A 144179-nucleotide genomic window follows, 5' to 3' on the forward strand; every position below is an offset into this window, starting at 1 on the left:
TTATTTTCAGCTTTCATTTCCTGTGGAGTTGTGCTTCCACCAAAGTTGCCCTGGACACTTGTGCAGTGGATTTCTAGCAGCTGCAGCTGTGGGCTTTCAGAGTGATAGTGAAGAATGAGGTTTTGCAGCTGAGCTTTGCTTGTCTGGGTTGCTGAAGAGAGCCTGGAGATACCCCTGGCTGAAATGAATCTGAATACTGAATATGCACAGCACTGGGTGCTTCTTTACTATTTAAACTTTTCTTCTGCTGAAATTTTCACATACACTGCACACAGGAAGAAAACATATCAGGGGTACACATAGATATTCCTCCCCATCCCAACAGAGCTGTGCACTCATGGGGTAACACGGGTGAGGTTTTTTTTTTTTTTTTTTTTTTCAAATATTATTTGGGATAAGCTCAGCTTTCAGTGTTTAATCTTTTCCTCTATGCTGGAGGAAGAAAAAAAAAAGTCATGTGATAAGGAAGCGGACAACACAGGAGGAATATAACCCATGACAGTGGGGTTACAAGATGCTAAGCACAGTTATGGGTCAGGATGCAATAAAGCCCTGTTTTATATATTGGATTGCCTTATATACTTTATATATTGCCAGTATACTTTATATACTGGCTCTGCCTTTGATTTTCCATACTGGTGGGTGGTAAATACAAACTCAGATCATCTCATGGCTCCTTTTACAAGTGCACAATTTATAAGCCAGCACAACAATTTGCTCCATATTAACTCTGTACACTGTCCTAAGTGTGTGAAGTTGCTTATTCCATTCTGGAAACAGAGAAAAGTACCTAGTCTGTTGGTCTCTCAACTCTTCAATCTGCTGGTTTTTACAGCTAATTTAATGATCTGGCACTGGCACTGAAAGCAGCTGAACCATGGCAGCCTGTGGCTTTGTGTGAACTTGGCTGTTTTGCAGCACAGGAGCCTGGAATGTGCTCTCTGCTCACAGCAGCACAGTCTCCTGGGCTGCACAGCAGTGGAGGAGCAGCTCCCAAGGCTGCATCCACACTGACTTCCCAGCTGGGAAGTCCTGAGCAGTTCTTCAGCCTGATAAAGGTGAGCTTCCAACAGAGCAGCAGCCACTACTCCCCAGGTGGGATGGTCATGGTAGGTGGCTGCTGCTCAGAATGACCTTTGGGACAGCTACAGGTGCTCATTTTCTTGTCAGCTGGTCTGTGGGTCGGGTGACTGTGCTGTGAGGTACACAAGACTGCAAAGAGTTTTAGATTCCTAATGAGCCAACAGTAAAGAAGCCAGGTTTTGTGTATTTTCTGTTCAGAAATGTAACTGCAGGTGAATAGTGACAGTACTGTGTAAAATACCTTTTAGGGATTCTCTTCCAGTTCACCTTTTTCCTCTAGTCTGACAGTGATGACACTTGAGTAGTGTGTTGTAATAGTGCTCTTTCAGGCCAGAACATCATTGAGAAAAACTATTTGTCAGAATAGAAAACACCAAAACGTGTTTCAGGCTTGCAAATGCCTCTTGATTTCACCACAAAAGGATGCTGGGAAAGGGGAACTTTCAGTCTCACATTCTAAGAGCTTCTAGTCTCAAGGTTGACAGAGAAAAGCCAGAAACTGCTTTTGCTTTGACTTGAACCAGCCAGTGGAAATTGGGAGCAATATGGTAAAGTTTGAGCAAGAAAGGGCAAGATTTATAGAAGCACAGCTTAGACCTTGGACTTTTGGAGGTTCTTCCCTAGTGCATTGTTATTTACATTTTCTCAGATGGTCTTTTGACTGATTTATGGAACTGTAATTCTAAAATGAACAGGGGATAGTCCTGATGTTCAAGCTAAAACTATTTGCATGTTCTTAACTCTGTACCATTGTTTTCAAACATTCCTTTCTATGCTTCTGTCGTAGGAGCCCTTTGCATTCCTAAATCAGTGTTATCATAAAACTAAAAAATAAAATAAAAAATAAAATGAAATAACAAAGCATTCACTTAAACATACCAAGAGCCAACCTCTGTTAACTCGTGCTTTTTCTTCATTAGTAAGGAAAAGCTTGAAATCTTTTCTTGACTTGTAAATTATCTTCTGCTCCAAAGATGAGCTGTAGGCTATCTTCACTCCCCTCACACCAGCTGCAGGCTGTACCTGGATATCTGTTCCCTGTGTTGTGTGCACAGGATAACTTGAGTTGAAGAGCTTGGGGAAAGCTTAGAGCTGGTGCTTTAGTATGCTTGACAAAGCAGCAGGACACTGATTAAAATGATGCAGTGCAGCACAGAACAGGACAGCTCCCCATAGTGAACAGCTCACCATGCTGATGGTGAGTGCTCATCCAGCACAGTTACCACACCCCAAACCACTGCACACAAAAACAAAGGCTTATTTAGCAGCAGGTGCTGTGCTGGTGATAGGAAAACTTGTGACCTTGTGATTCTACCCTTGAAACCTTTCTTCTGAGACACTATTCCTATGCTTTTCTCTTCTAGTTCAGCGATGTGCATTTAATGCCTTTTATGCAGCTTGGTGCCTCTAGACAAAGCAGGCGTGCTGCTGCCCTGGGAATCTGGGTCTGGATCCTCCCTGCATCACCTGGTTTGCACTCCTCAGAGAGCTCCTGTCAGGCACAACCAGTGATGAGTGGGTGCCTTACAGGATGTGTTACTTTTTGTGCTAAACAAGAGCATGAGAGACAGCTACAGACCTCTGACAGACTGATGGGGGGCTTTGTGGAGTATTCCTGAACTCTCAGCCTTCTGCAGATATGTGTTGGCATAAATAATGATGCAATCAATATTTAAAGTTACTGCAGCATTTAACATAGTCACATTTCACTGATTTTGGAGGCTATGTCAGGTTTTTTATAATGTTTGAGAATTTAAATCTGCTTTCCAAATCTCTAATTAATCAAGGATTTCAGTGCTGAGTAAAATAGAGCAGTTAGTGGTAAGGCTGTGGTCCTGTATGTTATAAAGATAAAATATGCCTGTTTTAAAGGGGTAACTTCAGTCAAACCTGGTGCAAATGAATCTTTCCAGTAGCTCTTGGATGCTGAACCTGAACTTCTGAAATTGCTGGGAGTGAGTGGGTTCTGTGTGGCAGGGACATGACACTCCATGCAGTTCTTTTGTGTATAAACTCCACATCCAGTGTGAGCTGCTGCTTTCCCATTTTGGTCAGACACAGCAATTCCTCTCCAGGCCTGGCAGTCAAGGACACCTCACTGCCTCAGGCCTGAGAAATGGAAACAAAAGTGAGTTGGGGGGAGCAAATTGGGGGTAAATGACTTCATGACCTGAAGCTGGAATTGGAAGATTCACCCCCAGTGTGGAAATGGACCAAACTTATAAAAGTGTGAAAACCTGTGACCTGTGGTCCATTTTTGGGTGCAGCCTCTGAGGGGCTTTTTCTGCACGAAATGTACCAAGGCCCTTCAATAAATATAACTGCTTTTTATTGCCTTAATTTTGTCTGGCCTCTGTTTTTAGGTAGCCGAAAAAGACTGTAGCAGTAGACCCCATTTAGCTGGCTTTTATTGTGGGGGCTGAGAAGCTGAAGTGGGGGCTATCTCTGCTGGCTCCCAACATAGCAGCCTCCGCCCTATGTGGGAGCACTTTTCTGGAGAAAAGGTGAAGCAGAAGCTTCATCCTCTCCACCTGCACCCTTTGACTGATGCCTCAGACAGCTGGACTGACACTCCACTTGGAAGAGCAGGTTAGTGCTCATCAGGAAGCTGAGACTGGCTGGCTGACTTTTGGGATGTGTTGTATTAGCTGTACTCCCTAATTCTTTGGTTTTCTCTGCTTGAGCAATTTCAGGATGTGGAAGTTGTTTTTAGAGGAGAGAAAACTGTTCCTCTCATGCACTGAGTTAATTTAGTCAAAACCAATTTGACAGGAAAATGTACAGGCTTACCCCTGCTCTAAAAGCGTGCTGCAGTTGTGTGTAATCCACACTTGCTCTCCAAAATAATGTGTTTCATACAATTCTAAGATCCTTTGTATAACCCCTGTCTTCACTAAATGAATTTTCTCTTCCATGGAGTTGAACATCAGAAGAAGCTTTGTTGTACACAACATTTTCTAGCCATGATGACACTGGATAATCTGTCTCTGCCCAGCTTCCAGACCCCTGATGAGAAGACACGAATCAAGTGATGGTTTCCAGATTTTTGCTCTTTTTTGTTTCTTTTTTTACTACTTTTTTACTGTTGAAGCAGTTTGCATTTGTCAGGCGTGACCTCCTCCCAGAGTTTCTTGTTATGCCACCTTTGACAAAATTAAAGAGCTCTTCAGCAGCAGATATTTTTCTCCCCTAAGCTGATCTATCTCGTATCTTTTTAAAATCACTTTTCTCCCCAGAGACTTTAACCCAACCTTTGAATGCAGTTTTCTTCTCTGAAATATTTTCACGTATTTAAAATATTTATTTTGAAAATTTGGGCACAAGGGGTGGCCACAATATTTTGATAGTTGTTCCAGCACTGCTGTATAGCAGCCTAAAAATATCTATCAGCTCCTCTTTGCTGTGACCTTACTGGTCCTCCAGCAGCACTGGGGGGCAATACATTCAACTGCTGGTCACTCTTAGGGAATGCATTGCTTTTAGAATGAATTTACAGCTCTCTAGTGCATGGGTTTCCTTCTCTGTCCTCTGTTGTCAAATGTGAAGAAGGGCTAAAATACATTTTAGGATAAAATATTGTGGTTTTTAAATTAATCTATTTAACTGGACCTATCATACTAACAATCAAAGTACTTTGAAAAATTACCCATAATTTTATTCACATCTTTTCATTTGTCTTTCACCTGCTGACCTTTAAAGATGGAATAAAATACATTGATTAGCATCAGTTTGTCATTACAGCTCTCATATTCCAGTAGGATTTCTCACTGAAAATTAATTTTTTAATTCTTTTCATCAGCTGTAATCCGTTTAACATTGGTATGGTGTAGGGTTAGAGCAGTCAGAATGTTAAGTGACTTTCAAGTACATTACCAAAGCCTGACATTAGAGGTTTTTACCATTTTCAGCTAAGTTGGTAGGAGCACGTGATATTACTTCTTGGAATATGAATGAAATAGTCATAAATATGTAATCTTAACTATGTAATTAAATGGAAATGATTAAACTGTAAGTAACAATCTTATGTTTCTATTACAGCTTATTTTGTTTCTGGTTTCTTTGACAGGAAAAAGTACAACTGAATCTAATCAAAATTCTTGCAAAACTTCACTACATTTGTTTCATTTGCTTTAAAGTTCCACAAGACTTATGTTAATTAACCAATTTTTCTGTCCTCAGCAGATAAGATCTCTAAGGTTGTTTTTCTAAGAAGTAGTTGAGATAATTAGTTTCAATATACTTTCCTACATGAGTGATTATTATTATTGTTATTATTGTTATTATTATTATTATTAATAATAATAATAATAATAATAATATCTGCAGTCCTGAGCACTGTGTGCCCTTGTAGGGAGCACATCCTGCAGGCTTTGTGCCTCATCAAGTGTCCATAATTTAGATTTAGAGTGACTCTTGAGCTCTGTACCTTAAGCAGCTGTTTCAAAGCCAGCTTTGAAACAAAAATGGAATGATCAAAGAGAGTCAAATGGGAATGCATTATTCACTGTATCTGTTTAACCACAGTGGATAGATATAATGGCATTCAGATACCCAATGACATGTTCAAAATTAAAACTACGTCTATGAGAAGTGCAATCAAGATGGAGATCAGTCATCTGAACTGTAACTGGGGGCTATTGAATCCTCTCACATGGATGATGACATTTGCTCTATCTCAAGAGGGGAAACCCTGCAGATTGCAAGCAGAAAGAGTTAAATTTGCAGCACTTGATTTCCTGTAGAGTTTTTACCACAAGAACAGGTTTTTGTCCCGCTTTCTTGGCATTCTCATGAGAACAAGACAACATCATTTATATTCTCAGTGTAGTCAGTAGCAAAACTACAAACTTTTAAGGCACTTTAACCTTTTTAATATTCAGTGTTTTCATTGGTTACCCTTTCACCTTTCCTTGGTGGGTTATTGAGGCAATAAACAAGGGACTGGCTGAATAATTGGTGACTTAAACTTCAGAACACTGCAAATGTCACTGACATATATTTTACAGGAGTCTTTTTGTATATATGGCACATGGAAATGCCAGTACGATGGACTCAGCTCAGGCTGATCAAATCCCTGTTTTCTGCTGCACATGAAGCCCAGAGCTTCTTTGATGAGTGTCCAGAGCAGCTCTGGAGGTGCCTTTCCCTGCGGAGGGGCTGGGCAGTGTTGTCCTTGGCTCCTGGCTGGTGTGGCTCCTCCTCAGTGCTCTGGGCTGCATCGGTGCCAACACCTGCATTTGAAGACAAACCAAAAGTCCAAAAGTGGTTTGGACCCAGGCCTGGGAAGGTGTTGGTGTTGGATGAGCTCAGAAGCACAGCTGAAGGGAGAGGGCAGGTGTGCCAGCAGCCTCTGCCTGCGCTATGCTCTGGTCTCCAGTCCCTCGCACTGGGGCTGGATGAGACAGCACAATCCAGCCTTCTCCTCTTCCTGGAGAATCCTGAAGAGAACCATCTGCACAGAATATTCACCGTGGGGTTACCACACTATGGGACAGCAATTCCTCCACAGAAACTGTTGTTAAACATGGGAACGGGTGCCCGAGGAGCTGGTGGAGCCACCAGCCCTGCAGGTGTTCAGGAAATGGCTGCACATGGCACGCAGAGCCACGGTGGGGTTGACAACGTGGTGATCAGCCAGAGGCTGCACTCAGTGATCCTGGAGGTCTTCTGCAACCCAAGTGGTTCTGTGGCTGTGTGCATGGCATTGAGTACGGGCTAGAGAAGATGGTTTTGCTTTTCTTGTCGTTGGTGCACAGTGGCACAGACAGAGGGACTTGCAGAATGCCCCGTTTGTAGGGATTCAGCGGAGAGGGAGCCTCGGGAGCGTGTCCATCCCTCAGGAGTCACTGGCTGTGAACGCCCTGAGGATGACTGTGGGCAGAGGTGGCATGGACTGAGCTGCGGGCACACGCCTGCAGGGGCACGTGGTGGCACAGAGGGGCACATGGCAGCACAGAGGGGCACATGGTGGCACAGAGGGGCACATGGCAGCACAGAGGGGCAGGTGGAGACACAGAGGGGCACGTGGTGGCACAGAGGGGCACATGGCAGCACAGAGGGGCACATGGCAGCACAGAGGGGCACATGGTGGCACAGAGGGACACGTGGTGGCACAGAGGGGCACGTGGTGGCATAGAGGGCACGTGGTGGCATAGAGGGGCACGTGGTGGCACAGAGGGCACGTGGTGGCACAGAGGGGCACATGGCAGCACAGAGGGACACGTGGAGACACAGAGGGGCACGTGGTGGCAGAGAGGGGCACATGGTGGCACAGAGGGGCACATGGCAGCACAAAGGGACACGTGGTGGCACAGAGGGGCACATGGCAGCACAGAGGGGCACATGGCAGCACAGAGGGGCACATGGCAGCATAAAGGGGCACATGGCAGCACAGAGGGGCACACGGCAGCACAGAGGGGCACATGGCAGCACAAAGGGACACGTGGCAGCATAAAGGGGCACATGGAGGCCCAAAGGGGCACATGGTGGCACGGAGCAGTTGTCTCTGCCTGACCTTGGTGGAAGGAGATGTCACTTGGCAGAGCCCTGCAGGGAGGAGCCTGCCAGAAGCTGACAGACCCCTGAACACTGTGATCACCTCGTAGAAGGACATTTAGAAAGCATGTTGTGACATGGCAACGTGGGATAGGTCACATTGTGAGACCTACCATGTAAGGGAATCCTGTGCCTTGAAAAGAGTATAAAACTAGCTTGTTTCTTGGAATAAGCCATTCAGATTCCCTGGGCCTGTGCCTCAGTTGTTACAGTTAACCTCATCCTTCCTAAGCTCATGTCAGGTGCAGTGGTGGGGACACAACTTTGCTGTTTTAGGTGTGTGAAGTGAGGTGATTTTGGGTGGCAAAGATGAACAGGCTGAGCTATGCTCACTACAAAGGAGGCACATGGATTTTTCTGGCTGCAAATCCAACTACTGAAGCAAAATGAAGCTTCTACCTTGGGCTTAAAGACAATATAAGATGAGACCTCTAGAATTCATCAGCTGATACAAGACTTGATGAGTTTAGTTCACTAAGCTTAGAACAAGCTATAAATCAAAGCAGGCAGGATTTTTTTTTTCATATTTTAATGGGCACAGCTGCAAGAAGCCAGATTGAAGCCCACAGTTGCAGTAACCAGGACAACACAAAGGTTTTAACAAAATTGCACATCGATAAGGAAGGCAAAAACCTGCCCTGCTTCATTATCTTTAAATCTTAATAGCTTAGGGACTGGCAGAAGGTGTCTTTATGGATTTTTTTATTTGCATGGAACACTTGACCTTTTCTGATGGGCTACCAAATATCAGAAGGGGTGTTATTTTTTCTTTTTGTTAAAAGCATTTGATCCACATCATTGATTTTTAAATTTTTTAGAAGCATGATAGCATGGAATTGTTCATTTAAAATCAGGAATTTCACAGTCGAAATAGATCAAAAAAAAAGAGCTCATGATTTTGTGACTTGCATATTCTGACTGTTCAGGTGCCTCTCAGCATCTTGAGTAGCAAATTGCTCTTAAAGGTGTTTACATTTGGTTTACATTTACAATATAGTTTCTGATTGTATTTGGAATGTTTCTTTGTGTTTACATATGAGCTGCTCTACTGAATGCCACCAGCTAAAAAGTATACGAAATCTTTCAACTCATGTATTTCAAGGGAAATTGGAAGTCTGTAACATTGTTTATTTATTTATGAAATGGGAAGTTTGTAACACTATTTATGTATGCTGCTGATGCTGAGATTGTTGGTGAACAATGGGCAGAAAAGAAGATATAAGAAACAAATAACTGTGTCACAAGGGCTTGGAATGAGTTTTGTGCTGACAGCAGACCAACACAGGAGAAAACTAACAAAGCACAGAAAGCCTTAAAGCCAAACAATCCCTAATGTTCTAAATAATCCCATCCCCAGTGACTATTTGCCTGCAGCAAGATACAGATTATTCTTTTGGGAAAGGGTATTTAAGTTTCCTTCTTATTGGGTGTTAGTCTTGCTGAAAGAAAGATGGAAGTTAAGTTTTCACTGAGCTTTCTCTTCACATTTACCTTCTTTTCTGTTTTCTTATCTCTCCAGACTGTCAAGTCTGAAATATGGAATAGTAAACTGCAAACCAGAGCCCGTGTTGTTCCTTCAAATCTTTCAGCACTGCCTGCCATTAAAGCTTTTACCATAGCAAAGACCACTGATTTAAAATCACTGCAATGATGTTTTCTCTAGGTATGCTTTTCATGCAGTAACAGAATTACTACATAAATGATTGTGAAGTTGCCTCTTAGCAGAGGTACACACTTGTTAGCTGAGCTCTCCAGGTGAGATGGCTTCCTGACCCACCTGCTGGTGCTAATGAAATATTGTCTGGAGCAAGGGAGTCCTTTAGAGCACCCACAATGGATGAAGCAGATTCCATTATACTCACGAGCTTTGGAGAGTCATATGTATGTATATATTCCTCCCAAGAGAATATTTATGTTATCACTAGGATAAGGCTTCAGATAGACTGATAAGTATCTTCAGATAGCTGGACATGCTAAGCATCTCCTTTTCAAGCAGATTGGTCCTTTCTTGTTTGTGTTAGGTACAAATGACAGGATACTAAAAATGTGCACAAATAATCAAAAAATAATAAACTGATGTTGTCTCCATTAGTCAGATCAACTGCTCCAAGCCTCAGTCCATTCTTTATCTCTGGAAACTGCAGGTTGCTCAAGTGAGAAAATTATATTGTCCAGGAAGGGTGGAGGTGTACATTTTGTCCAGAGAATCTCTATTTTACTCCAGGCACAGTTGTCCTCAATTCACAATCTGGCAATTTGGAAGGATAGGAAGTGTCTGTGACTGCTATAACCCATATTTTATCAAATATTTTTGAGACTTTTTTTTTCCTTTGCTTGTTTTTCACTAAAGTAAAAAAAAAAAAAAATTGTATGCTGCAACATTTATGCCAAAACTTCTGATCTAATTTGTGTTAGAAATTCACTGGGTCTCTAAAAACCTGCATGGAGATACATCTGGCCTGTGGGCTCTGATCAGATCTGAATGTTTCTAGAAAGATACAGAAGTACAAATTGACATTGGGGCCACAAAGCATTTTACTAGCAGACTTTTCCTGGACTTTATATGTGATTCTGGGAATTGTAGATTGAGCACAGAAGAACCTGCCTCAGGTTCCTTTTGGATACTCAAGTTCTGAAAATCTGGGCTGATGTGACTTGCTATCAGCTGCCATGTGCCAAAGTCAATCAGCGGCAAAGACAAGTCACATCTGATTTGAAACCTGCTAAAAAAGTTCTTAAGACAGAATCACCATGGTCCTCATTTGGCTTGGGCCCAGTTTGGACCCAGATTTGTCCTCTAGTTACAAGATTGTCCTCATCTGTCCTGACAATTTCACTGTACCTTCAGTTAGCATCAATGCCACCCCAAATGCTGAATGAGAATGCAAAGAAGTATGTGGGCTGGAAAGGTGAGCAATAATATTGCAAAACTTGTATCTCTAACATGCAGTTTACTCTCATGTGAAATGTTGCATATTCTGTCCAAAGGTTGAATCTTTTCTTCATAAAATTCTGCTTAGTATTTGGTATATCTAAGTAAATACAGAATTACAAATAATCCTAAAATAATATGGGTCTTAACCCATATTATTCCAAATATCATCCTAAATATGAGACTGTGCTGCTGTCATGTTCAGATAGCTTAAATCTCTTGGTAACACATCTGTATGCAGTGAAAATTCCTGGAAGACCAAAATAATTGAGCACACACTGCACTTGGTAATCATCTCTGTTTAGTACAGAGTTGGTGATTTCATAGGCTGGGGAAAAGTTTTTGCAATGGAAATTACTCTATTCTATTCTGTCCTTATATTGTCATTTGCTTTCCTCAATGGGAATATATTCATTGTCAGGCTTGCCATACAGTCTGGAGTAGTGAGCAGGCTGATGATTTCATTTAATGGCAATTAGTGTGATCCAGCTGAAATCCCTGACTGTATTACAGACAGAGGTATCTCATTAATCTGACAAGGTTTGCTGCTGTGATAGATCTTTACAATTTTCCCTCTTAGAGGATTTTTTTTTAAACCTTGGAGGATTATCTTACAGGATTTTGTGTATAAAGGTTAATACTTAAGTTCCTGAAGTTAGGAAATTGGAGTGGTCTCCCCAGCTCTGTGTCTTCAATGGAATATTGAATGGCTATGGACTAGCTTGAAGATCAGTATCAGGTGGGCCTGACATAATTTCTGTTTTCTTTCAGCATTTGCTCTGAGGGACTGGGTGACCATGATAAATGCCATTCCCACTTGCTGGCTCTCTCCTTGCTTGCCCATTGTCTTATCTTTCCAGCTTGAAAAAATCCCAAAGCTTGGGGACTGCAGAACAGACTTTAAGGGATTTTGCATAAATGACAGGGCTATGGAATCTGCTTAGGATATCAATCTTACACTGGCCCACCTTTCCAAAAATATGTAATCCTCCTGGGCACAGTAAAACTGGGGGATGTGCTCTAAGTGCAGGTGTGATGGGAGCTTTAGGCTGCAGGCTTTCTTAGCTCTGCTTGGGCTGCCCCGCGCTCAGAGGAACAGCAGTGCATGGTTAAACAGCCCTCCCAAATTCACAGAATGACCAGGTTGGCAGAGACCTTCAAGATTATCGAGTCCAACCCAGCCCCAACAGCTCAGCTAAACCCTGGCACCCAGTGCCACATCCAGTCTGTTTTTAAACACATCCAGGGATGGTGACTCCACCACCTCCCCGGGCAGGCCATTCCAGAGCTTTATCACTCTTTCTGTGAGAAACTTTTTCCTGATATCCAACGTAAATTTCCCTTGATGCAGCTTGAGATTTGCCCCAAGAGAAAAGAGAATCTTAATCCATCTGGCTCCAGCTGAGGAGCTGCTGTGGTGACCATAGATCGAAGCAATTTGCTAAGCCACATAAGAGCTCAGGACCTTCCCAGAGCTTAAATCACGTTAGCCACCAGCAGTATGAAATCTGGATCTCGCTGAAATCAGCAGCAGAAGTGTCAGCTGGTTTTATCAGGAATGCACTCCAGGATTGCCAGGCACTGGTGTTCAGACTGTCATTGCAGACACATGGAATCTGAGCTGATTTCTGGCCTGTCGCCTTTTACAGAAACCATGTCAGCTAAGAGGATAAGTAGAAGTGACACATAATCCAAAAAAGCTGCCAACTTTCAGTATTCTGGGTTATCTCATTAAGGTTTTACAGGGGTTTGCTGTCTAAGGTTTGCATTAGGGCTGGATACAGGGCAAGATTCAGCAAAGAAAACCAGAACAAAATATGTCTGAAGCGTACATTTGTAAAGAACTGTGTTGCATTTCACAGAATCTTGCAATAGCGGTCCCTGCAGAAAAGAGGGTGAGTGGTTGGGCTAGGTGGGACTGTCTCGTTTGGAATTTGTGCTTTTCATGTTTTACAAACAATATCAAACATCATGAGGAGTAGATAAAATGGGGATTTAGGCAGTACACTTCCTGGGGGAGCAGGTATGAGTAACAGAGGATTTTAGCGTGTGGGAAGCCAGCCAACTGGCTAGCTGCCATAATTCACAGCTAGAAAGGGAAATTAAAACATGGGAGTCCACTTTTTTGTCATTTGATGTTTTTAATAATTTTAATAATACACTTTATATTAAACAGTCACCAAAGACAAGGTGAGTGACTAGACGTTAAATTAGTGGGCTCTTTTTTCTGCCCATAAAACTTGTTTAATACTAAGCAGCAAGCCCAAAAGATGTTAAAGAACTACAGCTCCTTCGTTCTGCACAATATCACTTTAAAATAAAGTTAATGTAATTCATGATGTGCATCTATAGGTTTTACAAGAGCCTATAAATTTCAGGAAATTAACTTCCTCATCATCACAGGTTTAAGCTGGTCTTTTTAAACAGGCATTTTATTTTAGGTTAATCACTGCTGAGTTTTTTTCTGAAATCTGTTCCTGTTCAGTCTCTTGAAAGGGAAAAGAAAGTTGCTTTTATTTTATTTATCAAATTGGGATTTCTTTCAGTCACTTGAATCAGGAAATGCTTGCTGCTAATGGATGTATAGGTGTACATCACTGGATATCTGCTTTCATGCTAATTAGCTAAATATTCAGTTATTATGCAGATTGGTGAATTTATCATGGCTTATTTTACAAAGCAGGGACAAATTTTGTGGTAAGGTGAGCCAAACTTAATAATATTGATTTCATTAGTGATGGGCAGCTTTCAGTTAAAGGTGTGGCTTAAAAATCATAATGCAGTTATATGAGGTCATCCTGCAGGTACTTTTAGTGATCTCAGTTTATTGTCTTTATTCATACTTTATTCTCAGTTAATTGTCTTTATTCATATTTCCCCTTCATGTGCTGCCTGAAGTTCCTGAGCTGACTTCTGAAAGTCTAAACAAATATAAACTCCATTTCAAGGCAGTGCTATTATAAAGTTGCCTCTGACACTTTTATAAACATGCACAATTCTAATTTTCAGTAGACATCAGGTTTGTCTCCTCAGCTGTTATCTACATCTTAAGTCAAGAGAACTTCAACAGCAGTTGCTTTCTGCTGATTAATATTTACCTGCATGGTCTTGTCAGTCAGCACTTGAAACCCAGAAGGCACCAAAACAGGGTTCAGTTTCTGCAATCACTGCCAGTAATGCACCTTCTGAAGATACTGAAGCAATTTTACAGAGCGAGATTAACACAGTTTGCATCACTCAAGCAGTGACCTGATACCTTTCTGAGAGAGTTTTCACAGACTGTAAGAACATTTCAAAAACCCCAACTTTGTCTCAGAGGCCCGGCTCAGTGGTTTGAAACAAACATCTTTCCAACTCTCTGAGAATGGAAAAAAATAAGTTTTAAGTACAGAACTGAAATGTTGTAGGATTTAGCAGGAAATATGGACACTGGGAATGGCTTACCCAACTCTGAGCTTCTCTTTTAGCAAACACCACTTTTATTCTGTAGGCAGCAAAGCCAGTTCTCTTTTCTACATCCACAAGGAGTGCATTTGCTGAATGACTTGACAGATAAAATGTTCTTCACTCACTGTCAAGAATAAAAGAAAGCAGAAGTTTTGTAGCCTCATTGCTGGGGCCCGTTACCCTCTTTCCCCATTGCCTCCTGTGGTTTAGTGAACTGAGAGAGCTGCTGTCTGTTTTCTGTATGAATCTGGGGCTTTTTGTGTCAGGTCCTCTCTCTGCAAAAGGAGTTTTATCTCTAGCATGTCATAAGGTCTGGTTTTGGTGGCATTTCCGTCCATCTCACTACTAAATGAGCTATTTTTCTTTTGGTGAAAACAGGGGTTTTGACCCCTTTAACCAAACATTGGATAAAGAAAGGCTGGGATATTTTAGAGACAAGCTCTGCTGCTGTGTTACTGCTACTTTTGCACTACAAGGTGACATATTCAACGTGAGAAACTCCTAACAAATTGAAATTATTCTCCTGGGTGTACAGAAAGCATAAACTGAAGAGAATCGGCTCGGGAAAGGCAGCATTCATTGATAGTTCATCTCTTTTTTTGTGTCACTAAGCTAATAAGGAGAATAGCTGAGACCCACAGACTGCTTCCTTTTCTATTGTCCCCCAGAGTGTAGCTTGTGGGACTAGAAGAGTGAAAATTAAATTACCTTCTCATGCTTCAGATGAGCTGGATACCAAGGGACGCTTGAATAAAGTTCTAATCAACAGCCATTTTTCTGTGTGTAGTGAGAGAGGAGAAAAAACCCATGAATGCAGGATAATTATAAAGTCAGTCTTTGGCACAGCAGTTGCTGTAAAAGAGGAGCCAAAGAAGAACCTGCTCCTTTGAGGCATTAAAAACTGGTGTCTTCAAGGTGTGCTGACTCCTGACCCCGTTTCCTCTGTGTGCTGTTCGGAGCAGGTGGCAGGGAATTTGGACTGTGTGTGTCCCCTCAGTCCCAGAAATCTGGGAGCTTTTTGTCACCCTTTATTTCACAGAAGACATTCAACCTGCCCTGTCATCTCTTTTCAAAATCTCTTTGTTCTTATTGACCTTACTTTGTCCTTGCCTAAATACATACCTGGCAAGCAGAAGACCTCATATATGTGTTTTTAATTGGATGATAAAGCTTTGCATGAATAAAATTGGAGTAGCCAGAGGGAGACTGAGCCACGGCCATCTGCTTTCATCCTTGCAAATTTTCTGGAACCTACAATTATCTGAGCATGAGCTCAGTTCTCTTAAGTGTCTGAGTCTTTGCTTGTAAGTGCCATTGAGTCTGTACTGTCTCTAAATGACCAACTTAAATGACCAACTTTCTTCCAAACCTTCATTGAAAAACATTTATACCTCAGAATGAGCTGAGAATTGGCCACTAGGTATATTTGGTTTTAGTGTTCCTAATCCTTGTCTTGAGCCATGAGGAGGGATTTTTTTAACATGGTAGAATATGAAATAAAATGTTGTTAAAAATTTGTGGTTTGTTTTGAGCCACTTCAGCTGTAGCAGTTCAAATTGCAGCCTCTGGAAAAATGTTATGCATGGAAGTGGGAGCACACTTCACCTTCAGAGTGACTTGAGTGAGGCAGAGGGAGCTCTCCAACACTCACACGTGGTGACCTCTGCATGTCCCATGTCTTAGTTAACCTTGGCTGACCTTGGCTGTCTCCCAGAAGGTTTTTCAGTACTTTTGACAGGAGCTCCCCAGCAGTCCCACAGTGCACATCTTCAAACTGCTCTCCATGCAACCACTTTTGAATATATGCAGTTAAAAGTACAGAAGGCCCTTAATTATCCAATGAGTTGGGACTATGTTGCTTCTGGCTTTCATTCATTCATATTTCTGTGTGTTGCTTGCACAAATTTGAGCTCTTCAGATAAGTTGCTGTGGTGCATTCCTGAAAATTAGTGCATTGGAATTAGAAAATGTGCAAGGAAATCTGTGCTCTAAAGGTGATAAGTATATAGAAATAAAAACCAGAAGCACAAAGGCAACGGGAAATTCAAAGGCAAAATCAAGTTGTCCAAGTCAGCGAGTAGAAATTAGTAAGATTCTGTTGTACTGGGTTTTATTTCTATTTTTCATTTGTTTAATGCCCATCACAAAGAAGCTCAGTAGAAATACTATGACAGGCAGGCACAGATTGAATTGTGTTTAACTGGGCAAAGATGAAGGGCTGTATTGGAATGGTTTGAAAAATGCTGTGAGAAATCAGCAGAATTGCTGGTCTGGATAGTCCAAATACACGTGAGGGAGGATTTCTAGACTCAGAAGCAGTGAGACCTTTGCAAGCAGATCAGCAGAGTCCATCCAATAAGCAAGCTGGTGACTTTCCTCTTAAGATTTTTCTGGAAAGTCCAAGCAAAACTTCTCTGTTAAAATCATGTGAAATAAATGCTTGTTCTTTCTTGTAGTTGCCACAGGAGGATCCTCTCTATTTACTGTGCCAGACCTTGGTAGATCCTTCTGTGTGCTTAATAAAAGAGTGTAGAAAGGAAGGGATTGAAAATAAACAATAGATGCAAAGACATAAATCTTTGCTTCATAAAAAGCAGCATAACATGACTGATAGGTCTGGTGCACGTTAGGAAAAGGGTTGCAATGTTAATAGTTTTGAAGCTGACCCACACTAGGACACCCATCAAAGTTAATGAGCCGAGTGTACATTAAAAGGACAATATAGAACACATCTGCTCTAATGGCACCTCTTCTCTGCTTTTGACTGCACCTTCAGCTAGCCTGGAAATGATGAATGAGGCACTTAGATTAAAAACCTTGTGGTTTATCATTAACTGAATTCAAATCAGGAAGACGAGTGTTGCTTATCATAGAAATGGACTTGGGGCAGATATGACAGCCCTTACCCAAACATTTCAATTTACCAACTGAAGGCTTTTTTAATAAGTGTTTATTTAAGCAATATATTTTGTATCTTTTCTTCTCTGGCTGCCAATCTGGAAGACATTCATTAGTGCATCTTTCTTTCATACTCTTGGTGGCTGAGTTTCTGAAAAGAAAGAAAGAAAGAAAGTTTTTGGAAGGAAAGTAAGGAATAATAGAACCTACTTGTTAACATGGAAGCAGAAGAAAACTCTGTGTTTTTCCAAAAGTGGGAATGTGAACATAATGTCTCTTTCTTGGGCTTCTTTCCATTAGTCAAAGCTGAAGACTGCCATTGTTCAGTTGTGCTCCACCCAAGGCTGGTGAATGCACGTGCCCATACAGTGATGAGCGCTGCACAGATGTGTGGTAGGGAAAAGGATTTACCTTTGAGAACTTGCAGTCTAAAGGAATGCAACAGGCAAATTTTTGGAGCTTCAATGTTTTTTGTAAGTTCCTGTTTGTTTCTGCTGGTCTTTCCAAAGTGAGTCAAGTTTTAAACAAACCACTGGATTTCTGTCTTCTTTTCATTTTTTAAATTTTTTTTTCTTTTAATAATTTTTTTATTTTTCTTTCTTAAATAACTTTTCTAAGATCTCTGAGTTCTTAATGCCTCAGGCAGTCTGGAAAGCTCCCCCCCCCCCCCCCCCCCCCCGCCAAATAGTTAGTCCCAGTGTCTCTCAGTTTAGAGTTTATTTCCTTAGGATTTGTTCCTGTACTTTTCAAGCCAAGAAGAACTTTATGCAGAGAATTCTGCCTGTGAATACCATATAAATTATGTAGCATAGTCTGAAACCTGTCGCCGTAGAGCAGGACAGGAACGAGAAGACTCCAAGTCAAAGGCTAGAGAATGAAATCTGATTTATTTCAAATGCACCGCTCTATATATAGAGAACATCGTGCGGACTAATTTCATTGGTCTTAGACTAAAAACATCTCACAGCATTGGTGTGCAGTGAATGCTGCACGGTGGCAGAATACATCTATAAATAATGTGAACGGCAAGAGAGATCAGAGAATTATTTACATTCTTTCCCAACTGTCTCCCAGGCTCTTGCCTGGTTAGAAAACCTTCTCTTTTTCTCTCTGACTGAACTGAGAATATCCACAGAGACTCTTTATTAAACTTGTGCTGGAGATCTCAAATTGGGAATTAATGGTTTTGCAGAGTTTGGATCATTGCATTTCTTCCCAAGGGCAGACATCAGATGGGTAAATTCATCCTGTGTCTGCTCCTGCCTTTGGCAATGTAACCACAGCCTGTTCTGTGGGGAGATGCCTTGAAAGAGGAGTGGTACTGAAGGATCCCTGCCTGGGACAGGGAACTGAGTATCTGAGGGGCACTGTGACGCTTTCAAAGAGACAGGTACTTCACAGCCAGCAGGGAATTCTGCAAACAAAGAGCTGTACCTTGTATTTACTGATTCTGGAGAAATGGCTGAGGTGCCACTTAGCTGGACAAGACTTCCAGGCATGCATTTCGTCTGTTTGACATTTAACATTTAGTCTGTTTGGCTGGGGCTAAGCTGGATGGTGAGATTTTAAACACAGCAATATAATTCTTGATTAAATTTTACCCTGCAGTTACTGATAGTATATACAGTTAAAACCAAATGAGAACATATGTTCTTCTAAGTAAAACTTTCATTTATAGTCGGGGTTTTCTAAAGCACTGAAAGTATCTGCATTTTTTAAGGCTCTAAAGAAAATGAAAGGGAAAAAAAGAAACAGTAGTGCATTCTGCTACAGAGTTTTGTTTGGCTGAGTAAAAAAAAAGGTTTGGACTGCAGCTCAGAAACCTGCTTAATCTCTACCTGAAATCTGAGCAGACTGGCCCTTGCACTGCAACTCCTCAGAGTGATGAGAGGCTACCCTGGTGCCTTGATGCTGGTTCTTTTCCAGCTGGAAAGCCATGGTGGTCGAAAAGCTTCCCAGTAAAATCTGGGGACCAAAACTGCTTCAATGGTTCAGCCATGAGAAGGCTGAACAGTTAAAAAAAATAAAAATCTGCATGGCATTTTCATGGGCTAGCCTTGGTGTCTTTGACACATGTGAGAAAACTTTGTCACATGACAGATTTTTTTTCCTGAATGATTTTCATGAAATGAGAGCTCATGGGATAGCAAATTACCATAAAGCCTAACAAGTCAGAGGTTTTTATTCTACACTGTGAAGTCCATCTACAATATACAGAGTAGAGTCAGATGTGTGTCTTGATCAGTTTTTAATGGGATAAAAGATTTGAGGGAATTGTTGTTGGCTTTCTGGTGTTATAAAGGAAGTACAGGAAGGATAATGTTATTTAGATATGGCTCTATGTAGGCATACAACCCTTCAGTGCAAACCATTAACTGAGGATTAAAGAAGAAGTAAAACTGGCAATACTGAGAGATTTCATAGAAACCTTATGGTTTCCCTGTTCATCTTCTCCATAAAAATAACCAAGATTTGCTAGGGCTCACTGGTGGTATCTGTTACCATGGAGACTGGTGTTCAAGTTGTTTGTAAGGCACAGAAAACTGGTGACTGTGGACCCATATCAAAGCTTTCTCCTTTAAAGCAAATATTATGTACAGTCACAAGGAAAGACTAATTTGCAGAAGTGCCCATGCTGGAAAAAGCAGGAATGTTAAGGATCAGACCAAAGGTCACTGGGAGCTCAGTTCTTCTACTGATGGGGAAGCTAAGCAATAAAAAGTCACTCTTGATGAAGTGCTTTCAAAGGTTGTAATTACTGAATGTCTGAGGAAAAGCAGTGCTTGGCAAAAGCAAAACTTGAAAGAACTATTTCTCTGCAGATGATATTAAATAACACACTTAATGGCCTAAAAGCAACAGGGAGCCAGAATCATGTCTTAGTGTGACCTATAGAATTATAGTGCCAGATTTTAGAGTCTTGGGGCACTTCATAAAAGAAATCTCCTTGGATTTTTTCATCAGCTGTTGGTACACAGCCTCCCCATCCACTCTCCTCTTCAGCTGGAGAATTCCTGCTGGGTGCCATTTGTACATTGATGCCACTTCTGCTGCCAGAACCTACTGCTGACCCCACAAACCAGAACTTGAGCCCTCCCTCTCCTGTGGCAATAGGAAGTTTTCCTCCTGACTTCTCCCATCTCACTGAAGAGATGAATAATGTGGATATTGTGCAACTTTCAGTTCTGTGGTTTTAAAGCAGACCTGTTAAATTATCAGGCACACAGTTTTCTGTCTGGTGCTTTTAGGTCATACCAGATGTTTTTCTGCCCTATCACAGTATGTGGTTTTAGGCTGGTTGAGAGAAATGTGTGTGCATTATAATAAAATTCATTATTTATTAGTTTTGAACCACCTCATCAAAGATGCTGATAAAATGTAGCTGTGTATTCTAATGAAACTGTTGTAGGAAGAGTTTCTGAGGCTAATATCCAGTGGATTTTTAGTTAGCTATCATGAGTAGAATTTTTGGAAATCTATGCAGGAAATTATCAAGAAGAGCATCTGTTTTTGATCTGTTTTACATTTTAATAGCCCTATTCTCTGAAAGTTCCAGGGGTCTGACACTTCTGATTAGGAAAATGATCTCTGGCCTCACATTTTGTATTTGCTATTCAGTGCAGGAACAGACCTAATGAAATTATCTTGTATCAATGTGGATGCATGTAATGTGCAATTATGGAGGAATTCCACTGTCACTTAGCAAGGAATTATCATAGCATTCCTTTAAAGTCTGGGATTTCAGTAAAAGGCAGGGAGAATGGCATCTAAACTAATTCTCAAGGATAAAACTGTAAAGGATTCCAGTTGCTTTTTTTAATGAGGAGAATTTTTGTTTTCAGCTTCTTTGCCAGTATCACTTGCTAAATGACCGACTGATGTAGGGGTGGCCTTTCAAGTAGCCTAATTCAATTTAAAGTTTAGCCTCCTCAGTGACCTGGATATTTTAAAACACTCCCTCATTGGTGTCTATTAATCATAGCCACAATATTAATAATTTCTTTCAACATGCAAAGAGCTTATTATTGTTGACTTTTTGGAGGGCTTAGAGTTGCTGTAAGTTAGATGTGTGTGTCTGTTTGTAAAATGCATCCTGAAGCATCAGGGTGGGGCTTACTCTGGGACAGCTGACAACACCAACACTGTCCAGTGATGGTGCCAGACACGTCCTGGGAAAAGGTCTCACTGCCGCTGATCTGTAACTTTGAACATCAAGAGACTGAAATTTTCAGGGTAAGGCATTTCCTAAAGAGTAATTACATGATTGTTTGGGGGATTGGATGTTTGGTTTGGGGCTTTTCTGAGGGGGAAGAGGGGCTGACATCTGCAGCACAGAGCCAGAAAAGCTTCACCATTGTCAAGAATGAAGCTGGGACAGAACACATTCACTTCTGCTAAAATTCTCCTTTGAAGAAGCCTAATGCCCTGACTCTCCAAGGCAGGAAATTGAAATCTGCTAGGGATTAACCACTGAGCCAGGGATGTTCCTTTGATTTCCTCCTGAAATTGAAATGAAGCCGGTCCATTTGGGGATTTTTTAATCATTGTGGCCCAATGTGCCAGCTGGTTGATAGCTTTTTTGTTAGCCTATGTCTGTCCTTCTACCCAAAATCTCTCCACAAACAGGGAGCTGCAAGGAGCATGACCATCTCTGCCTTCTGATCTTTCCTCCACACTAAATTTCTGTAATCCCCATGAAGCACTTCCTCTGCTACCTTGCAAAGATAATCCTAGCCTCTCTCTTCCAAGTTGGTACCCCCTCTCTTTCTCACCTAATTCAGTTCCTTGGCGTTTTCATGCCCTTAACATTTGGCACCCTTTACTTCAGAAACTTTTAAACAGCTCTCATCAAGAGTTTTCTATTTCACGACAAGTTTATAACTTTGACCAGAAGTTTTCAAACGTGCTCAAGGAGTGTAGGGACTCGTGTTCTTCAGTGACAAACCTTCAGAATGTCCAAAATGTCAGGGTGGGTTGTTAGGAAACACCAACATGCAAAGACAGGTGACATGCCTAAGCAAAGTCCAGAACAGATGTCTGTGAACATCTTTAGAAATTTCAGTGGGTTAAAGAATTGATATATGGTTATAATTCCAATTAGGATTGCCAGCTTGGCAGTTAGGCCATGGAGGGCAATTATTTACCACAACATCACCTCAAGTTTTGTCGACAGATCATCACAGTTGCTGTTTTCTATTTAAGAAACTTATGCCTGAAGCATCTGATGTGAAGTGTATTGGAAGAGATATGTGCAGTTCATCTGTGTGTGCTAAGACAGTTACTAGCCCATGCTGTCAATCTAATCACTTTCAGAAGCCATAAAAATCCCCAACAGCATAGTCTGAGAAATGTTGATGTTTATGAGATGCTCAAATACTACATTTGTGAAAGTCAAATGCCTAAGCAATTAGTCAGATACAGCTACCCTTTTATAAAGGCAGGGAATCAGAACAAAGTACAACAGTTGTGTAATTTTTTAGATGCATCTATTTATTCAATATTACAAGGCCTGAAAAACTTAAAAATAATAATAAATATAATATAATATAATATAATATAATATAATATAATATAATATAAGGATTGATATGATATGGTATGATGTAATATGATATGATATGATATGATATGATATAATGATATTATATTATATATTTTATATATTTAATTTAATATAAATTAAATATAATATATATTTAATATTATATATTTAATATAAATATTAAAAATATTACAATGCCTGGAAAACTTAAAAAATTTAGAACTTTTTTTTCTTTGTTATACAGTCATAAGCACATTCCCACCTTATGGGGAAAGAAAAGGAGCTGAAATGTCCCCTATAAAACATATTTCAGACTAATAGAGGAGCTCCTTCTAACTTCAGTGGCCTTTGAATCCCACCCTGGGAGATTTTATGGGTTGCCCAAACCCACTTACAAAGTTCTGGAAGCAGGCAGAAGGAAATCCAGCTCCTAACATACCTCATCTCCATGACTGCCATTTCCTCCACCACTTGTAAAATTGTGTTGACCTAAACGTGGTGGGAAAGACGCAAGCTGAGTGCAGAGAGCTTGCACTGCTGGGGCGGAAGGCAGTCTGGGTGACAGGGCTGTGGCAGGGGACCCAACCCTGGTGGGGCAGGTGCCCCAGCTGGTGCCAGTGCTGCCCCTCACCCTGCTTGTGTGGCACAGCCTCTGGCCACGTGGGCTCCAGGGCTGTGGTGCTGGGCACAAACTCTGAGCTCTGCCAGGATGCCTGGCCCAAACAGCTGCCCTGGGAGATGTTTCTGAGGGATACAGGACAGGGTAAAACCAGTACAAATGGTTTTTAAACCGGTAAAACCAGTGTGTAATGCGCCTTCCTGTTAAGGATGGGGAATGTTGTGTGGCAGCTGCATGTGGAGGCAGAGGAAGCTCATCCAGGACTTTGCAAATGCTGCCCTTCACAAGCAGTGCCTGACCCTGGTTTCACGGCTTTAATGGAATTCCTGTTCTTATAACCCACAGAAATTAAGTGGGCCGAGGGTTCAGGGCACGTGGCAAACATTCACAATGAGCATTACTCATATCTGCATCCAGCTTCTGTGACTTTGAGCCAAGAAACAATTTTTGTCCCTAAGTGCTGGTAAGGAGCTGAGGTTGCCTCGTTAGTGCAGTGAATAGCACCATCTAGGGACCAGGATGATTTCAGGGTCTTCAAATTGTGCAGGATGGCCTGAATGTCAGCTGGACAGTGCCCATGTGCCATTCATCCAGCCATACTTTTTAATGTTTATACTATTGCAGGCACAGTTATCCTATTTCCCCCAGTTTCTATCTATATGTATGCACAATAATTCACATACATTATATTTCTCTCCATTTCTATCTATATATATACATAATAATTAACATAATTATATCTCTCAGTGTGTTTGTATACATATGTGTGTATTGTGTGTGTGCCCTTAGCAGTGCAAAGCTGTAAATCCATATTTACAAATAGAAATGTGCTCCACATGCACAGAATTCTTTGGTGCTGTTGTTATCAGCTGGTGTTGATGCAGCAATTGATTTCTCCTGTGCTGTAACAGGCTTTTCCAAATATTTGTGCCAAAAATGTAGCTGTTGATCCTGTGTGCACTGCAGAGAAAACTGGAATTGCTGTCTATGCTGCTTTAAAATCTCTCCCTATGCAAAATGGGGAAGATAAAGATAATAGTACTGGGAGACTTCAGGAGGGGTCAGAGCTGCTGTTTTAAGAAAAATGTTTTTACACAATAAAGCCATTTCTGTCCTGGCATTTAATCAGAGTGTCTTGGCCAGATCTGGGATTATAATCTCCTTGATGAAAACATTTTAAGATTCCTTGATTCAGACCAATATTCTGAAAGCTGCTTAATGCTCAATAAATCAATAAAATCAATAAATTTGGAGACAAAAATTAAGTAAAAGAGACTAGAAGCACAAACTGATGTAACCATAATAACAAACCTGGATATTGTAAATTGATCTTTTAAAAACATAATATTTCTGTGCCCTATTCAGTTAGCCTGTTCACCATTAATTTAAATGTTTCTCTTTTTTATGCTATCAAGAATAGTTGGCCTCCAGGTGGGTTCTCTTCAGGCTTGTTATGTTAAACAAGTTCTGTTTGAGAAGAACTTGTAAACTCCAAACACTGTTTTAGGGAAATAGCTGTTTTGCAGAGGCACCTAATTTTTGTTGAGCTATTTGCAGTGGTAAATATTAACATTTCATTGTATTTGTAAATTATTTTCATGAATGCAAATTTCATGCCATCTGTAGTATACTTATGCAAACAGTGCTCATATACCATGTTCTTATTGTGGATGCATCTCAAACTTAAGCCAGCTCATGCTGTTGTCTGAGTGGTTTTTGGTGGGGAGGAATGATGTCTCTTGCACTTGAGTATGATGCCATTGGTTATTTCCTTTGAAGGTCCTGCTGCTGAAGAAATCATTCTGGGTCAGTTTTCCATAAAATAGTAGCTGGCTGTGACAGCCTTCTGTTTAAATCAGTGCTGCAATCCAAGCTAAGATGCCAGGTAATTTTTTTTCTTTTTGTTCTTTTTCTGCAATGAATTGCGATGTAAAAAATTCTACCATTAAATGTGAACAATCATTTTTATGGTTTTACATTACTATTGAGTCACTACTTTACCACTTCAGTACTACTGTACTATGTACTTCATTTTCCATTTCTATATTTTTGCTTAACCCACAGGAATCACTGATGCAGTAAAAATTCTGGCGTTTCAGTCACTCTGCAAATAACAAGAGTTTTTCTTACAGTCTAGGCTAGATTGACTATTACTGGTACCTAATTTTTTTACACCTGCAATGTGTCAGACACACATTTCAAGAAGTATGTTCCCACCCAAACAATGCTCTTTAAGTGCAGTCCCAAAACTGTAATTCAGGCATAGAGTGAGTTCTCTCCTCATTGAAGTTGCCTGTGATTTCCATCTGCAGAATCATGGAGCTGGAATATGTTCCATTTTTCTGTAAATGTGTGACTAAGCCCTGGCTGGCAGTGGGAGATCAGGGACAGAGATGCTGAGGTGTTGGCTTGAATGCAGGGACAGCATTTCTAAACTGCTCTTATGAACCTCCATTGCTGGAAGCTGTGCAGCCCTTTCATGAAGTCTGTTAAAGAAACCACAGGTTAATTTTGGAACAGCTGCTACGACTCATGCCAGACTTAGAAGGAAAGTTAAAAAACTTTCCTAAATTCTCTCTAAAAACTCTCTAAAAACCACATTTCTTCCTTCTCCTAGGTAATAACCAGAAGCTGGCCCTGGTCCCACAGTGAGTTCCCTTTGACAGACAGAGCTGCAGAGGTCCAGGGTTTCCAAGGACACAGTTATTGTTATAAGAGGGAGTGATCCTACTTCATATTAGTGGGTGTCAACAGCTCAACGCTTCCACTGCTTGTCACCTGAACAGTTTGCTCCCCCCCTCCCCTCCTCAACTCACTTTTGTTCACATCTCTCAGGGCCTGAGGCAGTGAGGTGTCCTTGATTCCCAGGCCTGGAGAGGAATCGTTGTGTCTGCCCAAAATGGGAAAGCAGCAGCAGCTCACACTGTGTGTGGAGTTTAGAGTTATACACTAAAGAACTGCAGGATTACAAATAGATGAAAAATATAAAAGCTAAAATGCTAAGGCATCATCACCAGTTTTCACCATCATTGACTTTGGTTCCAAATCACTTCTGAGTATGATTCCATGATCCAGGGCTGATGGCACACTGTGTCCTGAGGAGAATGAGGCAATGGAAGGAAATGGGCCCCAGATTGCTACTGCAGTCAGGGAGGACTCTGTGGGTGCACAACAGGGTAGCAAAAGCAGCACAGAGACTGCACACCTGTGGTCTAGGACCTTTTAGGTACCTGCAGCTCTGTGCTGGTGTGGGCTTGAGTAGATTTGAGTAGAGGGGGTTGTGTTTTGGATTTGTGCTTAATGGCTGGATAGAGATGGCCATGGAATGGCTCAGCAGAGCCAGCGCAGCTCCCTCTGTGCCAGCAGCAAGTGCCAGGCCCCCAAAAGACAGCAGTTCCCAAAGGAGAGGCTGTATTCCTGCTGAGGCTGCCACTCCCAGGCAGGGGACAGGGTGTTGGGGCAGTGGAGGGGCAGGAGAGCTGCCCGTGGTGCACTGGAGGGGAGCACAGCTGAGCCCCCTGTTCACTGCTCCCCGTTCAGAGGTGCTGCCTGGCAGCTCTGCCCCAATGCCCCCCAGGCAGAACAGCTCCCTGTGAAATGTGCAGCGAATGAGGGAATGAGAGGTGAGCAGGTGGGAAAGCTCAGGGCTGGCAAACCTCTCTGAACAATCTGCGTTCATTTGTCATGTGTGGAGGCTGCAGTAATCACAAGGACAGTGAAATTTATTACCAGAAGTAACAGAAACCTCAGAAGTGCAACCCACAATTGTTTTTAATGTACTCCCAGATTAGACAGTCAGGACTAGCACGCAGCCTGCGTCACTGTGTCATTTTTGTGAAGAAAATAATCTTAATACAAATGCTGCTTGTGGATCAATTGTTACCATGCACAACTAAACTTTACAAGCAGATTGTTTGGAATTCTGACAATAAAAGTTTTGTGTACTTCCTGAAATCTCCATATTTAAATGTTAGTGATAGAAGATAGATACTTAGACACAGCAGCTCTTCTCCCTAAATTCCCTTCCACACAGTTTGACTGGATGAGTAAAAATGTATTCTTTTCCAGCCTTTAAATGCAGCACACAGTTCTGTATCAGATTTTTCCCTCTAGTCAGAGTGGGAGAAAGTCATGCCCTTTTCCAGGAGAGCTTCTGGGTGGGAATAACTAACAAGTGCCTGTGGCCTGTGTTCAGTGCTGTCAGTCTGTCACAAATTGTGTGTCCTTGTCTTCAGGGAGGTCTCCAAAGTGCATCAGATTGGATAACTTTTATATATATATATATATATATATATATATATATATATATATATATATTTATATATATATATATATATATAAAATATAATATAAGAAATGTAATAATAATATAAAATATATTATATATAAAATATATAGGACCTGAATATAATGTAAAAAAATATTCTGAGGACAAGCACTTAGATTCTGCTACTCTTGTGACTGAAATACAGTGTGGCTACAGATACCAAAATAAAGATGGCTTTCTTTGTACTTGTCTCTGTCTCCCCTGCTCAAGACTGACTCGTGTCCTCTATTGTTAGTCTGCATTTTTTGTCAGTTTCGTTTTAAATTATGAACTTGTCTGAAATACATGGTGATAAATACATCTTTTCTCTGTGCTTTTGACAGAAGATGTCACAGAAATATGAATCCTTGCTCCTAAATTTAGCAATAGTGGCTTGTTACTAATTTCTGAGATTGGCAGGAGAGTCTGCAGGGGACTATTGTGCAAACATCCTGCAAAATCAGTATGTTTCCATGATTCTAAAATCAGTACAGAAATGTGTCAAATCCAAATAAACAGAAATGCAGCTTGTGCCTTTGTTACGGCCACGTTTGTATTTATTTACTTGCTGTAGCTTTTTGATCATTTATATCACAATTATGTATATATAGTAATGAATGTTAATCATCTGTATCACAGATTATAGCCTGTCACCAGTGCTAGACAGCCCTTTCCACTTTGTAGCTGCACTTTAGGGTAGTAGCTGGTGGGAGAATTTGGGTTGTATTCACCACTGAACCCTCCCCACCACTTTGGGTCTGACTGCTTTGTGTTTGAGCACTTCCTGAACCATATTGCAGAAAACCCTGAGATGACTCATTAGTGAGGACGCTGAAGCACAGTTCAGCATTGTCATTTGACTCTCCATGATAACCACAGAGTGTTTCTACGTGCCATTTAAAGTCCCTTTGCCATCGCCAGATGGACAAAAGCTTTTGGGGCCTGGACTGTCACTTACATGTTTCATGGCTGTGCTGCCTGTCCTAGGAGGAGTTTCTTGTGGCAAGGGGGACATTCTGCAGCAGGTGCCATTCCATTTGAAATATCCTTTTCCTCAGTTCTAAGCTGTTGTTTGGCTGCCACCCCATGGTACATTTTCCCTCCCCACCTTCTGGCTCTGGACAGTGCCAAGTGTTCCTGTGGTTTCCTGCAAAGCTTCTAGTTCTTGCCTTGTCCCCTTTAACTGGGAGCACCTTCCCTTCCCTTCCCTTCCCTTCCCTTCCCTTCCCTTCCCTTCCCTTCCCTTCCCTTCCCTTCCCTTCCCTTCCCTTCCCTTCCCTTCCCTTCCCTTCCTTTTCTCCCTTTAATCACCTTTTCATTGATGAAATTCCTCTAATTGTCTCTTCCCTCTCTTCCCTCTCCACCCACAGCTGAGTACGTTTGGTTTTGTGTTCTGCTCTGTGATGATCCTATTACCAAGTTTTGACTGTTGACTGTTGTATTTATTTGCTAATATTTTTATGGAATTACTCTATTTATCATTGTCCTCTGGCTATGGATTTGTCCATTAAATCCCATCAGCACTATTTTTATACAATCCCCTTCTGACAAAACAGCCCTTTCCAGGTTGGAACACGCTTTAAACTACTTTTTTTTTTTTTTTTTTTTTTTTTTTGCTTGTAGATGTAGAGGTAATTAAGCAGTTTTCTGTGAGATTCAGGGAGAGGCTGAACAGAAGATGAGGTCTCTAACCCTTCCCATGATGTTCTGTGCAACACAAGACTGCCAGAGCAGAGTGAGCAAGTGCCCACCTAGGCCAGGTATCAGGTGTATTTTAATATTTTCAGACTCAGGCACGTGGCACTGCCCTCTACCCCTCTCCATCAAAGCATCTCTGTGTGTTTGAAGCCCTGTCACACAGGGTACAGCCCCCTGTCATCCTCCTTCACCTGCACCTGGGGCACCACACTTTTGTCAGAAGTGGCCTCTGGATACCTTCAGCAGTGGTTTTACTATGCACCTAAATACACACATGTATTTCAAAGTGTTTAGGCAGCTGGGCTGATTGTCAGGAGCTACTTCAGAATAGAAAATAATGCAAAAGAATAGAGCTCAATTGTTCCCTATTGTCACCCCTTTTATTCATCATTTGCTCAGGGTAATGCCTGTAAGAGTTCCCTTCTTCATGGGGAGAATTAGCCAGTTTGGGGAGATTAGGAACATTATATTGGAATGTATCCCTGAAGACTGTAACAACCTAATAAGCTACAAACTGAAATACAGGGAAAGTGTTTTATTACTGTTTGCAATGGGGACAGTTTCACTGCCTGTCATATTTTCCTAAAATTAGCTTTTTCAGCCATCTTAAAAAGACAGAAGTATATTCCATAGTACACATGGATTTGGGGCATGGATGGAAATTCACATATGGGAAGTTCACTGTGGGATCATTTTAGAAAATGTGTATTCCCTGTTGGAGTCTGAGGGTGAGGAAGGGTGAAATGACATTTCCATTGCATTGTCTTTTCTAAGATAATTATTCAACATGCTTTCCCAGGAGAGCATCCAGCCCATAGTAGCCAGGCACTGAGAAGCTGTTACAATAATACGTGCACTTCCAGGAACTGATCCCAAAGCAGCCCCAATCCTGCTCAGTAAATGTATTTCCAATAAAATAGGTCTATTTCCAGAAATCAGTCCTGCTCCTCAGGAGGATTACACACTAATGAGTAACACACCAGAAAGGAAACCCTGCTTTGGTATTGTATGTGGCATTACAATTTACGAACTTGGGTAGGTCCTAATTTTGGACCTCATCTGGTTACTTCTGCTCTGATGCTCATTGGAGGTGTTTTTGGTTGTGTCTTTTGTTTGGGTTTTTTTTTTTTTTTTTTTTTTTTTTTTTTGTTTTGTTTTGCTATGTTTTGTATTGGGAGTAGTGTACTTAAAGGGGGCTTATCCCAGGGAACAGCTGTAGGGAAGGTGAGACTTTGTACATTGCACTTCTTCTTCTTTCTGAGCCCTGCTTTATTTATCCAAAACAATTTCCTGTGATTCCCCTCTCTTATGTGATTTGCCTTGCTACTTTGGGTTACTGGGCACCTGTATTTAAATTCATCAGGGAATACTTTGAAAGCACTTTGCAAAGTACCACCTTTCCAAAGGACCTGCACCAATTAATCATTACCAAAGATCATTCATATAGATTATATGCTAACACTAATGAGTTTTGATATAAGCATTTGTCACAGAATGCCTGCCAAGGCCCTAAAATTGCCAGTTTCTCTGCTTTCATCAATTAGAGCAGGTGACTGTTTTCAGCATTAAAAGCAGTATAGGGAAAAGCAGTTACTTTTTCTGTTGGAACCCTGGTTACTGAGAGCTTGAGCTTTTTGTGCTGAAAGGCACAGACCCTCAAGAGAATACTACATTTGACCTGAGGCCATGGAGAAGGCTTCCAAAATTTTATGATAGAACTGGGATTGTGGGTGTGGAGTTTGACTAGAAGTGTATAATATCACAGGGTGGAAAACTTAAAGTTTTAGAATATGGTAATATATATAAAGCAAGATGGAGGTTTTAGGGCAGAGGCGGGTCCTTCTTCTTCACCTTCTTCTTCATGGGTTTGGGTGGTTTTTTGTGTAATTGGATAAAAAAGTCCACATTGTAGGACATGACTGATTGGTTATTGGGTTAAAAGTAAAAATAATTTAGGTATCATTTCTTAATTGGACAGTTTTTCCTTAAAATACCTTGTAGAGATAGATTCAAAGACATTTTGTAGCTTGTTAGTGAAATACTCATGGCTTGTAAGAGTGTAATATAGATAGGAAAAATAAGCACCTGAGTCTGCACACTAAATACCATCTCAAGCGCTTTCAATCCCAACCTTGACAGAGGCAGACAAGAAGTTAAAGAATCAACATTTTTCCATCTAGAAAAGCAAACTGATTTCAAATTTCCCTCTGCTAAGATAGCCAGCATGGGAAGGCCTCAGTGCAGTTTCTTTTGTCCCAGTCTGCCAGGCTGTATCCTCAGGACACTGGTAATAAATTGTCCAGAGAATTATGGGTGAGATTATGTAAGAGACTTCTAAAAGCCACATGTGGATCTTTCAGCCAGCAGGAATGAGGAAAATAGAATGATACAAAACTGATGTCCCAGTATGAGCTTGTTCTGAGTCTCCAGTGTCTTTACACCACCCTGGGGATCTGTTCTTTCATGGCTGCCTGGCACAGCCGTTGGTAATTCTCATATCTGAGTATAACCCTGACACATTCATGGCTTGGAGTCTGAAAAAAGACTTAGATCTGTCTTCCCCCAGGGTCATGCCTCAGGTGCAGCAGTTTCATAAAGCAGCTAGGCTGGACATAGGCATTGCACATAAAATACTGAAGAAAACTTAGTAGTGGCTGTTTCAGAGATTGCAAAATGAGGAGATGGATGACAGTATTGTGAGATGAGAGTTTTCTTCTTAAATTTTTGCTTGTTTGAACTACTGCTGCAGGAGGATTGTTTTCTGTGGAAACTGTACAATTCCCTGTTCAGGAGGCTTTAGGAGCTGTACACTCATTTCTCCTAGATCTTGGATTCTTACTTAATTTTGGCATGGTGAATTTTCCTGACTGCCCTGTATGTGTAGCATTAGATGTCAGAGTGACCTTTCTGAAGTGCAAAACTTGCTCCACATTCTCTGGATTCACTGGTAATCCTTGCTGGATATTAATGTTGTATGTAGGTTATCTGAAATAGCTAATTGAATGTACTTTATTTTAAAAATCTGTAGCAGCGCTACTAAAATCCTCTCTTCCAATCATACTTGCATTTGCTCAGTCAAATATCCGTGTTTTAAGTATTCCCTTGCCATAAATCTGTCTGATGTACATTTGATGGTTGTTACATTATTCATGTCATGCATTAAAGCTGGAAATGCTGTGCAGTTCTTCTCTCTTCAGGAACCAAACCAGGTGTCTGAAAGGTTATGGACAAGTTTTTCCTGAAAGCTTCTAAAACTTGGTCAATTTTGTCCATGTTTTGGTTAAAACTGAAAGTCATCAACACTGCATGAGAGCTGTGACAGTTCCATTCACACTGTGCAGATGTTGTTTACTCTTTCTCTGGACCTCTCCTTTTACCACACCTCCTTTGCCCCTAAGTGCTTATCACTTTGGAGATGATTTCCTTTGATGACCACTGCTGTAGACATGCTCTGAATTGTGTTAGAGCAGCAGTCATTCCAACACAGTGCTAATGCTGTTACAATTGCAGTGCTCTCCCCTCCAGAGAGCTGTTACTAGATGCAGTCACAGCAAAAGGAAAGGTGTGACTGTCGGCTTGCTTGAGGCAAGAACATCTCTCCCTAGGTCCAGGAAAAGGCATTGGAAAACCATTGATGCTGATGTCAACTATTTATCTTCCACGTGGCAGCCTTGGCCTCCTGCTTTGGCAGGAGAAGTCAGCTTTTAACCCCGTGGCTTTGTTTTGCAGAGCCCTGCTGTCACCTCCGCCTTTTCCTAGGCTGTCTCTTTCTAGCTCAGTACAGCTGGGGAAGGGCAGTTCCCACAGAGTTTGCTGTTTGACAGGACAGAAGTTGAGCTGGGAGTCAAGATGCAAACATGAACTTCACTCACCACTATAGAAAAGACAATAGTTATATCTACTACGTAATGTTGGATGACAACAGTATTTTTTTATTGTAGACAAGGTGGGGTAACTGTAGATTTTTATTAGATCTCTGTTGTAGTGTGTTTGTTTGTAAGTAGCTATGTTGGATAGATGGTTTATCCCTGTACCCCCTCTTTACCCTTATAGTCCTGCCCGTGTCAATCCTTCCTAAGCCTGTCCCTTGACTTAGCATAACTGCTGAGTCATTCCTTTGTCCCCTCCCTGGTGCCTTATCCGTCACCCGGCATCCCATCCCATCAGTCTGGAAGCTTCCATCAAGGGTGTCGAGTGATTGGATGAGGACCAGGGGACCCTCCCCTGACCTTCCCTAATATGTTGTTACTCCTATCCATCATCCCTAGAACCCCTCCCCATGTTTATCTCATTGGCTGTTAAGACTTCCTCTCCCCTTTCCACTCCCCCGTTTATAAACTGTTGACGAGTCCCTCTCGGGGCTCTTGCTGGTTGGTGCTTCTGGAAGTCACTTGGGCTTGTAGGAGTTCCAAATAAACTTCTGGACCTTTACCCCTGACAAGAGTCAGCCTCTTTTCTTCAGTGGATTAGTTGTCTGTCACTCCTCCGGAGGCACTCCTGGAAAACCTGAGGAATCCTAAGGGAGTGTCTTCCGCTGTTGTTGTGCCTGTCTGGCCAGGTCACTCAGGTGGACACTGAGTGGACATGACTACAGTTCTCTGTTTCTCTGATCAGAGAAAAATATTTTTTATACTGTTTTTCCAATAATTTCCCAGTTAACCATCCAATTTATTAAATGAAATCTTTTCCTATTCATCCAGGGACTTGATTTCCAGAGTATTTTAGAGAAAAGTTTTATAAAATAAAGAGCCAAGTGTAGGTATATATGCAGAACCACCACTTTTCCAAAAACTGAAGTGTAGGGTTAAGACAGACAAAACTGTTCACCTTCCTCATGAGTTGCTCTGTGGCTGTTAAGCAGTGACCATATAAAGGATTTTCTCTATGTGAACTCAGAAGAAGCAGAAATAGGAAGGAAGGCCTGGTGCCACACAAACACCAAATAGGCACCAGCAGGGTAACCTGCTTTAAAATTCAGTTTGACTGAGTAAATTGAGCCATTTCTCTGCTAGAAGCTGTTTTCCTGGTGCTCAGAAGAATTGGTTGGTCATTTCCAGGTTACCATTTACAGGGAATACAAAAGTAAACTGATCTGCAAGGTTTCTACTTCAGAGCTGAGCACTGAAACAGGCTGTTTTCTGTAGATAGGAATGATGGGAGCAGGCCTGAATCCTGGAGCAGCAACAGAGGTCTGGCCCAAAAATACAAAACTTTTATCAGCAAAGCTCAGGGAAGACAACTCAAGGAAGTTTTCCTTTGTAGCTTGTGGTGTGGATGTCCAAAGGCCTCTGTTATGTGATCAATGTATATCTTGCTGTCCTGTAACCCTTGTGTTTTGGAACTAAATGTAATTGTCTGACCCCTTAATGTTCTGCTCTTCTGAACTACTGGCTGCTTTTAAAGGAACTTGGTAGAGAGTTAATTGGATTTGTGAAATAGAATAATTTATAAATCTAACTGAGGAAATGAGAACAGAACAAATGAACTTGTTATGTTTAAAGACTAAGGGGTATCCTAACAGAAACTTGAATAAGGTTGATTTAAAAACAAAACAAAAAATTGTTTGCAGTTTATTGGATATGGAATGAAGTGAAAGGAATTAGAAGATAAAGACTTGTTCATGGCTAAGCAGAGATTCATCATTGAAATGAACAGGACTAATGCCTTTATTAATGTTCAGCTCTTAATTAAAAAGATCAGCTGGGCAGGGGGCCCGATACGGAGCTCGCCCCCGCTGTTGTAGCTTTCCCAGGTGGCCGAAAGGAAAGGAGGCGTGCAGGGTCTGTCACTGAAGTCCAGAACAGCAGCTGTCCCCTCTCCTTCCCTCGTAGCAGCACCAGAAAGTTCTGTCTTTCTGTCTCCGCTTCCCACAGCCTACTCTAGTCTTTTTTAGGTGATGGTGACGATCAAAAGTCTATCAGGGGAATGTTTCCCTCTTCCTCAGCTAGGGCATTTGTCTAGCCCCCTGTACTGTGTTTAGTTCTTGATTTAGAGGTGTCTTTATCCCCTAAAAATACTCCCATGATCCCAAGGTTTTTTTTATTTGCATTTTAGTCCCAGAATTTCGGAGTGGGTGATGGAGGCAGGTTATCTCCAGGTAGTTTAGAGAAAACAAACAGAGCAATTGCTAATTCACATTTCCATATCGGTACTCAGCTAGAGCCAGCAGCCGTTCCTGTGTTGCCGTGGGACCTAGGAAGGCCCTGCCCGCGTCCCCGGGGAGCACATGGGAACTTTGTTCATTACAATCATGAGGACTCAGAATCAGCAGGTGTTCCTGAGGACAGGTCAGCTGTGCTGTTTAGGGCTGGTGCGACATGGCTGAACTTCTCCTGCAGAACAAAAATCAGGGTATGATGCTCATTCAACTGAATTTTTTCTTGTTTCCTGCTGTGCTTGGTGTTCAATTTGGAAGTCATCAATATTCTGGCAGGCAAACAGAGGGAAAATTTATGGAAGATGTATAGATATGTCCTCTGAAGAGGTGGACAATTTCTAGAGCCAGAAATATTTAAAGAAAGCAATTAAGAGAAGCAGGGGAAAACTATTGTTAAAGGAGTTTTTCCCCTCTAGGAAGCTGGAACAAAACCACTTCCTCCAAGATAAACTTCAGTGAACTGGAAATTCTGATGCATTCTACTTTTTATTTATTTTATTGTCTTTCTATTAATTTTTGTTTAAACACATATAAGCATTTTGGAAATTGCTGCCTGTGAGTAACCTATTCCAGTCACTCATTAAAGACTGCTGGGCTGCACTGAATGCTTATTTTAATATAGAAGCAGGGAAGTTTAGTATTTTAGTACTATAACTAGTAGTAGCATTTAGTAATTCAAACAAATAAACAAAACCCTGTAGCTTTGCAGTGAGGAAGCTAACATTTAAATATTAGCCCTCCTTCCCTTCCCCTTGTGTGTACACACATGCATTCTTTCATTCATATGCTCTTTAAAGGAGTAATTTCTTTTCACCCCTGGAGTTTGCTGCAGCAGTATTTCTTTCTTTTCTGCTCCTTGAAGTGTGTATGCATGGAAGAAAGCAAGTTAATAGCAAGAAACTATAAAACTCATCCCTGAATGGCTTTTCAATTGCACTGTTAGGAAGTCTTTGGGGAAGGAAAATTGTTCCTGCTGACTCTGATTCAGTTCTTGTTAGTAATTCAGCAACTTCAGTTTTTATCTCTTAATATTGCCTGAATGAACATTATACTTTATTTCCCTCCAAACTCTGTAAATGATGAACTGCAATACAATAAACTCTGGCTGTGCCAAAAGAAAAATTAGCACTTTTTTTTTTTTTTTTTGTGCATAGTCTAATAACATCAGTTACTAAGCTGAACAGCTGCCAAATACACCCTAAGTCTTTTAAAATACAAAATTCCTTAATGTTCTGTGAAAATGCTTTTCAGAAAAAGGGTTCTTAGGTTTTTAAGATTAGATTTTTTAGATTTTTAATCTATGGTGATTCCACAGAAAACATGGGCTGAAAACAGATTTCCAATTTTGTTCTGAGATTTTTCTGATGAAAAGATTTTTCTGGACCCTTTTCTTTCAGCACTTGGCCAGGTAGAGGGGAGACACTGCTTAGTAGCTCTGTGCTAGCATTTAGGCCATAATAGAATCTACAAAAAACAAAGGCTCACTGTCAAAGTTCTCCAGCCTCCAACCTTTAGTTGGACTTAAATTTGCTTTGGAATAAGGATATATTGCATATATTCCAACTGTAGCTTAAAGGGTTTGTTTTGGTTTTTTTTGTGTTGTTTTTTTTTGGTGGTGGTGGTGGCTTTTTGTTTTTGTTTTGTTTTGTTTTTTGGTTTTTTGGTTTTTTCTTGGGAAACTTCTGCTCCTTCCCTATAAGCACATACCCACATGTTTCCTTTTAATGGAAGCTCATTTGTTGACATGGATTGGAGCTGGTAAGATGGAGATATGTGTGCAAGGTTTGCTTCTGTATGGGTGAGTGGCTTCTGAAAATTTGTTGGATGTATTTCATAAGGCTGTATAATAAATTTTATTTTAACTGTACCATTATTTTTGTCATTTCAATATGTAACTGGTTTCTTGGAGAATAAAGAGGTAATAAAATGTAAGAGAGCCTTTTGAACAGTTTTCATAGTTTAGCAAATTACCAACTATTTATAAAGTGCAAATGCAGCCAAAATTATATTATTCTCTGATTATGTGACTTTTAATTAACTTAATTATTGAAATTCATATCCCAAACAATTGATCTTGGGAAGAAAGACAATTAAATAGATGCTGGAGTAACCTGAGACTGTTTTGCACTTAGAGAATCTCTTCTAATTTCTGTCTGAGAGGTCTGGATCTGCCAGAGATCTTTCCCTGTAGATCTTCCAGGGCTCCCACAAAGGCAGAATCCACTTCCCAGGATGGGGCTCCCCTTGGGACCTGACCCCTCACCCTTCTCTCAGCGATGACCAGGGTGTGACCTGGGCTGCTGAGTTACAGACCCTTCAAGCTGTGCATCTGTGCTCTGTATTTACTCTCCCTGGGGACAGAAGTTAAGCACCAGTCCAGGAAAAAAGAAGAATTGCCTCTGCCTGTTGCTATTCTGACTTTAAAAGAGCTGCTTTTCTGAGTGGAGGGGTTTTTGGCTCGAGCCCCTCATGGCTGGCTCGGGCAGTCTCTCACCTTGCTGTGAAATTTCCATTTCTTTCTGATTGCTGTCTTCTCTTCTATCTCTAAGTCTTTCCAAATTGTGTTACACTCTATCCTTCTTCTGTTGTTTATTTTATGAATACAAATGCAACTGAACTTAGACGAGCTATCAAGACGTACCAGGTACAAAAGTCGGAAGGATTGCAAGTTTTGATTTTAGTTTCCATCCAAAAGTCTTTGGAATAATTTTGGATGCTGGGTTTTGCTAAGTGCTTAAAAAAGACACAGTGTAAAATGGAATCTACAAGAAGGTGGTTACACTACTTGGAAGAATATCCTGTCTCCAAACTACTCAAGGCTCAGATGGCCTCAAGCTGGGGCTGCAATGACTCAGCTGATGCAGACTCTCACCAGTCAGAGGTGGGTGATACAGGACTGAGTGCTCCAGCAGAGCAGAAATTCCCTCTGACAGGGTTTTTGGAGATGCTTGCCATGGCAAACTGGTCTGCCTAACAGGAAGGGCAAGCAGGAATTCATGCTCTAAGAATATTTTGCCTTCTGGCACCTCTACAGCTCTTCCTACACAAATCTTTTGGCAAAACCACAAACCTAGCTGAATACACAATTTATAATAATCATTATCCTCTTTCGGGTGTTTGTGATGAGTGATTTTATGGAATGGAATTTGATAGTAGGCTATTTTCTTCTAATTGACCTTTTCAGCTGTCTCAGGTTGCAAAATCTGGTAGTGAGCTGAAGAATGTTTCTGAAATAAATACCAGCATAGAGGAGAGAAAACCATGCCAGTGACAAACTGGACAGGGAACCTGCTTTATCTTGGGTACATCTCAAATAGTTCTCACAGCTTTTGCAGTAAAGAAACAAACTACATCTCCCACAGCCTGGAGAAAAGGACAGAGACTTCAGGAGGCAATTCATATGTTGGTATTGGAAGCAGTAAAGGAATTGCAATACAAATTCAATTATTACCAATTTGCCACTAAAAACTATGCTAAGGGAAGCTCCAGCAAGGACAAGGTACCAGCAGAGCCATCTGAGACATGGCTGTGCATGTAGATATTTTTTTTTCCTTGTAGCTTCAGCAATCACACTGATTTTGCTAGGAGTCTGACATTGTTTTCATCATGAGTCTCTGGCTTCAAGGATTTACATAATGTCCTGAAAAGGCTTGTCTTAAAAATACTCATTTGTAAGCAATGTATGTATATACTTCAGTTTCTAAAATCAGTGGTGGGTTTTGCAAAAAAGAGTATCAGCTTTTCACGTGCATTTTTTATTTGTTCCAAGTACCTCTACACTTTTAGAAATGTTTATGCCAAAGACCCATATACCTGGGCATTTGGTGCAGATGCTGAAAAGCACAATCTAGTTTAAGAAGTATTGTTTCTGTCTTTAGTTCAGCACTCTCTTCCCACTGCAAGTAGTATCACAGACACCTTTGTCCTCAAAGGCACATCCACGTTTGTTCCTTGTTTATAAAGTTTCTGTGCCTTTGACACATCTTTCAGCTTCATTCTACTTATTTACAGTGCAAATGTTGGCCTGGTAAATAAAAATGAAAGGATTAAGTCATCACAGAAAGAAATGTGACACAATAACATCATTTTGCTCAGTGTCATACATATGGCACATATTTTACAAAACTGCTTAAATCTTGTAGAAACTCCAGTGTCCTGTGAAGTATGGGCTGCTTGGGTGGTGAGATCTTGGTGCACCTGCTTGAGGAAGAAGCAACAAAGCTACAGCCTTTCAGACTTGAAAACAATTTTGTATTTAAGCTGCATGTGACTGGGAAATGCAGTAAATGCAACTTAAGAAATGTAGTGAGAGCTCATTTAAATATTAGACCTCTTTCCCTTCCCCTTGTGTGTACACACATGCATTCCTTCATCCATATTCTCTTTAAAGGAAGTGTGAACTTAACTAATTTTGACTAGTTGTCATGTCCTACACACTTAAATGTGAAAAAGCTGTTCTTTCAACTCCTGTGGTGCTAGGAAAGGGGGCAAAGCTTTTCTTCACATCAGCTGAGCAGCAGAGCTCATGCTGGCATGGGTATCACTGCATCAGCCTGCCACTGTTACCTGCAGATCTGAACTGGTTGGAGTTTTAAGAGTTTTAACTCAATTCTAAAAACTGAGATACATTACATAAAAATTGGATTCTTGATTTTGACATAGAGAAGCTAGAGAAGATATTAAGAGCAGTGATAATACATAAGGTTGTTTCTAATTCACCATAATTATCCTCTAATCACCATTTTTGAATTGAACTTAATTTATGTCTGTTCTTTAGGCCAAATTCCTGTTGCTGAGAAAATATTTCTATTCATTTAGAAGAGTTGTGTAGCAGATCCCTACAAATGTTTGGGTTTGAAAGTATAATATTAATGCATACTTCAGTCTTATTTGGGTCACTCCAATAAACACACTGAGCTCTGTGTTTTCCACCTGGGATCAGAAAAGTGTCTTCAAGAGAACTCTATAACATACATTTATTCTTTGTTTTGAACAGAAAAGATAAATGAAAAAGCTAATGGCAAGAGCCTGATTTCAAAAAATAAGGTGGAAAAAGAAAGGAAACCTACCAGAAATTCATGACTCAAGCCTGTGACTACAGTTAGGGAAATATCCTTGTATTTATGCTCTTTTTGGATCTTGGTACTGGTTACATACCTTTGCTTCTTGGGAATTAAATAGTACTTCCCTCTTGGGGTGAATTTAGATCTGTAGCTCATTTAGGACAGCAGTGATGGATTTGATGGCTGATAAATTTTGATAGAAATAAAAACAAATCTGAATTGATTGATTTTTAAAAGTCATATCTAGAAAACATGAGCTCAGTTTAGTTCCATATGTCCCTGTAGAAAACTATCATATTGCTAGCAGGATGATAAATAGCCTTAATGTCTCTCACACAGCTGGGGGAAAAAATTCTCCAAGTTAATATCATAAATAAAATTACAAAGATTCCTTTGGTGCCCAATTTAATTGTGTTATAATTATTACCCAACATATGCAACTACACGTGATACAGCTTTTAAGCTGAGATATTTTTGAATCATGTATTCTCTCTGCAAAATTAATTTAGGATTTTTTTGTGGTTGTTGTTCCTGCCTATACAGAAATTCTGAAATACTTTCTTAGATGATGTTTATCTTTATGTGCAAGATAACTGGTAAGGCAGCAGGTGCCTACAGGAGAGCTGGAGAGGGATTTCAGGGGGATGCATTGACATTGCAAGGCAGAATGGCTTTAAAATAGGAGCAGGTTTGGATTAGATATTAGGAAAACATTATTCCTTGTTAGGGAGTTAAGGCTGTGGCACAGTGGCCCAGAGAGGCTGAGGATGCCCCATCCCTGGAAGTGCCCAAGGCCAGGTTGGACAGGGCTTGGAGCAACCTGGAATGGTGGAAAGTGTCCCTGCCCATGGCAGGGGGTGGAACAAGATGAGCTTTGAGGTTCCTTGTACCCCAAACAATTCAGGGATGATGGTGATGGAGTGTGCTTGCATTTAATAGAGCCAAGGTTGATGGGATGGCCTTCCTTATTCCTACTGTTCCATGAGAGTAAAAGCACTTCAGAAGTGTACTTTAAAAATATGTTTAAATTTAGCATGTCTAGGCTTGCTATATTGTAATTGAAGCCCAGATTTCCAAATGGCCTGCCTGTTTGCTGGTACCAATTAAGCCTTGCTAGACAATGAATGTCTGAGGGCTTTTTAAACCTGCAGCAGTGCTGGAAATATTGAGCTGCTTCACCCATAATAGTGGAACCATTTTTAGTACAAGAGCAGCAGACACCATTTTTTTACAAGGCAGCAGCAAGCCTGACATTCTGTTAACATGTTCTTTTCAATTCTGTGTTAGACTGAGCCTAAAATGTAATGGTTGATGAGTGTTCTTTTTTCCAGCTGCATGCAATGTTTGAGACTGCAAGCAGAGTTAAAGTCAGAGGCTTTATATATTATTATTTGTTATAACTCCTTCCACTGGCCTTTTCCTCACCTGCTGTGTGTTAGAGGAATATCTCTGCCAATTCATCACACTCTCTTTTCCTCACTAAAGAAGTGATTAAAATAATGGGGATTTTGTTAGTATGATCCAACAAGGGCCGGCCAGGGCTGGAACTTTGTCCAGATCACCTGGATCCAGTGGTTGAACAGCTGCAACCAGACCAGCACACACCAGAGCCTCCCAAATACTAGGTGGGTGAAAAAAACAGAATAAAGAAATATTCTTGAAGATCAGGAAATTGTGCAAGTTGTGATCACCACCAGGCTTTTATCAACTGGGATTGTTCATTTTTTCTAAAATGTGCATGTGATTTTTCAGTGAACTAAAAACAAACAAAAAAAAAAAGAAATAAAAAAGAAAAAAAAAAAGGACATACATGGAAAATGGAATACCATGGAGCTGCATCAACTCCTTCTGCTTTGCAGATCCAAAGGTGAAGCAAATTTATTGCACCTGGAGTTCTTAGCAGTGTTGCAAAGCTGTAATGTTAGCATTGTCTCAGAAAGGAAAGTTTATGTGTGATACTAAATCTGGAGGTGTCAAACTCAATTGTAGTAAGTAAATGACATTGTATGAATAATTCAGTGGGCTGCCAGAGTTCATAGAATTAAAACACATTTTATATCGACTCTTAAACTATCTCGTCAGTATTGACACCACAGACTCAAAAGTAGTGCATCAGAGATAACAGTCCTTAAACTTACAGAACAAATTGAAATGCTCACATATTCTGCAGATGTTCTTTCAGGAAAGAATCCAATGACTACATTGTGGGTGATGAATTTTTTACTTCATCTTTCTCTTGTAACCTGAAGTTTCTGAGTCACTGATTTAAGCAAAATAATTGCATTGCATTTTATTATTAAATAACTATAAAGTGATAAAAATAAAATCATACTTAGCTTACATTTATTTATTTATAAGACAGCTTGCAAACTTCTTTTTCAAAATGGTCTCAATGATGTAATATTTTTCATGCTGAGAAAAGAATAAGAATGGTCTTAAATATTATAAATGAAAAGAAAATTAGTGCTTCATTCTTTTATAGTTTTAGGCAGTACATTTTATCCCCTTTCTAATACTAGTCTTAAGTACTGATTTAAATTCTCTCACTTCAAGATGTATATCCTATGCAGTCAGTAAAAATGAGGTTTATTGTTATCTATGATGGGTAAAAAGACAGAATCTCATGCTCCTCATCCATCAAATACCTGCATCTGTGAGGTATGTGTGACTCTCCTTTCTCATTTACTGCCCTTAGGATTGGGAGGGTTCACAGCCCATGGCCACGATGCCTTGGAGTGGCTGCCTAGAACAGAGGCTAGACAAGATTCAGAGAATAAAGTGGTTATTTATTAAAGATCTTCAAACAGGTTCACCTTGGGCAGTCAGAAACCTCCCAGAGGCTGCACCCAAGCTGGACAATGGGCACCAGTTTTTCAGACACTTGTGAGTTTGGTCCATTCACATGTCAGGGGTTAATGCTCCAATTACAGCTTCAGCTAATGAAGTCATTTACCCCCAGTTTGCTCCCCCCAATTCACTTTTGTTTGTACTTTTTGGGGCCTGAGGCTGTGGGGTGTCCTTGGATCTCAGGTCCAGAGGGATTGTTTTGTCTGACCAAAGTGTGAAGACAGTAAGGAACACTCTGTATGGAGTTTGGAGTTAGGCACTAATGCAGCACAGGACCTGAAAAATATAAAGACTAAAATCTTAAGACATCAGCCAGAGTGTGGCACACCCTTTTTGGGGCAGGGAAGGGATGGAATGCTGGTGTGGGAGAGCAGTGCAGACCACAGCTGCTGCTGTAGAAATGATGCCTAAAACCCCTGTCTGGCCAAAGTCCCACAGAGCCACAGTCTGAACCCCTGTCACCATTCACTAAGAGCCCCAGGGCAGAAGAAGGAAATTTCTGAGTCACAGGAAAAGAAGCAGCGTGCCATTTGTACAGACAATATGCTCTGCTGAAATAAGTGACTTACAGTGCATGGCAGCAACCATCAAAATGACAATTTGAGTGCAAAACATTAAATAAAATTACTACAGTTGGGTTCTGTCTGCTATCCAACTGGTAGTTTGTGGCTATCCTTGTTGACCTTATCACTCTCTACAGCTCCTGAAAGGTGGCTGTGGCCAGGTGGGGTTGGACTATTTCTTCAGGCAGCACTGACAGAACCAGGGGACACAGTCTCAAGCTGTTTCAAGGGAAATTTAGGTTGGATATTAGGAAAAAGTTTTTCATGGAAAGAGTGATAAAGTTCTGGAATGGCTGCCCAGGGAGGTGGTGGAGTCACCATCCCTGGATGTGTTTAACAAAGCCTGGATGTGGCAGTGGGTGCCAGGGTTTAGTTGAGATGTTGGGGCTGGGTTGGACTCAATGATCTTGAAGGTCTCTTCCAACCCAGTGATTCTGTGAATTCTGTGAATTCTGTTGATTCTATGATTTTAGTGGGCCTATTTGCAATAGAAGGGAGAAGAATTATAACCTTGCATCACTTCCATCTCTGTATGATGGCTGTTCTGCACCCTCTGGAGACCCCCACAGTGCTTCCCCTTCTAAGACATCTCCAGAGCTGCTGGAACAGGGTCCTGGGGAAAGCAGGCTGTGTCCTTGAGGAGCTGGGGAGGCTGCGCTGGGTCCTGAGCAATCTGCTCTAGTGGAAGGTGGCCCTGAACATGAGAGGGATTGGAACAATATGGTTCTTGAGGTCCTTCCAACCCAAATCATTCTGTGATTTGTGGGCAAGCATCTTCCCTTGCCAGGGGTGGGAAGAGCAGTGGATTAGAATGTAAAGAGTGACGTTTTACATCAGTGTTTGAGACCCTGGTTTGCTCCCAGGTTGGAAAAACATTGCATTGCCCTTTCTCTGGGGTTCTGCAGCAAATAAATAGCTGAATGCAATGCCCTTAAAGTTTCCAAGTGTTTTGGAAAGATGCCAAAACAGTGCAAAGAAGATGAATCAAAATTTCATGCATACACTAGAGAATAGCTCCACTGAAAAATAAAGGCAATTTTTATTATGGTTAAAAAATAAAAAGATAAACATGAGTTCAGACAAACTTGATATCAACAGGAAATAGTGCTTGCTAAAGGACACACCAACAGCTTTCTTTCCTTTTTCCCCAAGTAAGCCAGCTGAGCCAGATCCTGTTCTCTGCAGAGGGGACAATAAACCAGGAAAGATGAAAGCCCTGGAATCAAATACTATTGTACTCTCTGTGCATGTAAACAGCAGACTGGATGTTAACAGAAAAGTAGTGGAGTAGTTGGGAAAACCTGATTGGAACTGTTTTATTTTCTTCTGTTTGCTTTTTGAAAAAGCCCTGATAATTTTACAGGCTGTTGAATTGCTGGACAGATAGATATTTTAAGTGGGCTATAATTCTGTATTTAAGGTTTTCCTCTAGAGTGTATGAGGTTGCAGAAAAGGAGAAATGCTTCACCAGTCATCCAGTCTTTTTTTTTTTTTTTTTTTTTTTCCCTGAAGATGATTTGAAATTTATCCTCTCCAGACAGGTCCAGTCTTCAATGCATACAAAATGACAAAGTTCTGTTGAAGCCAGGGGGTTCTACAGTTTTACAGCAGTTGAGGACTTCTACCAAAAAATACCCAGTGAATAAAGACAGAGGAACTAGACAGTTGGCTTAAGACTGAATTGGAAATGTGAACAACAAACCTCTTTTCTAAAGACCCTGAAGGTTGTAAAGAAAACATTGCTTAGGGTAAGGAATGTGGCCTCCCACAACAGACAAGATGCTGGCTGCAGGCGGGCCGAGCAGAGCTGTGGGTAGAAAGAAAGTGATGCCTTGGAGAGGAGTATACTGCTGGCACCGTTGCTGTCTCTTTCTCTCTCTCTCCAGAGAGAATCTGGGGGGGAGGAACGCAAACATCCCAGATTTTCGTCCACCCTTCCATCCGCGGGGGCTGGCCTGGTTCCAGTCCCTCCACCCCTCGGCCTCCCTCAGCCACAGGCTGCACGGCTTCCTCCTGCACCCAGCCCGTGGCTGGGCAGGGCCGGTCCGCACTCCACACTGACCAGAACCAAAGAGAACGTTCCCCTGGGAGTTCTCGCTTTTAACCCCTGTGTTCTCAGAGGTGTGTCCATGCCTTCAGTGGTCAGTCCAAGGGCCAATATCCGACCCCGACCACTGATTGGTTTGAACCCAACTTCCTGAAAAATTCACTTCCATGTCAAACCATGACACCCATGAAAAACAAGCATCTGAAAACATGACAAACAGAAGAATCCTAGTACAGTCACTCTGTTCCCAGTTTGGTTGAACTGGGGAGTCTTGTCTTGGCTATATAGTCACTGCTGAGCAGCACTTTACACTTGAAAGCAGAAATGAACCATCTCTGTTCTAAGCCCAGCTATTCTGTGGCTGCATCTCCTGGGCCAAGGATTACTGGCTTTATAAAGTGTCAAACAGAAGTTTGGTTTTCCAGCCATCAGTGTTAGTAAATCCCACAGTAAACTGCACAGAATGATAGCACAAAAGGCATCAGAAAACGTAACAGTGGAGTCACGACTGCATCAGCAAAGTCTTCCTGGAGATGGAGATTTCAGTGGAACGGCAACGAGGCATTTCAGCCTAGCATTCATTGCCAGAGTTCCCCTGGGACGCTGAAGAATGACACCCTGACAGCTTGCTGCCTATCACTTCTTAAATCAGAATCATTATTTCCATGGCAACAGCAAGTGTATAATGTACCCTAGGCCTTCAGGGCACTTTGGCATATCTGATGGTTAAGTAATGTTGTGTCTAGTCACAACTAAATTTCACTTAGCAGATAAAAGGCAAGAGGCAATTTATGGTGCTGGGTTTTGATTCTTTGATAATGAATGACCTTTCCAAGTTGTGGCTGTGTAGTGACTCAGGGAGTATCTTGATGCCAGGGTGCCTTGTGCTTCTTTGAAGTTTACAGTAAGCTCTGATGAAATCCCGGGATTTGTTCGGGCAACCCTTGGCTCAACTCATAGCGGGTGGAGTGCCCTTTATGGGGGAGGCAGCATGAACTTCCCTAAGAACTTAATTAAGTTTTCTTCCCCATAACTAGCTGCTTTTGTCTTTGCAGATATTTCTTTCTGTGGACTTTACTTACTCAGTAAAACAGTCTGACATGTTAGACTTTTTCTATAATGTCTTTGTGCTTTGCATTTTGTGATTTCTGCCAGGATGCTTTGGAATGACAGAGATTCTGCTTTGCCAAAGGCAGATGAGAAACTTAGACTTATCTTACTGATAGTTCATACCTGCAAGGGATGGTTTCAGTTAGCATTTAAGATAGAAGAACAGTCTGATTTTCTTTTTCCTTCAAGAGTACAAAATATTGATTTTTTTTGCCTTTGGTATAATATTAGTAAAGTAAATTGCCTTCCCAGTTTCTCAGCTTTACTTACTCTGTTATAATTAAACCAGAGAGCTAAGAGGAGTGGAAAAAATCTGGGGAGTTTTCTGCAATCCTGTAAATCATGAGAATTAAGCTGATGTGTTTGAATGAAATCTAAGCAAGGAACAGCTTTCTGGTAATATGTAATGTGATTACCTGCAAGCTCAGAGCCTAATTTTATTTCTCCCAAGCATTTGTCTGGGCAGGAGACACTTTGCTCCAGTGTCTGTGGAGCAGTTCTGGATTTTCTGATACTGAAATGAGTTTTCCTTTTCAGCATAAATTCACTGAAATGTAGCTATTACTAGAGCTTATCTGCCTTCGAGGCAGAATCTGGTAGGAACGTAGAAGACAACCTGTGGTCTGCTTCTCCTTTTTCTTAGAGCCTCTCAAACTGGGCTGTACTGGATATTCCAGAGGCAGCAGAGAACATCTTCTCATGTGCCTGGCTATAGTAAAAATGTGGCAAACCCTGGCTCAGGGAAGAAATGATGATGTCTGGTTCCATATCAGAAGGCTGAAGGATAACTTTATTAAAACTACACTACATTACATTAATATACTATTTAAAGAGATACTATACTGTTCTACATACTTACTTCTTACTTACCTATCTAACTCAAACTCGTGACTCTGCTGAGCGTCCGAGCCACAGCTGGATCCCATTGGTCACTGACCCCAAACAACCTTCACCAGAATCCAACCCAGCAATCACTGCAGGTGAACAATCTCCACACCACATTCCACATGGGGAAAACAAAGGAGCAGAGATAAAGATTGTTTTCTCTTCTTTTCTCTGTGCTTCTCCTGAGAGACAGAATTATGTCTCCCTGTCCAGAGAATGTGAATGCCACACCTGGCTGTGGGGGAATGGCCACACAGGGAGTCAAGAGAGCAGAATTGCATTAAAATGGCTTTTCCTATGGCATCCTGAAGTGTGGAAAACACTCAGTAAGGTTCCTGCGTTCTTGCCCCACTGGAACTTTCCAGGTGTGATGGCTTGAACAGCACTCATGGCTTTGGCCATGGCCCTGCCATTCTTGTTGCCCAGGAATGTTTTTTGTGTAAATGACAGGAATTTATGATTCACTGCCTATTCCCCCTCAAAAACCAGTTGTTCCACCAGTCAGATGTGGTGATGTGGTATCAAGAACACAGATCACAAGGTGTTGCTCTGTAGGGAAACAACCCCTTGCAGGATGGTTAAATAGCAGATAGATTTTGTTATGTAATTACTTTGCAGGTTTTGTCAACAGAGTGAGTTGTTGTTTTTTTTTTTTTTTTAATTAAACTTTACATTTAGTAGCTTATCATTTTGACTCCATTGCTCCCTGTACTCCATGAACATTCTAAGTGCAGATAAGTTTAATTAAAAAAGTCAATAGATGCCTACCACAAAAAATATGAGGGATTTGTATTCCTTTTTAAACATAATAATTACTATGCTAATATTTTTTACTATACTAATAGCTTGTACTAGACTGTTTAAAATTATTATTTACAGCGAAAAAAAATTTTGAAGAGAAAGAAATTAGCTTCTGCTTCTAAAGTGTGATACACAAATACAGTCAGAAAGAAATGTCACTGACTTCAAGGGCTTTGGATCAGACCCACATGAATAAATTCAGTAAAGCATGTGAAGTACATGATTAACCTTCAGAATGTGCTCAAATCACTCTCCTCAACAAAGCACGTAAGCACTTGCTCAAATTTCAGTATTTGATTAGCTGTCTGAAGTATTTTCAGAAGAAAGACCAAAGCATTGCCTCTTTTAGCTAATGTTATCTGCCTAATGTTGTCTCCTCAATTGCATACACATGTGCCTCTTTTTTGTACAAAATGCCAAAATGTCAGTTTTTACGTTCTGTCTTCACGGGGCTTCTAAAGCAGTAGCAATTTAAAACAGTAGGGGGTCAGAACAGTTAATACATTTTCATCAAAGCTATTCATTTTTAATTTGATTTCTAATATGCTTCTCCTATTAAAAGAATCTAAAAAATGAACAGTAAACTTCAGTCAAGATATTGAAATTGAATTTTAAAAGTTAATTTTATCAGAACTCTAAATTTAATTTGAAAACAAATCCAAATCACAACACACAGTCCAAATTAATTTCTTTCTTTGCAAATCTTATTCTCATTGAAAGATTTTTCAGCTGGAGAAGTGATTTACTGGGAAATGTCAACTTGACTCTAATGCTGATATATCACAAATCTGTTTTGAAATGAGAGCAGGCAATTAATGTTATTTTAATTCACTGTATTAAAACTGGAACAAAGCAAATGCATTTAGTTTTGCCTGTGACATTTTGGGCATTCATTGTAGAGCTTTAAGCATTTCTAGCTACAAAATATTTACGGAAAGAAGGCAAATATAATGATGTGCTTTTTTAAAGGATCAGTATTCATTTAGAGTTCTGGATAATGATTCTGTGGCTGGAAATTCAGAAAAGAATGACAGTTTAAGCCTGAAGAGACCTCCCAGCATTGCAGGGACACAATTTGAACTGAGCTGTAGTGGCTGCCTGTAGTGAAATAGTGCCATCCTATTTCAGAGGGACTCAGACAGCAACCTGCAGGCTGGTGTGAGCAGTGTAGTTTCATTTTTCTGTTTTCTTAGAGAACAAAGAAAAGATAAAACCCTGTAGTTGAACAGGAACTTCTTAGAGAAGGAAAACTCTCTTGCCTTTTGCCCCTCCTGGTGCAGCCTGCATCCACGTGTGCTCACATCCACGGGTGCTGCTCTGAGTGATGCTCCCATTGATGCCTTGGAGGGGCTGCCTAGAACAGAGGCTGGACAAGATTCAGAGAATAAAGTGGTTATTTATTGAAGGTCTTCAACAGCTACACCCTGGGCAGTCAGAAGCCTCCCAGAGGCTGCACCCAAGCTGGACAATGGGCACCAGTTTTTCAGACAATTGTGAGTTTGGTCCATTCACATGTCAGGGGTTAATGCTCCAATTACAGCTTCAGCTAATGAAGTCATTTACCCCCAGTTTTCTTATCCCCAACTCACTTTTGTTTGTACTTTTTGAGGCCTGAGACAGTAAAGTGTCCTTGGATCCCAGGCCTAGAGAGGAATTGTCTTGTCTGACTAAAATTTGAAGACATCAGCTCACACTGTATATGGAGTTTAGAGTTATGCACTAAAGAACTGCAGGATTACAAATATATGGAAAATATAAAAGCTGAAATCCTAAGGCTGAGCCCTGTCCCCAGCGCAGAGCTGCCTTTCCAGAGTGACAGCACTGGTTGTGCAGTGCTGCTGGGAGGGAAGGCAGCCCAGCAGAGCACATTTGCTCACTGTAGGTCTCCTCTCCAGCACTTTATTTGCATTTTTTGCTCTAGACAGACTCCCCATCTGTTGTGAGGCCGCACACTGTGCAGTCAGCGTTCAGCAGGCAGGTGCTGGAGCCAGCCAGCAGAGCTGCTCTGCTTCCAGGAGAGGCAGCCCCACTGCTGCCCAGAGCCCAGGAGCTGCCCTGCTGGGGAACTCATCTGTCCCAGGGACCAGAAGCACACAGTCAGCACCCCTGGGATGGCACCAAACCAGCCTCTGCCCCTGCTGAGCCCTTCTCTCTCTGTTCTGGAACCAGCCTCCCTTTCCAGTGCTGCTGTCCCTGCATGCAAAAGCTGCCAAAACTGCCCCTGAGTGAGTCTGCTGCTGAGCGTGGCCACTGGCAGGTCCTGAGCTGTCCATCCATGGGGATGTGCTCGCCCTTCTGGAAAGGAGCCCACCTGGCTCAGAAGTGTCCTGCTGTTGGGATGGCTGTACAGCAAGGACCCAGCCCAGGAAGATGAATTGGTCTTGAGACAAATGATACTCACTTCAAAAAATTCAACATTTTGATTAAAACCTTATCAAAAACACAACAGAAGACTGAATAGAGAAAATATTATGGTGCTGGCCTTTTAACCCTTTAGCTCCCCCAGAGTTCTGTCCATGGACTCCTTCTTCTCTGTCCAGTGCTGGAGATCACTTCCTGACATCTCGATTGGAGGTCAGGTGCTGCCATAATAATGAGCCATCCCTCCCAAATATCCCAACCCAGGCCACCTCCTGATAACACACAAGGGGGTAAAACATAACTGTAAGTCTGTAAAACTTCTCTTAACATATATACATTATATTTGCCTTTTAATTGTGAGAGTCAACCATGGCATTACTCATCTGCCACAGTCTGATTGCTTGTATTGATCTGATTGCTGGCAGCCTTTTAAGTCATTTGTTGTGGTTTTCAGCATGTCTGTTCTGCTATTCAAGGATGTGAGAGATTAGGCAATCAGACCCTTACACACACAAAAAGTTAGACTCACAAGTACTAAATTTGTTCTTCCTCTCACTTGACCTTCTCATTTTTTACTCTGGACTTGTTGTACTGGCATAGAAACCACATTTTTACTTTTGTTGTCCATCTCTCTCTTCCCTCTTGCCCTTATAAATCTGCTACCTGTTTAGTGCAATGTTCCAGATAAAAATTGCAGACACAGTAATTTTTACAACCCCAGCCACCCAGAAACTCCATTTTTCCTGTGTATTCTGAGAGACATAATTTGCTTTATTCGCTTCAAGGCAAGCTCAATGCAGTATGGCAATGTATATTGACATTTTCCGTCTCAGTAAAGGCAAAAGCCTCAGTTTTGGAATACTTGAAATGGACACAACTTGCTCCCACTAGTCAAGATACTGGGTTGCACAGAATGAGTGGCACATGTACTGATACAGTCCACAAAAGGACTTGTCTGGTCCTGAAGGGAAAGCTTCAACCAGGAAATTTCAGTGGGGTATATCCTTTGATACTTAACACACATAATCAACATATTTTGATTAAAAGGCATGAGGATCTGGAATGGTTTCTCAGGAACTTTTATTCCCCCACCCCCTTGTCGAAAATCATGATTAAAGAATTACATTGATCCATTTTGACTATGCAATTATAGTTCTCTCAAAAGAAAAATCTTTCAGAACCAGCAGCATAAATGGGACAATACTCCTGAAATTTTTGTACAGATTTGTGGGTGTTTCTTTAGCTATCTATATTTGTAGGTAAGAGAGACAAAAATCTGATAACCAAAACTTTATGATTACTCCACTCTTTTTGCTCTAATATGATTTGCATAAGAATTCAACAGCTAGTAAACCCTATGTTGCTTATTTGAAAGTCCTTTGCATTAGTCCAGATGTTCTCAAATACTGTTGTCTATCCCTAGCAGATACCATGAGAACAACGACTACACATATATCTGGCCAAAGGAATATATGGATTTTTAATCTGAGGTTTTAAGGTACTCTCTGTCATCACCTGCTAATGCAGAATTATATTTTCTGTGCTTCTTAATGCATGGAAATTGTTGCAGAGAAGCTCTTTATCAAGGATGCAAGTTGGCAAATGAGTATCTTTTGGTACAGAAACTCTTGTGAACCCTTTTGTCTTTTGAACCTGAAATGGAATAAAAGTCTGAAAAACTGCTGATATTACTACATTAATTTTAATTGTTTATCTGTCAGAACAGCCTGGAGGAGAGAGGAAGGGAAAATTATTTTTTACAAAGTTTGACAAAACAGATTTAAAAATGGCTCCTTGTTTGGTTGGATGGTTGTTTTTTTCCTAGAATATTTTTTTTATGTTGCATTTAATTACATCTCCATGGGTTCATTTCCTTGGCAAGCTTTGAAAGAGAAAGAGTGAGAGAGCTGTCATGCCAAGATGGTTTCTCCAAGTTCTTACTAATCCATGCTTCATAGCAGCTTTATCAGTAATTGGTTTGGGTATGTTGGCAGTGGTTGATAGCTTTCAGCTGGGATTGTTCAGTCAAACACATTTTCATAATCTACAGAATGTTGTTCTCTTAGATCTTGTTTGTTCTTCTTTAACTATTTTTCCCAAGCATTACCATGTCTGATGTTTGCTGTTCTGTTGTAATAAAAATTACGGCGTAGCCTAGGTAATGTTTAGGAGAGTAAAGCCCAGGTGTGTGCTGTGCTTCTTACTAATTACAGAATTCCACTCAGTACCACTGGGACAGAACAGGAGAACCTAATTATGAAAGGGGAAGTCCTCATGAAGATGGCCTGGGCCATCTTCATGATGAATATTGTCCTAATAAACGGAATATTGTCCTTATACACTGACATTTGATGAATACATTTCTGGATCCAAAACCCAGTGTAATGTCAATGAATCATGTCATCAGATCTCTTTCAACCTCACTGCTGGTAAGGTGTTTGTTTAGTCAGCAGGTCTAAAAAGTGCTGTGACACACAGCACTAATTGAATTTTTGGGTAATTTCCCATTGCCTACATATGTCAGCCTCTTTCATTGCCCTGAAAATTGTGTAGGTCAGCAGGAGGAAGTGGCAAAGTACCATTAGCCTCTGCTGAAATCAGTGATGGGATGGTTTGGGAGGGAACATTTCTCTCTATTGCAGATCAGGCTCTGACCATGGAAATAATTTTGGGTAGACCCAACAATGTAAAGATGCTGTAAATGGATGAGGGCAGGTTTGGGATTTGAAAGTCCAAGAAAGATGAAACAGTAGGAAGCCATTAATCTTCATGTGTGTACAGACTCTGAAAACAAAAGATAAATAAACTACCCTGCACTTTGACTGTGCTAGGGAGAGAATGTCCTAGGGTAGAACAGGGGAGATCTGGGACAAAGCATCAAGGAGGGGAGTTGTGTGCTGAAATAAATTGCACAGAAAACCAACCACAGAGTTGTGGAATCTCTGGGGCGGGAAGGGACCTCTGGGGATCACCTGGTTCAGCCCCCCACCAAGGCACTCAGGTTGAGCCTTCAGTCAATGGAGACAGGCAAGAAAAGAGTGAACACTAGGTTTTAAATTCTCTTTTTGCTGATAGAAAGGGGAGATCCCATGTTTTGGTGGCAGCCACAGGAGTATCAGGCTATGTGCTGGTTTTCTAAGGTTTCTTAACTTCCTTGAGTTCCTCTCTATTAAACCATAATTTCAGACTTTGTGTGATTAAAATCTTGCCAAAGGCACATTGGTGAGAGGCACTGGCTCCCTCCCCACTGGTGGTTTCATCTCAGGCCATGGGCATTACCTCACACTGGAGCTGTACCCCCAAGCTGTCAGCTATATGAGAGGAGAAGCACACACAAACTGAAAAATAATACTTTTATCTGTCTTTGTAGTTAACAGAACAAAGCCTGTTCTCCTTCCTAGTTTTCTCCTTCCTCTTTCAATTTGACCATTGCTGTGAATAATTCAAATGAGCACTTTCCACCTGGGGTAAGGCTAACTTAAGTGTTAAATGGGACTTTAAATGGCCTGTCTACCACCACTTTGTCATGTTACATATTACATCCATCCCCTGTTTAACTGGAAGACTGTGTCCTGCTGCTTCCCAGCCTTTGGGATGGCACAGGCAGAGCTGCATCTGCTGGGCATGTGAGCTGCAGGCTGCAGTCAGAGGGGATAAATGGATGCAGTTATAAATAAATGTGTACATTTAATAGAAATAAATGTGTACATGTGTACAGTAATCTTTGACGAATATTATAAAGTGCAAGTTGAAGTGAAAAATCATAGCTGAAGTGAAAAATCAGAAAAATCAGATGGCCCGAAAATGGGACATCTCTGGAGAGAGCAGCCCCTTTCATTGTCACTGCTTTGTATCACCAGTGGCTGCTGCTCAGCTGCAATCTGTAGTGCTAATGCATTTATAGGACAGAGATGCTCAGTGGGAATGGCTCTAAAAAGTGGTGCTTAGTGTTTCTGTGGAGATCAAAATTCATGTCTCTTCAGAGGGAACTGTGAAAATGTGTTTGTCAATATGCATAGAGTAAATGAAGAAGCAGGTAGGTTCAATGGGTAGCTTGTAGAATGAGATTGTGCTTCCCCTGTGACAGGCTTTGTCAGAGCTGTGCCTCTGTGTGTGACTTCTTTCCCCTGCCATAAGAGCAGTGATCCCAGCACTCCTACAGACTCTGAGAGCAAGCAGAGGATGCTGTGGGCAGAGTTTGCCATTATGGAGGCTTTGCATAACACCTTGAATCTTCTGTTCTGCTCCTGCCATCTCTCCTCCATGCCACATCTCACTCTGAGTCTCAGAGCTTCACACACACTCAGTTCTCAGTCGTGCGTGGCAGGCAAGAGACAGCAGACATCAGTGGAGTCAAGAGAGGGTCTGACTGGATATGGGAAGAAGCTTGTCCCCCACAAGGATAGTCAGGCACAGAACCTGTGTTCTGGGGTGGGTGTACCATCTCCAGTTTTGAAGGTTCTCTAGCCTAGTTTGAGTAAAGCACTGAGCAACCTGATCTGATCTCATTGTGGACCCTGCTTTGAAGCAGAAGGTTCTTCCAGCCTGGATTATTGTGTGACTGAATCTTTCCCTGAGGCTGCGGGGACTGTTAGGAGGGGCTGTGATGGAGATTTCTGTTGCCCCTGGTCATTTCAATCACAGGTGTAGAGATTTTACTGTAGGGTATGAAACCAAAGATAACCAGCAAAAGAACTGCCAGGTAATATAGGATAAGAGGTAGGATAGTGGATATGGGATTTCTCCACTGGGAACAATGTTAACAGCCCAAGAAACCCAGCCCTCACCCACCAGCCTTGTCTTTGCCTGAGAGCTGAGCAGATATTCCTGTTTCTGTGAGCAGGATGAGCAAAGCCTGCTGTCCAGGGCAGAGGTGGCACCGGATCACTGTGGGAACTGCTGCCACAACGGGCCCCTCTCCCTCTGTAAATCTGCTCAGCCCATTTGTAGCATAGAAACACCACCACCAGAATGGAACTGCCAAAACACATCTGCCTCTCCCACCTTCAACCACAAGGCAAAATTAGTGAGGTTCCCAGAGAGGAGAGTTGATCTGTATCCTAAAGAACATGGTCAGCACAGTGGGATCAGGAGGAATCCCTGTTAGAGGTCTGTTAATCCCTGTTGACCCCTGTCAAGGGGCTTGCAGGACACTGGCACTGGGAGCAAGTGTAGCTGTGCAGGCTCTCTGCCCATTCTGCTGTGGGATTTGCCTTCTCTGCACGTTCCCCTCTGGGGGCAGATGCTGTGCTCCTTCACTGTGCCACGGGCTGGAGACTTTCCAGAGAGCCTGAGTGACTTGAGTACCCTGCATAATTCAGTCGGGCTCCTTTGGGCTTGTGCAAATTCCCTGCTGCTCAAGTTTAATAGCTGACTTGGATTCCCTCCTGTACAGCAGCACAGGCAGTAATGGTACACAAGACACATTCCTCCCAGGTGATTTTGGCTGCTGAGGCCCTTATCCTTTCCCTTTTTTGAACACTTAATGGGCAAACGGGAAGGAGGATCTGTGCTCAATATGGAAAGTGCCCTCCCTGTTAATGAGTCATCAAGAACTCTAAAGAAATCATCAGGAATGCTGATAAATCCACCTCCTACCAGAGGGAGCAGGAGATGGAGTAGTAGTTAATGGCTGCTAAGCCCACCCCCTGGCATTGGAAGGCAGGTTGGCTGCTGCTCAGGCAGCCATCTGTCATTTCAGTGGTGAAAAAGGCTGTGTACTCGTGGCAGACTTCAGTCTGAGTGCTGCTCGTGCTGCTGAGACGTTTCTGCCACTGCTGCCAGGTCTCAGTGACAGCGAGAAAGTCTGGCATACAGCAGGGAGACACTCCTACAACTGGGGGCACTGCAAAACTGCTATTTTTGGTGTGATGGGATCCCACTTCTCATCTGCAAGTCCAAAGCCAGAGGATATTCCCTGCGTGGTTTAACGTTGCCTGTTTCATGGCATTACACATGATTTTGAGGTGTAATTGTTAGGAGCTGAAGTAAAATTGCAGAGCACATAAGGGTGCTCTGGAAGTGGTTCAGCTCCACTTACAAGCTCCAAAAACATCACCCTGAGAAAGGGGGCCACTCTCACTGAGGAATCTGGAGACTGATTTAGGGAGCTGTAAAGCAGCTAGAAAGGAAAAAGGTTTTAAATGTCTAATGCATAACAAAGAGAAGAAAGGGGAAGGTGGTGGGTTGTAAGTCATTAACTGGAGATTCAGGGAAAGAAGGTGTAATAGAAGTTGAAATCTAAGTCATCAGCAAGAAATTGTAAGACCTGGGGTGGAGGGGTGGAGAGCTGAAGGTTTATTAAACCACAAGAAATATGTAGCAGTTGTTAACAGTCCATTCCTAGGAAGTGGGAACAGTGCCAGTGAAAGCTTGGAAGAGGCAATTTTCAGTAGATATTTCTATCTCCCAGTTGAGGAAAGGCAAAATGATGTATTCTCTTCATATGAGAATGCAATGGTTTCATCGCTCACAATGAGGAGTGTGTTAAACCTCAGGTACAGAAATTCCACTTCTTCAGTTTGGCAGATGTAGATTAATTCACACCCTGTAGTTGTAAGAGAGACAACTAAAGACTGATGTTATGGGGTTTTTTTGGGGGTTTTTTTGAGTGTGGGGGGACATTTTTGTTTCTTTGGGTTTTTTTTGGTGTTTTGTGGGTTTCTTTGCTAGGTTGGTTGGTTTTGTTTTTCAAATCTCCTAGAACCCTGGGAGAGTTTCAAGGCATGAAAGGGGAGTTATTGTTAAGAATGTGAAGCAGGAATGGATTGATCCGTGCCAATAAAATTCAGGTAAATGAAAAATTTATATCTGACTCAGACAAAACAAAAGGAGGACAAATACAAATAATCTTGTAATAAATGGTTAAAAGTATGTAAGTTCTTTAATAATTGTTGCTTGGTATTGGCTGCTGAAAAATACATCCTGTTACACGAGCTTTTTAATAGTATTGTAAAGTTACTTGATTAAATTAGTAGTTTATATAATCTACTTTTTCTTGATACCTTGGTATATTTGAGAAGCAACACAAGATGACCTTCATTCCTATTAAGTTTTATTTCTGCCTGATAGGTGATGAACTCTGAGAGCAACTAAGTCATTACCATGCTGGTGTGTGCTTGTAGAGAGGTCCTGCAATATTTTTTCAGTGACCCAAGAGACAACCTGAAGGTACTGAATAAAGTTTGCAGATGGTCATGGCAGCTCAGAAGTTATAAATAAAAGACAAGATCACTGTTGCAGTTTTAAGAGATAAGAGACAAAATGTTAATTTCTTTGCCTAGGAATAAAACAGCAATCAGTTTGAACGTGAACAGAGGTTTTCTGTTTGTTTCCCTCTTTCCTCAGATTTAAAACTTGAATATAATTGCATAATATTTGTGATTCCCACTCCCAGGACAAAGTTTTTTTCCTGTTCAAGTCCCAAGAGTTCCTTGTTTGGCTGAAGGCACAGCCTCCAGAGCCAGCCCTCTGTGGGCTGTGTGCCTGTGCAGGCAGGAGATGCTGTGACAGCCCTCAGGACTGGGGATAAATCCAAAATGTTGGGCAGATGTGACAGTGGGGGAGGAACCACATATGTGGGCTCTCTGCTGAGTGGGTGAGTGTTGGGACCATGGATGCTGAGAATTTCAGACTTTCTGTGCTGATAGGCACTGACCCCCAGGAGAACACTGCATTTGACCTGAGGCCGTGGAGAAGGCTTCCAAAATGGAAGGACAGAACTGGGATTGTGGGGGTGGAGTTTGAATAGAAGTGTGTAATATCAAATGGTGGAAAACTTAGAGTTTAAGGGTATAGGATATAGTAATATATATAAAGCAAGATGGAGGTTTTAGGGCAGAGGCTGCTCCTTCTTCTTCACCTTCTTCTCCATGGGTTTGGGTGGTTTTGTGTAACTGGATAAAAAAGTCCACATTGCCGCCACGGGTGATTGGTTATTGGGTTAAAAGTAAAAATAATTTAGGTGTCATTTCTTAATTAGAAATTTATCCTTTGAAAGTCTTATAAAGAGAGAGATAGGGCTCCATTTTTAGTTTGTTAGAGTGAAGTGCTGTAGAACCCAGGGTTTTTGAGACTGTAACATAGATAAGAACTAATAAATATCTAAGTCCAAACAAAAAATACCATCTCACACTTTTAATCCCAAACCTAACAAAAAAGAAAAAATCCACAGGTGAGAATCCCAGTGATCCTACTGGGTGTGCTGGATGCCACACTTCTCTTTGGACACCTCTCAAACCAGTGCCACCTCCTGTCACTGAAATAGAGATTTTTGGAGTTCACTTAAGTTAACAAAATGAATTAAGCATTTATATTTTAACTTGTAGGGTTATGTGTTGAATTGTAACCTTTTACTTAAACCTCTGCCATGGTTCAAAGGCACAAGAAAATGCAAATTTCTGAAGCTTATTGCATAAAAGAACAATACCCAGGGATGCAAAGAACCAAGATAAAGAAGCTTCTCTGTCTCCAGGCCTATTAAGACTGACAGACGTTCACAGATAAGCACTGAAGGACCGAAAGCACACACGCAGAGAGGAAAAGTTCAAAAGTTCAGTAATGAGGAAGACCACAATCTTCAGCCTCCAAAGACCCCCGAGAGACCCCCGTATGACCACCACAGCAAACCACACCTGCCCAGAAGGGTGGGGACCTATTTAGCATTGAGAGGCGAGGACAGGCGGGGCCAGGGGTTGAATATGCATGAAAAAGTTGTGTAATGTGTTGCATATGGAACACCTTTGTGAATAAAATTGTGGGTCAGACCAAGGCTAGGGGAACAAGTTTTTGGAGAGATATCTCACTTGTGTCGGGTGCTGACATACATACCCACTTCATAACAAGTTTTTGGAGAGATATCTCACTTGTGTCGGGTGCTGACATACATACCTACTTCATAACTACATCGAGTTGTGGAGTCTATTTATTTATTCTGCGTATCGCTTCATCACCACGGTGGCATTTGCACCCACTTTTACAAGGGGCAGCTGCAATGAGCATTGGTCTGGCAGGGATGGCAGGATGGGGGGACACAGCCCTAAGACATTGTTGAAGGGACTCAAAATCATCCCATTACAGTGTGGCTCTGGAAAATGGAGGTTTTAAGTAAAAAGAGGGGAAGGGAGCCTGATGTCCGTGGCCAGGTGAGGATGCAGTCTTGCTAACAGACTCAATTTCATACAGTAAATGTAGAAGATGACCCCAAATTCAGTGGTGTGGGAAACGGAAAAACAGAAACTTCTGCAGACACTGAAGGGTTTGATCTGCAGCCTTAAAAGAAGCTTGGACTGATGGAAAAACAAAATACACAGACATAAGGCAGAAAAATCATAAACTTCTATTTCTATAGTTGTAAGTAAGAATATGCCTTAAGTAAGTGAGAAACTGCATTGATAAGATGGTGAAGGGTTTATAGTGTAGGGGTGTAATTGGACAGAGTAAGCTGAGAGTTTAGGGGTTACAATAGAAGCATGTGTGTGTACGGGTGATAGGAGCCCACTGGGTAAAAGTATCCCCCGTGCAGCAGAAGTGAGTAAAGGTGATAGGTTAGAAAAGCAAAATAAACTTTGTGGTGTTTTTCTATTGGACTAGAAAGTTCTATATTGTCTTGAAAGGAAGAACTTGTGACCACTTTGAGCTACGGCCAACTGCTTGTTCTCATAGAACTCACGGCCTCTGAGACTGATGTTTATGTGACCAATAAATCATTTTTAGCCTAACTGTGGTCCCATCCCTTCATTAAAAGTGGCAATAATGATTCAGTGGATTTAGCTAGACATGTTAAATTTTTTTAAAGTTAAAAATGACTGATATTTATTTAGCAGTAGTGATAGCTAATACCCAGAAAAAAAAAAATCCCTTTAATAGCGTGCTTGGGCTCTTGACTGCTGGCACACTGAAGACTGAAACTGCCTGCTGTGGTCCAAGGTATGGAGTGTCCAGACACAGCCTGAACAAACACCATGGCCTGTGCTGTGCTGGAAAACATCTCAGTGACTGCAGCAGACCTGCCTGGCTCATGGGAGATGGGGAGGGAGTAGTGAGGACAGGCAGATGCTGTAATTGAGTTGATGATCCCCATGAATCCCCTTCTCCCACTAGAATTAGGAGGGTAGGAGGCTTCTCACTGTGATGACACTCAGACTTGGCTCGTCCTCCTCAGCCTGTCTGAGGAACTGTGTGCCTATTCACTGACTCTCAGGGGATGCTAATCAAGGTGTCACCTCCCACCTAGCTGCACTTTAAAGGAGGCACCAAGGCAATCCTTGAACATGTCATTTCTCTTCATTTTTTTGGGGGTGATATGGGACACTTTAAGTCACCAGTTAATACACAACAGTATATCTTGAAAACAGCTGTCTTCCCTACTCCAGTAAAACAATGGAATGCCAACTCCCATGGGAGTTAAGCGAAAACTGAATAAGAAATTAATAATCTTCTTAATTTTCAGAAAAATAAATTAATAAAAATGTATTAAATTAATAAATAAAATAAATTAAACTTATTAAATTAATAAAAAGTGAATCAAATGTCTCCTGAGCAAAGGACTTAGTCATTGCTTATTGACTGAAGAGCCACAAGAGCCACACTCCCACTGTGATCAGTATTCTCAACCATTACCAATCGGTTTGTGTTTCTTGGCTCTGCAAATCCTTAACAAGGTAAATATCAACTCCCAATTTTTACCAGATATCACCACCACTGTTTTGCAAATCAAGGTTAACTTCCTCAGTGCATTTTTCATTTTCAGCTGGATTTAGCTCTGTCCTGCCTTCTTCCATCCTCCATGTGGGCAGCCTCTTAACAGGAAGGGTCTGTGGAAAACTCCTGAGTTTGGTGTTTGCTTATGAAAAGTTTATTTACAGTCTGGGTTTTATGGAGAGAGTGCTTCTACTGGTGCAGGAAAATAAAGAGATAAGTTTTCTTAGGATGACAGTCAGTAGAAATAAGGAATATGATAAGCAAAATAAGTGCTGTGGAATCTCAAACTGCTTAGACACAGCTGTATGCAGTGCAACTCGTGACACCTGCAGTGTGTTTGGGTATAAATACAATAACCTAGCCCTCCCTTCCTCATGGCCAAGCTTTATTAAAAGTACTGCAGCAAAATCAGAGGCTGGCCTGGCCACCCTCACCTCACCCAAACTGCCCAGGTGGGTTCAGTGGTCAGTGTCTGTCACACAGATTGGTCAGATCAGGCGATTTTGTCAAATCAGATTTGTCAGATCAGTAGATTCATCACTCAGAGGCACAGGCCCCACTTGTGCAAGTTCAGAGGGCTTGGGATTACAGCTGGTTTTGCAGCAGCAGGACAAGTCCCCTAGGAAAAGCTGAACATGCATGGCTTTTTGCAGCATTGGAGGAACCCAGAGAACTCCTCAGCAGCACAAACTTGAATGTGCTGATGCTCCATTTTAGGGCCTGCATGTGTAAATTGCATTACAAGGTGTTATAATTCGATCCCAAGGTTCAAATGATGATAAGGCATCATCAGAATAACCTTGAAGAACCAACAAAGCTCATTGTGGCTACTTCTGTGCATCCCAGATCCTGCCTGCTGCAGGGTGCTGGGATGTGGGACTGCTCTGTCTGACAGAAAAGGAGCTCCCCCGCTGTGTCCTCAGTGTTTCACAGCATCCCTGCTCCCTTCCAGTTTATATCTTGGACACCATGCAGAGAGACACCAGCTCAGCTAGACCTAAAAACAAGACAAAAGTTTTAGGTGCTGTCAGCTAGCTTACCATTAAATCCTAACACCTTTTCTGCTCTTCTTTTTAGATTTTGTTTCATGATTGTTTGCTGAGCATTTCCTCTAGAAACTTGACATCATTTCCAGTAAGTGTTTTGGGCCACATCCTTCTGCCTCCTGAGTTTGGATGAAGCAGATGAGTTTCTGTGCAGGTTAACATGTGGGAATGAGGGGAGCCAGCAAACCTTCTGAATTACAGCATTGTTCCTTAGCAGCATTATGAGGTGTAGGCAGCCCATTAATCACTCCTGATTTCTAAATTATGAATCACTAACGAGAGTGCAGAAGAAACAGAATGCAAATGAAAAGTGGATTTCATTTATTAAAGCAATTTCAACCACATCTCTGAAGATAAGAAAATAAATTCTGATTTTCTAGACTAGGAATAATTAAGAACTGTAATTATTAACCTAAAATTACAAATTTACATACATCATTCTCACAAAGAGCAAACACAGGCAAGGTTTGGTATTCTCCTTACGTTGTGTTTTGAACACAAGAAAAAGCAGTGCAGCCTTTCCAGAAATTGGTCAGTGAGGCAAAAGCTGATGACCTGAAGTAGCAATTTAGTCTTTAAGCAGCCTCCATGATATCAGTGGAGAGTCTTTTCCATATAAAGAAGGAAATTGCTTGATATGAATAAGGTATCAGATGTCAGATATGAATGGCTTGATACACCTTGATCACTTGGTGAGTTCCCTCTGGCCAAACATTGTGAAAATCAAAAAAACCAGAAACTTCCAAAAACACTAAAAGATTTAATCTACAACCTTAGAAGAAGCTTAGATTGATGTAAAAATACAATACACAAACATTAAACAGAAAAATAATAAACCTATAGTCCTATAGTTTTAAGTAAGAATATACCATAAGTAAGTGAAAAATTGTATTAATAAGATAATGAAGAGTTTATAATATGAGAGTGTAGTTGCATCGAGTAAGCTAAGAGTTTAGAAATTATAATAAAACGTGTGGATACATGAGTTAAGAGCCCATTAGACAAAAGTATCCACAGTGTAACAAAAGTAAGTCAAAGTGACAAGTTAGAAAACCAAAATAAACCCTGTAGCAACTATTAATTTAGACATACATTAATATTAATATTATATATTAATAATAATAATAGTCTGTATTATATTTCATTATATATTGAATATATATTAATTTAGCTATCTTTTTAGAAAGTTATCTATAAATTTAGAAAGTTATATATTATCTTGTAACGAAAAAACTTGTGACTACTCTTGAACTATAACCAACAACTTACTCCTTTAAAATCTCACAACCTCTAAGACTGATGTTTATCTAAGCAATAAATCATTCTTAACCCAAAAATAGTCCCATCCCTTTATTAGAAACAACAACAACAATAATAAAACATTTCCCTGAGGTGCTGTGTGTGAGTAAGCACAGTGTAGAAGTGCCAGCCTCCTTTCTGAGCATGATTGAAATTCTGTATGCTGTACACTGCACATAGAAGTTTAATCATGGGAGCAGTGGAAAAATGAAGCAGTGGAAATCCTTTTAAGCAGTGGAAATCCTAGAATCAGTGGAAATCCTTTCATTCTTACAGTGCTAAAAGCTTTGTTGTGACCACAGCAGTGATTTCAGTGCTTGGAACTGGGGGACACCAACCCAGCACAGCTGTACTTCCCACTGCACACACACCCCCACCTGTGGGGGTCACACTGCCTGCCAGATTGAGCTCTTTTCTGACCCAGAGGTGGGGCAACTGAGAGGTGTTTTAAAAACTTCGATTCCATTTTCAGGCTTATGAGAAGGGTGAGACAATACAGATGTTATAATTCACACCATCACAACCAGAAGCCGACTATTTCCTAATTACAATGCACTAGAAGTGTTTCTTGGCCTATCAGCTTTAGCCACACCATGCTGTAGATGCCTTAAAGCCAATCATCTAAAATTACCCCTCGTGGGTCCCACTACAATGCACCTTTCACAGTTCTATTTCTCCAAAAGTATCCAGCCTCATTTGCAAGGCCATCCTTTGAAACTCGTTTCTGGCTCCATTTCTCTCTCAGCAATGTCTGTCCTATTCCATGGCATTTCTAAGTCAGCATTTCTTATCTCAAGGTTTGCATAGAGATGCACACTGTGTGAGCCTTCTGTCAGGCTTTGAGAGTTCTCTACAAATCCATTTCCCACAACTGCCCACAGCAGGGGTCCTGCACTCCCAGTGCCACAAACCAGAGCCTGTGGAAAAGGGAAGCTTCACCAGGAAAGGAGGGGTGGTAGCAGTGTGTGAGCCTGGGAGTAGGTCTGCAGGAAAAGCAGACTTGGCTGATCTAATAGAGAGAACTGCAAGAGAAGAATTAAAATGATGGGAAGAGATGAGGAAGAGCCTATAACAGACCTACAAGATGACAAGTGAGAGCAGAGCAGAGCATGCAGTGTTCTGCAGTTCATAAAGAGTCAAGGACAGTCATCATGGGAGGGTTTTAATGGCTCCACTATTGACTAAGATTAAGAAATACAGAATGACTGGGGAAGGATTAATGTTTCTGGTGGTTATTTCAGGACTGTTTTCTTGCTGCTTTTTCCTAGGCAATCAATAAGATCAGAAGCTGCAGTGGTTGGAAATGAACACTAAGTGACAAAAGATAGAGCCTTCATCGGAGAGAAAATGGTCATTATACCATTGGATTTGTTTGCGGTACTTAGGAGGAAATGTTCAAAGGCAGCAACACAGAAATATTGGATTTTTAAAAGGTAGATGGGGAGGAACGTAAAAAAGGCTGGGATGAAAGTGATTGAAAGAACAATTGTCCAAAAATTCCACTCAGGAGCAGTCAGATCTAGGGCCTCTGAAGAGAAACCCTATTATACAAGTCCTTCTACAGTAAATGGTGACAAAGGAAGCCACCTTGGTGTGACATCCCACTCTTGGCTGAGCAGGAAAATTATTGTTTAATCAGCTGCCAGGCTAGCAGGGTAGAAATTAAGTGAAGAGGATGAGGGAGGGTATTTCACCACAGACTGTCATCAAGGAATACAGAGAGTGGTCCTTGCCCATTTTCATGGAACAGTGGTGATTTCAGCTGGCCCAGTCCTCCAGAAAGTATGGAAGCTCTGGGAGCACTACAAGGATCACTGATGCTAATCTGTTGCTCCCTGTGCCTCTTCTCACTTGGAGGATTTCATCTGCCACCACCTGCTCCCAAATCCCAACAGATTTTGCATCCTGCTTGGCACAGCCTTGGACTTTTTACCTTTTCAGCAGATTCTTGCCCTTGCCTGCAGCCCCCTGCCTGCCTGCCTTTCCCAGCTGTCTCCCAACACAGACCTCTGGGACCAGCTGTTTTCTCCTTGCAAAGAGAAGGGAGAAAGAACAATTACCTCAGTAAGTGCCATCCCTAATGTGCTGTGCTATATCCTGCTTTGTTCTGCTGCACAGGAAGGAAGAAGGATGTAGCTGAACACTCCCCAACGAGCAAAATAAATGAAGCAAAATAGTTAATGTCCCTTTTATTAAAATAAGTGGTGGTTAAAAAAGCAAAATGGAAATCAAGGTTGCGGATTTGAATAAGTACAAAGTCTCTTTTAATGGAGGATTTCCATTTATAGTAAGTTAATAAATGAGAAAGAAATGTCTAATATTTTTATAACATGACTAGCATGTGTTTATAGACCATTATAAGATGATCAGAAAAAATGCTACATGGTTACCTGTTGAGGCTATGACGAGCTGTGTGACTCTTAACAACTGATCATTTTTTAACATCTGTTCCTTTTCTGAATCCCTTAGAAAACCTGTGCAGAATCTTCACATGAAATCAGACCATCTACGGAGTGAGGTTTGGATGTGTCCCACCTGCTGTTTCTTGGATGCTGCCCCTGGCTCCTGCCAGGTGGAGCTGCTGCTGGAGACAGACTGAGGATGGGGTGGCTTTTGCTTTGCAGTAGCAGTGTGGGGCTTTGGAGTCCTGGCAGGGGAAAGAGGAACAGGAAGAACTCTGTTGATTAGGTAAAACACAGTGTTTTCAGCAGACATCTTGAGGGGCTGTCAGCACTGACTCTGCTCCCCTGGGCACAAGCCAGCCTCCCAACCACTGTTGTTGCTGGCACTTTTCTGTCAGACAGAGAGAATAGGCAAAAAGGTTTATGTGGGTAAAATTCACTTTCTCATTGTGTCTCCTCGGGAGCCTGGCTCCCAAGGGAGTGGGAAGAAGGAAGGAGTTGGACTCTCTTCAGGATCAAAACACTTCATCCTGGTATCTCTGACTTCCACCAGCGTGTGTCCCTTTTTGTCTTTCTCAGTGAGTCTGTGTCAGGCCCCATGTTCTTTTCATGGCTGGTTGAATATTTGAGAGAAGCCACAATTTGCTCCCCAGGCCAGGGCTCTGGTTGCTTTTAATCAAGGCCAGGTGTGCTGAGCTGCAGCTGCAGCTACAGCCTGGGAGCCGCTGAGACTGAGCTGGACTCTGTCCCTGGGGGGCTCAGGAGCTGCAGTTAAGCTCAGGTCCCAGCCCAGCTCCTTGTCTGTGGTCGCACTTGGCTGATTCTGGACTTGTCCTGCTAAACTGACCTCCTGTCTTGACCCTGAGCCTGTGTCCTCTCTGCAGGCTGAGTGCTGTGGGGCCATTCCCTGTGATGAGGAGGATGCTGCCCTGTGCCTGCCTTGCTGAGCACACCACTTGTGATCAGCCAGGTAGGAAAAATCTGTCTGAGGTTTCATTTTTTTCCCCTCTGTATTTTTGAGTGCTTTCTTTGGCTTGTGATGAGATGCTGGGAAATGGAGGGGGCTACCCCTGTGTCTTCTGGATTGTTTTTTGAGGTGCTTCTGTGGAGTGGGATGGCTTCTTCCTGTTTCCACCTTTAGTGCTTCTCTTCCTAAAATGCTACTTGCTATTGCAGACTCTGTCTCTCTAGCTCTGGTTTTTTTTTTTTTTTTTTTTTTTTTTTTTTTTTTTTTTTTTTTTTTTTTTGTATTTTTGCCAAAGAGAAAACCCTTTTGGACCAGTCGTGTAGAGCTAACAGCCTTGTGCACACCAGCACAGTCCCACCATCTCTAAAGTAATTGGCACAATCCCACCATCTCTAAAGTAATTGGCCCTTCTCACTTAAGCACCTCTACTCTGTGCTATCCAGGAGGAGATTGTTTTGGACAGCAACTTAACAATAAAGCAGATTCTTCAGGAAAGAATTCTCTCCAAATCAGCTTGTGCTCTGGATTCAAGAGTGACTGTAGGAAGGTGGCTGTTCCTTGGCCCTGGAGAGTTGTGGGGTGTGGGTATTTTGTTGGTGTGGTTGTTGTGTTGTGTTTCTTTAATATACTGCAGAACAGTTGTTTTAACACATAAAATGAATCTGTAGCTTGGTAAAGTGAATCTGTAGCTTGGTAAAGTAAATCTGTATAAAAATACTAACTTTTTTTTATTAAGTCCTTCCTTTGGGAGTTTCGTTGTTCATCATTCTTTATGTTATGGAGTGCAAACTGAGTAGCTTTGTACAAATAACCCTCTTTTAACACCCATCATCTCATAGGATAAATTTCTTCTTGTTTCCAGATATTTCCTTGAGATCAATTCTAGGCATAATATGCCTAATCGTTACGATTTTAAAAATCACAGTGGTGGATAAGTACATTTTCTGCATTAGGACAGTGGGTAATACTCAATGAATGTACATTCTCCTACCCATACCCATACCATTCTCTATTTCATGGCAGTGTCATCACAGGATATGAGCCCCTGTCCCAGTGTGGGAAGTGAAGTCGTGAACTGGCTTAGAAACAAAAATGTTTCCCAAAAGAATCTGGCCAAAATTGCAGAGCATGATTTAATGCAAGAAGGAGGGCAGGCACTGAAAGGTCAGCATGATGACAGATGATATTTCACTCTGCTTAGAGCTGTGCAGCTGTTTGCTGCTGCAGGAGGGGGCTGAGGGAAGGACAAAGCCCAGAAGCAGTATATCAACACAGTGTGTCACAGGGAAGTGTTTGCTCCCGGAGGTGCCCACCTGGCCCTCAAGATGCTGCAGGAATGAATCTATCTTGGTTTGAAAAGACAGGTGTCTGCTAAGGAAGGCAGGAGCCTCCCCTGAAATGGAAAACGGAAACCCCTCCCTCCAAATTGTTATAATTTTGGAATTAAGGGGGTCTCAGGCAAAGGTATGGGAGTAGGAATAACAGTTCTTCATTAGGAAATCTAAAAATACAAATGCAATAGTACAAGCAACAAAAAAAAACTATTGCCAGAGTCAGAACAGGCCCTGACAGCCTGTGGGTCAGGGTGTTGGCAGCAGTCCCATTCCATGATGGCTGCAGCCCTCCTGCAGTGCCAGCTGTGGCTCTGCTGGAGCAGCGATCCAAAACTCAGACTGTATCCAGGTAGGAATGCTTGGCTCCTCCCCTGGGCAGAGCATCTCCCCATGGGATGATGGAATTTTCTCAGCCATGCAGGGACACTCAGTGGCCATGAACAGAAGAGATCTCCTGGAGGGAGGATTGGTTGTGGGAGAGATAAAGAAAAAACTGCCCCATGAGCAGCAGAGAACTGCCCCAGCTCTGACAGATGGGAAATAGAATAGTCACCCCCTTTCCAACCTAAGACATCTTCCATGGGCTCATGCCCAGCAAGGGGCTCAGGGGGTTTGGAAGATAGTTCATGGAAGAATTTTGTGCATGGCAGTGTCTCTGTTCCACAGCTTTATACACAGCTTGCTTGAGGTATATTTTCTTAGCAAAGTACAGGAGACTGTGTGTTTGGGTGAGGCAGCACAAGTCATTCTTTTTGGCATTATCAGTCTAGCATAACCTGCAAAATCTAGTGATTATCTTATTCATCAAAACAGATGACATCTTTCTTAGACAGATTAATTAAGGGTAAAGGCATAAATTGGTGTGGTAAATCACTCTAACAAAAAAGTGACTTTCCTGGAATTATAGCTTAGCAAAATATATATGCTGCTCTGGCTTATGCAGCTTTTGCTGTTATCATAATTGAAGATGCAGAAGACATTAACTCTTGAATACCCTCAGATGTCATTAAGCAAAGAGGGCACACATTCTTCTAAATTCCCACAATTCCTGTTGTGCACAATTTTGGCCCCTCATTCTTTGAAATTAAAATAGAGTGGAAAGTGTGCTACAGATAACCAAAAAATATGCTTTGAATTTCTGCATATTGGAAGGAAAAAATAAAAGCCCCTGTCAGTGGTTGAAAATCAAATCCTGTTCATATGTTTTCACTAAGTAAGTAACTCTCTCAAAGAGCCTGATTTGAGGGAGGGAGTCTCTGGAGGCTTCCCTTGAAATTTCTGGTTTGTTTCTTGTGTTTAGCACAATGGTCCTAAAGACTTCATCATTTTCTTGCTGCCCCTGGTCTTACTGAACACAAACAACATCACAACATAGGGGAAATGAGTATCTTTACATTTAAAGGCGGTTTCCTTTACACCTCTGCTTGGTGTAGCTGTGTCTGATTGCTGTGACAGGAGACCCAGGGAATGCCCCTGACCATGGGGCAAAGTTGGCTAAAGGTAAGAGTAACTTCATGTGTGAGATACAGAGCTCAGACTGGCATGAAGAATTCAGGCTCTGAGCTGCTGGTGTGGTCACCTGTGGGCTCAACTTCTTTTCTGTCAAGGTCAGGATTAAATGGGTGGGACGGTATTTCTTGTTCAGACTCAGATGTTTATTTATTAATTCTTATCTCTGTTACAGTCTCACAAACCCTGAGTTCTACAGCACTTCACTCTAACAAACTAAAAATGGAGCCCCATCTCTCTCTCTACAAGGCCTTTTAAGCATAAACTGTCCAATTAAGAAATGACACCAAAATTATTTTTACTTTTAACCCAATAACCAACCACCTGTGGCTGCAATGTGGACTTTTTTTATCCAGTTACACAAAAACACCCAAACCCATGGAGAAGAAGGTGAAGAAGAAGGACTAGCCTTCATCCTAAAACCTCCATCTTAGCTCTGTATATATTACTATATTCTAAACCCTTAAACTCTAAGTTTTCCACCCTGTGATATTACACACTTCTATTCAAATTCCACACCCATAATCTCAGTTCTGTCATTCCATTTTGGAAGCCTTCTCCATGGCCTCAGGTCAAATGCAGTGTTCTCTTGGGGTTCAGTGCCTGTCAGCACAGAAAGTCTCAAATTCTCAGCAATCAGGGTTCCAACAGTCACCCATCTGCCTGTCTGGTAGAGGCATCTGCATGCCGTGTGCTCTCATGTCATGAGTGGGGGCTGAAAGGCTCTGGGGGGCTGTGCGTGGGGCTCTGTGTCTCGGATGGGCTCTCTCACTTCTCTCTATTGAAGCTCTTGCATTACATATTGTTCCGGCTTCAGGAAAGGCCAAGACAGAAAGCACCACCATAGTCTAGCATTAGGATGCTCACCTGAGAGTTGGGGTGGGAAGATTCCCCATGTCTCATCTCCTCTGCTTGGTGTGGGAAATGACAGGCTGGACCCTTGTGTTTGTGGGGTGAGGTGGTTGATGCCCTGGGAGGAGTGGATTGGCCATCTCTCAGGAACAGCTCCCATGAGGTAACGTGGCTCCTTCCAGGTGAAACTGCCAAAACTGCTCCTCCTGCTCTGTTTTTGTTTAGAGCTGTTGGTACAGCTGCTTTCTGTGTCCCATTGTGGGGGAGAGCCTCCCCACCAGGGCTGGAGTTTAAGGCAGGAGGTGCCAGCTCTGTGTCTGCCAACACTGCACATGCATCTGGATGTAACAGAAGGAAAATTCTGTCTGTGTCCAGGGAAAGCTGGGGTCTGCAACACCCCTGGACATGGACAGGGTGCAGCAAAAGCTCTCAGAATTGTGATTTCGGGCTGGAGTTAAATGTAAACACCATGTGTGCCTCTCTCCCTTTGTCCTTTCTGAACAGTCTCTAAGTTTCTTTTCTGGATGAGTCTTTGGCCTCTTCTGATTGCTGTCTCATGTTCTCTGCTGGGTTGGTGTGACCTTTGGCAAAGGCTCTGCATGCTGCTGGGTGTACTGCTGGAAGGAGAGGACTGTCATAACAGCTGCACAGATTTCACTGGGATGTATTGGTGCCTGTAGGACCACTCAGAAACCATGGCTTGAAGTTCTGAGACTCACCTTCCAACATGCATCAGTGATCCTAAATAAGTAATGAACCAAATGTAGTTAAGATGCAAATGTAAATTATCTTATTTTCAGCTTGGCTTGCATTAAGCTGTTAATTTCCATTAGCGTTAATGAGAAAATACACCCAAAGGTTTTCTCCAGGCAAGAGTTCTTATCCTCCTAACCATAAATTCACTTTTATAGTTTCTTTCAATTGAGGATATTTGTATTTTGCAAACTTAATTAAGAATTAATTAATTAAAAATATCCCTGGAAGGAAGAGCAAATGGCATTTTCCTGATTTTACCAGTGAGTGAGTGGATGTTGCTCAGTGGGGTGTGGGACTCCTGGCTCTGATGTTGACATCTGCTACCATACTTACCATTCATATTTACCTCTCATACTTACCACTCTTACTTACCATTCATAATTACTATTCTTACTTACCATTCATACTTACCATTCTTACTCTTACTTACTTATTCATACTTACCACTCATGCCACCATATTCAACTTACTGGGGACTTTGACAAGATTCTGTCTAGTGTCTATCCATATACATCATCTAACATATTGCTTCTCTGACAGCTGTTTAACTGAGTTGGGGAATGGGAGAGCTGTTCTGTTTAGCCAAGCATCTCACTTGAACACAGCAGTTCTCTTTGTTCTGTTTGCTGTTCTATTTAACACCCACAGATCTGTTGAGACTTTTGTATCTGCATTTATGGAAGAGCAGACAGCTTCACTAGCTGTCTGCAGAACCGGATCCCATTTTGGCTGTGAGCTGTGACTGGCACTATGAAACACCACACTGGGATCTTCACCCTGTAATTTCCTACCTCTGTCTGAATGAGCAGCCTTGGTGCTGTTCACAGTGGCTAGCTAATTTCTACACATTCATTCTATGTCATATTTGTTCCTAGCACTCCATCAGATTTGTAAACCAAATTCACAAATGATGGGGAGCATGTTTTTCTTTGCAATTAGGGTTATTCACCAGTGGCATAACTAATAGAAGAACAGGAAACTGAGAAATTATACCCTTCTGCTGGAGTCTGGGGGTGGAACTTGGGAACAGAGATGGTAGGAAACAGAAAGATAGAATGAAAATGAAGGGGAGAGGATCAAAGAACTAAAAAGAGGCAAGAAGGTGTGGAGATGAGACATTGGAACAAGAGAAGTGATTACAGCACATGAGAAAGTCTGGGGAAGTGGCTGTGCATAAAGAAAGATATTTCACTTTCCACAGAGGGAAAGAGATAATGAAAGAGGAGCTAGAAAAGTTTGTTACTGTCTGTCTCTTCTCACTTCTTCACTGCTGTGCAGCCTGTATGTTGGAGAATACCATTGCTCCAGGTGTATTTTCATCCCTTTTCCTTCGACTCACATCCAGAGAGCTGTACGATCATGTGAATCTCAGTTTTCAGTTCAAAGAGTCTAGCTGGCATAATCTGCTTGGACACTTGAGCAGTGGACTCTAAGAATCCAAGCCTGAAAGGAAAAGAAAACATATTTGAAATTGTCTTAATGAAGGATGACACAATTATTTATGTTGAACAAGTGAAAAAGAAACAGTCTTGTAAGATTTGTGGGGTCTTACCCTTTCTATAGCTCTACACTAATGTTCTTAAATCCCTTGACTTGCATTTTAACTTTGCATCTTGAAAAAAAAAGGAAAAATAAAAGCCAACCCCTTTCCTACCTGTATCTCTCTTTATCATCTCTTTTGAATTTTAAAATCTTATTTGGAGAAGAAACAATTCCAAACTGTAATAACCATGTCTCTGAGCAGTTTTGTGCTGGATGGAAGTCACTAATCCTTTTATGTCATCCTTTGTGAGGATGAGCCTTGTCTAGCCGTATATATTGATTAAAATTAAGCATGACACAAACCCTTTCTAATCTTAAAGGATTATTCTTTTTCTCTCCTCCTGATTTTTTTGAAATAACTCTTTTGTACCCCAGCTGATCAACAAACTGCCTTTTTTTTTTTTTTCTTAAACAGAAATTGAGTGAATTGATTTCCTATTTGCTTATATTCAGCTTTAATGAAATATGCAAATGGACACTTCCAGGGCACAATATTGCAGGTTAATCTGAAAGTGGACATCCCTGTTGTGTAGGATAGGGAGCCAGAACCCATTTATGCATATAGTGATTAATAGAGAGGGTCACAAAGAACAATGGGATTGCTTCTGTGCCAAAACATTTGTTCCTTTGTTTTGGTTTATACCTGTGCAGTTTTGCTGGCTTGGGGAATTGTCCTCACACATAGCCATGATGAATAATCTGGTTTTTTGGATGTGTGGGTTTGGTTTGGTTTTCTATTGTTGAAGACAAAAATTGATTAACTGCATCCTTTTTGATGAATCATGCCAAGTGGCAGAGTAGGATCCAAGTCATACCTCAATTTGGCCTGTGTGGCCAGAACTGTATGTAATTTCTATTTTTCCCTTTAGGACTGGGACACAAAGGGCCATCTGTAAAACAACCAGTTGCTAGAGGCAGCCTCAGAGCACACAATTTTTAAAACAAACTCCAGTGAACTGTCTGCACACATTTCTACTCCTACTTGAAGCCATGGGGTTTGCTGCTCATTTTAAGAGAGTACTTATCTAGTACCCTGTGACCCCTAAAGGCCAGTACGCTGCACTAACCTTAAATTTACACCAAAGAGTTTTTCCTTCCTGTTCCTAGTTACTAAGAGGAGGTGAGGTTGGTAATTCCTGCTGCCAGGTCAGGCAAGGAGCTGTATTTGTCATGTGGAGGCCAGCACCTGCCTTGAGGAGCAGCCATGTAGCTGAGAAATGCTCTGTGGCAAATCCTCACAAGTCATAGCAACTAATCCAAATGTTTCAAGAAGCCATGTAAGCAAAGGCAAGGCTGTTTGTGCCTGTGTTGATTACTGTGCTCTAAACAGAGACTTGTTTATAAGGAAACCATAATAGAAACTGGAACTTGGGCCTCCTCCTGCCTGTCTGTGGCTCACCATGGCAGGATGTGGAACAGAAGCTGTGTTTGTAGGATACTTGCCCCAGATGTTCTGTGTGGCCTAGGGGACACTCCTGCCCCTGCTCTGGGGGTTTTACACTGCACATCTGTCAGACCTGTGACTTTGTACAGTGTCTCACCTTGACCAGAGCCACCAGGTGCTTCTACAGCATAAATAAACAACAGTGCAGCACAGAATGCGCTACTGTGTACAACAATGCTGCTGCGCCAATAACCAACAGCAGCTGGCAAAATACCTTGAGTACTGGTAAAAATTGTTCTCTGAGCACAAGACAAAAGTTGTGACAAGGTTATGATCTATTAAAACACAGTTTTTGCTTTGCCTCAGCAGGTTGCTGGGAAGAGACTTTCCCAGGCTACCACTTAATTACCATTAATGTAGTTACAGGCTGAAGCAATAAACTCTCTTTTGGCTTTCTGCAAGTCAAATTATTCATTAACAACTGCTGGGCAAAGCCTAGCCAGCTCATATGCTTAAAAACCAATTAGATTTATCCCTGGTTTTACTAAGGTTCTCTCTGGTCTTAAAAGGTTCATCAGCAAAGTTGGAAGGGGCTGGATCTGCAGCCAGTCTTTTGGGGCTGGACATTTCCTTTCTTCCTTCTTCAGGGTTAATGCAGGATTCCTTTTGATACAAATCCAACCTCTTGGATTATTTGGTGTGGTTTTCTCTCTGTAATTAAGAATTCACTGACAAAACTGGCTTCAAACTGGCTGTTAATAGCTTATTAACAATGGCTGTTCTTCTGGTGTATCCCCTGTAATACTGGGGGGGTTGGGTTTTTCACTGAAAATCTAAGCTGTGAAACCTGAGCTCTCCTTTCTGTACCTTTCAACATACTTCTTGATAGGAAAAACTGCGCCAGGTTATGCATCTGTGAGCTCTAGTCTACTTTATAATCTAGAAGTCAAAACTAAGCCAACTTTTCATCAAAAAGTTTTGATTTAAAAAAGTCAAAAAATAACAACTTCTCATCCAAGTCCTAGAATTCCCCTTTCTTTGGCACTAGCAAAATACTGGGGGAAGTAAGTGAACCCAAGTCCTTCTCAGAGCCTCATTCACTAAGAGTTGAGGTTTTCCTTTGCACCTGGCTTTAGCAGGGGTAAGAGTTGCTAACAGAGCACTCATCCCCAGTACTCTGGAGCCTGAGATGGGCATGGCCCAGGGCTTCCAGGTTACCACCCACGAGCCCAGTGCTCTCCCTTCTCCTAAAGAACTCTTTACCATCTCTGATAATGTAGGTATCTAGCTCAGTGGTTTTGTTTTTTATGAATTTTGCTATCTGAATAGAATTTCTGAAGTACACAAAGCCATCCAGTGCTGAAATAACAACACTGCTGTGCTGCCAGACGGAAACAGCCTTGAGCCTGTCAGTATTATCGGCTGAAGGTAACAATGGCTAGCTCACATCCCATGATGTGACTCTGGAAACCAAAAGTAAAATTACATTTTGTGGTTTTATGAGCAAACTGACATTTTAAAGTAATTTTCATTTAATAATGTAAAGCAAAACCAGCAGCTAATTCCCTAAAGCAATGTAGCAACTTCAGACTGTTGAGGCTGTTCTGCCTTAGTGTGACAAAAAATGCTGCTGTAACAAACTGGACAGTGAGGAATTGGATGCACTCCCTGTGAGCACATCCCTCCTAACAGGAGCCAGGGACACCAGGGACTTGGCACTGCCCTGCTTTGCCTTGTGCTGCATCACAGTGTGGGATGGAGGGGTTTGTCCAGGGGTTGGTAAATTCACGGCAGTTACCAAAAGAAACACTTTGGACCAAGCACCAGGATATTTAACTTTGGCAAAGCTGCAACACTCATTAAATAGTTTCTTCCACTAGACAGGGCTGCTCAAAGGCCTGTCCAGCTTGGCCTTGAACATTTTCAGCTACAGCTTCTCTAAGAGGACCTGTGCCAGGGCCTCACTATGGGAATAAATCACACAGGCTCCATTTTCCTCACGGTGGGAAAAGCCCATTCTTTATTCACATAACTCCTTTCTATACAGTGTTACAGACCTCATGTGGGACTCCAGCTGGTCAGGAGCTTTCTTACCAATTACTTTATTGGTTATTAACAAGTTGTTATTCTGTGTTGATTGGTCACTCAAACCCTCGGTGTGTACATGCAGGAAAGTTGTTTGTGAGAGACAGTTTTCATTTTTCTATCTAACGGTGCAAAACCAGTTTATACAGGTGCAAGTTGGTTTTCACCCAGGAATAGATTGTTATGTTAATGACTGCTCACACCAGGATTGCTTTCACATGGCAACTTGCAAAGGGCTAGCCACTGATTTTAGGAGAGCAGGCTTGATTTTACGAAGCCTTTCTTTATGATTTCTCTACCTTACTTCTCTTCTTTATGACTTCTCACCACTCTGAAAGGGAAGTATTTCTTCCTATTATCTAACCTAGCCCTACCCTCTGTCAGTTTAAAGCCATTTTCTCATGTCCTGTTGCTCCATACATATTTCAAAAGTCCCTCCCCAGCTCCCTTTAGGTACTAGAAGGCACTCTAAGGTCTCCCCAAAGCCTTCTCTGCTCCAGGCTGAACAACCCTGACTCTCAGCCTATCTGCACAGCAAAGGCCAGCTCTGGTCATCTTTGTGCTCTCCTCTGGACCCACTCCAGCAGATCTTCCTCCTAATATTGGGGAGCCCCAGAGGTGGATACAGCACTGCAGGGGGGTCTCAGCAGAGCAGAGGGGCAGAATCACTTCCCTTGATCTGCTGGTGCTGCTGCTTTTGATGCAGCCTAGGACACAGTTGGATTTTATGAGCAAAATCCATCAATCAATGCCCCCAAATCCTTCCCCTCAGGGTTGCCCTGGATCCACTCTCTCCCCAGCTTGGATTTGTTACAGCAATCTTTAAAGCATTGAGATTTAGGCTGTTAAACATCTGTGTTGAGAGGATGGAAAGCTGTGATGGAAGAGGAGCTTCTCCGCAGGTATCTTTCCAAAAGAAAGGCTCAGCCCTGGCTCTCCTACAAGCTTTAACTTCATCACCTCTCATGACAAATGAGGCCAAAGGATGCAATGAATTTCCTTCCTTCTCTGTTCTTACTGGCTTCCTTCCCAGAATTTGGCTCTGACTTTAATTTGCCTCTTACTCTCTTCTACAGCACATTTGTGCTTTTAATATTCTCCTTTTAATATTTACACCATTTGCTGGTGTGAATTAAAAGCCCATTTGCAGCTGCTGTTGTATTAAATGGGTTTGTAGCTGCCAGTGCCTTCTGTGTGAGCTGCTCTGCTGCACTCAGCAGTGTAACACACAGGATCACCTGGGGTTTGTGCACCCAGCCAGAGGGCAGGGGAAGGCTGGAGGGGCGAAGGCTCACTTCTGGCATGTCCACAGCATTTAGAAATAAGGCTGGTGAGACAGAAGGGAAGCACTGCTGCAGGACAGTCCAGGAGCTGACAGGTCCCACCAGTGACAGCAGGAAAGTGCTGGTGGGGCTGAGTGCTGTGAGTGCAGACAGAATCCCTGCTCACACAGAAGTGAGCACCCTGCAGAAAGGAGCCTGTGCCTGCCCTGTGCTGCAGACATGGCCCATTTCAGCCATGCTTTTCATGTCACTGCTCAGTGTCTTTTGCTTTTTTTGGCTTGTGAGCACCATAACGCGCAATTCTGTCATAGCTGAGATGGAGACAATGCAAAACAACACACTCCATTTTCAGAAGGCTTCAAACCAGGTTTTATTCTAGCATGCATGCTTTTTTATACATTCCTACAAAGCTCAAAGTTTACACTTTACTCATTGGTCACGAGAGACAAACAAAGTGCTCATTGGGATAGGCAGTTGCAGGTTTCTCTTATTTATCCTTCTTTCTTTCTTGGTTTCTGTGTCACCAACCTTGGTAGAGAATTTTTTCAGGGGTGAACACGGATCCTCTTATGAAACTTCTCTCTGGCTCACAGAAGTGGCTGTAAAACCTCTTCCACACAATTCTAATCACAGCCAGAGACCTGAGGGGTTTGAAACCACCAGTAATTCAGGAAGTGTGAGAAAACAAATGGGAGATGGAACAGGGAGCACAGAAGATCAGGATATTCTAACCTTGGTAGGGTACAGGCTGTGAGATAAGTGTCCACAGATATGAGACTGAGAAAGCACAGCACATGCAGATACCAGAGGTTTTGAAACTGGAGTTTTGTACGGCTGCCAAGTAACAAAACCAATATGCTCTGTAACTAGTGGATGTTATAGATGAGTAATGAGATGGTTGGCTCTCACAATTAAGGTGTGAACATTATATGTATGCTAAGAGAAGTTGTGTAGATGTATAGTTATGTTACTGTAATATATCCTCCTCCTCCCTTGCATTGTTATGATGGGATGGCCTCGGTAGTTGGGGCATTTGGGAGGATTGGTTTGCTACTATGGCAACACCTGACCTCCAACCAAGGTGTAAGAAGGTGATCTCCACCCCTGGACAGCAAGGAAGGAGTCTCTGACAAGACTTTAGGAGGTGCTAGAAGTATAAAAGGCAGAGCATCCATTTTGAGAACGTGGCTGGTAGTCACGGGAGCTCCCAGCGCTGTCATTTTTCCTTATTTAGTCCTTTTGTTGCAGTTTTTAAAATTTTAATATGTTGCAGTTTAATAAAATTTTAAGTAGTGAGCAGTCGTTTCTCACAGAGGATGTGACTGCTTAGAGCTGTAACAGTATAAAACTGCACTGTGAAAACAATATTGGGACTTTAATGACTTCTATGCCCTTTACCTCTGTGCTCAGACTTCAATAAACAACCTCAACTCTGACTCCTGCTCAGGCTTTGGCTTTTTTGGTTCGATTGCTTTTAGCCCCCTGTCTTTCTTTGGAGTCCTGTCCCTCAGTCACCCGTCAAGGAAGGACTTCTCTGGTTGTTGTGTTACTGGTACACATTTACCGAGTTTAATTCAGCAGATCAGGGGAGGAAATGCACACAGGAGTGGAGGGCAGGGAAGGTCCAGGGAGGAAGAAAAGAGAAAAAGGCTGAAGTGTATTTTATCAACTTATAAGAAAATTAGATGGTGTGAATTACTTAATTAAAATTAAGCATGACACAAAATCTTTATAATCTTAAAGAATTATTCTTTTTCTCTCCTTATTTTTTTGAATTAACCCTTTTGTACCCCGGGTGACCAATGAGATGCCGTTTTTTTTTTTTTCTTAAACAGAAATGTTGCAGAGTGAATTGATTTCCTATTTGCTTACGTTCAGCTTTAATGAAATATGCAAATGGACACTTCCAGGGCACAATACTGCAGGTTAATCTGAAGGTGGACATCCCTGTCCACCTGTGTGCATTTTTGTTATCATATCTCACACCAGTGCTTACCAAAGGGAGAACCCAAAATTGTGCAGCAGCTTCTGTCAGACAGCTTTGACCCTCTGCACCAGAGACTTGAGGGCTTGAAGAAACCTTGTCAGGAGTTAGAGGGACTTCTGCCAAATTAAATGCACATTTTGTATTACAGGTAAGTGAGCAAGGCTGAAGCACGGGAAAGGGAAACTCTCGATGCCCGGGCACCTGGGAGAGGCTTCTGTTGTATTGTGGGGTGAGCCTGGGAGGTGGGGCAGCCTCTTCTGCAAAGCTCAGCAGCACGTATCTGCTGGCTGCTTGTTTCTTAGAAGCACAATGAGACAATGGAGTGAAGTGCTGCTGCTGCTACTTTTTGCAGAGTGTGAGCAAGAAAGAGGATATGGATTAATATACTGCAATAATAGCTGAAAACTGAAGAAAAACAAAGAAAACTAAAATTAGGAGGACTTTTCCCAGCTGGATTTTACACTGGTTTGAGGATAGTAGTATTTCAGAAATACCCAAAAGACACAACTCTGACTTTCTGCACTCTTAGTTGAAAGAAGACTCATTTGGAAATTGAGTATTGCTTGTAATGCTTATGATTTTGATATGTTGGTTTACAGAAGGGAGGCATATATTAAAAATAATTAAGCAGCACTGGCATTTCAATGCTGCTCAATTATAGCACTCCTCTCTTGAGGATGACAGTTATTAGACTGCAGGTGTGACTATAACCCACATTTCTCTGGAGATGACTTTTTTGGCTGTGTTTGAAAAACTGTCATAAACCTTGTTGCCTTTGTCTTCCATTTTTTAGCTCTTGATTTTATTGGAAGGAGGAGGATAAGGGAGAACATGGGGAGGAACATGACAAAGGGAAGAAAATAAATGAGAAGAGTGATGATTGCTATTCCAGGAAGGTAAAGAAGAAAGAAGGCCATTCCTGGCAGTGCCCCAGGAAAGTGCCACTCAGCCGTGACTGATTCTCCTGGGGTGAGTCGCTTCCCTCCTAGAGTAGTCCCAGAAGACTACTTTGAGAACTTGCATTTACAAGTGATTTCAAGGATATTCCTTTATCCGGGCTACACATCAGAAACCATATAAATTAACGCTCTCATTAGAGCCCATGAGTAGGTACAGTTTGTCTCTTAAGACTCACCTGAGAACATCCCTATTTAAATGTAAATGCAGCCTTCCCACGGGGCTACAGGGATTTCTCCCACCTAAAGCACAGAAAGGAAGGGGGCAAGTGAAAGGAAACCGTTTTGCACACTAGATCTGAAGGATGAGGATTTCTTCCTCTCCGGGTAAAATTTATTACTTGTGTACTTTTATGCCCTGTAAGTCAATCAAACATAACCCCAAATCATTGTGTTCTAACATACCGGTCAAGAAAAACTAATTCTGCAGTTTCAGAAAAATCCTTTTTCAGTGGTTATCACAGGGCCTGTTTTGATACTGTATTGCCCCTAAAAGTAAATACAGTCCTTTAGGAGCAAAGAACCTCGAGAAGAGGCCAAATTCTGGTGTCAGCTTCACAGAAAACACAACCCTCAAAAGGCTATCACAGCTGTATTTTGAATTTGTGTCCCTTTCTGCTGGCCAGCTCCTGTTCTTGTGCTTCCACACTTAGCAGCAGCCAAAGCTTGAACTGCTGCAAGGCTCCTGTGAAGAACCTGTTTCTTTGCCTGAGTTTATCTGAAAACCTCGAAAATTTTTATTTGGAGGTTGCAGAAGATCTGCCCCGACCTGGGCTGGGCAGGACAGGGGTGTAGAGCAAGGAGGAAGGAACTGAGGCAGTCCTATGGGAAAACTTGTGAGAGGCTTGATGGAAAACTTGCCTTCAAGGCTGGGGAGTGCCCCAGGGGAAGGACACCAGTGCAAGAGCTCTGTCTAAGGAGCACTGTGCTGTGCACAGTTTAAGCTCACCTGCTTTCTGTTTAGTCACTGAGCTATTGGTGTTGCAGTCTTTCAAAAACAAATGCAGAACTCCCTTTGAATAAACTGAATTCACTAGGTCATTGTGCTGAAGGCACAGCTTGAGCTACGGTAAAAGTGGCACCAAAATGAGCCGTGCTGGTTATGAGAGACATCTGAATAAAGGTAAATAGGTGAATAAAGGTGAATAAAGCAGAAATGTTTTCCCGTGGTTTTGCCAGAGACAATTTCTTTCTTAGCTTGAGAAACTGATCACTATTTTCAAACCAGTTCTGGTGCTAGATACTTGGCTGGTTTTGTTTTCCAGAACTTCAGGTTTGTGTTTAACAGCCTGCCACTGGGAGTCAGATCTGTCCTTCCCTGTCCTCACCCTTCTTTAAGATATTGAGCAACTTTGACATTGAGCATTTATTGTGATAATGATATTATTATCATGTAACAATTGATCCAAAGCCTGTTAGTCTCTCCACTTTCTTCAGTGAATTTTGGTTTGCCCAGCTCAGCTCAGACTGGAGGATTACCTTATTCTGTTAGAACCTCTAAAAAAAGTGTTTTAGGCCCACTGACAACTGGCACAGCTGTTCTTTGAGTCTGTGCAAGACCACTGGAAACGGGCTCTCTATGGATCTGAAAACCATAAATTAAGAACCACTGAACTAAACAGAGTTCAAATAATTCCTCAAGCAATAATGGATACTTTTACCTGCTTCTGCCTCTCCCAGCCCTGACCAAATCCAGCTTTTTCTGTTTTACCTTAATGGGTAGAAGGCAGCTGAAGCAGTACACTGACAAATAGGAAAGCACAATTGCTTCAAGGAAGTTACCCTTCACATGAGCCACTTAAGGGGAAAAATAAAATTGCTTCATATAAAACTCCATGGTTTATTGCCTAAGCTAGGAAAGGGTAGTAAAATAGTACTGAGTTGGAAATTTTTAATTAAACCAATGCTTGATGACTTAAAATTTGTTTATGATTTCTAGCAAAGATTAATGCACAATAGCAAGCCAAACAATTTATTATTTCAGAGCTTGTTGTCATGTAATTTGTAGAACTGAGTGAAAAAGAGATTATTACATTCAAACAAATTTATTGTTCTGGAGCCTGGAGTTTTTCTTTAGGTTGTGTTTGGCTGTTTTTTTAAAGAGTAAAAGTACATAAATTACAGCACTGAAGCAACTCTTTGAATTTCCCTGGAGGAGTGGGATACTCACACAGGCTTCAGACCAGAAGCTCTGAACTCTATTGATCAAGGCAGAAGGCTTGGGTTTCCCCAAAGCTGTAATCACATATTGTTATAGATGTAGACTAGAAGCAGATAATTCATTTGTCTAATCTTTAAAACAGCTTTTTTTATTAAGGGAGAGATTTAGGATGTAAAATTGCACAAGAACATGTACCTTTATATCAATCTTGGATTTTCAAAATTTTATGGAAGATGATTTCTCAGCTACAGGAAACAAAAAAACTGCAGAATCCTTCCTGCCTACTTCATTTTTTCTAATTAACTCGCTACAGCCACAGCTACAGCCACTAACTATCTACAGTCTCATTAAGGAGACTGTTCTTGATCAAACTTTTCTGTCAGTTTTCTTAATCACCAAATTGAATTTCAGCTCTTTCAACTTGAGGACCATTATTCTTCACCTTAATGACAGGACTTGATTTAAACTATTCCTTCACGGTGCTATTACAGTTAAGGATTAAATGTTAAAAAGAAGCCATCCCAAAGCCTCACTGTACAAAAACTGAAATCTTAATTTCACTAAAATGAAATGACAGAAATTTTCAGGGTACAGCTGTATGAAGAACCTCTCAACTCATCTCAAAGCTGTTTAGAGGTTTCTTCCAGTTTTCATTCCTGACCCCATATGCCATTAGTTCAGGAGCCCCTCAGTTGTGGAGGGGGTGTGTGGGCTGGGATCTCACTCTGAGCCCCAAAATAATTGCTCTGGCACCACAGAAAGGAGTGGGAGCAGGATGAAGAACGTCTTTATTGCACAAAACAATATGCTGAGAGCCACACAGGAATCAGACCAGGTTTAGGATGCCAGCAGGATTTTACCCTTAATGCTTCCACATGATAATTTGGTGACAGGAAATTATGACTAACTGATTGCTAGTTGGACAAGATGTGTATGTTGAACGAGACAGCTGGGGACTGATTTTCACCCTTCTCAAAGTCTTGGACAAGGCTGTTTGAGTTTGGATGTCCATACAGAGAAGTTAGGCTGACATTGGCCATAATAGGGTCTTTTAGAGTTGGGGTATGTTTATGTCACTCAAGTGAAATGTCTCAGAAAAATCTGGGAAAAAAAAAAAAAAAAGGAAAAATCTGAGAGATTTCCCTTTGAAAGGCAGAGGCCTCTGTCAGCAAAGCAGCAGCTTCTGGGCTCAGTGCTGCTCCTTTGTCAGACTGAACATGGAGGAAAAGGCTGTGTGAAGGCACATCCTGCGTGCTGGAATGGATCTGGCACCTGGCTGGCGGCAGGGCAGCCCCAGCTGTGAGAGCCTTTCGGTCCCAGGGGCAGCAGAGATGTCCCTCTGTGTGAGTGACAGGGACCTCCCCAAACAAGATGTGACCAGAGCCCGGAGAGGCCTTTTCAGCTGCTCACAGTCACAGAAAACGTGAATATCTGCTGTCATTCAGTGCCTGTACAGGTCCCAGAGCCCTCTTCCAAAACCCTGCACTGAGTGTTCCTACCTGCTGTGCTTTGAGTGCAGGCATGCAGAGTGCCATGTGTTTTGTTTAACCCCTTCTGTGCCACTCTGGACTGTGAGACACGGGGTGAGTGCTAGGAGGCTGCACCTGATTGAAGGTCCTTTGCTGTTCAGCTCTCTAAAGGCACAGGCTTGCATGGCAACCCTGGCAGAGTGGGACACCCCAACCATGTCCCAGGGCTTGTGGAAGAGGTTTTACAGCCACTTCTGTGAGCCACAGAGAAGTTTGATAAGCTGATCCATGTTCACCACTGAAAGAATTTTCTACCAAGGTCGTTGACATAGAAACCAAGAAAGAAAGAAGGGTAAATAAGAGAAACCTGCAACTGCCTATCCCAATGAGCACTTTGTTTGTCTCTCGTGACCAATGAGTAAAGTGTAAACTTTGAGCTTTGTAGGAATGTATAAAAAACATGCATGCTAGAATAAAACCAGTTTGAAGCCTTCTGAAAATGGAGTGTGTTGCTTTGTATTGTGACTGTCTTAACTATGACAAGGGCTCCTATAAAAGGTGGCTCTGCTGGGAGCCCCTGGGGTGCTGGAGCAGGGCAGAAGCCCTGGCAGTGGAGTGACAATCCATGAGATGCTGGAATTGAGTACAGTGACAGTTTTTTCCCCAGTGCCATGCATGGGAGAGCTGCCAGAACAGCTTCAGCTGCTGTGTGCCATGCACCCTTCTGGATTCCTCCTCCTGTCCTCCCCTCCCTCAGAGGATTGCGTGGCAGAAGGGATTTATCCACAGCCATGTCTCCTTTGCTCAAAGACCATCCTCCCAGTATTTCTGATGTCCTCATTCTGACCCAGTGCTGTAGCTTCTTTTTGTGCTCATCCTACATCCCCTGGGATCAGGGCACTCTCCTTGAAATTATGAGCTCTTGCTTCTCCTTTGTCTCTCCAGCTCTTTTTCATAAATCCAGTGGAGTAATGGGACCTTAGAGCTTTCTTTTGAAGCGTTTTCATCTTAAGATTCCAGAACGCATGGATTCCTCCCTCCCTCCCTCCTTTCTATAGTACTAGAGGAAAGATTTTTGCATAATGCTGCAGGTTCTTGAGCTCAAATAAGAGACATTGGTAAGGAATAAGAGGTGAAGCCATAAAAGTGGAGCAGAACTGGATTTTGCAGTCAAAAAACATACTAGATGATGCATAATAAAATAATAATAATAATAATAATAATAATAATAATAATAATAATGTTTCAAATTATTATTGTCCTTTAGCAACCAGGAATCAGAGTTACTGCTGCCATTTCATGGTAGCTCTTGTGGAAGGTGCCCCACATGCATTATCCAGCATTGTGAGTGTGTCTGATGTGCCTCTGGTTTATGTATAGTAATAGGACAGCTGTAGACAGCTTTTTTATATTTAGCAGCAGGTTTGTGAGGATGAAGAGAAATGCCTGCACACCTGTATTGTTCCCATGGCACCTGAGCACTTAAATGTCTTTTTCTGTTTGACGTCCTTTGTATTTTAATAACACACAGAGGCATCAACAGAGAGGGGAGCTCCATTATACAAAACACTAAGTGAACATGAGAATGGCAGCACCTGCCCCAAGTAACAGACTGTCTAAAACAGGCACTAAAAGGTGTATTATCTTTATTTATAGGTAAGGCCATGGGATAAATGAAAACTTGCAGTCACACGTAGTCTATAATAGTCATAGTCATTGAACCTCTAACTAGAGAGTTGCACACCTCTGTTTTTTAAAGAGAATAACTGCTGCTGTCTTGGAAAAAATTTATGTCTGTTAATAATCAAGATGTAAAATGAAGTAATGCAGGTATTGAGACAGAAAGGTGATGTGTTTAGATATAACTTCATGGGCATGTTTCACAGGAACAGATATTAAGAAGGAAATAAAGATTTTTTTCATTTTAAACATGGGGGGGAAAAGTGCAACCTGTAACTAAAATAGAAAGATACTTCATTGTCCTTCACTACTTTCATGCCTCTGGTGTTCCCTAGATTTACTGGGGGTATTTGGGTTTTAAACTACACTGAGGATAATTCTATATTGCCCCAGAGACTCGTTCATTAGGATAAGACCCCAGTGCAGAGTTCACTACTGAACTGCCTGGGCCCCAGCAGCAGCTTTCCCAGCTTTAAAAGAAATCCTCCAGTTTTTAAATGCGTTTACATTTAGTTACTCTACTTAAAGTACAAGAGGAGAAAACACAGTTAATCTCCCTAATTCATCTTAAAATTCAAAGGCTAAAAAAACCACCATTTATTCAGAAAAGGAAGAGTCCTTTGAGATCATCATATCCACTGCCCACTATTTTTAAGTTAGATGTGCAGCCCTGACACTTTGTTTTCTGCAGTGGATGAGTAACTGCATGTGGCAGGTTTATGGGGAATGAATTCCTCACCTTCAGTGAGACTTAAGGAGAGCATTGGTGCCATCTGCACTGATCCCATTACAGCCAGTTTATGGACAGCTGGCATGTCGAGGCACCCATTCTCCTCATTAATCCCCCATTCCACTACAGTAAACTTCTGCAGAGATGGCAACACATTGCAGATGGAATTAATCCACCATGGCAGGAGCTAATTAAGAGAACAAATCTGAAGCAGTGCCTTATGGCTTTAATTCCCTTTTTATACCTGCAGGGCAAGGACTGTTAAAAATGAAAAGAAGTTAAGCGTGAGCCGGCGCTGGCTTTAACCATGTCTGCAATCTCAAATACTATTGCTCCTGCTCATTTCAGTAAAGCCTTGGATCAGACTTGAAAATAAAAAATTAATGAACTATGAGGAGAACAGAGGAAAAGGAATTTTCATTAAGAATGCTCAGAAATCAACCTGAGTGCTCTCCTGAGAAAGCTGATACACTTAATCTCAGCATCAAAGCAGAGTTTTGTAAGGTGGCAGATATTTCTAGGAAAGAGTATTCAGACAGATATAAAAGGTCTTTTCAGGAGTAAGTAAAGTATAGATCATTTAAGATTGTATCTTTTAGAGCAAGAAATAGTCCTCCACAGGGTGTTGTGTCGGGGTCGGAGCAACCAGCTGTGCTTGTGTCTTCCAAAGGGGAACTCTCTTTTCATAGATTTTGGAACTCATGATCTTAATTTAAAAATAATTAATAATCCTGAAGCCTTTCATTATCTGCCAGTTTGAATCTCCCCCCCACCAGCTAAAGCCAAAAATGGGGGGTGATGAAAACAAAAGCCTCTGTACATGATTTTGTGAGATGGGAGTGCCTGTTTATAAATAGCCAATAGCAGAGGAAATTAATGAAATGTGCACAGGAGCATATGCGAAATGCTAGAGCTACTGGTGATCTGTGCAGTATTTATGTGTAAAACCTTGAAGTGTGTTTTCTGGAGCAGAGCTTTGCAAAATGTATTATTTCAAACTTAAAGAGCTCTATTTGTAGCCCACTGAAGCATGTACTTGGCTTTAAGCATATGTTGAAGACTGTTCTGTCCTTGTCAAAACACTTTGGGCTAAACACACAGAAGATATAAGAGTGAGGATTAGTATTATGTGATCTGTCTTAGGGTCCTGTGCTACCACAGAGGAATTCCCAGTCCTGGCTTTAGACTTGAGGCCCTCTAGGCAGTGAAGTTGCTGGTACTACAAAAACAAGAGAGGACTTGATAAAGGCAGCTGTAGAAAATGTTGAGTAATTGACATTTTTCTCCAGGAACTGAAGCAGCTCCTCTGACAGAAAACGACTCCTGTCTTTCCCTGGAATTAATTCCTTATGCCCTTACTTGTCAAACTAGAATGGTGGAAAAAAACAGGTCAGAGCTTGCTTTCATTGGTGACTAGTAATAGCACTGGAACTCCCACTCCATCCCAGATCAGTGGTCTGAACTGAAATAAAAGTAGGCCTGTGGGGAATTGCCTTGCAGCATCATCCAGAGACCTGGCTGCACTGAGGTGTTTAGGAAACAGAGATGATGTTGGACCAGCTACAGCTCTTAGGCTTTTTTTGAAGCCTGTGGTTCTGTCCTGAACACTTGGCAGTGTGTGAGGCTTGGTTTCCTTTGTCCTTTTGCAGATGTGGGCAGTGGGAACCTGTGGCAGGGTCATGGTGCCAGTGTTGCCTCTTTCAACCTGGAAATGAAACTTTAGTATAGAAGATAATGTAAAAGTGAATCTTTATTTGAAGGTCTCCAGGGACAGTTATGGAAGGTTGTCCACAAAAGTCCACCCACACAGAGTGAATACAGTATTTATAGGTTTTAGGAAATTAACATAATTGATAAAAAGTATTGATTAGGAGGACAAGTGGTGATACTATTCCCCTCCAGGTCAAGACCCTTCTCTGGTGCCACCCCCTTGGTAATAAGAGTACTTTGTCCATGAAAATGTCCATCTTGAAGAGCTGTTCTCAACCTTGCTTTGCAGGAATAACCAAGATAGCACTGGAGCCTTGTACACCTGGGGCTTGGAGCTCTGGAATTTGCTTTGTCTTTCTGCCATTGAAAAGGGCATGGAAAAGTACTGGGAAAACTAGCTGGAATTAATAGGCTACAGAGTGCCAAATATATGTGCAAAGAATGCAGAGAACATAGAAAAGAAAAAAAGGCAAAACCCAAGACTGCATCACAAGGAAGTGGGGTGGAAAATCCCCTGCAGAAATCACACTTAGAAAGGGAACTGTGACCTCAAAAGTGAATGGCCAGGAGGGGACTTGGGGCATTGGTGTCCTAAGGGGAGAGAAGGACAATTGCAGCATCAGTGGGCAAAGCACGGTGCAAATGGAGCCCCACTAGAGGCATCTGAGGCCGATTAATGCAGAGCTGTGCTTCCCTTAAGAGGCTCTGTGGGCTCTGGGTTGCTTCTGCTTCAGCCACGACTTTCCTGCCTGCTGAAGTCAGTGGGAATTCTGTATCCCCTTTAAGTTCAAGGTTACCCTTAAGCACAGACATTAATTGGATTGGGAATAAGTCCTTTGCTGAGTTAGGGTCAGACATTCTTACATCCCACACGCAGAGCATCTCATTAAAAGAATGTGTCTGATTCCAAAAAAAATAACAGCTTGGGAGCAGAACATCAAATGTGCTTTTGGTCAGGGTATTTGTCACTTGCTGTGTGTCTGTTACTTGCAATGAATTAGAATGATGTATTCTTAAATCCAGCTGAAAAGCTGGTTCTGCACAATTAAGATTGATTTTTGTGTATGTATCCTTGTACTCTAATAACTTACATAGGGACAGATAACTTAAATACAAGCCTCATTATTTTTCAAACTATGCAAATGTCTTACATTTTACTGCTAGATTATTAATGTCCAGTTGCTTATACACAAGGAGACATAGTCTGTATAATTTTTTTGAAAAAGTGCCTTTGAGCATTGGTGCTACAGAAGCATCAAAGTTACTACAAATCCTTCAGTCAGACAAGGCTCCTAGAGGATTGGTTTGTCTCAAAGTGAGAAATTTAAGCTTGAACTGCAAGACAGAATTTTTAGAAGGACTGCTATGGGGAAGAGGAAAAAGAAATAAGGAGCAGAGAATTTGGTATATGCTCTTTGGTCGTAGCTCAAGGAAGACTGTGAGTATTATTGATTGGGGATTTCACCTTCCAATTGTGAAAAAAGATTGAAGACTTAATTTTACTTATGGCAGGCAAGCATCAAGCCCTACTTGTGTTACTGTGTGCTCAGCCAAGCTGCCAGGCTGGGCACAGCTTCGTTGCCCTCCTTCACATCTGTGAGAAGAAATTGCAGAAGGCTGCCACAGAAGTCTGGGTTTAAAAAAGCCCCAGACACTGGAATACTTGTGGAAGTGCTCCTGAGAGGAAAGGACATGTCTGTGTTGCTGAAGTAGGTTCTTTTTTTCAGACTGACCCAGGTTCCATTCCTGCTACTTTCAGGGCAGTTGATTTGTAGGCAGGAGGAGCTGGACTCTCAATTCTTCTGAGCAGGCAGCTCTTGTGCTGAAGAGATAGAAGTCTTGAAAGATATCTCTAGGCAGAAGGTTCCCATATTTATTTGATCTGTAGGTGGAAAAGAATATTTTTATTACATTTGGCAATTCATGCAAAGGCTTTCAACTTAATTTTTCCCTATTGATTTTTTTCCAGTTAGTTCAGATGGCAGGTTACTCTTTCATGTCTCCCAAACTGGTTATCTTCAGACCAAATTCTCACAAAAGCCTAATTCAGTAAAACACCCCCAGCCTTCTACAGAGACTCATGGTAAGGGTCAGAATCCTTGTCTTTACCAGTTTTATTTTTCAGAGTCTGATGTTTATAAACAATTCGATACATAACTGTATTGTTTCATTTGGTGTCCTCAGCAGTTTTGTTTTGGGATTTTTTTGTGTTTTAAAAGGGAACACTTTTTAGTAAGTGAACAGAGCAAGAGTGGCTTATTTGTGGTTGTGTGGATGAATGGCAAACCTGTTTTCAAACAAACTACAGTAGTGTCATGGGGAAGAGGGAAAGATGGAGAAGAAAATTAGGAAGGGCTATGTTTATCTTCATTTTTGCCCTTGTGTTCTGTTGGGTCTGTTCCTCCACCCCCATCAGAAGTGACCATGCCCTGTAAAACTTGAGCAACTCCTTAGACTGCTCCTGTTCCCATCAGGTAGAAGGCTGATGCCTTTTTGGGCTACTTAAAAACAGAGGCCAGACAAAATTAAGGGAATAAAAAGCAGTTCTATTTATTGAAGGGCCTTCAGGTACATTCAGGACAGACAAAGCCCCCCCAGGGGCTGCACCCAAAAATGGACCACGGCTCACACGTTTTCACACTTTTATAAGTTTGGTTCATTTCCACATTGGGGGTTAATCTTCCAATTCCAGCCCCAGGTCATGAAGTCATTTACCCCCAGTTTGCTCCCCCCAACTCACTTTTGTTTCCATCTCTGGGGCCTGAGGCAGTGAGGTGTCCTTGATTGCCAGGCCTGGAGAGGAATTGTTGTGTCTGACCAAAATGGGAAAGCAGCAGCTCACACTGGATGTGGAGATCAGAGTTATACACTAAAGAACTGCAGGATTACAAATACATGGAAAATAAAAGCTAAAATGCTAAGGCATCAGGGCAAAGGCAGGAGCAGAGGTCCTGGGAGGTGGTGGCCAGGTGGGACACATCTGGTCCAGGGTGGTGCATCCTTGCTCTGTCTGCCTGGCCTGGAGACTTTGTGTCCTGAGAGTCCCGGGGACAGGCATTCATTCCTGACCCCAGCACACCTGCCTGGAGCTCTGACAATCCAACAGATTTTAGAGTCAGAAGAGCTTTTGAAGAGACAATTAGGAGTTAAGCTATCCATCAAAAACCTCTGAAAGGCACCTAGAGAGGTTAGTAGAAGAGCTGGGGGGAGGGGGGAGTTTCTAGTGGATTCTTTCTTTTGATAGATGAAGAACAAGGTTTAAGAATTTAAACACTTTCTAAAAATAATGCCTTCAGTTGTGTGGGTGGAAGTAACAAATCTTTCAGCTCATAAAACTGATGCTTTGTATAATTTCCTGATATTCACTTACCTTGGCTGTTAATGGAAACTCGCATTCCAGCATAAACTCTGGAAGCAGCAGGAAAGGTTTGTCCCCAGTGAGAGCTGCGGGCCATGAATGCCCTGAACACAGTGGATGTTCCATGAGCAAACAGTGCTAACTGTGGGGAGCAGGAGCAGATTTTCCAAGACTCCATCTCTCCATGGGAAGATGGGTGATGCAGTGGGATCTGGGATGAGCCTGCTGGGCTGTGGGTGTGCTGCTCAGCCAGGGTGTGCTGGAACCTGGCTGCTGCATGTGCTCCAAGCTGATGTCTGGCCAGCATTTCTGCCATGAAACTCAATACTCTAATTATAGACATCAAAAAATGAAAATCAGGACTCTGATTATAGATATATATTATCCTACACTGATCAGTTTGCTCGTGGAAGAGCCTCACAGCATCCAGTGTTAGCCATGGGAGTGGAACTGGCTGTAGCCTCTGAAGGGAGGGCACTAGCAGAGGGGAGCTGGGCTCATGCTGAGACCAGGAAGCAGAGAATTCTGAGACGTGCACAAATGACACCATGGGAGCACAGCAGAGTGTGCCAGCAGTGAGAAACACTGCCTCCTTTTGGCTCTTGTCAAGTGATAATTAAAGAACCTGGAGTTTATGTGTGCAGGCAAGGGTAAAGCCATACCAGTTACTTCACACAGAGGTCAGGATTTCTATTGCAGCTGTAAAATCATCTGGGAGGATATGTGCGTGTAAATATATGTATTGTGCCTAAATCCAATGCAGAGTTTGTGCACAACAGGCCAAAATGTAACTTTCTGCTATGAATGCTCAATTGTACAGTGTCCATACTCCAAACTGCTGCCAGGACTGGAACACTGTTCTTGTTTTCTATTTCCTTTCTTGGAGGTAGTACATTAAAAGGGAGATCAGAGTCACCGAGCACCTAATTTGCAAGAGAGGGCTTAACTGCTTGTTCCTGGGATTTAAAATGTATTTTGCAAACTTTTATTAGTTTGGATTGAATTGAACTGATTGGAAGTGGCACGGGCAGCCTCACTCCCCACCAGAGCAGTGCAGTAAAGCAGATGGCTGGCCAAGGCACTGCTCCATTATTAAACAGATCAGCTAGGAGCCTAGAAAGAAGCACACTTAGAGCCTTTGTGTCTCACAAGGCCATATATTTTCTCTAAGATGAGGGAAAATTAATATGGCCTCTTTATTGGATGGAAAAGGTTTTTCAATTTAACCTTGAGCTATTTCCCTTTACAAAGAAATTGCATAAAAGCAACAATGAAAAACTTTAATCTCCTTATGGGATAATAGAAGAGAGATCATCTGGAGTTTATAAAGCATCACAGTTAATGGATTCATTTTAATAATGACAGGTTTATCCACCCACATTGGCAAATCTTGATTTTTTTTTTTTTTTGAGTGCATGCATCCAGATGACATGTCTTAAAGCACAGAAGGAAGTGTCACTCCAAGAATAATACAAGCACTCTCCTGTCTCTCCTTTGGCAGCTGACATGGGAAGTCCCAGCATTCTCCCTCACACTTGGGTCCATCATTTGAACACTGTCTCTGGCCATCTTTTCTCTAAATTTTAATGTCTGTGCTACAGTTGATTCATACTCAAACCCTTGGTGTGGCTTCTTTTCACTACAGCTCTGATTCTCATCAGGGTTTCTCCTGAATTCCTACAGCATTGTTTCCTCCAGCATTCACAGAGGTGAATTATTTCCTCCAGCATTCACAGGGTGAATTGTTTCCTCCAGCATTCACCGAGTCGCTGCACTCAGTTGTCTGAAGTGCTTCCTCCAGCACCTTTTGCCAGCTGTGGAACCTCTCTGTGTGTCCTTCTGCTCCTCCCTTTTGTTGTTTTGTGGGTTTGGGGTGTTTTTTTCCCTGCCATACCAGCATTAACTGTTTAACTTACCTTTAAAAGCTCTATCCTATCTCTCCATGTCCCCATTTTCCCTTCTCTCATGCTGCCAGGGCAGTGTCCCCTTTTCAGTCAGGGATGCAGCTGTGCTCACTCAGCCTTACTCATCTGGAAGGGCCCTCCCACGGGATGTGCCATTCTCTTCTGTCCCATCCCCTGTTTAAATCTTGCTTTGCCACACTGCTAATGAAATTTCTGGCTGCTGCTAACACCACTGCTGTGTTCTGTCCTTGCTTCCTTGGCTGCCCCTCTGCCTCATGTCCTGCTGCTCTGTGAGCACACAGGAAAGAGCCTGTCCCTGCCCTTTGTGTGCAGCACACAGCTCCAAATGTTCCAAGCCTACCACCACAACTCCTGGGCTCTACAGGAATCCAAATAATTACCAGCACATCTTTTCCCCATCGCCTGGAAATGCTTGTCAGCTTTGTGGCATTTCTTGTAAAAGTTTAGTGAGCCTTGTGAAGCAAAGCTTGAAATCAGGGAGGGGAAAAGTCGATTATCAATTCAGGAATAATTCAACACCGTCCAACAGTGAGTGTTCATTTGCCTTCCACTTGCTGAGTACATTAAAATTCTCCAAGTGAGGCCTAACTTTGCCTCAGCAGACACCTTATATGCTGTGCAATTCCTCTGTCTCAGATGCACGTGTTTGCCACGGCTGTTGGTGTCTCTGCAGCTCTGCTCCTCGTTTCTCTCATCAACAGGCATCCTGAGTATATGCCAGAGTAATTGGAAGTTGCCAGCTGTGAAGCAAGTTTGTGCTTCTGTCCAACCATTTGGTTGGATCTAATGGGAAAAGGGGGAAAAAAAATCCTTTTTCTGTTCTGGCTTTGCAAAGACTTCCTGAAGACTCAGGATGAACGAGTCTACTCTGCTCAGCAGCACCTGGGTGGGTAATGGGAGATTTCTGAAGAGTTCCCCAGTGCCTCCTTCAGGACGTGAGGAATCCTTAATAGCTCACAATAGGATATGCCCTAAGCAAAAATCTTTGGAAGGGTAATGTGTACTACAAGTGCTCACAGAAGCCTCCCTTCAGTGCATTTAAATTTTTTCCTCTTCTTAGCGTTGCCATTATGGGTAAAGTCAGAGCATTTCTGGGGAATTCCACACAGATGGCCCTGTACCCAGCACCCTGTAGCTTTTCCCAAGTGGTCTGAGAGGGCAGTGTGATGGGCACTGCTCCAGGTCCACCTGTGCTCTTCCTAACCCTGCAGGTCTGGAGGACGTTGAAAGAGCAGCTGAGTTGCTAAGTTAAATTTCTGATCATGTTCCCAAGCTTCATGTAATGTAAATTTCTCAGGAGCAAAGCACTCACTTTGAAAAAGCTGCAAGCAATAATTCCACTGGAGTGAAATAATGATTTTAAAGGTGAATCCTGTGCTGACAATAATGCTCTAAGCTTACAAGCCCAGGAGTGAAGAGTTTAAATTTGCTACTCTTATTTTAAATTTTCATTTGGCTCAGTTTCTCCATTTCCCCTGCATTGTCTGAATCAAGGAATTCTTAATAGCCTTGATTTTGTATCTTTCCAAAACTACCAGGGAAATTTAACATAGGAAAAGCAGAGACATTCTTTGCAATACCAAAGACTGATTAAATGTACTTGTGTATTTATTAACATTATCTGGATCCATCATTGTCGAGCTGTATCTTCCAAATCTGCAGAGTAGGAGGAGGCAATCTGGGCCCTGAACTTCCCTCTGGGAAGTCCAAAGCTAATTCTGGGAGAAATTTCCTCTCTTTTATGACAAACTTGCAGGAGGATTTGAGAGTATATATGGCTGGGCTGCAAATGGTTTTATAATAGTTCCAGATCCCCCTGGCTTTGCTATAGGCAGCACAAAAATTGCTTCTTTTAGATTCTGGATGGGAATATGGAAACTTAAAAGTGTTTTCAGGGATCCTGTGGTGCCCACTTCTTCACAGCAGCAGCTGCATTTTCAACAGTCACGTTCAGTGGCTCCCACAGCTTTGGCCACTGAGTGTCCCTTATTGGCAAGTACCTAACCCTACCCTACAGCAGAGACACCAACAGGCCTCCCACTTCATGTGTGCTCCCCTTCCTTCAAGGCAGAAACATCTCAGAGAAGACTCCCAGATCACCAACCCAAGCAATTACAAGCCTCTTTTCCCTGGGATTATTTTATCAGTTTCTTCTGGAGGATTATCCATAAATGTCAGCTTTTAAAAGATGCCATTTAAACTTTCTCATTACCAACCAATGCCAGGCTCCGTTGGACTTCACCTGCTAAAGCACTCAACCAAGAAACAAATTTCATTCTCCGGAGGTTGGGAAGACTCCTTCCTACACTCACAATATTGCTTGTGGTGCCCTGAAGCTACCTGCAAATCCTGACCCAACAGGTTATCTTCTCTTTCCTCATGGGGAGATATTAAGATGAAGGGTGTGGTTCTGCCCTTTTAGGTGACAACACTCTGCTGTAAGGAGCCAAACTCCACTGCTGGGGCTCTCGGGGCTCTTGGGCGGGCTTAAGGGAGCTCCTCCACTCCTCATTATTGAATGTAGACCAGTGTGTAGACCACAGGGTGCCAGTGCCAGGAGACTGTGCTGGAGGTTACAGCCAAACCCTCCTGTCTTCCTCTGCTTTTCTTATCCAACAACCTCACAGTTGCTGTGCCATCAATCAGAGATTATTAACTCTGCTGTGAATATTCTGTAGCCTAATGAATAAAACTTCATTCTCTGTTGAGAGCAAGGTGCTGAATTTGAAGGCAGATTCCCCATGTCCTCTGGAGCAAGGCTGTGCTTTGGGGGCCCCTTGGATTCATTGCTTTGGGAAAAGTGTCCAGCCTGGGAGATGCTGTTGGATTGTCAGTGTTTCCATTTTGGTTCAGCTGACAAGTTTGCTCATTTGTGAGTTTTTTGGAGAGAGGTGTTTCTGTCTCCAAACTGGTAATTTCTCCATGCAATTCTGTTTCTTCCTACTTCTCTGTCAGCTTTACCTCATATTGAGGAAAGAGGGGGAAATATGCTCAAAATAAGTAAATAGCTTTCTTTTTTTTTTTTTTCCTCAAATGTATTCATTAGCCACTGAATAATTTACATGGATGACTCTTAGTTCACCAACTATTAATGAGCAGTTCATTCCCTGTGCTCAGATTGCAGGTGTTTTGATTTGGTCCATGAAATGTATTACACTTGTGGTCTTCCTTTTGGGGTAGTTTCTCTGATGCCAGCAGAAGCCCTCCCCATCTGTAGCAGCCCTAGACCTGAATTAAGCTCAGTATAGATCTTTCTTTAGTACAGCACTTAAGCAAAGCTCCCTAAAATCAATGCAATCTTTGTGTTCAGGACTGTCAGCCTTGGGCTGCAAGTGATTCTCAGCCATTTGGGAGAAAATGGGGAGAACAGAGATAACAATTCCTGCACAGAGAGTGTGAGGGAATGTTGGAACCCTGGTTCCTGAGAATTTCAGACTTTCTGTGCTGATAGGCACTGACCCCCAAGAGAACATTTTATTTGACCTGAGGCCTGGAGAAGGCTTCCAAAATGGAATGACAGAAGTGGGATTGTGGGTGTGGAGTTTGAATAGAAGTGTGTAATATCACATGGTGGAAAACTCAGAGCTTAAAGTTATAAAATATAATAATATATATAAAGCAAGATAAAAGTTTTAAAACAGAAGCTAGTCCTTCTTCACCTTCTTCTTCATGAGTTTAAGTAATATTGTGTAATTAGATAAGAAAGTCCACATTGTGAGCCATGGGTAGTTAGTTATTGAGTTAAAAGTAAAAATAATTTAAGTGTAATTTCTTAATTAGACAATTTTTAGGGAACAGGCTTGTTTCTCTGTATGACCTTTCATAGGTTCTTGATCAGTAGCCCATGGATCCCAGTAGATCCTGGGAACCTGAGTAGATCTGGGCTGAAAATCATGGGTTTAAATCTGGATGTGAAAGCTCGCAGCTCTGAATTGGCTTTGCTCAGGGCTGACAATGTCATAATGGATGCACTTTTTTTAGAATGTGTTCTACAGTTCTTTAGTCTTTCCTGTCTGCAAACAAGCTTTTCTTGCCACCTTTGATTTCTGTAACAGCCTCTAGTTGATTTAAAAAGGGCTGTGTCTCTGAGGACAGCTTCAGCTGCCATTCTCCTTACACCCTCTTGGGTCACAGTTCACCACTGACATGGACAAACAGAATTCTTATTGCGTTTATGAAGCTGAGAAAAAGGTAAAATCATCATTGCTAGTCTACAAACAAGACTTAAATACCTATCATCAAATGTAAAGAGGAGTAAATATGGTATAAATTATTCTAATAGGTTTGCACAAAAAAGAGCAATTAAACTAATGCAGTTTGACTTCTTTTCAATTAATAATGTACCCAATCATTTTTACATTGTTTGGAAAGACTATGTGCAGATAATATTGTCTTATGGCCTAATTTTTTTCATGCAATTAGTTGCATACATTTGCTGACAGGCTAATTTATGAGCAATTGCTTTAAAAGCAGAACTATTTTGCATTTAATTACGTTGGGTTGTAATCCATCTGTTGACAAATTTGTGTGTTTTGCTATTTATTTGCTAATGCATTCCACTACTCCAGCATGATCAGTCATACAAGTTGAATATTTTGTTGATTATGTAAATACCATAGGGTAATTAAGGGCCAGATGTATGGCTGGTGGGAATGACTAGTTGTGGTATTTCTTCCCCCCTCCAGTTGAACTTTTTATTACTGCTCTGTGGAGAGTGAACAAAACTGTGATTAAAGCTGGAATGCTGTGGCTGCTGTTTCTCAGCAGCTGGAGCAGGGGAAGATGGGGAGAAGGGAATCTCCAGATGGGACTCTCCAGTGCTTTGTGCCCAGGGCCTGCTTGCAGCTTGCTTGTGCAGAGTTTATCTCAAATACCTGGTGGTCAAGGGCAGACTGATACTGCTGGAGTGGAGATGCCTTGTGCAGGCTGACCTAGAACAGAGATTAGACAGAGCTAAAGAATAAAGCAGGGATTTATTCAAAGGCCTCCGTGGATGCACCTTGGGCAGCACAAGAGCCCAGCCAGGGCTACACCCAAGATGAACCAAAATGGTCACAAAATGCACGACTGCTCACGGGGTCTCTCACTTTTATCAGTTCTGCTCCATTTGCACATTGGAGTTCATTGTCTAATTCCAGCTTTAGCCCATGCAGTCCCACCCTGCTTGTTTTTCTCTCTTCAGCCCATGTTGTTTGTGCTCTTGGGGCTGAGATTTGGATCATTTGTCCTTGGTCCCCAGCTAGAGAAGGAATTTTTTTGTCTCCCTGCTCTGTGAAGAGAGCTCACCATCCCCTAACATGAAGCCCAGACCCAGACACTAAAGCAGTACAGAATCTGAAAAATAGAAAAGCTCAAACCTGAGGCATCAGTGGGCAACCAGGGCAAGGTTTGTGGATTTGCTGTTTTCACTGCTGTGAGGGGGAGGAGAGCTGAGCTGGGTGGCTCATGGAAGGTGCCTTTGGATGGCAGGTGCCTGTGCATGGGAAGCAGGAGCAGTTTGTTTCAGCCAGGTTTCCTGCTACACTGACCCATGGAGCTGTGGGTGCAGCATGGAGAGTGGGAGTTGCTGGGAGAATGTTATTTCTCTTGGCAATTACTGCTTGGACATACTGAAAAGTGATGTTGTTTGGGTGTAAGAAATATGGGGTTTTCTCTCATATCCTTGAGAGAAAAAAGAGGCATCGAGCTGAGGGGTTTTGAGATGGGTGTGGTACTTGTCTTTTGCATCATCCTTGGGAGTAGAAACAGGAAGGCTCAGAAAAATGTGGACCAGGTATGGGATGGGTGTGTGGAGGCCAGAGGCAGAGGAGCTTGCTTGCTTGGCCTCCTTTAGTGGGTGTTCTTTCAAGAGCAGATGATTTCAGTTGCACCTACAAAAATGACAGCAGTGATGGATAAATCTCAAGACAAAGCCTTGGAAAAGTCAGATATGTCTGGACACCACTGAAGCAGTGGGACAAGGGACGAAGTCTTCCTGCAGCCACAGCCACGGGGTGCAGTGTGGGATCCCCTCCGTGGGCAGAGCACTGTCACCCTTGCCCATTCTGACTTAACACACCACCTGCTGAGAAACCCCTTTGGTTTGCACGAGAATTGCCGGTGGGCTGGGCTGCCCAGGGAAGTGGAGGGCAGCAAAACCCAGCTCTTGATGATTTTGACTGTTTGTTTCAGGACCCAAAATAGTTCTAGAGAGGGCCAAGCAAAAGCTTGCCCCCTTCTTATGCATCAAAAGCAGAGACTGAGCAATTGGAGCCCTCAGTGGTGGCAGGGGATGTCCAGATGTGCTCCAGCTGTGACAGAACAACAGGCTGGGCATTCTTTCCACAATAAAGGTTGTTCCAAGGCTTGTTAAGGTGGGTGTTTGTGCTCTGGGTGTGTCTGCACTTGGCTGAGGTTCACATACACATCAGTTTTCTCAGCCTCTGAGTGGGTTTGAATTGAGTCTCACCCCATTTTTAGCAGAGCAGTTTCTGACTTTGGGTTAAAGACAAAGGTCAAATGAGAATTCTCTTTGTATGCTCTGTAGGTTTGTTTCTTTGTGGTTTTAAATAACCGAATTTCTATTTCTCCAGAATATTAACAGCTGGCAGCTTTACAGATCATAAGAGTTCAGGCATCTATAAAAATATCAGTTCCTTCTGAAGTGCTTTAAAGCATAAATTATGGTTAGATAATATTCTCAGATGACAATATCAGTCTGTGAAAAGGATTTTCTCTCCCCACCTCCTTCTGCATTTAATCTGGAAATTAAAGACAATAGGGACTGCAATTATCAAAGATGCCACATAATATTCCCTCTTGGGGGTTTCACCTGGAAGTTCTGGTCTCTGCCCAGTGTTTGTTGGGAAGCTCAGTTTGATGTTAAAATGCTTTTGTAGAGCTGTCTAACAGTCCCCATAAAGCATGGTGAAAATAGAGCTTAAAGGAATGGGTGGACACTTTGTGAGAGTCAGACAAATAAATTACATGCTTTTTACTCTCCCAAGCACAGATGACTAGATTTGTAACTGACTGAATAATTTGCAGTGATTAATTTGAAGGGATTTTCAAGGTTTTCAGTGTTCTTTGAAAATCTGTACATTTATCCAGAAGTATGGTTTATTTAAACATATTTCACTGTAATTGTTTGGTCTTGAGACTGCTAGCAGGCAATTGTCATTTTAAATCCTCCATATATAAACAAATTCCCTAAATCCTGGGATACTTTTGCCTTACACAATAGGGAGTTTTATGAAAATAGTTTTATTGCTTAAATTGCAAGTCACATGTTTGATGCTAATGTTTGCCATTCTGGCCATTTTGGCTAACCATATCAGACGGTCAGGGAGTGGAGATGGTATCCCATAATCCATAGAAGTAGCAGGCTGAAATGTGGATTTTGCAATTGGATCTATTTATTGTTGCTATTTTTATGGTAGTGGTTCCTTGTCAGTGTTGCAAACAGGGCAAATGACTGTGTGGGTGTTCCAGGCATCCTTGAAGGCTTCCCTGCACCCACCTCAAGTCATGCTTTTTCTGCCCCTGTCTTCTGAACTTCTCTTTAGGAGCAATTTTCTCATTGCAGTCAATCCAGGTTTTGGATATTGCTTTGTCCTGTAAGCTGAGATGATTAAGGAGAAGAGCAAAATGAGGATTTTAGGAGAACATGAACCCCACCTTGTGACTCTGAGGGAAGAGAAGTCACTGCTGAGCAGGAGCCAAGGGGAAAAAACAGCAACCAGCTCATGTCCCTGTGCTCTCTAGGTTTGTTTGGGATCCAGGGCTGAACTAATGTACTGTGAAGGGCACGGGGAAGGGGAAAGCAGTCAGAGAGAGCAGCTCTGGGATTCAGTGCCTCAGCCCATGTCCATGCTCCTGCTATGCCAGCTGGCCATGGAGGAACTCTCAAGAATTTAACATGTCACAAAATCATGTTGCACGTTCAGTTTCAGAACTGAAGAGAAGCAATTTTCTCCTGAGATCTCTGTGCTGGTTTCCCAGCTGAAGAGGTCCAGAGAGAGTTTGTGGAACTGGAAGTAGGGGAATTCTGAAGCGTGATGAGACTCATCTGAAACTTAATCACTGTTGGCCCTGATTTTACATTCAAAATCCAAATAGCTGCAAATACGAGTGTGGGAAACAGCAGTGATTTTATCCCACGTCTTCCATCATGAGATCCTAGTGCCCCCCAGAGTCTGACTAATAAAATCACTGAGACCAAGAGCCAACGAATGGGCTCTCTGCTGAAACAGATGGAAATATTTCATGGCCTGGAGCCTGGACTTCCCCAGTTGTCCTATCAGCTGTCCAAAGAAATCAGGTTCAAATAACCAAGGCATGGATATTGTAAATTCTTCCTAAGCTGGAAAAAGAACTTATTGGCCAAATGAGGGCAGGAACTAATTAGTGAGAAACAAAGCTGTGCATCTGCAGATTTGTGGGGGGTGAGGAAGTGAATGCATTCCAAGTGCCCTGTTATGTCTGGGGTCAGTGGAGGGATCAACACTACCTGAGAGTTGCTCAGCTCACAGAAGTTAGGTGGCACAAATAATTTCTTAATTTATTTTTATGATTCTTCATTTGACAGTACTCCTGGGCACATGGTGTGACTCTTGGGGTGTCCTCTGCAGGGCCAGGAGGGGGACTCCGTGATCCTCGTGGGTCCCTTCCAACTCAGCCTGTTCTGTCATGGCTTCTTTGCCTCCCTGAACCCCAAGGCTGCATTCCCATAGTCTTGCTTCTCCTCAGTTGCTGTGGCACTCACTGCCCAGCAGCTCTTGAAGCAGGAAGGTACTGCTACTGCTCAGAATGTTTGTTTATGAGCATGACAATACTTTCTCTGCTATGTCCTGCTAACTTCCTCATCACACTTTATAGCAAAAATTAATGTCTAGGAAAAAATCAGATTTTTATTTGCTCCCAAGATAGAACATAAAACAGACATCTAAGGCTCTGTAATGCCAAGAAGTTTTTAGGATGCTTTTCAGAACATGTACTTGACTTCAATAATTCCAAATCTATTTTGTAATTACAAAGCCATTTTATGTTCCTTTGAAACCAATTCTGAAGCCATTTCACATACTGAAAATATCCCATGTACAGAATTTAGACAAACATTTATTTCAGTTGTCTCCTTTTTTTCTTTTCTGCTGTACAGTAGAAAAGGGGATCTTTGCAGAACTCAAGGTGCTCTTGACCATCTCACTGTGACCTCTGTGAAAGGCTGCCCATTCATCTGGGCAGTGTTAGTCCAGAAAAAAAAAGGAAAAGGAAACTCACAGAATGTAAAGTTTTAAAGCCAAATGGAGCCACTAACATTTAGTTTCAACTGTGGCACATGTGATATTGCTTCACTGGGGATTCCTTTGTCAAGGTGAGCAGTAGAGGTTTCCCAGGCCCCAGAGCTGATGAGAGCTCTGAGGTTTCCTCAGCTGGCTGTGGGGCAGGGCAGGCTGGTTCCTGGCTGAGCAGGAGACAGGTCTATTCCCTCTCACCTGATGGTAGAAAAGACAAGTTTGAGAACACAGCCCACCAACTTCAGGGACACAGTGAGGTTTAGATCAGCATCTTTGCCTATTGTTATATTATTTTCTCCTTGATGATGCTGTGAGAAACACGATCAAATTTCTAAACCATTCATTGTTCAGCTGTATGTCACCCTGACACTAAGCAGGTGTTCTGAGACTACAAAATAGCATTGGCAAGCACAGGTCATCAGGTGCAGCTGATCTCAGACAAACCACAGCTTTATTTAGAAGCAGCCATGTTAAAGCACAATTCCTCATCCATGTGTAGGGTCAGGAGCTGAATTATTGGAAATTGCATTGGAAAGTGCATTTAGAAAACAGCCACCTCACTGCCTAAGTAATGCTAAGTAAGGGAAGCACAAAGCAGAGAGAAAGGTGAAGATCTGCTTCTGCAGTATGAGCATGTTCACAGTGTGGGAGCATATGAACTGAGTCAAAATAATATGCAATGAATTACCAACTGTTGTTATGTAAAGTGGTTGGAAATAAAACTGACATTACATAAGAAGTGATGTGATACTGCTGCAGTACTCACTCTGAAAGCAAAAAAGGATTCTAAACCAATGTGACCTGGTTCTGGTTTGGAATTGGTGGGGTTTGTATCCCCTGAGCATCCTTTTTGGCCTAGGAGGAAATGAGCAGGTTTCCAGCTCCCTGTGTCTACAGGAGGAGCAGCTGCAGAGCTGTTCTCTCACCCCACTCTCATCAATACTGCCTTTCATGTTATTAGTTCTCAAGATTGCTCTCGCAGTGCTTCAGCCTTTAAAATGTGGTTGCTCTGCTTTTCATAAGCAAATGGAGAAAACCACCAAGGTTAGCTACATTTCTTCGTGGTGAATTCCTCAGCAGAGGGAAGAACTCAGTGATTTCCCCTGCCTGTGAGTGTGGGCTGACTGATCAATGCATTCTCAGGGCTTTGCTTCCCTGCTGAGAATTCATTTGTAACAGATTTTGATCCTGACCACATCTTCCCTTCTGGCCCAGGAGAAGTTAATTAGGAAAACACGACCACACAGCCTGGCCAAGTTTCTGGATTGTCGCTCTGTGCAGAGAGGGAGGGAAGGAGACGTGTCTCCCCGTTCCCACAGGAGAGCAGGAGAGGTCTCGGTGTGCCTGTGTGTGCAGGTGCCATCTGCCTGTGGGCTTTCGCCCCAGTTTGGGAGCACTTGCTGTGCCAGGGGCTCTAAGCCATTTGCCCTCTGCACAAGCACTCAAGGTGAGTTATTGATGAATGATAAATGGGTTTTTTCATTTGTACAACACATCTATTCTCCGGGGTTTTTTGTTTCTTTCATACCAAAAGAAGGTCTGATTTTGCTGATGATTTCTTCTACTGACATAACTAATTACTTAATCAAGGGCTTCTGCCTTCTGTTTAGAGATAGCTGAGATATTAAGAGATTGCATTAATTCCCTTAGAAACACAGCAAGACTTGAGAAATCTTAAAGATATATTTAGTGGCAAAAATTATTCCATGATAATTTGTCAATTACAGTGCTCTATCAGATAACAAATGCTCAAGATGAAATCTGTTCCAGCTGGGGAAGGATCCATTTTCTGTGCTTTCCAGACGTGTCTGGAAAGAAAATGCCTTTACTTATTTTTTTTTTTTTTCTCCATATTTGCTGTATTTGTAGGGTTTGGGTTGCATTTAGCATCCAGGTGGTTTTGTGTAGGGGCAGCAGATGGGTGATAGGTTTTACCAGCACAGTGTTTGCATAAATTGATGTTTTCTGGATCAGTAAAGGATGCTAAGGAAAATGCTTATAAGTAAACCTTCAATACTGGTTTAGAAAGGGATGGAATAACTTAGGTTGCCTGGTCTACCCAACCCCAGAGAGCAAAACTAGCTCATGCTAAGAGAATAAACAACCATATTAGAATGTAATTTATAATCTCACCAGTGTTTCATTTCCATGTCACTTTTCTGTACTATAGTTTTCTTTTTAATTGAGGAAAAATGTACATGAAGACATTATAAATTTTTCCTGCGGTTGAGATACTGGAATTTTTTTTGCAGTTGTTGCTGTTTTAGAGAAAAGAGCACCTGTCTTTGGCAGAAGGGTATTTGCATGTGTTCACAGCACACAGGCTTAAGAGCATTTTACTCCTTCCTGCACCTTAGTTTTGGATTCTTCATTTCTTGCATAACTGCACCTCTGACACCGGGACATCACTAACATGCACAGGCAGGAGAGTTCCACTCCTTCCTTAATGAATTTCTGACTGCCAGGCTGCCCCTCCGGGGTGGGACCCATGGTGCTGTCCCCACAGGCACAAGGTGGGACCTCTCTTTTCAGGCATGCAGACATCAAATCCCACAAGCCCCTCTTATCAATGAAGTCCTTCCTCTGCTCTATATAATTTTTGTGCATCTACAGGGTAATTTATTGATTGGCTTTCTTATAATTTCTGTCATTTCATTATCTCTTAGTAGTTAGCAGAACAAAGTCAAAGGTTTTTAGTTAAAACTTCACAGTCTAGGAAAGCTTGTTCAAGAAGGACTAATGAAAATTACAGCTATTTATCCACCAAAGCTATGAAATGATACATTATGACTCCCAAAGTGCTGGGTTACTGTACTGTGACAAATAGAACAGTTTCCCAAGTACCCTTGGGTGAGAGCCAGTGTGCAAAAAGGAAGCTAATACTGAAGATTTTTTTCCAGCCACTTAGTTGCCAATAGGAGATACAGCTGAAGTTTGTGTTTCTTAAATATCTGTCAGGTGTGGGGGTTAAAAGCTTGTAAAGCAGAGAGTGCTTAGAGCCTGTTGTGTGAAGTGGGAGGAGGAATAAATGCAGTTTTGCACCCCCAGAAGGTTCTGGAGCTGTTCCCAGGCTGAGTAAGCCAATAGACTCATGAAGTTCTTGAGGTCTTGTAATTCAGCTCTGCTGCAAATCCAAAACTGATGCATGAAGTGAGACCTTTCAGCTGTTTCACCAAACTGTCTGCAGAGAACAAAGTGATGCCTTTTAGTTTATCTAACAAATTGTCTGCTTTGAGTCATCAAAATCTATATGTTTTTACACCACTGGGGGCTAAAATAAGTGCAGCTGAAATCAAGAAGCTCTTCCTCATTATTTTGAAATCTTAAACTTCTTAAACCCCATTCTGTCTAGTCTAGTCTAGCCGCAGTTATCCTAATCCTCTCTGCTTTGCAGTTGGACTCTGGCTCCTTGCCCTCAAGGCACTTCCCAACTTTCCATCATGGGATGAGACACTCAGAGTTGCAGTTAGGTTATGTGAAGTGCATGGTGCCCATTTTGACTGTAGCTTCCTGATGATTTTTTATGTGCACAGTATGTTTTTGTGAATGGCCTCTGAGCACAGTGCTGAACTGGCCACCTGTACTCTCCTGAGTCATTGCCACTGGCTTTAGGACATGTCAGTGTGCTTGTGTAGCTCATGTCATTCAGCCTGTACTTTGAAAAGGTGATCATTCAAATTAGTAAAGGAGCAATCTGTGAACAAACACGATGATGATAACACTTCTCTGAACTTGTGTTTGTTACACTTTTCAACTCTTACTTCTCTCAAAATGCCCATAAAATGCTTCAAGTTGAAGCAGCTGATGAGCTGTGACTCCTGCTCATCTTTCATTTTCTGGTCTGATTGTTTCCTGCTGCCACCACTGCTTCCCCCTGTAGAAGAGGATTGAAAGCCTGCTGAGGTACAGAGGTGCATTTTCTGACCATGTTTGGTGCTCCCCCTGGGCAAGTCACACTAAAAGCAATACCAAGAAACAGGGATCTTGGGATTACAGTGGTTTAAGGAACATGAAGCAGTACCCTCCACTATCCTCTGCAGAGGACTTTCAAGCAAACTTTTCAGTGAGACATTAAAGGACATCAGTCCTTGTCCCTTGTCAAGGTGGGCTTGGAGGCAGAAAGCTGCAAGTACACATTAGGAGATTTCTGACCCAGGGCTCTTTGTTCCCTCCCTACAAAGTCCAGTAGCTGGAAATTAAAGGGAAGTGAAGGTACTTGCACAGGGAGAGAAATGAGTCATTTATTTAGAGATTAAATAAGTGCTCAGTCACTTCAGATCAAGATGAGATGTCCACCTGGACAATGAACTGTGGTTTGATCACAAATGGATAGGTCTGATAGAGAGGTGACAGGGTGCTGTTCTTTGTCGTGTATGCAGTCTGTCAGAGGAGCAGCCTTTCTGACCTAAAGAAATGCTCCTTCTACTTCACCCTGTGCATCCGTGAAACATTTAACCAGATGAGGACAGGCAAAAAGCCTGGCAACAAGGTCTGTGATAAGTAAGATCTCCTTTCCCTACCTTTCACCTGCAGGTAACTTTGTTGGTTAGTGACTGACAAGTGGCCTGGCGTTTTTTCTTAGTAGTGAAGAAAAAAAATGGGGTATCAGTTGCTGATTATGACTGTTGTGCAGAGTTTTGAAATAAAAACAGTGGTATGTGGCTGAACCTGCCTGATAAGAAGTTATTTTTAAAAAGTAATAATGTCTTTGTCACAGCAGTGAGGAGATAAATTATATGTTAAATGGCAAAGCACAGCACTGCATATTTTATACTCTGTGATGACTTAAGAGTTCATCATGATAAATGTTATTAAAATGAGCATGAAAAGAATCAAATGTGATGCTCTGCTACCTGTGCTGAGATCTCTTCAACTCACTTAATTCTTGCTGCCTTGCCTTTGCATAGTCACTGTTCAATATCCCTTTTAAAGAATGTGAAATGGCAGAAGAAGTAAAACCTTTTATGATGAAAGGCTGCACAGTTAACAAATGGACAAGGGGAGTTGCCTTGAAGCTTTCCCACTGCCTGTAAAAAATGTGGTTTAGATTTTACACAGGTAGCATTATATTTAAATGTCAGATCTGGGCTTTGTTCCCCCCTTTAATATAAATGTCAGCAGCATTTTGTTGGGAAGTATTTTTGTTTCACCTTCCACTTTGATAAATTCTGACTGGCTTTCAGTCTTGCCATCTACCTTTGTACATTCATAACTCTGTTGACCAAAGTTCTGCATCAGTTGTTTTTTTTCCCAGAAGCCATTGAATTAAAATTAATGGAATTAATTAATTAAAATTAAATGCAAATGGTGAACCAGGCATATTCCAAACCAGCAACAGTGGAAAAGTGTTGTAGTGGCAGTGATGAGGTGAATTAAATACCATTAATCTCCCCAGTCATATCCAAAGCTTCATTAGCTTCATTAGCACTTGGGCCACTGATTGATTATATGAAAAAAGAGGGTTTTCCTTGCTGGGGAGGGAAAGTAGAACCAGTAGCACTCCTGTCTGGAGTGGGTAATGGAATACCAGAGAGAAGAAATTGTCAAACCTCCTAAATACTACCCCATTCTGCTGTTGGGTCAGACATCTCTTAGAAATCTGTACAAGCTCTGTAACAAAACCCCTGATGCTGTCAGAAGATTGGTGTTTGGTACCTGAGTTATCTGGGCTTCAGATCAGTGGGCAGGGGCTGCTGAAATCCCACTGCAGGGAGGAATCCCCTCATCCATCATGAGTTCACTGCTCCTGCCCATGCTTTCCAAGACAATTCAGTGCCCTCACACCTCCAGAGGCTTTTCTAGCTGCCACTCGTCCCAAATAACACACTGGTGGGATTGCAGGAGGGGCTGTTGGCAGTGCTGATCTCACTGGGGCTGGAGAAAATGCCATGGAAAGTGTCCCCACCTGCTGTCCCTCTCCTTAGCACAGGCCCTGGGATGGGGACACCTTTGGTCTCATCCAGTAATGCCTTCTTTACTCTGCTGGCCCTCTAGAGCTGGTTTAAACCCTTTCATTTATATGTATCTGATACTTTAGAAAATCAGAATTCACATTTTCTGTGTGGGTTTTTCCCACTCAAAAATCTTTTTTCTTTTTTTTTTCTTTTTTTTTTTCATTTAATGCAAATAGATTTGACTAATCTGAAATAGCAACAACTTCTTTTTTGAAGAAATAAAGTAAATGTTGGTAAAGCCTGTGCTTACCATAGAGACTATTTCTGCCTTTCCCTGCTAATGCCAACTATTTAACTTCCCAAAAAACCTCTCTATGGTTCAGTGTCATTTCTGTCATCCCTAAATGATACTAAAGCAGCCAAGAGTTCTCCTATCTCATCTTTCTTTGGATAGCTGACTACTAGCACTTCAAAATGGAAATATATTTCTGTAAAACCTTTTTAAGCTGTCTGTAATGATGCATAAACTGGGATGTAATGTTTTAGGGATTTGCATGAAAACCTACTGTGTTCATGGTACATTGTCCCTGAGTTACAAGGCTTTTATAGCAGCTCTTTAGTGTATTCAGATACTTAAAGATGTTCAATTGAATTCTGTCAGAACTTTCTTGGACATGTTAAATCTCTGCTTTTTCACATGCTGTAACTCCTGAGAAACCAGTGCTTTAAAGGGGCTGCAGAGCCTGTGCAGCTGCTCGTGCTGCCCTGTGAGCAGCAGGAGCAGAGCAGCCCTGACAGGAACCTTCCTTCTGCCACACTGGGCCAAGTGCCCCTGCTGTGCTCAGCACTCCTGATGCCTTTTTGGGACTACCTAAAACCAGAGGCCAGAGAAAATTAAGGGAATAAAAAGCAGTTATAGTTATCGAAGGGCCTTCAGGTTCATTTTGGGCAGATGAACCCCCCCCAGGGGCTACACCCAAAAATGGACCACAGGTTTTCACACTTTTATAAGTTTGGTCCATTTCCACATTGGGGGTTAATCTTCCAATTCCAGCTTCAGGTCATGAAGTCATTGACCCCAGGTTTGCTCCCCCCAACTCACTTTTGTTTCCATCTCTGGGGCCTGAGGCAGTGAGGTGTCCTTGATTGCCAGGCCTGGAGAGGAATTGCTGTGTCTGCCCAAAATGGGAAAGCAGCAGCTCACACTGGATGTGGAGATCAGAGTTATGCACTGAAGAAGTGCAGGATTACAAATACATGAAAATATAAAAGCTAAAATGCTAAGATTTCACTCTGGTACCAAACACCTCTCTGGTACAGAAACCTCTGCTGATGAGGACTGGCTCAGCAAGCCAGAGAAAATGAAATACCCTTTTTTTTCCCCTACTGTCTCCATTAATGCTCCTTTATGAACTTCTAATGCACCTAATTTTCCAGTGTCCAACTTCAGCCCAAAAGGCTCTGTTGGCATGTCCCTCATCATCACGTTGTGTTTATTGCAAGTTCACCTCCTTGAAAAAAAAACAGATTTTATGCTCCTTTTAGGAGATGGGAGATGAAGGCAGCCTGCCAATGCTTGCTGAACAAAGTGTGCCTGAGGTGGCTCTGAGGCTACAGCTGCTCTGCCTTCCAAGCAGGCCAGAGTGCATGAGCAAACTGAAATGCAACTCATGTCCTCACTGGGTAGAAATAAACATTTAAAAAGTGGAAGGAGACTTGGGCCTGGGACACACAGGAGTGCAGAGAGACCAACAGTTTATTCTGCTGTCTTACCTGTGTGTTCTTCATGTCTTAGGGGCAGCATTGTGTTAGGAGGCCAACAAATCACACGTGGGCTTTGTTCAGGAAAGTTTCCTAGGGATCAAAGCCACAGGAATTTGTAGGTAGCAAAGAAAATGTTTTCTTTTTATACATTGAATCCCCAGAACTGAGTCAACGTGTGGAAGAGGAGAGAAGAGAGAAGAGAGAAGAGAGAAGAGAGAAGAGAGAAGAGAGAAGAGAGAAGAGAGAAGAGAAAAAGGAAAGGAAAGGAAAGGAAAGGAAAGGAAAGGAAAGGAAAGGAAAGGAAAGGAAAGGAAAGGAAAGGAAAGGAAAGGAAAGGAAAGGAAAGGAAAGGAAAGGAAAGGAAAGGAAAGGAAAGGAAAGGAAAGGAAAGGAAAGGAAAGGAAAAAGGGAGGGGAAGGCTCTTTAATCCAGCTCCTGCAGACCTCTGAAAAACCTCATGTTGCACCAGAAAACCTCACTGGGTTTGAAGTAAACACCATGTGCCAGTGCTTTTAATGAGATTTACTGAGCTTTACAAACAGGCAAAAAGGCTAGAGAGGTGTCCAGCACAAATGCATGCCACAAAGCAGACTGATAGACACAGGCATTTTGAGGTTGTTCAGACAGATAAGGCTAAGAATGGAGCTAATGCTCTAAGTGTGAAACATCAATTTGCAATGAAGCAAAAGAAATATAATTTGTGGCATCTAGATTTTAAAGCGCATTTTATGAAAATGTATAAAGGCAGTTGTCTGACTAAAGACAGCTGAATTTGTAGACTATACTGTGCTGTTTTTGATTTAGGACCACATGCTGATATTTACACTAAGCAAAAGAACCAGGGGACATCTCTGGTGTGGGATTTACTGGGGTAGTTTTGAATTAAGGCACCAAAAAATGAGAGTGGCCAAGCCTGTTTGTTAGGGTCCAGTTCTTGGTCTCAAACACTGGTGTTTGCTGATAAAGGGTAGTTAAACTCATAGGCTTTTGTAGTGGTGATAAAAGCTGAAATATAACAGTATGCAAGGAGTGATTCTGTTCTCACATTGCTGTCATGTGGCAAGCTGCCAGACTCCTTGTGAAAGTGGGGCTGGTAATTTGTGCTCTCTTTTGCAGAGCAAAGCCCAGATCTGAGCTGGCAAATGCCTGATTCACAGACTTTGAGTGTGCTGAGCAAAAAGGAGCTATAAGAAATTGCTTGCTATAATCTAACCTCAGCTGAAAGGCTGTTCTGATTCCTATTTGACTGTTTTCCATAGCCAGCTTTTAAAATGTCTTCTGTTGTTAATTCACTGTCCTTAAATATTTCTTTAATATTTTTCTTCGTTGCCATTGAAAAAAATCTTTGATCTCGTGACTTGAAAATATAACTGGCAAAATAAAAATTGAAAGGCTTATGATATATTTATGGATATAAGTTTGTTTAATAAGTATGAAGGCTGCTCTTCTATCACGAGAAGGAAATATGATATCAGTCAGCTGCATCTCCTTTTTTTCTGTTGATGTCTTTTCCTCTTATGTAGCTGAAATTGCTGAAAGCTGGAGTTCCTGCCTGTCCTAGCTCCCTCCCCTCTGCTGGCATCTTTCAGCAGCTACCAAAGATCATCCCACCACCTTTCAGTGGATTTCTCTCATGCCTCCTCCTTTTTCATTGCATCAAACTTAAACTCTCAAACTTATCATCTGCATTCCTTATTATGTTTCCTTTCTGTTGTGTGACTCTGCTGCATTCTCTCCATTCTGCTCGTGGTGGCAGAGCCAGTGCCCACTTTTGCTGACTTCATTTTTGTTTCCACCAGATGCTACCCAGAAGCACCCCATTTCCTCAGGTTTTATGTGATATGAAGAAACTTTGGCAGCAAATGGGAATCCCCTCTTAAAAATTAGACGGGGGGGAAATGGCACTTTTTTTGGCAAGCCTTTAAGGCATTGTGAGCTCCAGTTGTGGTTTTGACAAGCAAATCTGTTTGCTGTCCTAAACAGCTCTTGTCGCCAGTATCCCCAGTATCCCAGCTGGGTTCATCTGTGGGAGCAGGAGCAGAGAACAGGGCTGGAGGGGGGCAGCCCTGCAAAGCCAAGGTGCTCTGGCAATTGCCCCTGGCTCTGTGTCTGTCTGAACTGTGCTCTGCAAAGTTAAACATTGACTGTGTTTTTGAGGCAGCCTGAGGAATTTTGGCACCCTGTCCCTTCTAAATCCCCAAAGTGCTGACAGCCGAAGTCCTCTGGCAATTAGGATTAACTATTGTGGTTGTTATTATCACCACTTTAATTGAGGGGATGGGACCGCAGTCAGGCTAAAAACAATTTATTGCTCAGGTAAACATCAGTCTCAGAGGCAAGCATTCAGCCATAGCTCAAAGTGGCCCCAAGTTCTTCCTTACAAGACAATATGTAACTTTCTGATGTAATGGAGTTGCCACAAAGTTTATTTTGCTTTTCTGACCTATCACCTTTACTCACTTCTGTTGCACTATGGATACTTTCATTCAATGGGCTTCTAACTCACGGACACACATTTGCTTTTATTATCACTCCTAAACTCTTAACTTACTCTGTACAATTACATTACTACACTATAAACCCTTCATCTTATCAATACAGTTTTTTACTTACTTAAGGCATATTCTTACTTATGACTATAGGAACATAAGTTTATGAATTTTCTGCCTAATGTCTGTGTATTTTATTTTTCCATCAATCCAAGCTTCTTCCAAGGCTGCAGCTCAAACCCTTCAGTGTCTGTGGAAGTTTCTATCTTGCCATTTCCCACAAATATCCACAGAAGATGGAACTGGAACAGGCGTGTGCTGTCCTGGGAGCCTTAAACCCTTCCTGAAGAGTGAGGCTGGGGCAGTGTCACTGCAGGTCCCCAGAGGGGATCACAGCTGAGCCCAGCGTTCCTGGTGGCTGGGAGGGAGCAGAGGAGGCTGCAGCCTGGCCCTGCCTTGCCATTCTCTTTGGTGCCTCTCAGAGCCCTTTCCCTGCTCAGGATCAGGGCTCCTGCTGCAGCTGCCCTGACGAGTGCCTCAGGAAGTCATTTCACGAGATGAGATGGGTGAAGCTTTCCTGCTGCATGAAGGTTGGCAAGGCAACTTCTGGTAAAGGCTACCAGAGAGAGGGAGAGATCCCGAGGCAAGAGGAAGGTGTTGAACTGATTATTATATGATGGACACGGGGAAGTTCAATCAGACAGCTGGAAGTGACTGACGCCACCAAAACCTTCCTCCCCTCCAGCACGGCAGTGGTGGGGATATGACAATGTCCTGCAGAATTGGGCCATGCCCCTGCTGTGGATCCACCTGCACAGGCTCCTGCCTCTAAGAAACAGCCAGACCCCAGAGAAACTCAAACCCACCGAGACCCCAGAGAAACCCAAACCCACTGAGAAACTGCCAGACCCCAGAGAAACCCAAACCCACTGAGAAACTGCCAGACCCCAGAGAAACCCAAACCCACTGAGAAACTGCCAGACCCCAGGCAGCCTAAAAGCTCCTTCAGCTTGGTGGGGTTATTGGCCTGTTTATCAGCTCTGCAATTTGCAGTTGAGGAAAAAAGTGATGACTGACAAAGACTCCTATTCCCTCCCCTATCACCATTTCCAAACAGGTCTGTTCCTCTCTGTTTGTTGCAAGCTTGGAAGGGAGGCTGTGACCTGATGGCCAGGAGCAGGGCAGGGGCAGAGAACTCGTGCTTCAGCCATCCTCCTGATGAATTTAAAAAAAAAATCCAAGTAATGTGGTTATAACCCAGGGAGGAATCTACTCTAACAAAGCAAGCCTTGAGCAGGAACACACTCCCACATCTTGCAGGTCATCCAGCATATGCAGAATAAAACATCAGCTCCTGCTCATCAGATTTGGGGTGAGAAACCACTGGGGCTGGAAACATTAGGAATGGATTATGAAGATATAAATTAAAAGGCAGCGTCCAGAGAAAATAAATGCTTCATTCCAGAGTTAATTTAACTGTGTTTAGATTTGGGTGTCCCAAAGGACAGTCAGCCTTCAGTTTCCTAGTGACTGTCATTTTGAAAGGGGGGTAGATAGGGACAGCAAAGGAGGAACCTCACCTCAAAGGATCTTACATGCTAAGGCTGAATATTTTTGCAGTATTTAACTTTTCAGCCTGTTTTCTGGGCGCCAGTGAGTGAATCACAATTAGCTGTGCCTCAAGCTAAGGGGCTCAGAGGCTGAGTCACTACAGAGCAGAGGCAGTGATACATCAGGAGCAAAATCAGTGCTGGTCAGCCTTGAGTGCAGCAGCAGAGGAGCACCATCAAACAGCTGCCAAGGACCATTCCCTCCCTCTGATGCTCTCCCATTTTGCTGCATTAGTTACAGTTTCTGATAACGACCTCTCTTGGCTCAAGGGATTTTTTTTAAAGAAAAATTTCTCTATTTAAATTTTATGCATTGTGAATCTACTCAGAATCTGTCAGGGGTTAGTTCTACATTTGACTGACTTGCTTTAAACAAAAATAGTTCTGGGGAATTAAGCCTTCTTTGACGAGCCTCCATCTTGTGAGTAAATGGTACCTCATGCTAGGAAAGGAATAAAGCTTTTCATGGGAGCCTTGATGCCAGGGGAAAGCAGCCCTCACTTTTCAGGGCTCAAACTGCCAGTTCCAAAAATAGTAATGGCTGTAAATAGAAAGTTCTTGGGAAAACTGAGGATGTCTTGACCCACACCATGCTTAATTTGCCAAAAGAAACCACCTTCTCACCTAGGTGTCAAGACTGGTGGAGGATCTGGAGGGAGAGGCATTTATCAAATCAGAGACTGGAACAGGTCAGGAATGCTTTAAAAATGAAGTAGCAATTGTTGTCAGTAGATCTGCTGTGGATGCTCGTGAATGTGCTCCCCTGTCCCTGGAGCTGTCTGTGAGTGTTTTGTGTGTGTGGAGCCCAGTTAATGTGCTCCTTAACTTCCACAAACTGCACTTTTACTCTTCCCCAGAATCCTGCACAGGTTTCTGCTATCCCACAGACAGGAGAAAGTGGATTTCCTTCCCTTTTGCTTTAAAACAGCTTGGCAATAAGTGATCACATATTAAAGCCTGATGGTGTTGGATCACTTGAGGACAGAATAAAGAGGCCAAAAATCAGGGATGTTCACAGTCAATTTCTCTATTGGCTCAACAAGCAGTTTGGTTTTGTTAGCTTCTGCACTTGACAGATTGTGAAATTACTGTCTCACTGTTTATAGGGCAAATAAAGAGCTCAGTACTATTTGAGTGTGTTGAAATATCTGTGCCACAAAAGATTTTCAGTAGTTTACCATGGAAATATCTCTCAAGTAGTTTATAAATCTCATAATTGCATTTTGCCTTTCCTTTGGTTTTACATATGAACAGGAAAGAGAAACTTGTTTCTTGTGTCTCTGCTTCCTGTAAATGCCAGGAACAGTGTCATCGTGCCTGGAAAAAAAAATACTGTAATATTAATTTACTGGCATTTAAAAATATTTTATTTTTAAAAAACAAGCAAAATTATTTTAATAGTTTACAATTTTTTTTTCCCAGATCACCCAATCCTTTCTGCTACAGCTGAATTAATTTCCACCATGGATGCCACCAGAATGTTGGAATAAGGAAATTACCAGCACAATCACCATCTTGAGAAGGCACCTGGAGTCACATTGCAGATACACGCTGCCTGTGCCACCAGGCTCTACATTCTCTTCCCTGCCCTGCCTGTGCCTCCTTGTCTGCACCACCAGCCCTGATGTGCTGTGGGTGACTTTGGACCTCCCTCATCACTCTGGACTTGTCTGATGCTCCCAGCTGACCCTTGTTACCAGCACCCAGCCCACCTGCCTGGGCACCCCAGGGCTGTGCCAGGCTGGGCAGGGCACTGCCCTGCTGTTCTACTGATGCTCATCTTGGCAGATCAGCCCACTGATACCCAGTAAGATTGTGTAATTATACTCAAATAGATAAATATTTTCTCAATAAATTCTCTAATATTTTAAAAATCTTGCTCTGTGTAGAAAATCTGTATCTGAAAGAAGTGGTGAATCAAGTAACTTCAGCCCAGAAAGGAGATGTTTTGTTTTCAACAGTGCACATGTCCGTGCATGCCAGGGTAGTGATGCCTTATTGAGACTACCTAAAAACAGAGGCCAGACAAAATCAAGGCAATAAAAAGCAGTTCTATTTATTGAAGGGCCTTCAGGTACATTCAGAGCAGACAAAGCCCCTCAGGGGCTGCACCCAAAAATGGACCACAGGTCACAGGCTTTCACACTTTTATAAGTTTGGTCCATTTCCATACTGGGGGCGAATCTTCCAATTCCAGCTTCAGGTCATGAAGTCATTTACCCCAGGTTTGCTCCCCCCAACTCACTTTTGTTCACATCTTTGGGGCCTGAGGCAGTGAGGTGTCCTTGATTGCCAGGCCTGGAGAAGAACTGTTGTGTCTGACCAAAATGGGAAAGCAACAGCTCATACTGGATGTGGAGTTTAGAGTCATACACTAAAGAACTGCAGGATTACAAATACATGGAAAATATAAAAGCTAGAATGCTAGGGCATCAGTAGCCAGCCTCAGCCTGAACTGCTTCTTGCTGTCTTGTGCCTCTGAAGCTGGCTGCTGTGTGCCCAGAGCCAGGTGTGCAGGCTGCTGCCTCCAGTGCACCGTGGGTCCTGCCTGGCTCAGTCCTGCACTGCCAGGCTCTGCTCCTGACCCAAGGCAGAACTTCAGTGCCTGCTGCTCCAGGGGAGCCTCTGGGGGATTCTGCTCCTTGCCCCTTGTCTCTGGCCAGAGAGCAGGCACAGACTTTCCCAGGCATTTTCCTGGGGAAAGCTGTGAGAAGCTCAGAGAAAAGAATGAGAAACAATTCTTGTCTCCACTTGTTGCACCTGCTGTTGTGCACGTGTGGAATGTGTCGTGGAGATTTGTTTGCCAAAGGGTGATTTCTTAATTGGACACTGGATGGTGTTTGGAGTGATTGACCAGTCAGGTCAAAGCTCTATCAGACGGGCTGGAAGGGTTACTGAGTTTCTTAATAAGTATAAAATAACATAGTATAAGATGAGATAAAAAAGCAATTGATCAGCCTTCATGGAGTCATGCTAATTATTACCCAGCTAGGGGCCTGCAGCGACAGGGAGGTGTAGAGGTATTAGGCAGACTTTTGACCAAAAGTGGCAAGAAATGCATCATTCTGATTGTCATTGTTTGCTTACTGTAGTTGTGTGGAACAGCTCAGGTCACCAAGCTTTGCTTTCGCCCTTCACGTTCCTGAACAGCAGGAAATATCCACACCAAGGAAAGTGACATTCAGAGTCAGGCTCCTCCTGGATGGCTTTTCAAAGTTGGTGTGCTAATCTTGTAATCCAAACAAAAATCAAAGGAAAAATCTCCTTTCTGCAACTGCTTATCTGAAATACTCAGCCAAAACACTCTTCTATCAACTTCAGCAAGGGGTTAAATGGGCTTTAAAGGTGTTTCAGCTTTTTAGATCAAGGTGGGTTTGGTTCTGCAAATGAGATAAACTTGCAGCTACAGGGAAGTCAAAGAAAAAGCAGGAAATAGTCCTTTTAGTTCCACATGCAAAGGCACCTTTTGATGTGGCTGCTGAATTGTGTTCACCAGAAGTAAAGGCTAATCTTCCCCTTGACATTTACCGAGTTGGTTGATTACTTCTCTTCTGACAATCCATGTGAAGCGTTGCAGGATTTTATGAATTATTTCCTGGAAATGCTTAATATTAAGAGGTTTTTTCCAATTCCTAATTTAAGCTCTGCACATTCATAATTGAGATCTTACAAGGTAAAGCAAAAAACTAAAAAATAATTTTAAAAAATCAATCCTGGCAGAACTCACTGGGAGGAAAAATAAATATTGATGAGTCAAAACATTTTACCTGCAGTGTCCAGAATTCTTTTGACTGTCATAAAACCACTTCCTGAGATTAACTGAAGGCCAATGTGGCAGGAGGATGAGCTGCAGGGCAATGAGGGGACTCTGTATAAACGTGTAACCTCTGCTGAAGAAAACCCTTTTAATTCCCTCTATGGCAATTTATCTAAATTTTCTTTTTAATTTTTGTCCTCTGCCCATGTGAGAGGAATGCCTGTGGAAAGGAAATAGTTATTAGGGTATATATAGTTAAATATCTATGCATATATATGTTTTATACTGAAATAACAGTGGGAGATAACAGACCCATGAGAGGTCAGAGTCCCACTATATAGACTGAGCAGGAAGTAGTCACTGTCCCACAGGATTGACAACACTGTGAAGACAGAAAAAAGAATAATTTCTGTCCCTGTTTTTAGGAAAATTGATGAAAAGCAAACATAAGGATTCTGATTTCTTTATTATACAGATCTGTATAGGCCTTGAAAAGGGATCAAAATTTCAAATGAATTTTTCCCTTTTAAAAATCTGGACATAGGCACTGTACTGCAGGTATTAGATTCAAAAATTTTCTTTAAATCCAGGTCCAAATCTAATGTCAGCCGGGCTTTCTGTAGGGCAGCAAACAAGGAAACTCCCATCCCAGAGCTTGCACCTCTCAAGTCTGTCCCGTGGTGATCCAGAAATGGGCAACTACAAAGCATCTTCTGTGTCATTGTGTCCAGCCCTCTCCTACTGCCATCCATCCCTCCAACCCCATCTAGAAACCTTTCTGGCCTCACCTTAAAACTGAACGAATCCCTAGTGGCAAAGCTGTCACCTTCTCTTCCCCTCTGTGATATCAAAGGAAATTCAAAGAAAAAGCTGTGGTTTATTCACTCTTATTTGTTCTCTGTCAGTGTTGTCCTTTAGCACAGGTTCTTCTCCTTGCCTTGTGTTTGCCCTTCTCTTTCCCAGTGCCTCTTTGGATTTCCTGACAGCAAGCTGAGCTGTGGCTTTGCAAGGTTACAGGAGGTTGATTTACATGCTCACCTGTTGCAGTAATGTAGAAAAAATATATAAAAGAAAGGCCTCACAAAATCAGGCATGCTCTGTGAGATCAGTGGCCTGTCATTTCTTGTAAGTGAAGCTAGCACTCTGCAAGTTCCCATGTGAGAACAATCCTGGTGTGAACAGTTTGTTAACACAACAGTCTATTCCTGGGTGAAGAACAACTAGCACCTAGAGAAACATGAAATCTACCCCATAAGAACCAGTGAAGAAAATACGTAAACAATTTAAGAATAGAGAGATTTGATGGACAAGAAAAACACCTTTTACTAACAAATAGAGTAATTAGCAAGAAAGCTACTGACCAGTTGGGGTCCCGCACGAGGTCTGTAAAACTGTGTAGAAAGGGGAGCGTAGAGCAATAAAACAAGCCTTTGATACATTGAATCTCAGTGTCTCTACAATGACACTCTCCCACCAGCTCACCTCTTCCCAGCCCATGGGATGCTGAGAGCCCTTCTCCACATCTCTTGCAGGTGGAACAGGTGTTTGCTCAGAAATGGTGTTTGGCTCCTCATCCAGGCACTCCCTTCAGCAGGAGCCCCGAGGTCAGCTCCCTTCTGAATCGCAGCAGTTATTTCACACCAAACAGACACCAAGCCATAAAGTGTTCTGACCTGGTTATATTTTCAGTCACTTGTAGCTTCTGTTGCACTCAGTAGAAGAACTCAAATGTTAAAATGGAGTGGCTCTATCCCACAGCACTGCCCCAAGTCTCGAGCACTGGGCTAGGAAAATGATTCTCTTTCCTTCCCTGTGTCAGTGCTACCATGACTGAGGAGAGCCTCACCTCTCCCCCAGCAAGGCACAAATCTGGAGCTGTCTGGGGAACTGCCTGGTACATGTGTCCTCCTTTTCCCTGAAGCAGAAGCAGGAACTGAACTCAGTTCTCTCTATTCCAAGGGAATGACAGGTGCTGCATCCAAGTAAACAGCTTTTTCTCAGTTTGATGGCATAAAGAATAACTGCAGTTGAGTGGCTGCACTGAACAGCTGCAGGTCAGCCTGGCCTGGGTTTTGTTTAAAGTCATTAGGCCTGATGCACTGGGGACTGAAAAGGTGGGAAAAGCAGAGTGCCCAGCTCTGCTTCCCTGGCTCTTTGTCCCCTGACAGCCACAAGGGACAGGTGACTTTCTGCTGATTTGCTCCTCAATCCCATGAAGTGCATCCCTGCTGGGGGACAGGGACAGTGCAGTTGCTTCAGGGCCTGCAGTGCCTGGGATGCCTTGGGATTTAGCTTTTATTTTTTCACATCCTGTTCTGCTTTAGTGTCGAACTCTAAACTCCATGGCTGTCAGCTACTGTTTTATTCAGACAAAAAACAATTCCTCTCTAGGCCTGAAGCTCAAGGACACCTCACTGCCTCAGGCCCAAAAAGTATGAACAAAAGTGAGTTGGGGGGGGCAAACTTGGAGTAAATAACTTTATTACCTGAAGCTGTAATTGGAGGATTAACCCCTGATATGTAAATGGACCAAATTTATAATTGTCTGAAAAACTGGTGCGCATTGTCCAGCTTGAGTGTAGCCTCTGGGAGGCTTTGGCTGCCCAAGGGGTAGCTATTGAAGGCCTTTATTTATTAATAAATTTAATTCGGTATTTATTAATACCCACTTTATTATCTAAATCTCGTCTAGCCTCTGTTCTAGGTAGCCACTCCAAGGCTGGAGTCAGCTCCAGTGGTCCAAGGTTTCTGATTCCCTCAGGGAATTACTGCAGTGGGCACAGCTTCCTTTTTGCCACACAAATTGGGTCCATAATGACCCACTAGAGGTATTTTTCACTTTGGTTGGTGAGCAGAGCAGGAGAATTTGAAACAGTATTCCTCTTTTTAGGTTTTGTAACACATTTCTCACAAAGTTAACTCCAGAGAAGTAATAGCACAAGGTCAGTTAAACTTGTTATATGAATATTAGGCTTGGTAATGATCTGAACTTCAAAAAATATCTGCTTCCTATTTCAGAAATGAGACAGCTCAATTCCTTCCTACTTTTCATTTGTTTTAAGGCAGAGAATGGAAGTGGTATCAATTTCTCTGCCAGCATGTTAAACCATGATTTTATTAACAAGTAATTGCATTGAGTCTTGGAAAGCAGCAGCAGCAGCAAAATGTACTTCTGGAAAGCTGAAAAATGTATTTTAGAGTCCTTTGAATAAAATTGTGGAACTGCTCTAGCAGGATATTTCCCTTCCTTGAGCATAAGATGGGAGAATTTTATATAGGTTATACAGCTGAGAGCTATTTTAAATCTCATTTTGAACTCAAGTAATCTATGAAGTGAATGCTCATCTGGGTGAAAAGGCACCCTGTCCCTTTTTCTTTCTAGACAAAACAAGCACAAAATACCTGAATGCTTTACAATTTCAAGTGAAAGTCAGCGAGAAGGCCACATTTGAGTTATGTGTGGAATAATTTTATTTCCAGTTTTGGACTAGTATGGATCAGCAGGGAAGGGGAGAGGTTGATCTTTCCTGTGGTAATTTTCCCAGGAGCATATATAAAAGTGCCAGTGGAATAGGAAAAGAGTCATTGGTGCAGGAGATTGAAATGTGATTAAATGAAGAGACATCTACCTTGTCGGGAGAACAGTGAGAAGAGACTTTATTACACTGTGTGGTGAAACAAGAGAGAAACCCATGAGCTGATGAGACCTCTGATCTTGCAAAGAAGAGTAGAGCACAAGTAATGTTGGAAGCTAAAGTCAGATAAGATCCAGTAGAAAAAGGTTTTTTGAGTGAGTGACTGGGACAATCTGCAGAGGGATGCTGTGCACTCTGCATCTCTGAGGGAGGCTGTACCTCTGAACTATGGTGCCTCTGAACACCAGGTGCTGAGCTCAGAACAGGGGCTGTCCAGGGGTAATAGCCTGAGAATAAACAGGATTCTGACTGCACATGAGTCCCTCGCGGGCTTTAACGCTCGAAGAGTTTAATCCAGGAGTTTAACTCAGTTTAATCCATCCAGTTTAACTCAGGAGTTTAATCCAGCACAGAGCTGCCATGAGTTCAGCGAGCTGTGGTGTTATCAAAGTGCAGTGACAGGATTGTGGCTGCAAGCAGCTGGCAGTCAGATCTTTGGAGAAGGTGTTAAAACAGGGAGGTGGGACCAGGTGACCAATGTGGTCCCTTCCAACCCAACCCACTCGGTGATTCTGTAGCATCTCAGGCTTTCAGGAGGCTCCTTTGGACCACATGGCAGAACATGGAGCAATATTAGAACCAGTATTCCTGGTTTTAGGTTTTGTAAGTCATACATTTAAGTAATACAAGTAAGACTTTTCTAGGAGAGGGAGTCTAAAAGGAAAGAAGGTTGAGCTACAGTAATGGTGTTTGTGATGAGTGCTGAAAGTTCTCTTCAGGAAAACTGGCGTGCAGGGATAGGGATGGAGCATGGCCAGTGGCAGGCCAGGGTGGTCAGGGAGGCCTTCCAGCTCCATTTACCAAATCCAGCAGCTTGAGAAAGCCCAAGCCAATTGGTGGTGATGCCTCAGGTTTTAGCTTTTATATTTTTCAGATTATGTACTGCTTTAGTGTGTACTTCTGAGCTTCATGCTAGGGGATGGTGAGCTCTCTTCACAGAGCAGGGAGACAAACCAATTCCTTCTCCAGCTGGGGACCAAGGACAAATGATCCAAATCTCAGCCCCAAGAGCACAAACAACGTGGGCTGAAGAGAGAAAAACAAGCAGGATGGGACTGCATGGGCTAAAGCTGGAATTGGACAATTAACTCCAATATGCAAATGGACCAAAACTTATAAAAATGTGAGACCCTGTGAGCGGTCGTGCATTTTGTGACCATTTTGGTTCATCTTGGGTGTAGCCCTGGCTGGGCTCTTGTGCTGCCCAAGGTGGATCCATGGAGGCCTTTTAATAAATCCCTATTTATTCTTTAGCTCTGTCCAGTCTCTGTTCAAGGTCAGCCTTCACAAGGCATCAGTGGCATCATTTCCAGTCAGCAGCCAGTGTAGGGTGCTTGTGAAGGGGAACAGAGCTCTGAAACCTGTTCTGTTGCTGTGTTGAGACTTCAGACATGGGACAGGCTTTTTCCCACTGCTTGGGAATGTCTTAAAGCCTTGGGATGGGGGTGGACACCCAAAACACCTGTCCTTTTGTTTTTCTTTCAGCAATTAAACTTCATTTAGAGATTTCTCTGAAGAGACCCAGGGGTGGACAGGAGTGCCTGCCCCTCTGAATCCTCATGGCAAACTGCTCACTGAGCTTGACAAAACCAGGATTTCACCCTTGCTTTTTATAACAAGAGAACAATATTCTGGCCTAACCAAAACATTCAATAAGTTTTTAAGGCCAAGCTATCGTATGGAAATGGTTCCCTCCTCTATCTCCTTCTCCTCTATCCTAATGTACAATTTTATTTTAAAAGCCTCTGCAGGCTGCTGCAGCAATTTTGTAATTTGAGGTTAGGGGAAAGCTGAACTTTTCTGAAGGAATAAAGAACCAGTTTGATTAGAACATGGCAAACCTCCCAACAGCTCTGAAAGTACATATTTTGTGCAGTGTTTATAGCATCTGTTGGCATAGCTGGCACCTTGTGGGTTTCTTTAGGTTTCTTTAAATCATTCTGATAACACTAAAAACGTGGGTAACACTGAAAACCAGGGCTCAGACTTCAAGCCTTTTCTCACCTATTCTTGCAATGAAGCACATCAGAGAGTGATGGAAATATACCTTAACTCTGGATTTTGTGGTGGTGGAATTTAATTAACTTCCATCCACAGTCTGGCTGGATGTGTGGGAGTCAGTGTGGGAGCACTTCAGAGTGAGCACTCAGCTTTGGCTTTGGCAACAATCAGTTCTGACCAGGCTGTGTCATTTAAGGAATAGCCTGGACTCCATGTCCTTCCCATCTACGGTGCAACACGTGTTCTCCAGCCACCAGAGGCCAGCAGGAAATATGTGAAGTATGTACAAAGTAAGGGAGGTGAAAGCAGACAGATGGAAATTTCATATATTCTAAAATCTTGTCTGCTTTTAGAAAACAGGCTGTGAACTCTGTTATTTTTAGCCAACCTGGTGAAAGTGTGTTGTTGGTAAGGAACAGCCTCTAATGGGAGGGAGGGAGGGAGGGAGACAGGCCCATGGCAGGTTGCTATTAAGGTCAGTTTGGTTGGCAGCTGTAAAATTCAATAGTAGTTCTGCTCTTGGTTAACAAGCAGTTAAATTCACAGATCATTAAACAAAGGGAAAGTTCACTCAACATCAAAGTGTGGTGTTTAATTTGTACTTTAACAGAAGAGGGGGGAAAAAGCTGAGACTAAACATTTCTGCAGGTCTTGTGCAGCGTCCATCAGCCCTGCTTGGCAGCACCAGGGCCACAGAGAGCAAGGTTTTGTGTCACCCCTCATTCTTGTGGGGACATCTGCAGGAACATCTCTCTCCTCAGACATCATTTATCCACCAAGTTCCACCTTTTCTGTAAAATCCTGTCATTTGGGGGCTGGGGACATGTCCTCACAGCTCAGGCAAAGGGCTGCAGCCACTGGATTGATCCACTGGGGAAGTCACAGACCACAGCCCAGCATCGTGCCCCCTGCCCAGCCCATTCCCTTCAGGAAATGTAACATAACACACCTTAGGGACAATGCAAGCACTGCTGTCAGTCACATTGCCTGATTATAACTTGGCAACTTTCTTGTAAATCTAAAAATACAAGGTTGAACAAAATTGCATCTGACATGGGGCTGTTTGTGGCTCCTGTGTGATTTGAATGTTACCCACAGTATGTGGGCACAGGCTGTGCTCTCCCCTGGGCAGGGAGGGATGTGAGTCCATAATCCTCACATTTACCCATTCAAAATGGGAACAGAAATTCTGTAATATTCTCTTTACTGCAGTCTGAAAGAGAAGAAAGCTCATTATTTACATACAGCATCAAACTTCCTCTTGATGTTGCATGGGTGTCTTCCTGCTGTCTCATTCCTATTAAAATCTCTCTGTCTGAGCCTCTAGTTCAACCCAGAGACTAACAAGGAAAGAAAGTGGTAAAGGTGATGCGTAACTTATAGAAAGACTGCTAAAAAAAAAAAAAAAAAAAGGTTAGCAATAAAGATGCTCTGGTACTTCAGAGAAAACTAAATTTTTATTTTTTATAGCTTTTTGAAATGCAAATGTTCTGTGCCAAAGCCTGTGGAACCTTGTGTATTAATCACTCTGACTGTCCAGTTTTTTATTTTAAGGCTTGGTCCCTTAGCTATTTGGAAAAAAGCATAAATATGTGATTTAAAGCAGGGGGGATGGAGCACCTGTATGCAACAAAAGATACAATTTTATATCCTACAATTTAAAAAGGAAAAGTAAAGATATTTGGTTTCCTCTCACCAATCACAGCTGTTCAGAAAGATGGCCATCTGATTACTTTGTGCTTTGAAATTACTAGAACAGCCTGTGCTGGCTTATTTGTTAGTATTATTATTATTATCTTTTTTTCTTCTTTCTTCTCTCTCCTGCCTCTTGCCCATAACAGAGCTGTGGGAAATCATTGGAATAGAAATCCTAGCCCTAGTAACAATCAAAGAGCTATTCTGTTCTTAATTCAGAACCAAGTAAAAAAAATATTTTTTGGTGATTTTTGGGTTTTTTATCTGTTCTCTGCTTTAAATGTGGCCACCTCTGCCATTCTGGTTCATTTTGGGGTAGGTGATGATGGAGCTGGTGATTACAGGGGGAGCAGGGATTGTCCCTTCTGCGCGCTGTGGCTGCACCAGGACAGGAGCCTCACAGGCAGCTGAAGCCAGCAGCAAGGTTTTATCCTCCTCTCCCAGCAGCAGAATCACTGCAGGGGTGTCTCAGGATTCCTCTGCTGCCCTGGCAGGGCTGGTGCCCCAGCCTACCAAGGCCACTCTCCATTTTGTCATGGCTCACATTTCTCAGCTGACTCTTTTTTGCCTCTTCATCTTCTCTCCAATTCTTGAACCAAAGATCACACTGCTCAGTGGTTTTTAACTGGAATGTCACGTGCCATTTGGGTTTTCTTTGCAGGACAATCTGAAGTATTTGTAACTTTCTGTGACAAACAGAAGCCAATTAAGAGAATGGACTCTGTGTCTCTGCTCTTGTCACCAGCACCAGGTCCAGGAGGTTCTGCTGGAATAATTCTGCCCCAACATTTCCTGCAGAATAGATTTGAGGCAGCTTCTATGGTTTGCAATGAAGATGAAAAACTATTTGTGTAAATTTTTGGGGGTAAATTTAGTCTGATAAGGCTGCGTTTGGGTCACTTCTTCACAATCCCATTCCTATTTCTAGTTCAGGAGTGTGGTTAATATCTTTCATCACCTGCACAGCAGCCAGCCCCGAGTAATGAAGAGAATAATCATTGTGTTTAATGCTCAGCTCCTTTTCAGAGCTAATAAATAAGTTAGCTGCTGGTTTATGTACTGGTTTGGAAGCCAACACCATTCAAAGGTGTATTTCATTGGTGCAGGTAATTAGCAAACATTCCCCAGCATTATAATTTGCTGTTTATTTTCTCTCTGAAGCAAACAGATATAAATTGTTTACGAGGGCAAACCTGTGTGAGAGAAAAGCATCCAGGCACCCAAACACCAGTTGCCAGCATTTAAGGAGATATTACAGACATGACCAAGGTAAATGTAATTTTTAAACCATGCAGCTGCCAGCAATCACCATGGTCTCCTGGAAAGGCAGCAGGCTCTGGGCCAGGCTGGGAATTGCCACTGCTGCACTCAGATTGCTTATTTTGGAGGTCCCATTGTCACTGCTGGGACTTTAGGTGAGCCTGCCTGCCTGCAGGTTGGAGTGGGAAGGGCCAGAGATGGGAGTTTTTCCATGAAACTTGGAACATTTGAACTTGAAACCACAGGTTTGTCTAAACTGGGCTTGTTCTCTGTTGTAGTTGAGACAGAGACAATACAAAGCAACACACTCCATTTTCAGAAGGCTTCAAACTGGTTTTATTCTAGCATGCATGCTTTTTATACATTCTTACAAAGCTCAAAGTTTACACTTTACTCATTGGTCACGAGAGACAAACAAAGTGCTCATTGGGATAGGCAGTTGCAGGTTTCTCTTATTTACCCTTCTTTCTTTCTTGGTTTCTATGTCAACGACCTTGGTAAAGAATTCTTTAGGGGTGAACACGGATCCTCTTATCAAACTTCTCTCTGGCTCACAAAAGTCAATGTAAAACCTCTTCCACAGTTCTCTAGGTGTGCACCCCCATCAAGGAATCTCTCAGGGGCTGTGCAGCTTGGGACAGACCCTTGGTGGTCCCCACACCCTGCCTGGCCCTCCAGGCCAGGACTGGTGCTCTGGAGGCTCTGTGACCCCAGGGCAGGGCTCTGCTGGCTGTGCCCTCCAAGCTGGGCCAAGCCTCTGAAATCCAAGCTCACCCTTGGCTTGACTGACTTCCATCAAGCATTGGAAATGCTCTTTTATTGGACTTGTCTCAGATTTTTGACATCTAGACATCAGGTCTCAGATGAGTCTTGGGATGTGCTTTCGTTTTCAGAAGTGAGAAAAGGAAGAATTGGTTTGTAAGTGAAATTTATTGGGTTTTCTCTGCTGGGGGAGAGATCAAAGCTTCTGGTTTGTTCTGAAAGAAAATAATTTTTCTGGTTTTAAAGCAGTTTTGACTTCACACTGAAGGGACATTGCTGCTTTCAGCCAGCTGGCTGATCCTCTCTGTAGCTGCAGTGAGGTCACTGCCCTGCTCTGATGTGCTCCACATTTCTGCTCCCCAGTGCAGAGGGATAGAGCTACCCCTGTGAGAGACTGTCAGGAATGTTTACACAGTTTCAGCTGAACTGAGAAAAAGACAATAAACCAGCCTACAGTCTCATTTATAATTACCCAGTGGGAAGGAAATTAAAGTGACAGCAGTGAAGTTTTCACTCTCTCCTGGTGACATTTAGACGTGGGGTTACACTTGGTAAAGGCACAGTAATTAGGCAAGTGCACAGCCTCACCCAGCCCCATTTCATGCTGCAGAGCACTGCCACTGAGCCAGCCAGCTCCTTTTCTCCCTCATCCAGGTATGCCATGCATTTTATTAGTCCCCTGTCATTCTGGTGCAGACAATGGCATAACTGAATTTAAACAAACTAGACTGCAGTCTCCTATGGTCTGGTGAATATTTATGTCACTCAAGTATCAGGAGACTTCTGGAGGGCTTTGGAGTTTTTTTTTTTTTGGTTGGTTTTTTTTTCTTTTTTTTTTCTTTTTTTTTTTTTCCTTTCCTTAAATATTTCCCCAAAAAATCAAATGTCAGTGACATTTTCTGGACTAAATGGTTCTAAGAGAGCTGCAGAGAGATTTGGATGTTCATATGCTTTTTGTGTGGCACAAAAAAAACCAGGATTAGTTTTACCTGGAAGGCAGAGCTATGCGGCTCCCCACAGGCACCTCAGGAAATGCTGCTTCTTCCTGACTGGGGTGGATAAAAGATTGTAACACAAATGGTTATTTTTAAAGAACACATTTCCTCCTCAGGGGATAAATCTTTAACTCTAATGTAACACTAAGAAATTAACAATCTACTTCTTAGATGGGGAGAGCTGTATGCATATCATGTTATATGCTGCTCAGGAAGTGGGGAAGGAGGAGGAGGGGAGGGATGCTGTGGCTTTTACCTGAGGTGTGGAAGATTTCCTAAGCTGCTGGTGAATAGGGCCAGGTTCTTGGCTGCATAAATGTGGTGGTTATAGTTTACAGTAGGAGGAATGTGAGTGCATATAGTTTGCCCTGACTTGGACTTTGATTTGAACAATCATTTTATGGAAAATAATGGAAAATGTTATTATATATTATAAGAATATATACTATTACTATATTAACATATTAATATATAATATTAATGTAGCCTAATTATATTATTAGTCACAATTATATCTTATTATTAAATTATATAATGGAATTTTTTCTGATGGAGCTTTTCCTCCATGAGCAGTTCTCATTGCCATCTGGAGGACCCAGAGGTGTTTTTGTCATCCACAGCAGCACCAAGGCTGAAATGAGTCTGCACAAGGGTACAGGTTGACCTTGAGCATGGAAAATCAATCCTAGACTGACTTCAGCCCACAGACAGGAGCAACCTGTAACCTTCACCTCCTGGGAATGGTGTGACTTTCTGGAGAGTCCTTAAGCACTGAACTCTAGTAGGCCCAAGGAGATGTTATGGTTGATCTCATGTCCAGCTTGTTGGAAGAATGAGCATTTAATAACTTCTTGTGCTTTTCTTCTCTATCCTTTCATTCTTTTTTACCTGACTGCAACACCCCTGGTTAGCAGGCAAGGACCAGGCACTGAGAACAACTCCCTGTGTGGTTTGATGGCTGAGGCCTTCTCCCTCTGCATGACACTTTCATGGTGTTTAGAATGAATGTTGCCTGCATCCTTCTGTTGAAATAAAAAGCAAACTTCCATAGTAAAGTAATTAGCACGTGGGTCACAGGTTGTTATATAGCAAGTCAGACATTATTTAACTTTGCAGAAAATCCTGTGCTAGGCCTTTTATCAAGACAGTCCATTTGTTTTTAAAAACCCTTAATCAATAAATCCTAATTAAAATCATATGTCAGATAACTAGTCATCCTTAAGATTTTGGTTTTATACCCAGGAGGATTATAGCTTACTGATGACGTAAGTGTATTTATTTACTGACTAGATCAATAGCTTGCTCAATAATTGTCTTTTGCCAAGGTTACAGGCATTTGGCTGGAAATAATTAAAACTGTTTGTGATGATGGATTTTTTTGAAACTTGCTGTAATACCTGAAGGAATTTCTGACTGGGTGCCTCGAGTCTCAGACACAGCTCTGTTTTACTTTCATGTGCACTACAGTCCTCCTAGCCCTCTCTAAAAATTAAATTTGTTTATTTTTCTATGACCTGTCTTCCAAAACTTGGCACCCATGTGGCCACAGTATGTATCCTAAAGCTGATATGGAGAAGCACAACACATTTACAGCATTTCCAGTTTTAAATTTGGTGATATTTGTCTGCAGTGGTCAGTGGGAAATGCTGAGGTTTGGTGGGGAGTTTTGTTGCAAATAACTTTGAAGCTCCTGGGTGAGCTCTGGGCAGGGTTCTGTAACGCTGCAGGATGTTAGTGTGGTTAAATATCTCCTTTCATTTACAGTATTTTTGAACTGCCCTGTGTGGTTTATTTATAAGGAGTGCTTGCACTGTTCCCTGGAGCCAACATACAGAAGATGGTGAAAGTGATTAAAAAGCCCTGCTTTGAAGCACCATGTTCTTCCATCAGCAAGTCTCAGTGAGGGTGGTTGGTAAAGCCCTGCAGTTCTGTCAGGATCCAACCAGCAGCAGCAGAGGTCTCAGCCAAGGGGTGACAGAATGGCTATGAGAAGCAAAAAATCTGGGGAAAACGGAAAATCCAAAGAGTAGCTTGTCTTTATTTTGTCACAAAGAGGCTCTGAGAAAGATTAGAAGCTTCTCTGAATTGTAGTTCCAGAAACGTCTTCAAACCAGCAAAATGCCTACGAACTCATTTGGTTTCACATTAAATACACAAGTACTTCCATTTAGTTTTGGGGGGCTAACTAATGTGCACTAGATTTCTTCTCATGGCTAAGTTCCCTTCATTGTTAATTCCAGAGTGCTTTGTCACTCAGTGAGGCTGAGACCTCCGTCTCTTGTCCTTGGCAGAGGCTGTGCCAGCAGATTCCCCCCTCCCCAGCAGTTTCTGTGCAGTGAATCTGCTCCAGGCAAGGGTGGTTATGTTGCACACGCCCTCACCATGCTGCACACCTGTCTTGGTTTGAAAAGCCAGGTGTCTTCTAAGGAAGGCAGGAGCCTCCCTTGAAATGGAAAATGTAAATGACCTCTCTCTGAATTATTATAATTTTGAAATTAAGAGGCTCTCAGGCAAAGATATGGGAAGAGGAATAACAGTTCTTTACCAGGAAAATTAAAAATACAAATGCAATAGCAGAGAAAAACCAACAGTCACAGAGTGAGAGCAGGCCCTGATCCCCTGTGTGTCAGGGTGTGGCAGCAGTCCCATCCCATCCCATGGTGGCTCAGCCCTCCTGCAGTGCCAGCTGTGGCTCTGCTGGAGCAGGGATCCTGCACAAGGGTGGAGTTTTCCTCTGAAGCTCCAGGGCTGGTGGGGATGGGCCTGGGCTTCCTCTGGGAATGCAGTGGGGAAGAAAGCTGCTCCTCTGGGAATGCAGTGGGGAAGAAAGCTGCTCCTCTGGGAATGCAGTGGGCAAAGGCTGCTGTGGTGTTCCCAGGTCAGATTGTATCCAGGTAGGAATGCTTGGCTCCTCCCCTGGGCAGAGCATCTCCCCATGGGATGATGGAATTTTCTCAGCCATGCAGGGACACTCAGTGTCCATGAACAGAAGAGATCTCCTGGAGGGAGGATTGGCTGTGGGAGAGATAAAGAAAAAACTGCCCCATGAGCAGCAGAGAACTGCCCCACCTCTGACAGATGGGAAATAGAATAGTCACCCCCATTTCCAACCTAAGACAACAGCTCAGTAATAAATACATCTGACTTCTGCATCCCGGCCTTTTCCCAGGGCAGCTGTGTGTGCACAGAAGCCAGCCATACATATTTATTACTGGGATGGAACAATAATTAGGAAATGTTTCATTTGAATTACGCTCTTCACACTGTTGCTTAGTGTTGTGCACAAATATATCGGGAAGCAAACACAACTTGGTTGCAATGGCACAGAAAGAGAAGAAATATCTCTGGTAGGAGCAGAGTCTCCAAACTGATCACAGTGATAGCTTTTATCATGCTCTTTCATCATCCCTTTTCCCGTAGGTTAAGACTCAAGTCATTGATGTGATATCCCAGAAATAATATTTCAGTCTATTCCCAGACGACTTCCTCAGCTGCGTATTTGGAGCAACTTGCACATAAATTACAGGGAAAGCTTATAGGAGTGTAAAGTATTTTCAGTAAAACCCAAACCCTTTGACTTTTAAGCTTGCTCATGACTGCGTCGACTACCTGCCACGACCTCAAGCAGTCGAAATGCACCCCCTAGAACTGCCTGTATGAGGCCGGGTAGCCGCCACGTGAGTGCAGGCCCTCCAGGTGCTGTGGCGTGGGTAATGCAGCTTTGGTAGCTTCACACACTGAGAGGGAGACAAAGGGATGAGAGAAGGACACTTTGTTTGCCCAAAGAGTTTTTTATTCCTCCTGGCGTGATCAGAACAAAATCTCTCAGAGCGATGCAATGCAAAATGACGGAGAACAAAGGGTTACAGCAGATTAAATAGGGGGTAGGTGGACAGGGGTGGAAACCTGCCTCACCCAATGGGGACAAACGAGATGGGGTTTCACAACCAATGGTGACATAACAGAGGTGGGCACAGTGTTCTGGGACAAATAGAAAGGCTAAGGTGGAGTGATTGATACAGAATTTTCATAAAGAAGCTGGGAGTGGTTACAAGATTGACAGCTGGAAGGGAGTGAACAAACCTTGACTGACGGAACCAAATAAGGAGAAAACCAGGAGAAGTGAGAAGATTGACAGTTAACTGTGGATCTGAGTGGCAGGAAATCTCGGGGTAAACAACTTGGAGCAAACCACTGTGAGGGAAAAGTAGGGGAGTACAAGCAACATACCTAACTAACATTAATTAAACTCCTGATTAAACCAACCCAAACCACAACACACGGCAAACATCCCAACTACCGAAAAACTAGAGCACATCCTCGGAGAACAGAATCTTTCAGTCTGCTTAATCATTTAAAAAGAGAAAGATGTGGCAGATGGGATGGCTAGAAATGAGCAGCCTCTTGAATGCCCATGTATCATGGCATCCAAGCAAGTAGATGATTTTCTCAAGATTTAATCCTGCTTTTTTGCACGTCCCTAATTAAAACTGAAGAGTAAAAACATAGATTTTGTGCTTAAAACATATAAAAATATATATGCACACATACATTTACTCATGCATTTATGTAAAAGAATTAACATGATAATGTGTTCTTCACTGGAACTCTAATGCCTCCAAGAGGAAAAGCCATCAGATTCTTGAATTATCTTTCTCTGACAATATCATAAACCTAAAGAACTACTTAAGACTAAGTGCTTGCTTTTGCATGGCTAAATTTAGGTAGGATGATTCACTCTTAAGAGCTGGATTTGCATAACAAGACAATGGCAGTTAAGCACCTAAATGCCTACAGCAGATTTTCCAGCTTCCTTACATCCCAAAGCTGTCATTAATCTCTGTGAAATGTAAATCCTAGAAAGCCAAACCCCATTTATGGATACAAAACATCCATGTTGCAAAGGCATGGCCCTAAAGTTTAGCTTCTCATTTTGAACCCATTTGCACTGGTGATGTCATGATGATTCCACAGTGTAGTTAATAATTTCCTCCCTCAACAAAAGAGCCCCAGGAGGTCTGCACAAGGAAGTGAATGATGGAATCATTGTCAATGCAACCCTGATGGAATTAGACTGCCACCAAAGCATACTAGGGGCTCTTTAGCTGGGGTCAATCCTCAACACAGAGGCCTAAAGCAAAGCAAAACACTTCTCGTGAAGAGAAGGAATGTAGAAATTTAACTTTATGCGCTTTGAATATGTAGTTGGGGTAGGGAAAGCCTTTTTCACTGATTTAGTTGAGTTAAAAATAAATATTTTCTTTGACGTCTTCCTTGGCATGTCTCAAGTTACAAGATTATTTCATAAAAGCTAATTCAGTCAAACTATGCATCCAGAGCCTGTTGCTCCTTGCTTTCAAAGACTCTCAGGCATCCTCATGGGAGCATGCCTAGTAAAAATAACATTTTCTCCAGTTAACCAGAAAATAGAAACCCAAGGACAACCCATCCAAAACCAGTATCAATTTCACAGGATGACAACTTATGTGTTTGAAAGGCATTACATTTTGTGTATCTGTAGGACTGACAAAGTCAAACTAATAAACAAGAATAAATTAGCTTATAGATGTTTCTTCATCTTTGCATTCTCTGTGTACTGTGGCTGGTTTGGTGGCAAACAGTTGAGCTTTGCTACACCTGTGAGACCCTGGGCTTTTCAGCTCTCCAAGACTGGCCAGTGCACAAGCACTCTTGCTCTTGAAGCCTTCAGGTTTAATTTTAGCCTCAATTTAGGTTCAAACAGTCTCTCTAGCAAAATTTGCAGAAACTGGCTCCTTTACTTCCTAAGGCTACATTCAGATCACGTGTTCACAAGTTTGTTGTTCTGAAGAAAGTAAGTCACAGGCTGAGCAGAACATATGAAGCTGTTCCCTTTAGTGTTTAAAACAATGCAGGTGCTATGAGTGAACCCTTGTCTCTGTTTCCTCCTTACTCAGATGAATCACAGTTGATCCTTATCCTTTAAGCACACTAGGACATGTCCTTTCTGCTCCCATTTCTTTCTGTGCAGTTTTGGAGTTGGGTTCAGGTTTCCATAATAGCAGTAGACCCTTTAGCAAAGAGAAGGAGTCTGTTCTGTCACAATTTGCTCTCGCTGTCTCCTTCAGACCGGCAATTACATTTTCTGTCAGGAGATTAGCTGCTCACTCACCCACCTGAGATTTGCTCTGGGCACTAGCCAGCTTTTTGAACAGAAATGTGTCCTTCTCACTGTAAGCTTATCAGGGCTGTCCAGCCCTCCTCTGTGAGCCTTGTGCAAGGAGGGGAGTGTCTCCTGACACTGCCAGGGATCTCTGGCCAGAGGGGTTTCCAAAGGTTCTGGTGGAGTTGTGGGGAAGGTGTTGCTCTCAAGGATGGCCTGGCACAGGGCAAGGTGCAGCATGCAGCAGTGCAGATTGAGAGCAATGCATGCACATGCATCAGTGTGCAGTCACTGTGCACACTTGCACTGGCAAGCATTCCTAAAGAGGAGCATGTCTTTCATAGCAGCAGTTTTCTGTGGTAACTTAATTTCTGGGCATTTTGTGCCAACTCGTTCTTCAAAACTTGACTCTGCACCACCTGTTGGTGTAAGGAAGTGTTTGGGACCTGCTGCTTTGGATATCCAGGTGGAAAATACTGTAAACATCCAGCTTCATGTCATTCTGGTCCATGATCCACTGCTTAAACAGAAATTGGATTTCCCTGAAATCTGGTTTTATTATCAGATTAGACCCTCTCCCAAGAAATATGTAAATGAGAGGACAAAAAAATGTATGGATTCGTACTTGTCACAGAATTGGTGTTGTCCCAGTGAATTATCATTTATGAACACTGGACAGATCTGAATAAAATAAACCTTAAGACATCTCAGAACTAATAAGGGATATGCAGCATGTGTCCTTAATAACCTACTGTAGTGAGCTCAGCTACTTCTTAATACTGAATATTCATGAAGTCATTAAATGAATAATTGGGATACATTTACACTTTATTACTGTTATGGAATAGCCTGGGCACCTTAATAAGATGCTGATGATTCATTTTGGCATGACAGGAAGAGGGTGCAGAGGGAATTTGTCAGTGTGACTAGCTAATGCAAAAATAATTGTTCAATTTTCCAACTTTAATGTCTAGAAAGACACTGATGCTTAAGAGTGATTCTGCCTTGTAGTCCCTTTCAGTGGGTATTAGGGATGTGTACAGAGCCGGTGCTCTTTCTATGTCTCCAGTAAATAAAGAACTGGGGAAGAGCAGGTAGAAATACTTTTCCCAAAAACTCAGAAATTACTAAGAGCTCCTGTATGGTGCAGATCAATTCTGAGGCACTTGATAAATTAGAGGGATTAGATAAGTAATCTGATTAGAATGTAATAGTCATGGAAGGAGCTGTCCATTACAGTGAGACCTTGACTCTCAAAATATACTTTTATGGACCAATTTAATTATAAGTGAGCTATACAAATATTTACCATGGCTAGAAACTGAAAAGTTACATTTCTCTACTGTAAGTCAGCTCCATGAATATATCTGCTGTAAAGATATAAAAAGATTTCTAAAGCCAGTAGAAATCAAAATTTAACTAAAAACTAGTTTTAAAACCTGTGTTGAGTCAATCAAACTAGGTTCAAAACCTGTGTTGAGTCAATACAAACCTGTGCTTGTTTGGGATTTTTAGTCATGGTGATGCCTTTCTGGGCTACCTAAAAACAGAAGCCAGACAAAATTAAGGGAATAAAAAGCAGTTCTATTTATTGAAGGGCCTTCAGGTACATTCAGGGCAGACAAAGCCCCCAGCAGCTGCACCCAAAAATGGACCACGGGTCACAGGTTTTCACACTTTTATAACTTTGGTCCATTTCCATATTGGGGGTGAATCTTCCAATTCCAGCTTCAGGTCATGAAGTCATTTACCCCAGGTTTGCTCCCCCAACTCACTTTTGTTTCCATCTCTGGGGCCTGAGGCAGTGAGGTGTCCTTGACTGCCAGGCCTGGAGAGGAATTGCTGTGTCTGACCAAAATGGGAAAGCAGCAGCTCACACTGGATGTGGAGATCAGAGTTATACACTGAAGAAGTGCAGGATTACAAATACATGAAAAATATAAAAGCTAAAATCCTTAGACATCAATGGTCACCTGGCACGTGGTGTCTTTCCACTGAGTGTTGCTGGTTTCCCCTTTGCCATGGGCTCATGGAGTTGCCATTCCTCATGGAATGGGGACACCGTGGCTGCTTTGGGGAGGGCAGGGAGGAAGCCACGGGAAGAAGGTGGCCTTGGCAGTGTTTGTGTGTGTGAGCAGCTTCCCCAATGGGTGTCAGTGGGAAGTGAGTGTGGCACACAAGCCTTGAGGCAAACTCATACACAAGAATTTCCAGACCATGCACTCTACATCTGGCAGGCAGTTCACATTGTCTGTCTTTGATAAATAGCGCTTATTAAAGAGCTATAAATTTCTCCTTCCCCAGAGAAGCTGTTTCATACATTTTTCAATCTTTAGTTAAAATGAAAAAGTTTAATGAGAAAGCCCCCATTCAAAAAGCCTTGAAAAAAGTCATAGAAATGCCTCCTCCAATGAGCTTCCAGTCAACGTTTTCCTCAAGTACATAAATTCTTAATTTGTTGTAGATAATGTCAACCAGATGATAGTACCTGGAGCACAAGTGGAAATGAAAGAACTGCAGACATGGAACAGAGGTTATTAAGCATTTTTTCACTATGAGAAACATTAATGAGTTGACTTAAGGCAAGGCTGTCATGGCAAGAGAGGCTGGACTGAAAGGCTTTGGAGCTGCCTTGTGAAGGACGTCAACCCTGCAGGGATGGGTACGCAGCTGATTTTCCTGAGAGGCAGTAAAACACCCCTGAGAAGGAGAGCACAGTCCCTGTGTCACATCTGCAGAAAGGAGTGTGCCCTGGTTCCCACGGGGACCTGGGAAAATCTGGGATATTCCTCTGGGAAGACTTTCAGGGATACAACATATAATTTATAAGTCAAATTTGTCTAGTTAGCAACATTGAAAGCCTAAAAATGTAGGGGCTTTTTATCTTCCCTTCAATATTGTTGATGGTGCTCACATGCAATGCAGCAGTGTTGTTGTATCATATAAATCCAAGATTTCTGAAGGAGTTTTTAATCTCTGTTGTTTTGGAGAGAAGACCTCTACAGCTTCTCCAGAATGTGGGTAAATGGCCTAAAATGTGATGTGTTTTAGTGAATGGCTGAAAAAGCAGAAAATACTATAAGGTAATAATAATAATAATAATAATAATAATAATTAGCCTTTTTGTCATATAGCAAGACTCAGCAGCAGCACTTATGAGGCGTTGCACAAGAATTTATCACATCATCTCTCTTTCTTAGATGAGGAAAAAGAGGCTTACAAAAAAGCAATTTTCCAAGTGCAAATAATGAATCCGTGGATGAATGGGGGATAGAGTGTGAGTTTTGATTCCAGGATTCCTCTGTCCAGAACCAGAGTAGGAAAACAGCAGCTTAGCAATTAAAATACCTGGGGTTTTTTCCTAGGGCTTTCCTAGGGTTTTTTAGGGAAAGGGCTAATTATTTTCAGATAAATTTCCATTATTCTTTTTCCCTTATAACACTGACATTTCTAAAGGGGACCAAGCAAATTATCCATTATGAACTATTTGACCTGAAACAAAACATCACAATTACTTTGTGTGGCCACTTGGTGAGACAGCATATTGAAATGAAAACTGGAACTTCTAACTTGCTTTGAAAAGATGTTCCAGCTTTTAGAAAAATCACAGGATTTAGAGTCTGGTTTCCTGGGGAAGAACATCCTGAAAAATGGCTGATTATGTGTGTGTCTCACTGTGCATGAGTCTGTCTTCAATCATTTTTGAACTGTGCATCTCTCAGCTGAGAACATTTTTACTATGTACCCACAATGTATTGGTGGAGTGGGGGAATATATTCAATATGTTCCTTCTTCTTACATTTGGCAAAACAGTGGCTGGTGCTGATCCTGTGCCTCTATGTTCCAACATGCTTATTCCACTGCAGCTGAAATTCATCTTGAGGCAATTTCTCCTATTTCTGAATGAAAAGGAAATCTTCACATTCTGCAAAATGCAGCTATTTATCTGGCTCTAACCAGAGAAATCCTTTTGAAATTAAATTCCAATAAAGCAGTAAAACTTACTGCTTTAACAGGTTTATAGTGCAAAACTTACTTGATAATGCAATAAAATGTTATCTTAATCATGGAACAGATTTGAGGGTACCTTTTAAATGAACTAGTGTTTCCTCTTTGCAGAAACTCCAGTGCCAAGTCAGATGCAAGCTTATTACAAAAATACAGGTCTGGTGCAAGGTTATCCTTGTGACAAGTTTCTAGCAGAGACTGTAGGAGAAATTATTCTTTTAGAGCTATTAGTAATTTCTACTGTAACTCCTCACAGTGGCAGAAAGCTTCAGTACTAGAAAAACTGGAGGATGGGCTGAGATTGAATTTTGTTTTAAAATGTATATTTGTAACTTTAAAGTGATTTTTCTGGGAAAAATTAGGCTTGTCAACAATATACTTACAAGTTAAAGAGAAATGTCTTAGCATTAGAAAACTTATTACCATCATTTGGATTTTTTAAAATAAAATATTCATAAAGCCAGATCTGAATTTCAAAAAGAAAAATAGCCTTTAAATTCTGAAGTAATATATTCTCCCATCTCATTAAAAAGCAGAAGTCTATCTTGGATCTTATATGCTCTTCCTCATTACAAGACTATTTATATAACACTCTGATAGACATCGGCTCTTCTTGGGCTTACAGCCCTTGAAAATCATATAAAATACTTTCCTCACTGTTTTAGCCTATATAGCTAATTTTCCATTATTTATAGCATACAAGAGCTCAACTCTCAAGGTCACACTCCAAAGGTTTTGTCATATCTCAGAATTCCAATCAGATGAAAGAAAAAAAAAACCCACAGAAAATACAGTGAAGGCAATCAAGAACATAATATGGGTTTGGTAAATGCTTTTCAAGGGTGGAGAGTTACTGAGGAGCTTTTTAGCTAAGGCTTTACTTTGATGGTACATTTAACTAATGCCAAATTGCACTGGGCTTGAGTGAATGTCCGTGTGATGTGCGTGCAACTACCCAAGAAATTCATTCTGACATTCTGACAGGATATTTTTATTGTTTGTTTGTTTTGGGTTTTTTTTGTTTGTCTGTTTGTTTGTTTTTTTTTTTTTTTGCGAAAATACCCTAAGACAAAAGGAGACCTTGGAGCTGTCCCTGCTTTGTATTCTGAATGCTGCCTCCCCGAGGTGCGTGTCCAGGCATTAATCTCAGGAAAGGTTTCATGTCAGTGCATTATTCCAAGAGGGCAGAGCTGAGCTCACGGTGAGCAAGGCAGGCAGAACTCACCCTGCAGTCACTGTTGGTTGCCAAATATCTACCACAGTGCATCAGATTTTAACCCTGCTGGCTCTGTGAGGCTGTAGGCACAAGTTTCTGTGAAGGGTGGAGGGAGACAGAGGATGTGAAGTCCAAAGCTGGAAGGTCTGGCTTTTGAGAACAGCTCTACGCTTGGCAGGCACACGCTGTACTCTCTAAACAGCAGAATTACATGGAAAAAGGACTGTGAAACATGCTGTGGAGATCTGGAAATTTGTATCAGGATGCAAACTGGCTTGGACTTGAACACAAAGCATAAAATAAAAAACAGGAACGGGAAGGGTCAAGATCAGTGTGAGAACACTCCCCTCCAGAGAACAGGAACTCGTTAGACACAGCACAACCTTCCAAGCTCCTAAAGTGGCTAAAGCTGCTTGTCAATGCATACCCAGCAACCACGGCACTGGTAGCAATGTGCCAGAAGAAAAGTCACCCTAATTTCAAGTCATCAAAGATTCCATGTCATCCAAGTCATCAAAATGATCTTATTTGTAAAACAAATAATTAGGTAACTAACGAACCAAATAGATAAATTCAACTGGATGTTGTTCTCATTCTTCTATATATGCCCCGTTCCTCTCTTTCTGTTGAAGATTTTATGCTGTCATAAGAATGTGTTGCAGACTGCTGGCAAAAATGCTAAATATTCAAAATTCCCTGATTGTACATTTATGGCCTAGAACACTGTATGATTTATTTCATCTATTATCCACTGAAAGGGTTCATCATTTATTTGTCTCTTTACTTTCTAGTCTGAGAAGGACATAGGAACAGCACCATGGAAAGAAGGATGCCCTTCCCTCCTCCTAAAGTATTCACTCTTCTGAGCTGTCTGCAGAGCTGGGCCAGAATCTTCCCTTGGGAAATGTAGGCCTGCAGCATTTATCATGACTTGCATCATGGGTACCCAGTGGAAATTAGATGAGAATTTGGCCACTGCATCCAAGTGCTTCCCATCTATCTTTCCTGATAACGTTATTATTCTAATACCAGTGGTATATTGCAGTTCAACACCTTATCTTCAGGAGTGCCACAGCACAGTTATGCACTACTGCTGCCCATAATTCACCAGTGTCCTGCTAAACACCTGCTAATGGGATTGCTTTGATTTAAATTTGGAATAGGCCTTTTACTTCTGCTACTCATCAGTAATAACCTTTGCTTATGGGAAAGAAACCAAATACTTCTTATGTGAGAAAATCAAAGCATACAGTGCTGGGACAATTTTATAAGGACATCAAGCTCAATGACCCTTCAATAATTTTTTCCTCTACCTCAAAATCTATTTTCAGAGTGTTACATGTGTATCTCAAATGTATGAGAACTCTGGTGAGTTCCTCCTAAAGTCTGTAGTTCCCATCATGTGTGCCATATGCACTTTGTTCTAGTTAGGAGTCTCCTGGTTTTGCATCTCACTATGGAATGTCTAGTTCTCATTAACTGAGATTCTCTGCATTTTTTGATAGATCTGAATCATCACTTTTTTCCACATGGGCCAAATCCTGACATTATTGAGCATCCTTTAGGTTTACAGCAGCCAAGACTTGTCGATCTTCCTTTAAAACAAACATTACAGCATCCTTCAGCTTCATTCTTGCTGAGTCCTGCTGACAAGGTGGCTCCTGATTTCACTGTGCTGTTTCACTCATCTGTGCTGTTTCACCTTCTTTTTCCCACATGTCATGGCCAGAGGTCCTTGAGTTGCAGAGCCAGCTGCTGCCAGCTTTGCATTAAATGCACAGAACTTGTACAAACGGTATCAGCCAAACTTCTATTTGTCATCTGCAGCCTCACACAGAAACTGGGGAACTGGCAGCCTCAAAAACCTTGTTTCTCTTTCATCTCCCTTTCCACCTTTTGTTCTGGAATATCCTACAGGGATTTAGCAGGGTGTCTGTTGTGTAGCCCCACATTTTCCACTTTTGAGAGATTTAACACTTCCTAACAGTCATAAGATTTCTGCAGACTCATGATGGGCAATCCCAGACCTCAAGACCATTTAGAATGAAGCTGCTCCAATTCCTCAGCCTGGGGAAGAGACCCCCAAATATGGGTGGCAATAGAAAGAGCTGGATGTGGGCAGAGTGCACATTTTGGTCCAGGGGAGTAGAGCAGACTATCAGGACATGTTGTGACATACTTTATACCACCTGCACAATGCAGCTAACAAACACCACTCAGGGCTTGAGACAGTCTGCGGAACTGTTGGTTATGGTGACAGCTGTTTATGACAAAAAAATTACTAAGTTAGAGATGCCTCAGGTTTTAGCTTTTATATTTTTCAGATTCTGTACTGCTTTAGTGTGTGGGTCTGAGCTTCATGTTAGGAGATGGTGAGCTCTCTTCACAGAGTAGGGAGAAAAAACAATTCCTTCTCCAGCTGGGGACCAAGGACAGATGATCCAAATCTCAGGCCCAAGAGCACAAACAACATGGGCTGAAGAGAGAAAAGCAGGATGGGACTGCATGGGCTAAAGCTGGAATTGGAAAATTAACTCCAATGTGCAAATGGAGCACAACTTATAAAAGTGAGAGACCCCGTGAGCAGTCGTGCATTTTGTGACCAAACTGATGCCTTGTGCAGGCTGACCTAGAACAGAGGCTAGACAGAGGGAAAGAATAAAGCAGGGATTTATTAAAAGGCCTCCATGGATACACCCTGGGCAGCACAAGAGCTCAGCCAGGGCCACACCCAAGGTGAACCAAAATGGTCACAAAATCAGCACAGAATCTGAAATACATAAAAGCTAAACCTGAGGCATCATTGGGATGGTTCACAATATTTTTATGCAATGAATCTTCCTAAAAACTAACGTAACTCAGGGCACTCATTGGCTTCATGGACATCCATGCTGTGGCTGGGGTCAGTGAGGAGTCCCCGAAAGCAGAATAGACTGGGTTCCTCTCACTGAACACTGCTGTTCCCATCACCAGGATAACTCCCACTTGTGAGAGTCTGAAGGACTTCTCAGCCCCAGTGTGGTGCTACAAGGCTGACTTGGGAGGCTTTGTCGTGATGCAGGGGGAGCAAATCTGGGGTAAATTACTTCATTACCTAAAGCTGGAATTGGAAGATTCACCCCCAGTAGGGGCTTTGTCTGCACGAAATGTACCAAGGCCCTTCAATAAATAGAACTGCTTTTTATTCCCTTAATTTTGTCTGGCCTCGGTTTTTAGGTGGCCCAAAAAGGTGTCTTAGATGCCAAAAAGGCATGAGAGGTACCAAAGATACTGCATTCTGGCAAGTCAGAAAGTCAGATTTGTTTCCACCTGTGATTTTAACTGGCAGCTTCTGCAAATGAGGGAGCAGTGAGAGCAGCTCTTCACCACATGCATCAGTGTCTCTGGGGGTGCACCTGCCACGAGGCCACCAGCCTTCTCCTCTTTACAAGCAGTGTTTTCTTTAACCAGACATTCACTATCCCCTTTGAGCTGACAGTCGTTGAGGCCCAATGCAACTTGAAGGGAAAATAAATGGAAATATATGACCCTTAGTTAAAATAACATTTTAAAAACGAAGGTAGACT

General features: G+C 42.2%; 2 long non-coding RNA genes across 2 annotated transcripts; both read left to right on the plus strand.

Annotated features, from left to right (window-relative positions):
• The first annotated feature begins 15326 nt into the window (after positions 1 to 15326).
• On the plus strand, positions 15327 to 16364 carry LOC137479597 (uncharacterized). Its single transcript, XR_011002380.1, has 2 exons — positions 15327 to 15945; positions 16110 to 16364. It is a non-coding gene; the product is annotated as an uncharacterized lncRNA (long non-coding RNA).
• Positions 16365 to 57571: 41207 nt separating this feature from the next.
• Positions 57572 to 116641, plus strand: LOC137479598 (uncharacterized). Its single transcript, XR_011002381.1, has 3 exons — positions 57572 to 57705; positions 57986 to 58084; positions 116505 to 116641. It is a non-coding gene; the product is annotated as an uncharacterized lncRNA (long non-coding RNA).
• Positions 116642 to 144179: the final 27538 nt, after the last annotated feature.

This window comes from Anomalospiza imberbis, chromosome 10 (assembly GCF_031753505.1).
Source record: "Anomalospiza imberbis isolate Cuckoo-Finch-1a 21T00152 chromosome 10, ASM3175350v1, whole genome shotgun sequence".
Classification (NCBI taxonomy): Eukaryota; Metazoa; Chordata; class Aves; order Passeriformes; family Viduidae; genus Anomalospiza; species Anomalospiza imberbis.